Source organism: Heterocephalus glaber, unplaced genomic scaffold (genome assembly GCF_053883595.1).
Source record: "Heterocephalus glaber isolate CG9 unplaced genomic scaffold, H.glaber_assembly_v1.0 deba00001532, whole genome shotgun sequence".
Taxonomy (NCBI): domain Eukaryota; kingdom Metazoa; phylum Chordata; class Mammalia; order Rodentia; family Bathyergidae; genus Heterocephalus; species Heterocephalus glaber.
Genome location: NW_028258330.1, coordinates 23,321,895 through 23,463,267, shown reverse-complemented (window position 1 = coordinate 23,463,267; position 141,373 = coordinate 23,321,895). Strand labels below are relative to the sequence as shown.

Sequence of the window (141,373 nt, the reverse complement as noted above, 5' to 3'; positions counted from 1 at the left end):
TAGTGGAGTTAGGAATCTTGATTGTGCCATGGACTCATTCTGTGACCTTTGACAAGTATGTTCTCACCTCTCCCCTCTCTTTTTCTGTTATCTATAAAATGATAGATAGTTTGGAGATAATCCCTAGACATCTTGGCCTGGGATTCTGTATAATTGACGGAGGTTCAATCCAATCAACAAGGAAATTGTTTAATGTTCTGTCCTCCCCCAACCAAATGCCTTTTTCACTGTAAGGAGCCACAGAGATTATGGCAAAAGGTACCCATCCTCCCCATTCTTTCTTCCCCCAACCCAGAACAGCCACAATAGGACACAAGCAGCATGTACTGAAATGACTTTTAATATCTCATGTTGCAGCAAAATTAAAAATATACAAAAAGTTTGTGGAGTACAAAAGAGTCTTAGTACAGAAGCCACAGCTTGGGGCCCCCACCCCCTCCTGGGGGAAGCTCAGAAGGGTGAGTGGGGGTGAGGGGACTAGGAATGGCACAGATGTAGTAAATATCAGGAAGTGGGACTGGGACTAGGAAACAGAAGGAGCAGGGTGGGGGTTGATCAAGGAGGGAAGAAGGAACATAAAGGGAATCACCTGGAATTGTGCTGACAGAGGGAAATCAGCCCCTCAGGCATGGCTAGTGATTCCTGGAGAAAAAGTGGAGCAGAGGGATCAGAGCTGGGGGTGCGGGGGGTTCTGGTGGGACCTTCTCCCAAAGGACCTGGGTTCTGGTCCTACTCTGCCATCAGCTTTCTGTGTGAACTTGGGCAGGCTGCCTCCTGTCTCTAGGCCTGCCCCTTCCATAAAATAGGATGGTGGGCAACTAAACCACTGATTCCCAAGTTGAGCTGCCAAAGCCTGCCTGAGGGTCTATGGAGGTAGGAATGGGCATCCATGAGTGCTTTTGAGAGTAAGCAATCCAATAGAATACAGAAACCCCTCACCCTCAAGCCCTGAAAGCTCACTTGAGGCCTTGGCATCATTTACTGCAATCAGAATCTCAGTTTGAGTTAATGTGGCAAAATGAATCCTTCATCAAGAAAGGAGCTCTGCTTGGGAGAAAAGACAGATCTCCCAAAGCACAGGATTATCAGGGGTGAAAAGAATAAGTGAGGGTCCTGGGAATGGTTCCTGGTCCTTCCAGTGGGGTCAGGGTCTGTTTGCCCCTCCATGTTTGGGAGCTTAGCCCAATGCAGACAGGCAGAAAAGAAAGCAGGGAGGGGGCCACGGTAGATCTGGATGGATTCTGGAATTTGAGTGCCAGAGGGATGGAGGAATTTCTTTTCCCACCTGGTGCTGTCTTTACCCCTTCTTTGTCCCAGGGTCCCCTCCACTATTGAGATTATTGCAGTGTCCCTAGGTCCCCATCTCTCTAGCCTGGCCTGGGTGGCCCTTACAGTGATTGTGCATAGAATAAAGGCCAGGGTTGCAGGGGAGAGGGCTGCTTTCTTCTCAAGAGAAGGTTAGAGGGGAAGAAGCTAAAGACAGGCAGTTCCCTGTGTCCCTCAGAGAGTTTTGTGCCAGGCAGGCTCTGGCAGCTCAGCCAGGCCAGGCTGGGTTGGGCCTCCCTATCCCACTGCATCCTGCTCCAGCCTTCTTCCTCTACTTGCCCCTACCTGCAGCAACCAAGGACTGGGAATGTCATATCCCTCCCCAGTCAGAATGGCAGATTACAGTCTCCTTCCTGTCCCCCCACCCAGCCTAGGGTCTCAGAAACCCCTATGGCTGGGAAGAGGGACTCAGGCCCCTGCCCCACAGCTGCCTATGTGGCTTGGCACTCAGTCTCTTCCATTGAGAGGGCACAAAGCACTTTAGTATAGAAACAGAGCTCTCTTCCACCTGTCCTCAGCTTGGGAGGGGAAGGACGGAGGTCCCAGGGGCCAGTGGGTCCCACTTTCAGTCTTCATCCTGTGCCTGGACTCTCCCCCTTACCTGATACAGGTTCCTCCTAATCAGAACTACCACCTCCCCCCAAAAAGAGAAGACTCCAGATCCTAAGCTGCCCAGAGGCTCTGGCTGGGCCCATAGCCCTTACTAGTTGATGGTTCCCAAGTCAGGCTCTTTGTGGATTCCCAAACCTCCCTCTCCTTTCCAGCTGAAGGAGGAGTGGGGTCTTCTTTGAGATGGCCAGGTGACAGGGGTGTAGTTAGACTCTAAGTCTCAGAGGAAGCCAAGACCTCTGTCCCTGACTTCCCAAAAGGTTTCTAGGCTCTGCAGGTCTTTTCAGAATCTTCTCAACATTTTGAACTGAAGGTTTCAAACTGGTGGCTCTGGTATGGGTGTTTAATTTGGCCAGCACAATATGTTTGTAAAAAACTGGACTTCAGTGACAATGGGCAGGGCGCACACTGACTTGTTTGCCAGAGGGCTCTCCCATCCTGTTGATCCCTCTACTTCTCTAGTTTGCATTACCTGCACACATTTGAGTTTGCAGGCTATGAACTTACCCAAGAGAACCTTCTCCCCATGCCCCCAGTGCCAGCCCAGATGTCTCCAAGGGAAGAACCTGAAGAATTTTGACCTTCGGGGGGCTTTGGGGCTGCCAAACCAGCACTTTCCTGCACAGTCCCAGCTCCCTGGTCCTCACCTGGAGATCTAGGCCTGCCAGGCCTCTGCTTTCCCAACTCTCATGGGTGACCCAGCTCCAGGGAGACACAAGTGTCACAGAGAGCTGGCCAAGGATAAGGAAGATTTGGGGGAGGTAAAAGAATGAGGTGGAGGAAAGGAGGGGACCAAGAATGCCTCCCTTGTTGGGGAGCCCTTGCTAGGGAGGATGGAGGCCTGTGTTGCTCAGCTGGGGTGACTATTACAAGGCACATGTTATGTCAGTGTGTGGATGTGTGACAAGGGGTGCTCAGTGCCTGGAGAGGTTGGGGAGCACAGTCAGCAGCCTATGGGGTCATTTCAAGGGTGGGAGCTCAAAGAAGTAGGGAGACAGAAGTCTGCCCTAGGAATGGGGATGGTTAGATGCTGGGGCAGGGGGGGCGGGCAGGGCCTCCTGGCGCTTTGGTACCAGAGTGTCTCTTCTGTTCCTGGCAAAATTAAGACAATCTGACCACCTCTCATCCCCAGGAAAATCCTAATTCCGTTACTGATTTCCTGTGTGATCTTGGGTAAGTGCCTGCCCCTCTCCAGGCCTGTTTCTCCTGTATAATGGATGTGGAGGGCAGGTGGCTTAGGGGATCCCAAGAGCCCCTCTGGGTTATGGTTCTGGAGCCCTCTCTCATACCAGGGACTTTGAAGGGATCCTGGGAAGGACTGCGCATCCAGACTGGGGTGATACAGGGAACGGGGAGCGAAGAACCCAAGGGGTCCAGTTCTGGCAGGGAAGACAGACAGGCTGAGGTAGATTGTGTCACAGAAAGGAACAGGAAATAGCTCCAGGGGGATGTCCATCTCCATCACTCTGATTCCTCTATTCCAGTGCAACAAGGGAACAGGCCAGCAGAGAGGGGGCCTCAGGCCAGGAAGGATGGGGTCCTGAAATCCAGGGTCAGAAGACTGAGCTCTCTCCTGAGGCTAAGAAGGAAAAGGTACATGCAGCCCTCTCCTCTGGCTCTTTGATCATGACCTTTTCTGGTGTTCAGATGTTCTTACATGCAGAGGTCCTGAGGGAAGGTTTTGTGGGATTGAGTTTTTAAAAATGTGGCTGTGAGCTAGGGATTTAGCTCAGTGGCACTGCACCTGCCTTGCAAGCACAAGGTCCTGAGTTCAATCCCTGGTCCCGTGGAGGGGGGGATGTCGCTGTGATTCCCCCATGAGCCTCAAGCCATGACTAGCACTGCCAGCTCACTGGAGCTTCCAGAGCGGTAAAAGACCCCCAGCTCTCAGGAAAGGTACTTCTGACTTTTCATTCTAGGATGCTGGAGAAGGAGACAAGGAAACTGAAGTTCAACACAGCCACCTGATGGTCAGCCTTGGCAGGTTATTTTACACTCCAGAGTTCTCCAGATGGGCCATTCCAGAACTCTGGAGTTTCCTTGTCTGTAGGATGGGAAGACAACACCTCTAATTGGATGTCCAAAGTAGGGGAAAGTGTAAGGGAAACAGCATGGGGTGAAAGTTCCTGACACAGTCAGCCCTGGGAAAACAGGCAGTTTCGTCTGAGCCCCATCTGCAGTGCTCAAGGTGCAAAGGCTGTGACGTGTGTAACTGACCACAGAATTAGGTCTCAGGAGATGGAGTGGGGCAGAGGACAAGGAGTATGGGTGAGCCCACCAGAGTGGGCCTAGGTCGTGATAGGACCACCCATTGCTCTTGAGTTCCTGAGGCTTCTAAGGAATCAGAGAAGCAGAGGAAGAAGGAAAAGCATTTTTCTGTGTGGCAGGAGGGATACACACACCATCTTGGCCTGGTGCTTTCTGTGTAGCCACTTGTGCTGCCTGGGGCTGAGTTACTTGTATCACAGATGTGACATGTGCTTGTGTGTGTGTGTGTGTGTATGTGTGCGCGCGCGTGCATGCGCATGCAGTCCTGCCCTCTTTGCACCCTGAGCATGGCCCCCTCCTCGAATCCTCAGTGTATCTATTACCCATCACCATTTGATGGGACAACCAGCCATCTAGGGCCTTGTAAGAGCAGCTGCCACTCTGGGCCTCAGTTTCCCATCTGTAACCTGTATGGGAACTGAGCAGGGAGGGCTAAGCACCCCTTTTAATTTGCATAGTGTAGGATTCTCATGGCCTACCTTGCCCCTAGCCAGGGTCTGCATCTGTCCCTAATGTCCCCTGCTGGCCCCTCCCAGTGACCCCACCTTAGCTGGTTTGGGGAATGGGAAGGGGTTCCATTTTCTGTCTAAAGGCTTCATCACTCCAACCCATAGGGCCACCTATTTTCCCATCCCCACACTCCTGCACCCCATCTAGGACTGGCTCCCTGGGTCAGGGGAGCAGCCCTGGATGTGTGGTCCTGTGCATACCCCAAGATGTTTGGGCCATGGGAATGGACCATGAGTCCTGGGGGGTTGTCAGATCTGAGGCAAAATAAGTCAGTTTCCCACATACTGCCCCAGAGAGCTGAATCTGCAGGGTGGCAGATAGCCAGGATTCACGTCACGTCCCCACAGCTATTATTTTTCCTGCTGAGAACCAGTTGGCAGCTGAAATAGCTCAGAGTTCTGGGAACAACTTCCTTTTTAGAAAGATGACTGTGGACCAAGATGGACAGGGACCTAGAACTTTCATAAGCTCCAGAAGTCTAGAACTGCAGCACCATGCCTAGACTGTTTGATTTGCACTGGGTTCTAGGGCTCCCTTGCCCTTGGCCACCATTGTGGACACTAGAATTTCCCACGGTGGAGCAGTGTCCTTGCTCCTATATCCTTCCCTCTCCTAACAGAATACAGATCATCAGCTCTCTAGGATATTTTATCAGCCATGTGTTCTAGAACTTCAGATAGAGCTAAGCATGTCTCTAGAATAGTTCCTCTGTTGTATGTGCTGCCACCTCATCTGTAACTGAGCCCAGACAGAGTATCTTCCTAGACACTTTATCTGTTGTGTTCAAAACCTTCATCTAGAAGAAATGTTCCAGATGCTCATCTAGAACAAAGAATGGCTCCTTGAAAAATTCACCTGAGGTGTCTAGAACCTCTTCCATACCAATCTACAACAAAGTGTGTCTCTTGAGGAGCTCATGTTCCTTACACTCTCTGGTCTGGATTGCAGATTCCCCACCCCAGACCTTCACCCTGCCATTCTCCTGCCACCCTGGGCCCTCAGGGTTCCTTCTCTTGTCCATCTCTGCACTATCAGTCCCCACCCAACTTCCCCCACCCCAACTCCCTCCTTCAAGTGCCCTCTTGTCTCAGACCCTACAGGACATGCCAACCCTGTCCACAAGCTGTCCCAACTCACTGCACACCTCCCATCATGTCCTCCATCTCAGATTCTCTCCCATCACAGAGACCGCCCACTCAGTATAGCCACTGGAAAGCAAAGGGCCTAGGCCATGGACTCGACAGTGCCCTTCCTCTGCTAGGTCCACCAGGGGTGACAGGTGGGCAGCAGCAGGCAGGAGCAAGGGCATCACCCCCTGCACCAGACATGGTATGAAGGCCCCAATAAAAGTGGGGCAGCTTGTGAGGAATGTAGCACCAGTCAACTCCCTAGGCCCTGGTTCAGGGGTCTTCAGGGAATGGGCCACAGGGCTGAAAACAGAACCTAGAGCCAGGGACTCCTCTGAAAGGCTGCCCCCACCCCTAAATGAACCCAATGATGGGGCTACATTATCCTTGGACCAACAGATCCACTCCCCCTTAGCCTGGTGGCCCTCAAACTCTGGGTCAACACTGTGGTTGATGTGGGGTCACCATGTCTGTCCCCTTTTGTGGAAGACTGTGGCCTACACTGTGGTCTCATACTCCAGCAGCTCCTGGGAAGTCCCCATGCTGCGGTACTGCAACTGGGGTGTGGCAGGCGAGGAATACTCCAGTGCCAGGATGGTCTTCCGGAGCCGGCGGTCAATAAAATGAGCATCCCATGCTGGGTACTTCTTACGAGGCAAGTCAATCCGAATAACAGGCCTCTCTGTCCGCACAGGCCGAGCTACTGGTGTGGGAGGCAAGCCAGGCCGCACCTGGAAGACAGGTGGTGTGGGGGTCCCTGCGCGTTCACCCCCCATTGAGGCCCCATCCCTCTCTGTGCCTGTAGTCCTTGGCAGGGATCTTGGGGGACTTGTGACAGTGTCAACTGGTGGGCCACAGGGCCCTGGGGCCTCAGAGAAGATGCAGCCAGGCACCTGGGGACCCAGCATGGGCCCATTGGGGTGCAGGAGACAATAATAGACACACATGAAGAATATTCCCAGCGCAAAGCTGGAGGCCACCATGCAGACCAGGATGAGCGAATGAAAGTCAAAGTTGTGGCTGGAGTACCAGAACCCAGTGAGCGCAGCGTTCTCCAGCAGGATGATGCAGTAGTACAAGGTCATGCGGCGGCGGCTGCGCCCCTCCTTGACATTGAACCAGCAGAAGATGTAGATGATGCCTACCACCATGTTGTAGATGATCTCCTCCCACTTGGACATGCAGAAGTCAGTCTCTCCCTGGATGACCCAGAAGGTCATGACGCACCAGTGAGCCACAATGAAGATGCCAAAGTAGAGTTTATAGACACTGGCAAAGAGGGCAAAGGCCAGGCTGCGGGCTGCAATGGTGAACAGGTGCCACAGCACCTGGGCCACGGCACCCTTGTAGGACAGGGGTCGCTTGTCATCCCTTGAGTCCCGCAGCACCTTCTGGTAGGAGGCCAGTGTCCATGCCAGGGACACGAGGGAGGCAGAAGTGGAGAGGGCTGTGGAGACAGGGTGAGGGTGGGGTGGGCTGGGTTAGGGTGGGTCCGGGTGGGAGTCTGGGGAGAGCAGGAGGGGTCTGGGTCAGGAGCTGGGTTCTGAGGAGTGAGGCAGCATGAAGTCAGGGACTTCTCTGGGTGTAGGAGCATAAAAAGGGAGACGGAAGTTGGGTGATTTTGATCCCTACAAGGATCAAGTCTAAGACTCTAGTTTGGGGTCATTAGGGTTTAGGAGTCATTGTGGGAGGGTGGGAAATTTGGGTTCAGGACTCTGGGAGTGGAAGAGGAGGTAAAAAGGGAGTCGTGGTTAAGGCATGGAGGTGCTAGGAAGGGATCTTAGAAGATACAGGCCAACAGGAAGAGGCTGGGTATGGAGGGTGCCTCCTTAAGGAGTGGGGAGTTAAGGGGTGGGGAGAAGATCCCAGACGAGATACTGTGTTTTGGGCAAGGAATCCCTCAGGGGCCTGAGTGGTGGTGGTGGAGTCTTTTGGGAAACTGAAGGTGGTTTGGGGAGGGTCTGGGTGGGGAAAGCACCAGGTGCTCTAGAGACAGGAAATGTGGTTTTTCTGTGTCCCTGAAAGCTGGTTTGCAGTGTTGTGGAAAAGGCAAGGTAGGGGTGAACAGGGCCAGTAATCCAGAGGGGGCAAGGGAAAGGGGACAAGGAATAAGCCCGGGAGGGGGCCCAGAACCCCTAGTGGACAGGCTCCCTCCCACTGATGGCAAGAGGGCAGATCTGTGAGGAGGGGGGTCCCCAGGTGATGCAGGCTGGGATCAGGACCGTCTAGGGCATGAACGGGGCAGTGAGTGGACTTCTCCAGGAGGTCTGCAGTGTGTTGAAGGGGTGAAGGGCAGAAATGGGGTCTGGTTTGCCGTGCAGTGGGGAAGAGGGGAAAGCAGGTGGGAGGCGCACAGGGGACCTGAGGGGTGGTGAGAGGGTGAAGATACAGGGGCCATGGGTGTCTGGAGCGGCCTGGAGTAGGGAAAGTAGAGGGCCAGGCTCTCTAAGCCTTGCCAGGGGCACTGAGGGTGGGAGAGTGCAGGGCTTCCCCAGGGCCTACAGCAGGGGCGGGGCAGGGCGGGGCTCACCGGGCAGCAGGTCGGGCTCCCCGCCTTTGTCGACCAGCAGGCTGAGCTGCAGCACCAGCTGCGGCGCGCTGCGCAGGAAGGTCTCCAGCAGGCGTAGCATGCTCACGTCCGCGCTCTCGAACAGCATCTGCCAGTAGAAGTGGCGCCGCAGCCGCTCCCCACGCCAGCGACTCTGCAGGCCCAGGTACAGGGCGTGCAAGTACCTGCGGGAGGCACGTGGCGCTCAGCGTTTGGCTCTCTTCAGCCTGCGCCCTCCCACCCGCCCCAGCGGGGCTGCTAGCGCAGCGGGAGCCCCTCAGCTTGTAGCTGTAAAATGGGCCTGGGAAAGGATCGCCTCCGGGGGTGGATGGGAGCACTGCATCGGCTCATTAGCTTCCCGTACTGGAGGCCCTTGATACAGCATTATTACCAACCTTAGGGGGCCAACCTTTTTTGAGGGGTCACTGACACCAGAGAGTGCTTACACCAGCTCTATTATCATCCCCATCTTGTAGAAGAGGAAACTGGGAGAGAGGCCTATCATTTGCTCAAGGTCCTACAGCAGGAAGCAGTGGAACCAGGATTCAAACCCAGACAGCACTCTGACCCTTAGAACACACTGCCTTGTACTCAAATCATAAAGGGTTTTGCCCATGGGATTACTTCAGTATCCCTTCCAGTTCTGTGGGGGCCACTTTTTTGTCTATCCCTGACCTCAACTCAGTGCCTGGCCCCAACTAGGGGCACAGGGCTGCTTACTTTCTCTGGGCATTTGAGACCTTGCTGCTTCCTCTTCTGACACTTCTACCAACAAATTCTGTGGCTCCTGGTACTCTGCACAGGTCACAGATTCCACAGTGCTCAGCGCCCTCTCATACTGCAGAGCTTTTATACCTGCTACTCCCTCCACCTGGAATACCTTGCCCTGTCGCCCAGCCCCCAAACCCCAAATCCAGATAAGTCTTGCTTTTCTTTCAAAGCTCTGCTTTTAAACAACTTCTTTCAGGAAGCTGTTGACCACCTTCCACCTGGGGTAGGAGCCCTACCCCACCCCGCCCCTGGCCTCATCACAATGGATTATGACTCCCTGATCATGCATGCAGCTCCCCAAATGGTGCTGCAGGACACTGACTAGGTCAGCCTGCTAACTGTGCACCCTCAGTTCTAAGCACGCAGTAGGTGCTCAGTCCACAGTGGGCAGAATGAATGCATTGTATGCAAGTCTGCTGAGTTGCTGGTAACCTGGGGAGTGAGTCCTGAATCCAGTTCCTGACTTCGCTCCTAATTTACTGTGTAATTCTGAACAAGACTCTCCCTGAGCCCTAGTTAGTCTCTCTCAAAGTAGCTGTGAGGACTGAATAAATGGGAAGCTGCTTTGTACACTGTAAAGTGCAGCACCCATGCATGATGAGATGGCATCTGTCCACAAAGATCTCTGGGTTCACTTTCCCCTCTCCTGCCAAGCAGGTTCACTCTGGCTGTTGCACACACAGACCCTGCCCTTTACCCAGCCTCCTAAACTCTTTGATTTATGGGGCAGGCAGGCCCTTTGCTAAAACCATAGAAACCAATCCTCCAAAAGTGGCCTCCCCAGGAAACCAGGCAGGAAAATCTCAACACAGATTTAGTGACCTTACTGCCCGAATCTGAAATTGGGGAGCCCAGGACTGGGGAATCTATTCTCAGATGAGAAGTGCTGACATTGCCAGTATGTTGTTTGGGAACCAGAAGACCAATTGTAGTCACAGTATATTGTTAGCCCAAGGAAGGAGGCGATGTGCCATGGAACCAGCTAAAACCAAATTTTCTCAAATGGGTATCCTGCTCTTAGCAACAGTGTGGCACTCTCTGGGCCTTAGTTTCTCAGCTGGCCAATGAGAGGGATGGGCTTGATGGCCTTGGGAATCCTTTCAGAGATGATATTCTGGAGCCCATGGTCTCCCCATAAAATGTGGCCAGGAACTCCTTTAGAGCCCTCCTCCCCATCCCCAATCAATGTTTTAGACACCTTCCACATGTTACAGGATTGGCAGCCAGAACAGAGAAGGGTCTGTTCCCTCAGAAGCTGATTTGGGAAATGCAAAGGCCCCTCAGTCTAACTCTCCCTTCCCACACTGGAATTCCTTCAGCCCTTTCCAGCCTGTTCATTCACACTCATTGCTTGCACACTTCCCTCCCTCCTGATGTGAACTCCTCTGAGCAGCTCCAGGCGTGGATTTTGTTTCTTCTTATGGGCCCCCTCCCACCTCCCACATAATGATTTCTGCAGCCAGAAACATTCTTTGCTACTTATGCAATAGCAAGCGTATTTTAACTACCTGGTTTTTGCCCTCACATTTCTCACAGTCTCACGGTGGGAGACAAGAGACAGGTAAGAGGCAAAATAGACACTATAAGATGCTTTGGAACCCAGAGATGGGTGTCTTGTGAGGGGTGTGTATGGGGCAGTCAGGGAAGCCTGGAGGAAGAAGGGTTTGATCTCAGTTTTAATGCAGGGATCAGTGTTTGAAGGCACCCAAGAGGTGGAAGGGCATCCCAGATGGAAGACCCAGCTGATGCAAAGGATGCAGGGGCATAAGAGCATGTGACATAGGGCAATGGCCAGTGGCTTGCTGGAGGATTTTAACAGGCAAAGGCACAAAAGACTAAAACTGTAAAAGGCAGCACATTCTGGACATGGAGGGGTTGGCAGTGTAGCTTAAGGTAGAACACTTCCTTAGCATGCACCAGGTCCTGGGTTTGATCCCTACACCATTAAAAAAGTCTGGACTGCAGAGTTTGGATTTTATTCTAAATCTGAATTCCGTCCCAGAATCAGAGTTGATGTTATCAGCTCAGTAGCTCTGAAACCTGGCTCTGGAGACTGGCTTGGAGGGAAGCCAGGAGAAGCTGGGGTTTGGTCCAGGCCTGCAATGACAGGGCAGAGCAAGGGACATAGGAGGGACAGAAAGCAGACCTGGAGTGGCTAGAAGTTGGGGGCTGTGAGAGAGGCTAAGATGGCCCCAGGGTTCTGAGGGGCCCAGAACATAGCCATCTTCCCTGGACTCCACCTCTTCTGCCTTCCCAGCCCATTCCCCCCAATCCTCCACTTCCATGGCTCGCTCTGGCTTTGAACAGGAAGGAGACCAGCTGGTCCAATGTGAAGGGGCCTGGGGAGTTGGGGGAGGGTGACACCCTGGAAGTTTCTCTTGGGCTGGAAGACCATCTGTTTCCCGGCCGGGTCAGCATGAGGGAGGCCCCGGCTCCAGGCCAGCATCCATCACCACCTGGCGGCTGCCTGCCCATCTCCCTACCCACTCCTGCCCTCTCCTCTGCCAGCTCCCAGCTCACAGCAGACAAAGGGCTCACCCAGCCCATGGCTACTGTGGCCAGGAACAGGGACAGGAGAGGGGAAGAAAGGAGACCTGAGCTGTGGGCACATGGGGTGACTGGGGAGTGTATAGACTTCACTGCAGCCTGAGGATGAAAGGCATGGGTTCTGCCTCACTTGGGCCCTTTTGGCAACAGGACCCAAACTGGCAGTTCTTTCCAGCCAGCACTAACTGCTCACTGCCAAGGACCTCCGAGATGTTCATGGACCTAAGAGAATATTTGAGGTCTGAAAAGAAATTGGCTCCAAAACAGGGAAAAACTGCAGAATCAAAATTAATAAATGTTTAATTAAATGTCTCCAAAACAGAACATAATGTCAGCCAGTCAACGGCAATTTGGCTTTTATCTGGTTATGTATAATTTACATTTGATGTATAATGTGGCTGCATTTTAATATGCTTGATAGATGTAGAGCCCACAAAGGTCTTAAAACAGTCCTGCCCAGAACATGCAACCTAATTTCCCCGGCCTCAGTTTCCCTTTTTCTAAGACAGGGCTGGCACTTGTCATCCTGCCTGCATCATGGTTGGTGGGTGAGGATCAGAAAGGAAAGATGGCAGTATTCCAGGCTTGTGAGTTTGTGACCCAGCCTTGCCCTGGACTTTCTGTATCTCTGGGTGGTCTCTCTGCTTCTCTGAGCCTTATTTACTTCTTTGTTGTGAGCATTAAATTAAGTGATGGATTGAAAAATAATTTACAAACTGTAGAGGGTTGTGCACAGAGATCAGGGAAACATACCCTGGGTAGAGTCCTCAGTCTCTTCCTTACCACCTCTCTTGGAATCTCCTCCAGGAAGTCCACCGTATCGCACATCCCACTCAATTTGAAAGGAAGTTGAGAGAAGTTGATGTCATCATGAATGGGACTAGTACCACCCACGGATTTCTTACCATCTCAAGGCAAGGAATCCAGATTTTAGGGGAAGGGATGTACATTTGCTTTTCTTGGAGGGTGGGTACAGGGATTGAACTCAGAACCTTGTGCTTGCCAGGCAGATTCGGTGTTGCTGAGCTACATCCCTGTCCCATACATTTGCTTTTTACCAGAATATATCTTCATCCATCCATCTCTCCAATGTCCCCACCAGGTGCAGGTGACTGTTATCTCTTGCCTGGACAACCACATCAGCCTTCTCTGTAGGCTACTTCCCCCTACAGTCCATTCCTCACATGCAGCCAGAGGGCTAGTTCCAGAACCTGTCAGATCAGGTCATTCCCTTCTGAAAAACCTTCCAGAGGCCTCTAGCACACTTGGAATCAAACTTGGTCTTCTCCCCTCAGCTTGCAGGCTCAAACCATCTGGCCTGACTGTTTCTCTCATTGCATCTCAAACCACCGTCCATGTGTTCACCACACTCCAGGTGCCCTGGAGGGTCCAGCCAGACTTGTTCCTGAAGGAGGACCTTTGCACTTGCTGCTTGCTGGGCCTGGAACCTGCCCCCCCCCCATATCCTGCAGTGGCTCTCCATCAGCTTACTCATCACCTTCTTAGAGAGGGCTCCCAGGCCACGTCTGCCCTCAGCAAATCACTCTAGTCTATCAAATCCTCCCCTCTTACTTTCTACTTAACATACTGTGTAATAACTTATTTATTTAGGCATTTATTTTTTATCCTATCACTGGGGATTCATGAGGGCAAGGACCTTATCTATTTTGGTCACCATTGTACCTCCTGCACTTGTGCATGTAGTAGGCATCCAATCAATATTTTCTGAAGGAATGGATAAATGTGAATGTTTGCTTGTGTCTCCCTCCTGATCTTGGAAGGCCCTGGGACTTCCCTACCAGAATTTGCATAAAGCCAGGATACCTTGCTGGTTCTTCCTGTCTTTCCTGACTCATTTCAGTCCTTCCTCCTCCAGGAAGCCTTCCTTGATGCCTTTCCAGTGTAGCTAGGTCTCCCTTCTTACAATAGTTCTCAGGCTTAAATGGTCAAAGGCCTAGTGTGAGTCAATCACTGCAGTCGGTGCCTTGACCTAACAGGCTAGTTCTGCTGCCCATTTTATAGATGAAGAAAGAGGCACTCAGAGTCTATTTTGGATCTAATTTTCTGACCCCCAGTCTTGTGCTAAGAGGAAGCATGTCCTGGGAGAAACTGGAGGAGCAGATAAGTATACACTGTTGGGGTTGGGGGCAAAAAAGCCAAGCCTGGGGAGGAGGCAAGAAATCAGCAGTTAGGGGGTGAAATCTCTCTGCTCAAGGACCCAAAAAGCCATCCCTTCTGAACCGCATGACCTCCTTGAGCAGGCAGCAGCCAGGAGATGAAGCGGGGTTCATTCCCTTCTTCCCAGGCTCAGTTGCCTCTGCGACCCAGGAACCTTCCAGCATGCCCCAGAGTTTGGGGAATCACCTAATGGTAGAAAGAGAGGGGAAGGATGGTGGATCCAATGTTCTTGAGAAGTCAGGAAGCTTCTGAGCCCAGCATCTGAATCTCTGGCACTAGGTCAGGTCCCTGGCCTGGCCTCGGGCTCCATTCAAAGAGCTGGGCCTCAGCTCTTGGGTCAGTGCTAGGTTAGTCTCTGATCACTGAATGCAGGAATCCATTCCTATATTGTGTCAGTCAGTCATTTGTCTATCAATCTCACACTGGCACCTTGGGTCAATCTATCTCTTAGTCTCTTAGTCTGACCCTGAGATCCTGGGCCAGCTTGTATGTCTGTCCCTTTGATTCTGAGACAGCCTGTCTTTCCTATGGACTCTGGCTCTGCTCTTCTGCCTGTCCTGGATCCTGGGTCTGTCTGTATTGAGTCTTCCAGTCCTCTGGAAGCCCTGTCCACCTGCTGGTTGGCTGCTCAGCTTGTGGCACTGCATGACCGCCAGCCCTCCTGCGTCCTCCACTGCCTGCTCCTCCTCTCCCTGACTCTGGGTCCCTCTCTGTCTGTCTGCGTCTCTCACATCCTCAGCTCCTCCATCTGTCAGGCTGCTCAGCGTTTCCGAGTGCGTGTTCTCACCGCCCCCCCCCACTCCCCCTCATAGCTTTGGGCCAAACCACAGCAGTTTCCAGCGGCTCTCCCGCTCCACTCCATCCAGGAACCAGCTTCTCCAGGGGTGGCCACAGACCCCTGTGGGCTGCTCAGGGTGGGCTGGGGAGGCAGTAAGCCACCCAAGGCCAAGCCCTCATTATTCCGGGTGTGAAGGGGTTCATAATAATGATAAGAGCACTCATTTATTAAGTGCTGAAAGTATGATTGGCCATGCTGATCCTTTTTGTGTGTATCAATGTATCAGTTCCTCTCCACAGAACTTCAGGGTATTACTATTGTATTTGTTTTACACAGGAGGAAACCAAGACCCAGAAAGGGACTGGAACTTATCTTAAAGTTACACAGCAGGTTAGTGCCATACCTAGGATTGAAACCTGGCTCTCCATGGCCCCTTGAGCCAGGGAAGGGATGCGGGACAGTCAGCAAGTGTCATGGCCATTTTGTCTCCATGTTATCATGGCTACTTCTGTCATAGGGAGGGTGGGCAGTAGGACTGCCAAGAAGCACCCCAGTTGGACATGATGGACCTAAGAGCTTCTCTTGGGGTTCTATGAGTTTATCAAATATTGTGGAGAGAATGATGACAGCGATTAAAGAGTCAGGAGACCCCGGTGGCTCTGGGAAGGTCCAGCCCCTCTGTGGGTCTCAATCCTCCCTAAAGTGGGTCTAAGTAACAGATTCTTGCCTCTCCTGAGGCGTTTTCATCAGCAACCCAACCTGCCCTGTCCAATTCAGATACAGTAAGGCCTGGCTGTCCTGAACCCAAGAACTTCCTTCCTCCCCAGCATCACCACCTGGCTTCATGGCACTGCACGATGGCAGCCTGGCGATCTTGTCTCCATCCTTGCCTCTCAGAGCTTGTCCTTCACAGCAGCCTGAGGTGCTTGTAGACTCCTAGGCCAGTGTTATGGCTTGTGTCTAGATGTCCCCCACAAAGCCTCTTGGGGTCACAGGTGGAGCTTTTCAGAGGTGGCTGGATCTAGGGTATGTGATGCTGGGATTAAGAATGTGATTCTGGGATTAAGGGTGACTCACCTTGGATATGATGAAATATAAAGGACAGAAAGAGGCTTGCTGCAGTCTTTGTTTGCTGCTTACTGCCATCTGCCTGCCCTGCCAAACCATGGACTGTTTCTCCTCCATGATGCCCCTCCGCCATGCCACCCTGCCTTAGAGCCTGTCAGCTGTGGACTGAAACCTCTGCAAACTCTGAGCCAAAATAAACTTTTCCTCCTTTAACTGTAAGTGTCAGGTATTTTGTCTCAGCAACAAGAAAAGTAACTAAGACAGGCTAGCCTGTCCCCACTACTCTTAGATAAAAATCATCACCTTGACCTTGAGGCTTGGTTTGGCCCAGCCTTTGTCCCCCCTCAAGGACCTCTGTGCCCACAGCCTCCTCCTCACAACCTCCAGCTCCTCACAACCAACAAGCACACTCCGTCCAGCCTCAAGGCCTCTGTCGGGAAAGTTCCACACTCTTGCCCACCAAACTTGCACTTTTTTGTCTCAGTCAGTGTCACCTACTCAGAGAAGTGTCCCAGACCCACCACCCTTCCAAACTCTCCTATCCGCCCCACCCTCTAGTCAACTTCTGTCATCCTACTCTTTTTCTTTAATCTCACATATCATAACCCAAAATGATCTAGTCTACTTGCTTATATATTTATTTTCCCTGAGAACAGGGACCAAGTCTATCTTGTTCTCTGCTATGTCCCTAGTGCCTGGCACATCATTAATGTTCCACGCCTATTTATTTCTTGAGTGAGTGAATGAACAAAGAGAGTGGATGTACTTCATAACCTATGCTTTATAAGCTCCTGAGTAAAGATAGCCAAGCACAGAGAGAAAGAACCCAGACTGTGGGTTGGGGAAACCTGGGCTTACATCCTGGCTCTTCACTTACTGCTTGTGTAGCCTCGGGCAAGTTGCTGCCCCTCTCTGAACCCACTGGCCCAGTGGCAACCTCATAGGGGAGCTGGAGAATCAGAAGGTGGTGAAATGTGTAAAACATTCAGCCTAGGGTGGAGCACTTAGTCATGGGAGGTGTTGAGGAGGTGTTTGAATAAGAGGCCCTCTCAAGAAGAAGGAGGCCGTGTAGTTTCCCTCTAGTTTCCGGTGGGCCTGAAACCTACCCCTGGGCCAGTTGTTCTTCCCGCCCACTGAATCTGTCCATAGGAGACAGAGGTCAGAGAAGACTGTTGGGAGAGTTCACAAGGGAGGTTTTCGTTGGGTGGGTCTCTTCCCACCCCCAGAAAATAACCTCTGCTCAGTCAATACTTTCTATGTATACTTTGCTAAAATTTGCCAAAGCTCTGAGATTTATGAAGATGATCCCCACTTTCCAGATGAGGAACTTGAATCTCAGAGAAGTGAAAGTTTGATGTTTTCTTTCTTTTTTCATGCTCGGGACTGAACTCAGGACCTCATGTATGCTAAACAAATACTCTATCATTGAGCTATGCCCCCTCCCCCATTTGACACTTATTTCAAGGGGTTTTGAGTATCTATGATGTGCCAGGAGCAAGGATAGATACAATGGTGAGCAAGATAGACCCAACCCATCTGTTAGGAACTCAGTTTAGTGGGGAGGGAGGCTGAACATTAATTAAATCATCACATTAACACATAACAAACAAATTCTTCAGGTTCCAGGCATGCCCTAGTAAGGTTCCCTGGTCTAGCACTGAGGATGGCAGTACCGTTGGAGAAGGGCCTGGTAGTCAGGGAAGGTTTCTAGAGGTGGTGACTGCTGAGCCATGGTTTGAAACAAGCACATGAGCTAACCAGGTTAAGGAGGGAGGAGAGAGTGTTGCTGGTCAAGGAAGCATAAACAAAGGTCCTGAGGTGAGTGGAGAGGAGCAATAAGTGGTCAGAATGGCTGTAATTCAAAGAAGGAGGGGGAAATCAAGAGATGTAGTGAGCCATGGAGGAGGATTTGTTTTTTATCCCAAGAAGGATGGAGAGCCACAGGGAGGCATTAAACAGGGAAAGACAGTTTGAGGGAGAACTTTGTCTCTGGAAAACAGACCGCAAGGGGAAAAAGGTGGAAGACAGGAGACTAGTTGTCAGAGGACAGGAAAGGATGGTCCAGAGACATTTAGAAGGCATTTAGAGAAGTGATTTGACAAGGTCAAACATCCAGAAAGTGTCCAGGTTTTATATCAAGCTAGGGCCACTGACTCCTGCATTTTGCCACAGGGCATGAAGAAGCTGAGTCAGGCCCCAGCGACCAAGACTAATCTGTAAGTTCTCTAGGAAACATCAGCCACCCCACCCATACTGTGGCCTAGGAAGCTCTTGGCCCTGATAGCCCTTTCCTCATTGCCTCACTCCTCAATTCTGAGCACTCCTGCAAGGATGTAAAAAATAGGACCTTCCTGGGGTTGGCAGCCAAATGAATCATAAATGTCAGTAAAGAATGTGATTTTACACGTTTGACTCCCATTTCACATGGTGCTGGGAGCTAGGCGTTCTCCTTCCTCCTTAGCAGTCCCCTACAGAGTCACAACACCTCTTTTTTTGCTGGGATGAGGCCAAACACTTCCCAGCCACTAATTTTAGGCTCTGGCTGAAAAGCTGAGACCCTTTCCCATCTAACCACTCCCAACAGCTCCCAGCCAGGGTCCCTGTTTTTGCCCAGCAGAGCACCAGGCATCTGATCTTAAGCAGAGCATTTGGAACCACATTCAGGCATCTCAAGTCCCTCACAGTGAGGGCAGCCAGACCTCCTCTTCTCTCTGGGTCTCAGTTTCCCCATCTGTGAGGTAGATGTGGAACAAAGACTAAAACTCAGGACCCCAAACTCAAAAAGCCCAGGGACTTCTGTTCCACCTTTTTCTCTTTTCCTGCTATCCCTGTGTGGAGCTGGGATGTCATGAGTGAGGGTCTAGCATTCCAGGGGCATCTGAAGTTACCAGAAATCAAGGCATGTAGAAAGCATTAGTTATGTTTCTGACCTGTGATTCCAGATAGTGGAGTTAGGAGAGTCAAACACCAGTGCTCAGAAGGGCTAAGCTGATTTCATTTGGGACTCTGGGGAATTATGGAGAGGACCCTGTCGAAAGAAGCAGCCACTGTCAGCTCCAGCAATTTGATGCCTTAGGAGAACATGGAGTTTCAGTGTCTGGAGTGTATTTCTTTTTTTTCAATCTTTTAAAGAATAGTTGGAAATTAGGATATTTATACAAAAAAGAAAGTCTCAATTTAGAAATGTTGGCAACTAATTAAAGAAATACCATATGAATTTTAAAGAAATTATTATTCCTTTTTATAGGTGTGATAGCACTATTACACGTTTTAGATGTTTTTAAAAGTTTTGCTTTTTGAATATATACTGAAATATTTATGGAGGTGATGACATGATGTCATCATTCAAAATAATATGGAGGGGAACAAAATGGGATAGGGTCCAGACCTATGCTCTCCAACACCTACATTTGCAACATTAGCCATATATGGTTATTTAAACTTAAATTAATTAAAATTAAAATGATTAAAAATTCAGTTCCTCAATCACATTAGCCTCATTCCAAGTGTTCAATACCCATATGTGGCTAGAGGCTACTGTGCCAGGTAGCACAGACAGAACTTTCCATCTTCAGAGTCCTAGTGCATGGTGCTGCCCCACATAAAACAAGGTTATCAGTCAATAATTGTTGAGCAGGGTGATGGTATGTGAGGGATCATTAGTTTAGCCTCTCTACTTTTGTATATGTTTAAAATTTGCTGTAATAAAAAGTTTCATCAAAGAGTAAGAGAAAAAAATATTGTGTGGGCCAAAGACACCCATCCTCAGGCTGGATTTGCCCAGATTGGCAAACTGTAGTCCAGCAGTTCAGTATCATGGAACTGAGCACATCACAAAATCCCAAGTTATAGCCATAGAATCTTAAAACCAAAGGGGCTTTAGAGATTGTCTAGCTTGTCCTCCAAACTGAAGTCAAAGCCCCTGCTGCACTCTCCTTGCTAAAGCCAGCTGCTTTTCTCTGCATGCCTCTGCTAATGTGGAGTTCATGCCCTGGGGAGCAGCCCACTCTATGTCTGGGGGGCCTGATTGACAGGGTGTTCTTTCCTTTATTCAATTTTAGTATATGTGCTGCCGAAGTGAGCACAACTTTCCTTTATACAAAAGACACTGCCTAGGGCCGGGCCGGGGACTTAGCTCAGTGGTTCCACTGGCTGCCTCGCAAGCGCAAGGACCCAAGTTCAATCTCCGGTACCAAAAAAAAAAGGACACTGCCTACCTTTAATCTGAGTCACCATCGGTACCCAGGCCTTTGAGGGAGCCATACCACATGCAGCGCCTCCTTCCTGGATGGGGCTCAGTGGCTAACAGTTATTGAGAGTGAGGATCCTTAGTCCCCCTCTCTCATGTCCTCTTGTTACTAAGCATGCAGGATGGGCTGCTGCTTGTGTGAGAATAACGGCAAGAATAAATATTTTCTGAGCATGTACTACGTGACAAGCCCTGTTCGTTTAAGTTACTCAAGACATCTTCAAGAGAACCTTAAGAGGTAGAGACTATCACTGTCTCTACTTTACAGATGAGATGGGAGCTCCAGTCAGCAAAGAAACTTGCCCAGGGTCACAAGTCCAGGAAGTCATGCTGCCTTGACTTGCCCCTGGGCCAGAGCTCTCAGCTACTCTGCGTTCTTGCCCAAGTCCTGGGAAAACTCAGCCAGAATTCTCAAGCCCCCAACTGGACTTTACAGAAGGAGTAGGTGAACCCCCAGTAGTGAAGTGACTCACCCAAGATGCTCATCCCAAAGGTTCTCGTTGGTTCATATCAACACCTATTAAGTACCTGGGATTTTACTTCCTCTATCTCCCATCAGCAAACCTGTATCAGCCTGGAACCCACCCCAGGGTTGATTCTATTACCCCTTCAGCATTGTCCTTGTCCTTGCTGATAGTTCAGAAGGCCTAACAGTGGTTTGTTTGTTTGTTTGGTTGGTTGGGGTTTTTTTTAGACAAGGTCTCACTATTAGTTCAGGCTGGGCTTGAATTCACTATGTAGCCCAGGCTAGCCTTGAACTCACTGCAATCCTCCTACCTCAGCCTCCTGAGTGCTGAGATTACAGGCATGTGCCACCATACCCAGACCTAACAGACCTCAGTGTTGTGCCCACAACTGCAGAAGGCTCCCACACTGCCTGAGTGTCTGCTGATGAACTGTAGATCTAGTGCTACTTCAACAGCCCTCATGTTCCAAGAACCTGCTACAGACTTCACCAGAGCTCTGGGTACAAGGCCACAATGGTGTATAGGGCCTGTTCCTGGCCAGTCACCACAGGAGGCAGAGGGAATAGGGACAGGTCTCTTCAGGGATCCTCCTCAGGGCTTATGATCTGGTGGGAAAGCCTGCCAGGGCAGCAGCCTATCACAAAGAAGGAACAGGGCTTCAGTGTTTTTGCTTCTGCTTCTCCAAACAGTACATGGGTAATTATTTTGTAGGAATACACTTAAGTAGCAGAAGGTAGGAGAGTATTGTGGTCTTAGGAGGCTGCTGTGTGGCTTCAGACCCTGGCTTTGCTGCCTACTAACTGGGAGGCCATTCCTCTCTCTGCCTCAGTTTCCACATCTGTAAAACAGGGTCAATAATGCTATTTAACACAGAGCATTACTATGCACTGAGTATTGTGCAAAACAGTCCCATGTATGAATTCAATAAGCCTGAACACTGGCCATTCACAGGGACCATTATCCCCATTTCATGGATGAGGAAGCCATGGCCCAGAGAGGTTATGTGACTTGCTCAAGACCACACAGCTTATTAGTGGAAAAGCTAAGTTTTGTCTCCACAGTCCTTATTCTTCATCACCACATTCCCTACATGGCAGGACTGCCATGAAGATCAATCATCTAATCTAACTCATAATAAATGACAACCATAATTTTCAGTAATATCTGTTTTTTTAAATCCAGGTGGATATGTATTTCTTGGTTAATTAAAAAGCACAAGTAAAACCTTCAAGCAATATAAGAAATATCTAATTAGTAAGTAGAAATCTCCCTTAACCTCACTCCTGAACCCCCAAGAGATAGAGTTGAAGGGAGTCTTTCTTTTTCATATTGTCCAAGGTTTCAACAAGAGTGTATATAGCTCTTCCGTAAACAAACAAATAAACAAAAAACTGCCACACAATTTCCATTTTAGATTTTAAAGACAAGCACATTTGCCTGGTTGAGCAGGTAGGAGGTGGGGTCTGTGGGGCAGTGGCTATGTGGGTTTGTTCAGGGAAAGTTTCTCAGAAGAGGTGACAATCAGCTCAGCTTTGAAGGAAAGATGTGCAGAATTTCATGGGGAGGAGAGTGGGAAAGGATATTGCTGGAGGAGTCAACCCCTCAGCATGGAGAAACGCGTGGTATGATTTTGGGGAGGAGGAGCAGCAGATCAGCGTGGGACTAGAGCAGTCAGGAGATGAAAAGGCAGAGGCCAGGGGCCTTGGTGCTAGGCTAAAGCACTGGACGGGCCCTAGAGGCACAGGGAAGCAGGGTTGCCCTGGGGTTCCAGAGGGCAGGGGCAGGGTCAGATCCCAGGTGCAGAATCCCTGGCTGCAGGCAGGATTGGGGGAGAGGGCAGGGAAGATGATAACTGGAGGCCCATAGTATTTCCCACAGGAGGAAGAATTAGAATGCCCTAACAAAGGCAGGGTAGTGAATGGAGGGGCCAGAGTGGATCCCAAACAGCCTCCCTCCTCTCCCCAGAGACTTGGTTCCAGCTGCTGGGGTTCAAAGCCATTTCCTGGCAGCCCTCTCTCCTCCCAATCCCCAAGGCTTCTCCTGTGTGGTCTTTATAGATCAAATGGGGGATGCTGGGCCCAACTGCCGCCGCTGTGTCTATTAGGAGTGTCTGTTAGGAGCAGCTCTAATGGCCTGTTGCAGCCAGATGGGCAGAGGGAGGAGGGCAGGTGGCAGTGCAGGATGTCCTGGACAGGGGTCTCTGAGGAGGTGGGTGTTGAGGTGTGGTGTCCTGTAGCAGCCCTGCGAAGCAGAGCAGGCAGGAGCCTTGCAGAGGGTCACTGCCAAAAATTCAAGGGGTTGTAAACATGTTTCAGCTGTGGCACTGATTACCCAAAGCAAAATCTTTGTAATGGAACCATCATCAAAAGAAAGTAAGAAATGATGGTGAGAGGACTGTGACACAGAGTTTGAAAAGCACTGTGGAACCCAACTCCTTTCTCATTTTATTTATACATCATAATACAAGTAGCAATGGCTAATCACAATTGTTGAGTACTTCTGTGTTCCAGGCACTGTGCTAAATATACATTATTTAATTGGCCATATGCCCCAGCCACATGAGACTGGAGCTATTATCAGAGTGTCTGTTTCATGGATGAGGAAGTCAAGGTACAGACACGTTATGCCACTTGCCCAAAGTCACAGGAAGCAGCAGATGCAAGATATGGCTGAAATCCAGACAGTGAGTTCTGAACATTTACTATCTGGCCCCAGTGGGGAAGTTGACCAAAGAAGGATCCTGCTGGTTCAGCCTAAAGCAGACTCATGATCTGGTAGCTACTACTCTGGTGCAGTCCTCCCTGCTCTCACTTGGCTCTTCATAGCAACCTCCCCCAGTGGCTCCACGATATTCTCCACTCAGCAGCCAGAGTGGCCATTGCAAAACAAAGGTCAAGACCTGTTCCTTCTTCAGTCACTGCCCCCCCACCCTGCTCCATTCAAGGCCTATGAGGCCCTGCATGATTGGGGCCTGCCAGTCTGCCCCCCATCATCCCCTACTCTCTTCTTGCTCTGCCTCTGCCACTTGTGTTTCACCTTGCTCTTCTGCTTCCCTTTGCCTGCAACACCTTTCCCAAGACAGCCACATCGCTCCCACTCACCTGATTCAGCCCTCTGCCTGCGTGCCACCTCCTCAGAGGCTTGCCCTGACCATTTGATCTCAAAGGCCCACACCCTCCTCCCTAGCATTCCCTTTAGAGTTTATATTATATACTGTATTACATTTCCTTTACTGGTCTCCACCATTAGACTCAAGCTTCAAGAGGCAAAGATTTTGCTTGTTCATCACTCTCTTCTCAGCACTTGGAACAGTACCTGGTGTATAGCAGGTACTCCGTAAATATTTGCTGAATGAATGACTGTAGAATAAATAAATGGCTGCCATGTCACTATGGCTTCAGAGGCTTCTTACCCTCTCATGGCCACATGTTCAGTGAACAAATCTTTACTCCACAGGGAACAAAGCCCAGGCTGATGGCATTAATCATCACCAATAGTTTTTGAACACTAAATGATACAATCAGTCCTTTGCTAAATCCTTGGCATACATGATCTCATTAAACCCCAAACAATCCAAGAGGGGAGTAGATTCCATTATGGGATTAAAAATGGGATAAGAGATTATGTGGTTTGTCGAGTCGTATATAGGAAGTGGTAGAGCCAAGATTTGAACTGAGAACATTTGAATCCAGAATCTGTGCTCTTAGCCATGATGCCAAGAATGTAGCTTCCCAGAGGGGAGACTCAGAGCCAAACTTCCACAACTCATGGGTCGCTGACTCATTTCAGAACTTCTTCAGTCAGGGTTTGTTAGCAGGCAGAAGGAGCAGTGCTGTGGCCTAGACATGGAGAGGGTATTGGAGGGAGACCCCCAAAGCCTGATTGCCTCCTTCTACTCCCTTTCCAATTTGAGGTGCCCTGATCCTGACAGCCTGGGAAGAATCCCATGCCAGATCTCTCATACTAATTGGTTTAACAGACCATGCTTATCCGGGCAAAGCTGGGCCCATGAGTTTAAGATTAGGGAAAGCAGGATTCATGGCTTACCACTCCACTGCCCACAGGGTCAGAGGAGACAGGGTTAGGACTTTAATTGGCTTAACAGCCTTCAGTGGCTTAGCAGCTCAGAGGGTTGGCAGAGGGAGGGAGGAATGAAGACACAGGCTGATGATCAGCCCACAGCCAGATTTGTGCCCTACCAAAGGATCTGTTTGCTCTCTCTCAGGGACTCAATCTGTCACTGCATGGAAACATTGCTCTGGGATTCCCTAATACAGCTGGTGATACCAGGGGAAGAACTGGGCTTGGGAGTTAGACAAAGCTGTGTAGGTATCACTTCTCCCTGACTTACTCATGAGTGAACTTGGACAAGTTACTTGACTTCTCTGAGCCTCACTTCTTTATCTGATAAATGGGTGTATCAATAGCCAGAAGAGGGAAGATGAGATGAGATTGCATGCCTGGAACACCCTACAAGGGGCCTGCTGGGACATGGTAGGTATGTAGTGTTTGTGAATTTCCTCATTTTATGTTTAAAGTAATAACATCATTTTTTCTTTAGTACTGGAGACTGAACCCAGTACATGCCCAGACTTTTTCTTTTCCTTTCTTTCTTTCTTTCTTTCTTTTTCTTTCTTTCTTATTTTTTTGAGAAAGGGTCTTGCTTAATTGTCCAGTCTGGCCTTGAACTCATGATCTTCCTGCCTCAGTCTTCCAAGTAGCTGAGATTATAGGTGTGTGCCACCATGCCTGGATTAATAATAACATCTTCTGTGTAAAAGAGCCTTATCAATTATGAAGTTGCCAGAGGTTATTAAGAAGAAAGGCCAACAAATGCATTTCTTTTGGTTGGTACTATTTTTAAAACTCTTAATTAGTAGTTGAAAATTGGGAGAGTTCATACAAAAATCCCAGTTTCCCATTTCTCTTGAGAAATCAAGATTTGACAATGTTGGGTCCCTAATTTCTTGTGGCACTGATAGGGTAGCTGGGTAGCAGTTCCTCTTGTCTAAGTCACTTTTCCCCACAGTGTTCCCTTGTCTGACACCCCACATATCCTATGTCTGTGTTATTTACCTGACTCCTCAAAGCATTTAACTTTTGATTTGGCATTGCACAAGCCTGAGGAGTTGAACAATATCTTTATGTGGGATTAGGAGGTGAATGACTGGCCAGCCTCTCAGATTTGACCCTGTAGGGGTCTGAGACACACCTCTTTCCTCATTACCCTGGCCCCACCACTCAGAATGTGTGCGAAAACTTCTCAGTGTGGGAAGCGAACATCTTGTGCCAACATTGCTTAATTTCCAGGAATGACAGTCCCAGGGACTTCCATACACCTTTTCTGGATTTCCCCGCATTTAGCAAGACCTTCAGTCATTTTAGAATCTAAAGCTTATGGGGAAAATTTCCAGAGACCTAAACTCTGATAATGTACCCAGCACCAGAATTCTAGATTAGTTAGTGTGACCTAATGTGGATTTTTCACTTCCAGTAGCCATTCCCATTAAATCTCCCTGAATTGACTGCAGAATCTGAATTCAGGAGAACAGTCAGCTGTTGGTAATCCCTTTCCAGCTCTCCACAGACCCCAGCCTCACCTCTCTCTTTAAGTGGTCTCTATTCTGTGCAGGGAATGAAGAACACAGCAGGTCGCTAACTCATTTCAGTACCTCTCTGGAGGTCAGGGCTTGTTAAGAGACAGGGGAGTAGTGCTGCAGCATAGACACAGAGGGGGTATTAGAAGGAGGCCCCTAAATCTAATTAACCTGTTCCAAGCAGCTGGTGGGTTCCTAGCAGCATGCTAGGACATCATGAGGTACTAGAAAAGCATATTTGACCCTTTAAGGTCATCAAATCTAGTCTTCTCATTTCACATACAGGGAAACTGAGGCCCAGAGATGTGGAAACCCCAGCCCAAGATCACTTACAAACCAAGATAAAAATGTAAGTCTCCCAAAAGTACCCCTGCAACCCAGCACTTTCTTCACAATACACACTGTTTCCTTATCCTTATCCATGTGGTTTGACTCCCTCCCCCTCTTTTCATTCTTATCTCAATGCAACAGAAGCTTGACTTTTATCATCCTGGGATCTTGGAATTTCAGACTCAGAATTCTTCAAGTTTGGGGGACACTATAGTGGTAAAACCACAAGATGGATAAATTAAACTCAGATTTTGAAGGCAGAGACTCTTGAATCCCAGCTCTTCCAATCCCTCACTGTGTGACCTTGGGCAAGGATGCCCTCTCTTAGCCTTCATTCCCTCATCTTTCAAAAAAATTGTAGTGGTTAGTATTATAAAAATTATAATACTAACCACATGACAGGCTCATTAGGAGGGGTGCAGGAGGTAAGGCAGGTAGAAAGGCAACCAGTAGGCTTGGTACAAAGTGAGTGCTTAATAAAATAATTGTTATATAACTGTAAATTAAGGCTTATGACTAACTAAATGCCCAAGAGAATGGCCCAGGTATAATGAAAGGGAAGAGTGGACAAACTACAGCACACATACCCTGTCTAGGTTATTCCACACCTGAGACTTCTAGAACTGATATTTTCCCCCCAAAAAATCTAGGACTCTAAGTATTAAAAATACTACACAGGGCCAGGGATTTAGCTCAGCGGCACTGTGCCTGCCTGGCAAGTGCAAGGTCCTACACTCAATTCCTGGCTTTCACACACACACACACACACACACACATGCACACACATGCACACACACACACACAAATACTACATAAACTACAAAAAAACATTTCCATGGGCCAGATTCCACTTGTGGCCATTAAATTGTTATTTCTGTAAAATCATGTCATCTCAAGCTTCTCACTTAACAAGTGAGGAATGGTACAAATTGTGCAAATCACTCTTTTATCTGAGAAACCATGGAGCTCAGTGGACCCTTAGCAATTTCCAGCCACTCCCCTTGATATCCCTTGCCTGTGGTCATTTTTTGCTCTACTTGAGGGAAACTAGGTCTATGTTCAAGAAAGAAGAGATCTATTAGCTATTAACTTCTTGTAAGTGGATTCTGAATGGGGAGGAGGATAGCCAGTGAGTTATGGGGCAGCTGGCCCATTTTAGGCTGGAGGGAAAGGGGGATGAAGCTTTGGCTACCAAGAATAGGAAGTTACCATTTCAGAACCTAAAAATAACTTTCACCATCTGTCCACTCAGGCACAGAATGATAAATGCAGATTAGTTCCTGGATGTAGACAAGAATATTTTTATATGTCAAGATAATAATAATAATACTACCTTGTGTGGATAGTGCTCCACTCCTTTTTTTTTCCCCCAAGGCAAACTAAGTGGAAATACAGATCATCTTGGCAGACATAAATGGGGAAACCAAGGCAAAAAGAGACTCAACAACACAGAAAGTGTGACACAGCAAGTGAGCAGTTGGAACAAATCCTGGGTGTCCTTTTTCCAACTCTCAGCCCAGAATTGGATCTTCTGAGTTAGGCAGACTACATTAACAAGTAGCAGAATAAATACAACAACAGCAGCGATCACCCTTTATATCTCTAGAATGAATTTTCCCATGCTTCCACATCTGTTATAATCATCACAATCCATTACATTCCCAAAATATGTTTCAGTCTGCAGGGTTCTGGGACAGACTTTCTCTTTCCTGACCATTCCAACAGGTAAGAAAAATGTAACAGTAAGCCAATGAGATGAGAAGAGTAGAGATTCCCCCTCATTTTACAGCAGAATAAACAGACGTAGAGGGAGAAGGAGGTTTGGCTACAATCATATAGTAAGTGGATTCATTTTGTCACTGCACAGTAGAGCTCAAAGTACTAGAGCAATTCAGATTCAAGAGAAGCCCTAGGTTTAGAATTCCCCCTTTCTCCAATTAACTCAGCACAGCAGGCACCCTCAGTCCTGGCAAAGGAAGAAACCTGAAAGTGAGCAGCTTGAACAAAGCCTCAGTTTTGCTGTACTGTCCTAGGATTAAAGGGCAGCTAGTGGTCATCTGATGTCAGATTCAAGATTCCAAGTCCCCTTGGGCCTTTGGGAGGAAGAGGGCAATGAAAGAAGCCATAAACCTTCCCAGCTGGATCCCACATACCCTTTCTCAAAAAGCTGAAGTTTAGATGGGATAGTCACTTAGCTGCCTCAAATTCTGTCTCTCCTGAGAGGTTGGGAATGGGCTGCAATTCGAAATTGAGCTTCTTTGAGAGAAAGGAAGGACTTCTGAGCTCTTTCCCAAGTTCAGGCTCGGCACACAGAGAGGGAGGGTTAGGGCTGGAGGAAGTCCCGTGGCCCCCACACTTATCCTCACAAGCCCTGGGTCCTTCTCACTCACACACCCTGAGGAGAATCTCTTCCTCTTACTTCTTGGCCCATCCCCTCCCTGTGGGTTGGGAAGGATGGGGTGGGGGGCAGAGGTCAGAAGGAGCTGACTAAAAAGAAATCAAAGCTGCAATGGGGTGGGGCGGGGCGGAGTTCAGGCCAGGAGGGGTCTTGGAAAGGTCAGAGCAGGGCTGGGGTGGCAGGCAGCTCCTTGTCACCCCCACTCCTCGGATTCCGCTCCCTCCACCTGCTCTTCCTACCTCCAGACCTGGCCGAGCTGCAGGAGGTGGATGAAGGTCTGCAGTAGCCAGACGCAGAGGCGACAGCAGCGGCGACGGTAGGAGCTGACGGAGGGGGGCCCGGGACCCAGCTCGGGGCCGCCTTCGTCGGTCCTGAAGGCGGTGGCGCTGTCCTTGGTGCCGATGGCGGGGGCGCCGATGCCGCTGTCCTTGGTGCTGACGGCGGGTCCCGGGGTCCCCGCGGGTTCCGAGTAGTCGTAAACGAACCAGCGGAAGCTGAGCAGCTGCACTACCAGAGAGGGCAGGAGCACGAAGAGCAACGTGAGGCCGAAGACGGTGGGCTGACCCTGCAGGTAGTAGGAGGCCGCCAGCCACAGGTCCGTGGCGCCGTCGGAGAAGAACACGAGCAGCGCGCACAGCACCCAGCAGCAGTCGCGCAACTCGTAGCGTGGCCCCGTGCCGCCCGCCGCGGACACCCCCGGGCCCTCGGGGCCCGCCACCGCCTCCCTGGGCTCGCCGGCACCGCCCCGGGGCCCCCCAGCCGCCCCCTCGGGCCCCGGGCCGGCCGCGGCCGCCGCTCCATCCGACTTCGCGGCCATGTTGGCGGAGCAGGAGGCGGGAGCGACTTCCGGGCGGCGAAGGGTGCGGGGCGGGGAGGACCCTGCGCGGGCGGCTCTCTCCTCCTCCTCCTCCTCCTCCTCCTCCTCCACCTCCTTTTCTTCTTCCTCCTCCCCTCTTCAATGATTCATTCTTCACGGCGCCGCCCCACCCGGCCTGTGGTCCCCCCTGGGAAGGGACGGGGGCCAGCGAGGGGACAGCATCCCAGGCCACCCTCTCCCTCCTTCCTTGGAGGCGTGGGGCCCCAATCACAAGCGTTTGTCTCTCACCTCCCCCCGGACTCCACTTCTTTCTTTATGGCCCACTCCTCACCCTCTCCTCTTCCATTTGTTCCCCCTCACCACTGCAGCGACCTGGGTGGAAGGCCAGGGTGGGGGACCAGCTGCTTGGGCAGGACCCCCAATAACCTTTTAGCGATCGCTTGGTACAAACGCGCCACTTTATAGTTTCCTGAGTGTTCACTTATTGTTACACTCCCTCCTTTGATCTTGAGAAGCTCCTTTCCTTATTGTCTTCGTTGGGAGGCAGCTCCAAGAGTTGTGCCCCCCCCCACTGCCCCTGCCCTGGCCCCACTGCTTTCATCTGGCCACAGCCCTGGTAGAGAAGAAGGCAATCCCAAGAGGGAAGGGCTGGGAGGAAACACCAGAAAGAGGGAAAAGCAAGCGTCCAAGACCAGAGGACTCATTATTCCAAGAAGTCTAGATCACAGACCCAGGGAGGATGGAAAGATGGGGCTGGAGAGTCTGAAGGGTGAGATCCTGAGGCGCCAGGAGGTGGCCTTTATCCAGCAGGCAGTGGGGAACTGTTGCAATTTTTTTGGGGGGGGGGGGTACCAGGGATCGAACTCGGGACCTTGCGCTTGCGAGGCAGCCGCCAGAACCACTGAGCTAAATCCCCCGGCCCCACTGTTGCAAAATTTGAGCAATGGTCATGTTACAGTTTAGAAAGAAAATCAGCAGTCAGAATAGAAAAGTGATCACAGAGAAGCAGCCTAGAGACCAGAGGGGGATTAGAATAGTGACCCCAGAGAGTAGAGTCCCTTACATGTCATACCCCACCCCCTCTAACTCTGAATGTTTCAGGGCATTTATTATGCAAACTCTTTGACTGCCACTGTTCTAAGCACTGCCCATTTACTAACTTATTTCATTCTGAAAATTTGTGAGATAGTTCACATTTCTCCTTGTTTTATAGATGAAGAAACTGAGTCACAAAAAAGTGAATTAATTGTGTTCAGAGTCACGCAGTAAGTGCGAAGCCAAATTAAAACCCTTCATCTGGCTTCAGGATAGACTTTGGCACTTCTCAAGGGAAGCAGAAAAGGAGAGGAGGAAAAGAGGAAGGAGGCACAAAGGGAAAATGAAGGAAGACAGCTGCCCTGGGCCAGGAAAGAGCAGCCATCTGCAGACCTGCAGCATGGCATCCCCTTCATGTCTGGGGACTGTTTTGGTCTCAGTAATGCTTAGAATGTTGGGATATCATCTGTTGCCTAAAACTGGAAACAGAGGGAGAGGAATTAGGGACTAAAGAAGTTTTCCAGACTGGATTCAAGGCTGACAACCCATGTTTAGATTGGAGGGAGTGTCAGGTGGTCTGGAAGTCTGAATTTTGAAGTGTGATTCAAAAAGGAGAATCTCTGTCTTTTTCTGTCCTACGACCTTTGGCAGGGAGATATATGGAAAGTACAGAGCCATCAGTGGTAAAGACAGAGGACCACTGGTAGATTCCCACCCGAATGGAAGCAGCGCTTTTAGTCCCAAGATTGGCCTGTTCTAACACACAACAGAAGACAAGTTTTTAGGTCTGATACTTTGGAGCCAGAAAATCTGGGTTTGAAACTCATCCATCTCTTCATGCCTCCATGATATTTGGGTAAGTCACCTAATTTCTCTTAGCTGTGCAGAAAAGTAAAAGGGGACAAAACCAATGCCTTCCTCCTAAGGCTGTTGTGAATATAGTTGTTGAGAATTAATAACTGGGGTGATGCTTCTCACAGGAAGCCCTTCTGGATCTTCTACCCAGCTGTGACCTAGTCCCTATCCCTCAGAGAAGTCTTTCTGACACTCACCTGTTACGAGCTCGCCAACACCTTAGTCTTTTCCTTAAAGTCAGGGCACTGGGAATTTATCTTCTTATGTTTGTCTGTTTGGAATTGCCTGGGAGTTCCATGAGGGTTGGGACAAGGCATCTATTTTCTTCACCAAATCTCTTAGTACTGTGTTGAGCACTCAGGAGGTATTCTATAACAATCACTGAATGAATGAATGGATGGATGGATGGATGAGTGGTCAACTCTCCCATATAGGTTCCATTATTCTCATTTTATAAAGGCAAATATTCAGGTGGGGCAATGACTTACAGAATTATTAAGCCCATCAGAGTGTCAGCAGCTATACTAAGAACTTTAGTGATAGTACCACTTCTTATCCTCAAACCAGCCAATATTTGAGTAGAAACAGAGCCCAAAGGAAGTGCTGTCACAGGACCATTTGCCAGGAAGTAGCAAAGCTGGCATTCAGGAACTCTGTTCTAGAGTTTAGATGACTAGAGGAAGTGGCATCAAGGAAGGATCTGATAGTGGGTCCAAAGTGTGAGTCAGGTACAGTGGTGACCCACCTTTTAGGGGTACGGCAGAGGGGATTCTGCCTTGAAGGAATTTGGACTGATATGTTCTGAGTGACCCACAAGTTTAGTGATTCTGACTGGAACAGGATGTATGGATGGTACTCCAGTAGTGTGGGGATAGGGCCAGCCTGGGCAATGTCTCTGCAGTGGAACTGAGAAAGTTGAGTACCGTAGTGCATACCTATAATCCCAGCACTCTGGAGGCTGAGACAGGAGGATCATGTGTTCAGTTCAAGGCTAGCCTGGACTACATAGTAAGACCCTGCCTAAAAATTTTTTAAAAAAGATTAAGAGAGGCTGAGACTGGTTTTCATGGAGGGAGAAGGGGGCCACAGCTGGTCAGAACTGGACAGGCCCTTTGAGAGCTCATCCGGCTCCCTAAGCCCTTCTCATTTTATAGACAGAGACACTGAGCCCCAGAGAGAAGTACCTTATTAGCAAGTGACAGAGGCAAATCTGGGAACCTTTGCCTCATCCCCAAGACGTGGTGCATGGACTACATTGGAGATCACTCAGAAATAGTCTTCATCATCTTCCCTTACTTAGCCTCACTTAGGGGTCCTGTTGAGGGCTCAGTGCTTGCCTGCTGCGCCCTCTGCTTGGGCCAGTTCTCAATAATTTTTCTTTAGTTCCTACTGAAATATTTGCATCCATGCAAACTATGCATGAGAACATTGTTTATAACAGCAAATATTGGGAGTGACCCAAATGCCCATCAGGAGACTAGCTAAATAAACCATGAGCCCCTGACAACAGAAGGGCCTGGGGCAGTAAACACTCCGTGTCCTAATACAGAAAGGCATTTGAAGGGAAAAGCCAGGGACAGAACAGGAGTTAGGCTTGGTAAAAAGGGGATTATAATAATAATCTCTATTTTAAACTGGGTATGGTGGCCCATGCCTTTAATCCAAGCACTTGAGAGGCTGAGGCAGAAGGATCGAAAGTTTGAACCCTGCCTGAATGACCTAGCAAGTCCCTGTCTTGAATTAAACAATTGAAAAAACAAAACAAAACAGGGTTTGGTTTGCAGCTCAGTGGCAGAGCACCCCTGGGTCAAGCTCCAAGTACAAAAAAAAAAAAAAAATCTCTATTTTTTATGTTTGTATATGCATGAAGAAACCTTTGACATTTACATAGGAAAATAAGAGATTCCTGAAGGGGCACTGGGAAGAAGGGATAAGAATGGGTGGGAAACATCATTATTTGCCTTACGATTTATTTTGCAATCATGTGTATATATTTGCCCATTATAAAATAAAATAATAATGGGGACAGCTGCTACTTAGCTCTCACTGGGTGTTGTAACCCAGGGATGGGCAGGCAATCAGTATGGTCAGATGTTCCAATTATTTAAGAAAAGTCAGAAATCTCAATTTTACTATAATATCTTGAATTTTAAACACTGGCTCCAATTTTTCTCTAGCACTTTCCAGGCCAGTGACTAAGTCAGTGGGTCAGACGTGGGCTGAGGGTCACCACTTTTCAGCCTCAGCCCAAGTGGTTTCCTGCTGCCAGTGCTGGAGTTCTCGGCACCCCAGGTCTCTGACCCTGTGCAGCAGCTACAGGGCCAAAAAGCATCTCACCGTCCCTGTCTCTTGGCACTATCCAACCTCCGCCCCTTGGAACTGTGACATTTGGGGCTTTTAACTCAAGATCTGGAAGGCAGAGAGGGGTTATACTCTCAGATAATTTTCTCCCCTGGGGCACTGCAAGCCTCAAGGCCCAACTGCCTTCTGCCACCCACCCATCTGTCCCTGGGAGGTGGAGACAGGAAGTGGGGCTGGCAGTGATGGGGGTGGGGAGGTGTCCCTAATCGGAGCTGCAGATCACTGAGTTCTGATCAGACCCAGAATCTAGGAGGAGAAACCCAGAGATTGTTAGAGAAGAAGAGTGGCTAGTTAGTGTGTGCCAAGGTAATTCGCTAAATTACTGAACTCAAAAGCGGGAAAGGTCCTAAAGGCGTCTTGTTCAACTCCCTGTTGGACAGATTGGGAAACCAACTTCTGCTCTTGGCTACACTACCTCAGGCCAAAGTTTTGTCATCTCTCTCCGGGACACCTGGGTTGTCTCAACCTCCTCACTGGGTCTCCTGCAGTGTCCTTCTCTCTTAAAGTCCAGTCTCCATCCTCAGCACCCTCAGCCAGAGGGCCTTTCCAAAAGGGAAACCTGATCAAACCCATGTCTTCTTAGAACCTTCTCAGTACTTCCTACCTCCCTTTGAGCCAAAGTCCTCATCTGTCTCAGTGCTTACAGTCCCTCTTGCCCACCTCTCTGACTCACCTCTTACCCTCTTTCCCTTGCTCACTCTTTCTTTCCCAGACACTCAGGCCTCAGGCTGTACCTTTTACAAGCTCACCCTCTTCCTTCTGCAGGGCTTTTATTCCTGCTCTTCCTCTAGGTGTTCACAAGCCTCCATCTTTCCCTCCTTTGAATGCTTCCTGTTCAGAGGGCTTTCTTGGTCACCACCCCACCACCATGCACACACACTCTTTCCCCCACTCCTGCCTTGTCTTCAATTCCCTGTGTGTATTACTACCAGACACTGTCACATGTCTCGGTTTGTTTGTTGCCTAGAATGTCAGATATGGAAAGGCAGCAAGTTGCCTGGACTTCACCACTGTCTCCTCAGTGCTTTGTGGAGTCTGGCAAGAGCAGGTGCTCAGTGTTCCTGTGTTGTATTTGACAGGGGAGGGAACAGGCCTACAACCCAGGTGACAGACAGTCCTGACTACCATTACCTGCTCAGGTGGCCTTAAGCAAGTCATCTCACCTCTGTAGCCTGTTTCCTCATTTGTAAAGCCAGGGAATCACTAATATACCTCCAGTTCAACAATCCAGGCATGTCTCCTCCTTTCCAATGTCTCTTCCCTACAGAATCCAAAGTCTTTGAAATAAATGTAACCCCCGTTCTCCTCCCCCTTTCTTTCTTTCTGCACTAGGAATTGAACCCAGGGCCCCACAAAGGCTTGGGAAGAGCTCCACCACTGAGCTACATCTCCAGCTCTTATTTATTTATTGAATAGTTAAAACCTTCACATGGTTTCAAAACTCAAAGGTACAAAGGAGCCACATTGAAAAGTGTCTCTCTTACCTCTCCTCCAGCCACCAACTCTCCTTCCCAGAGGCAACCAATGGTACAGTTTTCTTATGTGTGTCTTTCTCCTTTTTTTCCTTTCTACCTGTCTCTTTTCTGTCTCAGCTACCTACTACTGTACCCACTGTCACTGTTTTAAAACAAACAGCAGCTTACTTATAGTTCTGTATTTTGGCCTACTTTCATCTGTTTTGGAGACTGGTCTACCTCGGTGCAGACTGCCTCATTTTCTTTCATGGCACCAAGCTTTTCATTGCATGGTTGTGCCATCCTCTACTTCACTAGGTAGGTCATCTAACTGGTGGCAGATAGGTTGTCTCCACCCTTTGACAACAGTTCAATGAGTAAGATGGTGGCCACACCATTTTGGATCTCTGTAGAAGCAACTCCTAGCAATGGACTTGTTGACTGAGTCGTGTGTGTGTTTATGATTCTGATAGATGCTCTCCAAGGCACTGTACCGATTCATCATCCAAACACCCACCTTGAGTGAAGACATTCATAAAATCCCTTTTAAAATAGACTGCAGTAAGTCCTCCAGACTCCTTACAGATAAATAAGTCATACCACTTTGCTAAGCCTCAGTCTCCTCTTTGAGAAAATGGGTATCTTCAGGGCATAGTTTTACTCACCTATAATCCCAGCCCTCTGGGAGGCTGAGGAAGGAGGATTGCAAGTTTGAGCCCAGCCTGGGCAACTTAATGACTTAGTGATTTCTGAAATCTTAGTGATTTCTTAGTAATTTCTATCTGAAAATAAAACACAAAAGGGGGGGCACTGGGGATGTGAAGCCCCTAGGTTCCAGCCCTAGTTTCCATCCCTAGTACCACAAATATATATATATATATATATATATATATATATATATATATATATATATATATCACATAACAGGGCCTCTCTAAAGAGTAGCTATTGTTGTTGTGCTTAATGTTATCTGCCACAGTGAGCTTTGTGGAACAGGGACTGTCTGTCTTGGTCACTGCTATAACATAGCTTCTAGTTCTTGTTTTGGGCACTGGAAATCAAACTCAGGGCCTCACGCTTGCCAGTCAGGCACTGTGCTGCTGAGCTACCTCCCTGGCCCATAGCTTCTTGGTTAACAGTAGGTGTTCAATATTTATTTATTGAGTGAGCCACTTTCTGATTTTCCTCTGCTCACTAGGCTCTTCTTTATGACCTAACCCCTCCCTACCCCTTCAGCCTTTCCTGCTCCCTCCTCCCCTTCTCCTTGGGTTCCAACCCCATTCACCTCTTGCAGGCTCCCTCCTGCTGCAGTGCCTTTGTTTCTTCTGGCTGATACACTTTCTCTACCCCACCCCTACCCTTGGCCTCCCCATCTGCTTACTTTATTTCTAGATATTCTTAAATCTCAGCTGAAATGTCACTTTCTTCAGAAAGCTTCCTCCACCCTCTATACAACCTCATTGAACTCTAAGTGTTTCATTCATGCCTTATGACAATTAGAAATGGTACATGTATGAATGTCAATCTTGACCTCATGGCTGAAAGCCCCAGAGGCCCGAGACTGGCCTATCTTGGTTACCATTGGGTCCCCAGAGCCGGGCACAATGTCAGGGCTCAGTAACCATTGCTGGTGCCGTGTGTGAGTGAAAGTTGACACCCATTTTACAGATGAGTTGAGTCCTCCCACCCCCACCCAACAAAGGGGAAGACTTGACTCCATGGCCACCCAGTTTCCAGTGCAGTAAGCTATTGGTGAAAGGTTCTGTTTGGTGAAAAAGCAGAGGGAGGGGAGTAGGAAGAAGGAGAGGGAGAAAGAGAGACTGGATTCTTAATTCTCTCCATGGTTAGTCATTCAGCAAACCTGAGTGCCTTCTGAGGTCCTGGTCTCCCAAGAGGAAGCTCAGGGAGCCCCTGTCCTCACTGAGCTCCCAGGCTAGTGAGAAACTAAATCCAGGGAAAAATGGTGTAGTCCAAACAGGAAAATGACCTATGGTAGAAGAAAATGAGAATCAGGTTCCCTCCTGGAGACCTGAGGGAAAGCAGCCCTGCTGAGGGCCTGGTCAGGATTGCAGTGTCTTGCAGGGGGAAGTCCTGGAGGGAGGAGTGAGCACTCACCAAGTGGGAAAGGGAAGCAAAGGGCATTGCCTGAGCCAGGCAAAGGGGTGGGAAAGCGAGGGTACATTTGGGAACAGGGCTTAAGCAGAGTAGGGACAGACGAGGTAGAAATGAATTAATCCCAAAGACAAGGGTGAGGAAGCATGTTCTAGAAAGATCACTGCGGTGCTCTACAAAGATAGAAAGCAACTCAAGCACTATCTATAAGATGTAAGAGTACAGACCAGTACATATAACACTTACAGCTGTGACACTGGCCAAGAGACACATAGAAAGGTGGGTATGCCTGGTTTTGGTGAGGACAGGAGGTGGGTGAGTACAGCTCTTCTGGAGAAGAAGGTGGCAGTGTTTAGGAAAAAGAAGCACATGTGCGCATTCTGACTATGCAACAGTGCACCAGGATGCTCAGTGTGGCACTGTGTGCTAAGGGGAATTGAAAGGCAAATCCAGTGTCCACAGCCCAGCTGGAAGCAACCCTGGAGTTCTCAGGATCAAGGGCAGGGAGTAGGAAAAGAATTGACTTACAGCTCAATAATATTGATGTAAATTAAAATGCAAACCCAATTTATGAATAGCTATGAAAACTGAACACACTCAACTGTTCTGCTCCTAGGTATACACATAGCACAGATACACACTTAGTGCACCTGAAGACACACACAGGAGAATCCATGTCTGCACTGCTGGTTGTGGCCCCAAGCTGGAAACCACACTCTTGCCCATCTCACAGAATGGTTTTATTATGGTGGAATCCTATGATGGAGTGCCCTATGGTAACCCATCCATAGCTGCGAGCAACCACAGAAATAAATCTCAGAAAGTTGAATGAAAGGAGACAGACACAAAAGAGCATCACACTGTGATTCTGTCTGTGCCAGGTTCAAAACCAAGCAAAACAAATGCATGCTATGAGGAGGATGGTGGTCATCCTTAGGGTCGTGAGGCTGTAAGTATTACACTTACTGTACTGTCCTCTTAGGGACAGCGTTTGGAGGATCTGCTGGGCATCGCTAATGTCCTGTTCCTTGATCTAGTGCTGGTGACGTGCTAATTCATGTACTCTTCTCTCTGTGTGTAATACTTCCATAAAAATTTTAAAAATATAGAAATGCATAAAACAACACTACACATCTTGCAAGAAGTCCCAAATATTTGAGAATATGCCTCAACATAGTAGAAAACTGGGTGGGGTTGGGTGGCAAGGAAAAAACTAATGTGAACAAAAAGAGGTCCTTGCAGGTCCACCAAACCCATGTGCCATGTGACCACATAGAATGAACTCAGCCCTCTGCACTTTAGTGCATGAGAAATAATTGCATTTTAATTGAAAAAACTAAGTGATGAACTTCAGTGTTTATGCACTATAGAATAGTCTGCAGCTGTTAGAAAATAGGAGACTCTGAAGACACCAAAGGTGTCTAAGGGCAAAGAGGCTGCAGCACGACTGTGTACAATGGTCTCTACCCAGCCCCCTGCCCTGTCACACTCACAGCCACCCTGTGCATCTTCTCTGGGTTCATCACTGTCTTTAAATGCACATCACAGTTGTAAAAAAAAAACAAAACCCTGAATAGGGACTCTAGAGGGAAGTGACATGGAGCAAGGGGTGTCCAAAAGGAATTCTGGTGTTCTCTTTAATATTTTTTTTGGGGGGGGTTCTTTGTTTTTGTTTTTGTTTGGTACCAGGGATGGAACTCAGGACCTTGCACTTGCAAGGCAGGTGGTGGCACCACTGAGCTAAATCCCCTGGCCCTCTTTGTTTTTTGTTTTGTGACACTGAGGATTGAACCCAGGGGCCTTTGCACTGAGCTACATCCCCAGCCTTTTTATTATTTTTTATTTTGAGAGACAGTCTCACTAAATCACTAAGGTGTCTAGGTTGGGCTCAAAGTTGTGATTCTCCTGCCTCAGTATCCCAGAGTGCTGGATTTACAGGGATGTACTACCATGCCAAACTTTATTTTCATTTTCAACAAGAAGAATTTACTCATAGAATTTAACATGCAAGAATTTAGGATTAAGCCAGATGTGGTGTTGTATACCTATAATTCTAGCACTTGGAAGGCTAAAGCAGGAAGATCACTTCGAGTTTGAGGTCAACCTGGGCTGCATAGTGAGCCCAAGACCAACCTGAACTGAATAGTGAGACCCTGTCTTAAAACAACAACAACAAAAGGATTAAATGTAGTAGAAAGGAGGGAGGCCTGGAATGTTCTAGGCTTGCACTCTCTTTGGAGTCACTTAAGATTTTTCAAGCCAAGCCTTGGGGCCATCTGTGCCTGGTGAAATCTAGGCATGGGGAATTGGGAAATGTGTCTCCACCTGGTGTCCCCATCTGGCTGCATGACCTTGGGAGGGTCCCCTCCCATTTCCTGGCCTCACTGTCCTCATCTGCCCAAGGGGAATCAGATTTCTGCCTTACCCAGGGACGTGGGAGGATGAAGTCTGGGCGAGAGGAGAATCTCATGAATGTAAGGGATTATTCTCCAGGTCAGATGAAGAGGAATCCGAGGCCTTCCTTCCACCTGCCAAGTGGCAAGGATGCAAAGGAAGTGGAGGGTGGAGCTGGGACCACCCAGGCGAGCAAAGAGCCCATTCACAGCACTGAAGCAGTTCTCACAGGCCAGGGTTGGTAGGGCAGCCACCCAGGCTGCCTGGAGAATTGGGATACTGAGTTGGCCTCTCTTCACACTCTCCCAGCCCCAGTGCAGCTGCAGCCGGGTCACCTCTCCAAGCCTCCAGCATCACCCACTCACCCCAACATGTACACATGCAGCCCTTTCAGCTACCCTCCCACCAGAACTAGAGGGGCTTTCACCCAGCAAATCCAGTCATGCTGTGCTTGCTCAAACCCCTTCCACAGCTTCTCACTGACCTGAGAGCAAAACCCAGTCCTCTATCTTTGTCTACAAGGCCTGCCAGGAGCTACTGCTCCCCCTCCCAACTCCAGCATCCCAATATGGGGTCAGGAGCCCGGCCCTGGTTAGAATTCTGACTCAACTTCTCATTCATTCAAAAAATATTTATTGAGCACCTATCAGGGGACAGGCACTATTCTAGGTGTTCAAGGTATATCGGTGAATGAAGGAGACAAAGATTCCTGTCCCCATGGGCAGAAGGAGCAGAAGGAGATTAACAATAGACATAATAAGTAAGTAAATCACACAGCATGCTGGAAGGTGACAAAAGTTATGGAAAGAAAAAGAAACAGGAAGCTGAACAGGAATATTGGGAAGGACTGGGATTGCATTTAAATAAGGTGGTCAAGGTGCCTTTCACTGAAAAGGTGATATTTGAGGAAAGACTTATAGGAGGTAACAGAGAGAGCCATGTAGCTATCAGGGTAAATACAGACAGAGGGAGTAGCCAGTATAAAGGCCCTGTGGTAGGCCCACACCTGGCTTGTCTGAGGAGCTGTAAGGGGTTAGGTGGTAACTCAGAGTGCTAGGAAAGTCACACAAGGACCCATGGATCTTGGTGACAAGTGAGATGGGAGCCTTGGAGGGTTCTTACCATTGAGGAGTGGGGAGGGGGGCAGCACAGAGAGGTAGAGGAAGACTAGCAGGGCTGTGATTCCAGCCAGAGTGTGGATGATGGCTTCAGTCTGCTCCTGTAAGGAACCCCCAGGGTGTGTTACACCTCAGCACTATGCCCTGCACCTTGCCTCAACCCAAGCAAGGAAGAGGAGCTTGAAATCCCTGAGATGATGAGGTCTAGCTTGGAGGAAAGGTGCATCCTAAAAGGGAATTGTTCCCATTGGCTTCAGTCCCCAAACAAGGCCTTAGGAGCCACATTCCTAGACTTGGGGTGGCCAAGACTGGGGGCATGGCCAGCCACAGTGTGACCAGGTGGAGGTTTTTGGTTAGGAAAGACTGAAGGACCACCCCACCCAGAGTTTGACCTCCTCTGTCATGTCCCAGCCATGTACAATCCTGCCTCCTGTGATGGGGAGCGAGGTACCCCAAGTTAGCTCTGCTCCTCTTTGGATACTTTGGATTTTAGAAAATCCATGCATTCTTTTCATAAACATTGACTGCATGCCTACTGTGCACCAGGGACCATACTTGGTCCTGGAGATACAGCAGGGAATATGACAGACCGGGTCCCAATCCTGAGGAGCTCATGCCTGGAAAGGGAGATGCTTAGAGACAAAAAGATAATGTCATAAGTGCAGAGATGAGGAAACCCCAGAAGCTGTGGGGACTTGGGGGAAATCTCAAGATGTGGGGGTATGTGGCAGTTGTGCAGGTACAAAGGCATGGGAAAAAGTATCCTGGTGGATGGAGGACCATGTGCAAGGGATTCCCACCATGAGAATCCCACCATTGGCCACCAGCCTCCTGCTCCCTCGGGCCCAGTAACCCTGTCCTTGTCTGGATGACTGCAGCAGCTTTCTTTTGGGTCTTCCACAGAGGAACAAAGACTGCGGGGTACAGTCCATGGCTCCTCTTTATTCTGGGTAGGGGCTCATGCCTGTAGGTGTCAACTCACTGGCACTCACCACCCAACTCACCTCAGTGGGGAGAGACAACCTATAGCCACAGGCTTGTGCAGCAGGGACTGCAGGTGACCTCCAGAAAGGCCTTAGGGATTTGTGTGGGATGCTGATGGCCCTTTCTACAGCCTTTGTGCTCAATGTCTCCTTCCCCTCTCCGACCTTGTCTCCTACCCTCTCCCCCTCACTCATTCTCTCTACCTCTACTGGCCTCACTGTTCTCCCAACTTGCCAAATAAAGGCTCATTTCAGGATCTTTGCACTTGCTATTCCCTTTGCCTGCAATATCCACATGACCCCCACGCACATGCTAGTGCCACCTCCTCAGAGAAGTCCTCCCTGGCCACCTTTTCTCCAGCAATACCCACACAATTCCCTCTCCACTTTGCCCTGTCGTTTCCCCCAGAGCACTTTTCACCACCTGATATGTGATATACTCACTCATTCATGTGTTGATTGCCACATCCACTGGGCTGGAGCTCTGAGTGCAGGGACCATTCCTGGTTTTGGTTATGGTGGACTTTTAATGGGACCTTGGAAGTAAATATGTATTTGTGAAATAAGCAGTTCTGAAATATAAGTGATCTCCAAGAGTCTTCCTAGATCTGACCAGGCTGAATCTTAGAGATAACTATGACTCCCTCCCCAACTTCCAGTAGCCAGGAGTGGCCTCTGAAGGCCAGTCATATCCAAGAAACTGCTAATGGGAGCCTCCCTTAACCTCTCCCCACCCAGACCCACCTGGTAGGGTCAAGGGTCAGCCTGTCCAGCCTCTCTGGTCCCTAAGGTGGAGGGACTCAGTGCTGGGCAGGGACAAGGGATGCCTGTGAGTCTCCTTTGGCAAATGTTCCCTTCTTTCACAAGGCCTGTGTTTGCATTTGTGAACCAGAAGGTGTTTACACAAAACATCCTGGGTTTGGTGACAAATTCACCCTCAATGAGGAATCCTTAATGAGTCTGCCTCCTTCCCCACACCAAGCAGCTGCAGGGAAAATTAGCTCTGCCACTCCTCTGGTAGCTGAAGACAGCCAAAGGCCAGGCAAAGAAGAGGTTCTGCTGTACCTTCTATGGCCACAATTTGGGGGACAGTCTAGAGGCAGCTGTGGAATGGAGACCAGAGCATTTCCTGACCCAGGTTTGCACCTACTTGCTGTGTGATGAGGCACTGCCCCTCCCTGGTCTCAGTGTGCAGCTGTGAGATGGGGCAATAACAATCTCTACAAAGATTTCTGTGAAACTAAAGCAAGGCAGAGTGTGAGAGGGCTAAGTGACCACCAGTCAACAGGAGAGAATAAAGCTGGTACATGTTTGTGATCCCAGCACTCTGGGAGGCTGCCTCAGGAGGATCACAAGTTCAAGCCCAGACAAGGCAACTTAGTGACTTAAGGAGACCTATGAAAAAAAAAAAAAAAAAAAGCCAGAATCAGGGAAGCAGGAGACAGGGTCCTCACCTCCCTCTGAGCCTTGTGTGAGCCTTGGTGTTTGTAGCTAGACAACTGGGGCCTGGGCACAAAGATCTCTAGGGGACCCTCTGGTTCCATCTTGCCACTGCTGTTGGCTGCCTCTCCTGGGAAGACTCTTGGCATCCTATGGCCCCCACGGATGCACGTCTCAGCTCTTTTAGACTGCGTTCCTGAGCTGGCACTCACTGCTCATTGCCCAATTCTCCAGGGCCTTCTTTGGGTCTAGGTCAACTACTCTGGACATTGGGCTTAACAAAAGAGCTTAATGAGCACTGTGTTCAGGCAAAATTTAAAGTGGTTACTGCTTTCTTTCCATCCTGCAGGAGAGATGGGAGAATTTCTATTCCCTTTTGTTTATAGATTGGAAATTGAAGGTGTCAGAGGTTAGCTATAAGTCACATTTCCACGTAGACTTACTTAGTGTTTATTAAATGGGGGAAATGCTTTATTACTACCTTCCATGGTACATAATTATTTATCATTAATTGCCAGCGTTTCCCACTAGGATGAGGTCCCAAAAGGGTAAGAATTTTTTTTTCTCACTGCTACATCCTCAGCACCTTAAACTGCTTGGCACATAGTAGGTTCTCAAGTATTGGAAGGCAGGGAAGGTAAGAGGCAGAGCCTCCGACTGTGTTCTTTCGGGCCTGCAGGGGGCGCTCCAGCCCCGCCCCCAATGCCGAGCCCCGCCTCTGGCGTCCCGCCGTCGCCCTTGCGTTGGAATTTGCGCGCCGTCCTTCTGTCACTGCGCAGGCGTACCGGAAGCCCCGTCAGTGCAGCGCGTGCGCAAAGGGAGTCAGACGGGAATGTGAACGGACACTCAACGGAACTTCAAGGGCGCTACGCGAGCTATGCTGTCTCCGGAGGCAGAGCGGGTGCTGCGATACCTGGTCGAGGTAGAGGAGCTCGCCGAAGAAGTGCTAGCGGATAAGCGGCAGGTGAAAGGCCCCTCCGCGGCGTTGGGGTCGCAGCATTGACCTAGCTGGCGGCCTGTCGGCCCCACACGATATACGAGGGCGGTTTGAGATAACGTGGGTCTCATGCCCGGCTGGACGTGGTGCATCACTCGCTCATTTGGCTGGTCTGAAGTGAGCGCCCGCTCTGTGCGGGGTATTCACTTGTCTTTCTTGTCTTTTCCGGATTCTGACCCATTGCCGCCTTGGTTTCCCTAAGCATTTCAGAATGCAGTTCTGGACTCCATCATTGATCTGCGCGCCCCCTCCCCCGCTGTCCCCCCCCCAACCCAAGGCAGTGAGGAGACGAGAGGGACCCAGAAGAAGCAGAGTAGGGACGGGGGAGGGAGTGCTGGTCATGCAAGGCCGTTTAAACGCGCACAGGGACTTTGCCTTTGGTTCTAATTTAAGGACTGAGTCTTTGAATAGAGTTGGGGTGGGCGTGGTGTAATTGGATCTAGGGTATAAAAATATCCTTCTGGCTGCCTCTGTGGAGTACGGAATACAGGAGGCAGGGTGGAAGCAGGAAGGCCAGTAAGGAGCCTTTGCCATAGTCCAGACTCGATGGATTTGGACCAGGTGGTGGTGATGATGAAGAGAAGACAACACTCAGAAATATATTTTGAAGATGATGGGGACAGTAGGCTGTGATGATAGTTACATGAAGAGCTGGGGGAGCTGGAGGAGGCAGGCATGGCTCATGACTGCCTCTTATCTCCAGTAAGAAGGCTGGGGTCAGGTACTCACTGAGAAGGGGAAGACGCGGGAAGTGCCTGTCAAGTTAAACACTGCATGTAGATGTGCCAGATGAGACTGATAAGACTGATAAATAGGTAGCAGTTGAGGCTTATCAATTAAATATCTACAGGGTATCAGGTACTGTTAGCTGCTTTTTAAATTCCTTGCTCAAGGCACAAGGTATATGCCCCAGGATTCAAGCCTGGGTGTTGTAGCTCCAGAGTCATCATCACTCTCAAAGCAGAAACTGGCACTGCCTCCTCACTCCAGAGTAGCTGTTGCACTAGTGTCTCTACTGCTGCTTCTCTGGTCTAGTATTGCTGGGTTTTTTGTTTGTTTTAGATAGGGTCTTGCTATGTAGTTCAGGCTGGCCTTGAACTCACTATGGCCTCAAATTTGTGGTAATCCTCCTGCCTCAGCCTCCCAAGTGTTGAGATTACAGGTGTGCACCACCACACCCGACTGTTGTTGGGTTTCTTAAACTGAGTCAAAATTAGGTAGAAGAGGGCTGGGAATTTAACTCAGTGGTGATGTGCCTGCCTTGCAAAAGCAAGGTCCTGATTGGATCCCTGGTACAAAAAAAAAAATTAGGTAGAAGAGCTTGTTTGAAAATAGAGCTTCTCAGGCCTGCTTAATCACAGTGTTTTAGAGGAGAAATTTTCACTCCCTGCTGATTCTGATATGCCCTTAAGTTTGAGTGGATACTACGAAGTTACCTATTCAGCCAGCAAACATTTTTTCATCACCTTCTTAGAACCAGGCCTCTGTGTGAAGTGTCTTTAAGGACCTGGAAGCTTAGTGGGAGGAGAAATACAGTCAGCATCAGTCCATTTTAGGAAGTAACCCAGGAGTGGTGTCTCCTCAGCCTCATCTGAAAGGTGACAGGCTGGGGCATCAAGTAGCTGAGCTTCCATCCGCTCCTGTTTTCAGATTGTGGACCTTGACACCAAAAGGAATCAGAACCGAGAGGGCCTGAGGGCCCTGCAGAAGGATCTCAGCCTCTCTGGTAAGTTGTGATTTCCTCACTGCAGCCCTAAAATCTGTTGTCTTTCTTTGAAGGCCTTTGTCTTAAACCTAGTAGAGACCAGGCAGGAGGCCACAGGTGTTTTGCTCACCCTTGTGGGAAACTGAAATAGCTTGTGGAGAAGAGGAGCAAATGTTGCAGGTCTGACATAAGAGACCATTGCTTAGGATTTTAGCTGCTCACTTCAGTGACTGGCTGTTGGCTCCTGTCTCATTGGTGATAGCACACACTTGAGAGTGGTGGTGATGGTGATGGTGATGGTGATGGTGATGGTCGTATATGAAAATGACAGTCCCTACCCTTGTGCTCTACAAACAAGGAAAACAGCATAAAATAGATCATTGAAATTGTGCCATACTGAATGATGGAATTGGACATAGTGTTAAGGATACAGGAAGGAGGAGGGGATGGGCTCCTTAGATGAACCAAGTGTCTGTGGCATGAAAGGCAAGGAGGAGCGTAAGTTGAGCCTGGAGAGATGGGCAGCATCCAAGTCATAATGAAAGGCCTTGAGGGCCTAGGGAAGACGTTTGTGTTTTATTTAAAGTGCACTGTAACGTGCAAAACCTCTCACTGAGTAAAATCCAGGGTTGTCCTATAAGACTCCAGGTAACCCAGCACCCCATGGACTCTCCCTGTCTTCTGTCCCCTCACTCATTGACTCACAGTGGTGTTTGTTGTTCCTGATACCCAAACGCACTACAGATTGTTGCTGCTCCCATTTCCTCTGCCTGCTTCTCCCTTGCCCAGATAAACCCTCATTTTCTTCAGGTCTTTGCTGGGCATCACATCATCAGTGAGTCCTTGGATCACTGGGTATAAATAACAAGTCCCTCTCCTACTCAAGCATTCCCTATCCTTATTTAGCTTTATTTTTCAATACAGCCCTTATCAGAGTCTGCTTATTCCCTGTCCTCCACTATAACATGAGCTCCATGAGGACAGGAACTCTGTCTTATTCTCCTGTGTTCTCAGCATCTACAACAATGCCTGATAGTAAGCTGGTGCTCAAAAAATACTTTTTTATAGAATGAGTGTGGTGGCACACCCCCGTAATCCCAGCACTCAGGAGGCTGAGGCAAGAGGACCACCATGAGTTCAAGGCCAGCCTGGCCTGCATAGTGAGTTCAAGGCCACCCTGATCTACATAGTGATACTCTGTCTCAAACAAAACAAACAAAAAAAACAAAGCAAAACAGTTTGTTGAGGAAATTGTCATTTGCCATTTCAGAAGATGTGATGGTTTGCTTTGGGAGCATGTTTATCAAGATGCCTCACTCTCAGACGAAGGAAATGATTGAGAAAGGTAAGGCTGCCCGGGGCTGGGTCAGGGATCTGTCCGCTTTTCCCACTTGCCTGCACTTAACCCAGAATTTAGATTCAGGTTTTGAGCAGTTTGATGGAAGGCAGAAACTCTGCGTTACAGGCTTCATACTGATAGGGATAACAGAAAACCCAACACATTGAGGGGTAAGGAAATATGGTTCTGTTTTTCTCATGTAAAATTTTCCCAGAGGACTGGCACAGCTGTCTAGCTGTGGCACCTTGGCATGCTATCATGGTTGTTGTGCCACCATTACAGCATTACAGGCTTTATGTCCATGTGCCAGAATGAAGGGAAGGCAAAAAGCTTCCTCCACAAATGGCCTTGCCTTCTTTTTGGAAATAAGGTCGTTCTCCCCAGAGACTTTCTGCTAACACCTCATTGGCCAAAGCCACCCGTAACTGCAAGGGAGCCTGGATGAGATCTATTTTTTTATATCCCCTTCAGTAGAGACTGGGTTGAAAATGGAAATTTGGGGAGAGCAAACCTTTAGAGCAGAGATGGCGAACATTTTAGAGCTCTCAGTGATAACAAATGGCCGGCTATGGCACCTGTGTCATAGGTTTGCCACCATTGCCTAGGGTTTGCCACAGGGGCACCCAGCATGTTACTTAAGTCTCTAAAGCCATGAGATTCTGAAGCTCTTTGGAGAAGCTTCGTAAGCGTTCAGGGTCTGGTGCTGGGCTCTGTTGGTCCACAAATGTAATCTAGTACCTGTATCTAGAGGGTATTTGGGATGTGTTCAGGGTTCTGAGCACCAGGCTAAATAATTTCACTGGTCCTCAGGGATTGACACAGACTAGACAAGTTCATGAGGCACTACTTATTTACAAAGAAAAGTAGAACCATCACCCAGGGCCCGAAGCTTGGCCAGTCAGTCCTTGTATCAGAAAAAATGAAAGTCTGCAGGAGGGCAGACCAGCCAGAAGGTCTCTTAAAGCAAGTGGAATGTTGCTCACAGCAGTCAGTTCATCACCAACCTCTGTCATCATGCCACTACTCTGAGATGCAGTCCATGACTGTTAGGGTGACCTTTTCTTTTTACTTGGTTAATTAGGTTGAGCTGGAACATTAGGCTCACTCATCGATTATTTTAAGTCACATGTTTCCACAGGTGTGCCTTTCTAAAACCTCCATGCCTTGATGGACTTGTGTTTGTAAAATTCCTCAGCCATCTTGGGGTCAACTGGGTCCTTCATTCTGCTCTCCCAGTTAACCTTTGTGTAATTTCACTGGGAGAGTGGCCCAAGGGTCACTGCTGCTGCCCCATGCACTGGCCACTCCAGTGTATGATACATAATGAGAAAAAGACCACTGAGCCAGGAGTTAGGATGGGTGCTCCGTCCTGCCCTGGGCCAGCTGCACCGGGCAGGTCATGTCCCTCTGGCATTTAATCTCTTGCTCCTAAGGAGGTTGAGGGAGGCTGCTGTCCCCACTGCCTGGATCCTTCTGTCTGTAATACCGCCTTGTTCTCTGTCTGCCTCATTTTTTCAGATCAGGAACACCTGGATAAAGAAATAGAAAAACTCCGGAAACAACTTAAAGTGAAAGTCAACTGTCTCTTTGAGGCTCAAGGTATTGGCCTGGGGAAACGGAACCAGGAGGGCAGAGAACTGGCAGTACATACTCCGAAGGGCAGGAGTAGGAAGCCTCCGAGAGTTGGGCAGTGGCCAGGGCTGTGTGTAGGAGGTGCTAGTGGTGTAGGCAGTGAGCAGTGATTATCTGTAGCTGCCCAGAGATGAAATGGACAGGGAGGCTTGTGGGTCTTAACCCTGACACAGCTTCTTTTCTAGGCACCAGGCCTGGAATGATCTCACATTGCATACCAAGGTAGCTCTTACAGGAAGCTTTACAGGCCTCAATCAGAGGCCAAGAGTAGAGCTGAAATTCTGGGTAAACCCAAGCGCTCCAGATAGATCACAAGTCTGACAAAAATTTGGCAGTCTCTGGACAGCAGCCCTGTCTTCGCAGGTTATCTGTGGCGTGAGAGGGTGTTGATGAGCATCACCCAGTGCACTCTGGATCTGAGGCCCACTCCCATCAGACCTTGGGCCAGGCTTGGCAATGTGAACACAGTGCTAGCCATTTTGCTGGGCCTGACTCTGGAGCCAGCAGTAGGTGGGGCAGCCTGAGGCCAGGCCTATTCACACATTGTCTTCTCCCCCCAGGCAAGCCGGAGCTGAAGGGCTTTAACTTGAACCCACTCAATCAGGATGAGCTTAAAGCTCTCAAGATCATCTTGAAAGGATGAAACTGCAGTACTAAGATGGGGACCTATGACCAGCATCTCCCCTGCCGTCATGGAAGACCCAGTACCTCTGGCCTTAAAACCTGCAAGGACAGGATTGGCCCTGCAGGGGCACAGCCATCAGGAATCTGGCCGTGGCTCCTGCACAAAGCTTCTGTCATAGTGCTTGGCTGCTCTGTGGCAGCAGGGATCCCTCAGCCTGTCCCTGTGCACTGTGCCTGACCACTGGAGTTCGGGGGACACAAGACCTATTGACAGGGCCTGGCAGCCACCAGTAGGTGTGGGTGTGAGAATGACTGTAGCAGGCGCTTCTCAACAGTGGCCTGCTGTCCATATGGGCCTGTGTGAGGGGATGGGGGTTGGGAGATGGGAGAGGGATAGAGCCGGAGTCTCTGGCCAGCATTCCTCAGAACAGAGAGGTGGTTTGGGGCAGCGAGTGGTGGGAGTGGAATAAAGCAGGAGTGCAGGCAAGTGGCCTCTGCGGGAAACACAGACTCTGAGTACTCTGTGTTCACACAGCTATCTATGGGCAGGCACATTCCCCCACTGCCTCCAGCTCTGGCCTTGTTCCTGCTGCTTCCCAGCTCCTGTGATTGCTCTTCGGTTGGGTGAGCCTTGCAGAGGTGACTCAGGAAGGTCTAGTGGGTTAACCCTGACTACTGCTCTGTGAACGTCCTCCCTGCCTTCCTGGTCTGAGATCCTGGTGTTTGTGCTGAGGGGATAAAACTGTCCTGTATGCTCTTTGAGGCTTAATAAATGTTACCTAAATGAACAAATGCTGATAGTCTTTATCTGAGGGCAGAGCACTTTTTCTTTTCACTAATTTTATTGGTACATTTTAGGTATATAGTATGCTGACATTCGTTGTTGTGAATTTGTACCTTTATATAATATATCATGGTTCTTATTTTTCCCACTTCCCCTGCCCTTTGTTCAACCCTTCAACCTCCCTATTTACAAAGACTTTGTTTCCAGTTTTTCCTTTTCTCATATTTATTCCTTTCCCTTCTCCTTCCCACTTTTCCCTTCCCCTCTGGACCTTTTCTTCCTATTTCACTTTTTTTTTTTTTTTTTTGAGACAGTCTTGCTATATAGCCCAGGCTGGCCTCAAACTCACACCAATCCTTCTGCTTCAGCCTCCTGAATGCTGGGATTACAGGGGTGCACCACCATGCCCAGCTTGAGGACATAGCACTTCTTTTGGAGTGCCACCTGTAAAGGGGAGGTGGCTTAGGTAGGTGACAAGTGAAAAAGAGGGCACACCTTACCTGTTCTTGCTGCAAGTGGCCCATGGTTACGTGGGAACATAGGCTTAAGTTTTTCAAAAGGTGCTAGAATAGGTTAAGTTGACTCTTGTCTTAAATAGAACACTTCACATAAGCCAAATTTGGCCCAGACCTACAATTTTGCATTTTGAGTTTTGTAGTAATTCCTGTGTGCTCCCTGTGATGGCCCTAAGAAGCAGGTGGGGTTGGAACCAGCTGTGTGTCCTGTCATGGGGGCCAGGTTAAGGGAATCCAAGCTCCAGTGTGGGCTGCTGCCCAGCCGCCAGCAGAGGTGAGCAGCTCCTGGAGCACTGATGTGAACAAGCTCCAAGATGCAAGTGAGAAAAGCAAGGGCAGAATGGGTGTCTGCTGCTAATGAGGACACTGCATAGGTCCCCAGGACAGAAATGGCAGGGTTGGGGCACAAGGGTGAAAGGGAAGATGGTAAACTTTGAACTCTGAACCATACAAAAATGTTGCCTATTTTAAAGTACCAATTTAAAAAGCAAGGTTTTGCAGAATTCCCTGGTGGATGCTATCTGATGTGGTTGCCTGGCTTATAATTTCTCTATTGAAACATCCCTGACTGCCTGGCAGGGTGGATGCTAGCCCAAGAGCCAGTCAGTTCTTTTTCTTTCTAGTACTGGATATTGAACCCAGACCCTTGACATTGAGCTGAGTCCCTGGTCCTTTTTATTTATTTATTTTTATTTTGAGACGGGGATTCACTAAGTCTTAAGTTCCCCACCCTGGGCTAGAACTTTCGATCCTCCTGCCTCAGTCAGCTGGATTGCTGGGATCACAAGTGTGCGCCACCATACTTGGCTTGGTTCTTTCCCCCGGAAGTGGAGTCTGGCAGGGGGTGCAGGCTTGCCTTACAGCGATGGAGGGGAGTTCCTGTGCTCTGGAGGCGAAAGGACCATTGTGGCTTGGCTGCTGGCCTTCCTGAGGCTAGCTGGCTCACTTCTTGGATATGCCAGTATTGTTTTTCAAAAAACCCCTTTGGGCTTGACCTAGACAGTCAGGTTCTGCCATTGAAGCCAGAACTGCCCAGAGCAGGGAGTGGTAGTGGGAGCAGCCTGGGCCCTTGGGGTGGGCCTCTGTGGGAACCCTCCATGGAGCAGGTAGTCCAGCAGTCCAGGCCTGCAACTGCTCTTAAGCCAAGAGGAGGCTTTGGAATGGAATATAGAAATGTGTCAAAAAAAAAAAAAAAAAAAAAAGATTTTTACTTGCACCTAACTCCCCAAGCCATCTTGCCTGACAGCTCAAGGCTTTCTAGTTTAAAAAGCTCAGCTGCTAACCTCAGAAAAGTGCCTGAGACATCTAGCTGACAGTGAAGTGCATTTTTGCGAGCCTCTCACTAAACAGCTCTGCCTTCCCAAGTCTCACCTTGACTATCTGAGAAATGGAGGTGTTCTGCCTCACTGGTTTTCAGATTGTGCCCAGCGGAGGCCATGGGTTCTCTGACATCTAAAGTCAGGGCATAGCAGAGGAGAAGGTAGGTTCAGGGCTTGGCACTTCTCCAAACTTTCAGTAAACATGACCTAACAACTGCTTGCTTTGCAGCTCAGAGACAGGGTTCCTAGAGTTAGGGACCTTTCAGCATGACCTGGGACCAAAATGCTAAAGCCAGGACTTGGCTGAAACAAATAGTAGCCCCTAAGCCAGGCCTGGTGCCCAGTGACTCCAAGCAAGGCCCGTGCTCATTTATTAGATACAATCTTTACAGGGTAGCAGAATTTACTGCACTTGTCTTCTTGGCCCAGTCACCAAGCCAATCTGTCAAGGTTAAAACCCATCCAGGCCCAGGGATTGGCTTTCTCCTGATGCAGTGATGCCCAAGACCAGGGTGGGCAGATGCAGGGGTCCAGTCCAAGCAGCAAGTAGCCATTGCTTAGCCAGCAAAGGTGCTGCCAGCCTGGAGGGAGGGAGAGGAATGCTGTGAGGTGCGCTGGCAGGAATCAGGCAGGGAGAGGGCAGGGTGGCAACTTCCAGACCCTCTGTCCTCCATGCCAGGGTCAACTGGAAGCTTTCTTCTGGGACTGAAGGGAGCGGAACAGTTGCTGCAGCTGGTTTTTCCGATCATTGACACAGCCTGGAAGGGAAATAGGTGTTGGCTAGGATGATGGGGTTGAGGGTGGTTTGCATCCTGGCTCCACTTCTGAAGTGCCCTGTGCTCAGCAGGTCATTTACTTCTCTAAGCATCAGTTTTCTCAGCCAGGATAAGGACCCACCTTGTGCAGTGGACAAGGGATTCATCAGGAAACCTGGCATCAGCTGGGGCTTACCTCAGCCAGAGTTCATCAGGTGCTGGACATAGGAAGTGCAGCCCTCACAGGAATGGTGTGCACAAGATAGCAGGCTTGAAGAGGTTAAGTGATTTGCCCCGGTTTCCAAAAGTAGCAGAACTGGGTCTTGAACCCAGACTATCTGGTGCCAGAGCCACCCCCCCACCCCCCCGCCCCAGCATGTTTTTGCTCAGTGGAAGGGTAGTAAAGCTAGCACAGTGTCTGGTACCCAACAGATGCCCAGTGGATGTTAGCTTTCTTCCTTTTCCCAGCTCATGTGCTGGGCTCAGTTGACTAAGAGGAGCTTTCCTGACAAGTGGCCCCTGGCATGCAAGTGTGTCTCAGGCAGTCATGCCCAGATGAGCTGCTGAGGTGCCACCTGTCCCAGCACGGTCACAGTGCAACCATCTCCTGCTTGCTGTCAGAGCTGATCCTCAAGGCAACTCCACACCATTTAATCTTGAGCTGGGCACATTGACAGCTTCCATATGTGCTGTGGCACAAGTACTTACCTAGAGGTACCTTCCCTCTCTCACAGCACCCAAAAGCCCTGTTCCTGCCTCAGAGGCACTGACTGAGCTGAAGGCCCAGTATATGTATACATACTGGATATACTATATATATCCCCAGGGTTCTTCAAAGTGAGTTCCATGACACCCTAGCTTTTACTGTATTTGGCACGTTCATAATGCCAAATCTTCATGACTAATGCAAACTCCCTCTTGGAGTTCTAGACATATCTCTTAAGTTATCTGCTGACCTTTTCACCCAGATGACCCTGAATATATACCCAGCTTAGTTCTCAATCAATACCCCTCTCCCACCCCAAAGTAATTTCTTCCTGTGTTTACCACCATCCACTGAAACACTTGACTAGAAGCTTGGGAATAATTCTAGAGCCTTCTAAAACAGTGGCTATCTACCTAGACTACTTATTTGAGTAACTGGGAGCTTTAAAAAATACTGATGCCCAAGCCAAGCATGATATTGAATACCTGTAATTTCAATGCTCTGGAAAGCTGAGGCTGGAGGATCCCGAGTGCAATCCCAGCCTGGGCAACTGAGTGACTTGGCAAACCCTCCCTCAAGTAAAAGAAGGGCTGGGGATGTAGCTCAGTACAAGGACAGAGTTCAATCCCCAGTATCGCAAACAAAATGTGCTCAGACCCAACTACATCTCTATCTCTAGTAGGCATCAGGATTTTTTAAAAGCTCCTGAGTGATTCCAGTATGCAGCTGACTTCTCTATCTGTGCTATTCAAATGGGAACCCAAGAACCAGTGGCCTTGGTATTGGGAGGGGACTGTCCACAGAGATGGCTGCGACAGTTCCTCTCATTCCTATGCACACAGCTCTGCAAGGTGACTTGGCCATTCTCACCAAGAGGTAAGTCCTGATTCCTCACCTTGTGACTCCTGGCTGGCCAAGATAATTGCTCTGGGCATTGGATTGTAGCAGAATGACACTGGGACTTCTAAGCCTCAGTCTCAAGAGGCTTTGCCATGTCTTTTGGAACCCTGGGAAGACCATGCCAGGAAGCTAGGCTAGACTTATCAGCTGGTGCCTACATGGAAGAAGAAGACTGGCTGACATCCAGCATTAATCCTACTTGGAGAATGAGACTCCCCAAGGCCATCGGGTGTCAGGGGAGCTGCCAGGGCCCTGCACCCCCATGAGTGACCAGAAGAGATGGGAAGAGTCGTGAGCAAACAAAACAGCTGTTTTACTACAGTACTCTGAAAAAGGAGACTGAAGAAGATATCAGAAAATGGAAGGCTGGGGATAAGCTCAGTGATTCTGCTGCCTCCCTCACAAGTGCAAGGTCCTGAGTTCGATCCCTGGTATCAAAAAAGAGAAAAGAAAATGGAAAGATATCCCTTGTTCTTGGGTAGGAAGAACCAATAGAGTGAAAATGGCCATACTTCCAAAGTTGTTATACAGATTCAATGCAGTCCCAATCAAAGTCCCAACAGAATATCTCACAGAATTAGAAAAAAACAATCCTAAAATTCATTTGGAACCAGAAGAACCTAGAATAGCAAAGACAATTCTGGGCAACAAAGGCAAAGCAGGGGGTATCACAATCCCTGACTTTAAATTATACTACAAAGCTACAGTAATAAAAACAGCATGGTACTGGCAAAAGACCAGACCTAAGGATCAATGGAACAGACTAGAAGATGCAGAAACAACACCAGACATACTCAGCCACCTTATCTTTGACAAAGGAGTCAAACACTTTCACTGGAAGAAAGAGAGCCTCTTTAATAAATGGTGCTGGGAAAACTGGCTTTCCATAGGCCAAAGATTGAAACTAGACCCCTATCTTTCACCACGCACTAACCTAAAATCGATATGGATCAAAGATCTAAATATTAAAACAGAAACACTAAATGTGCTGGAAGAGAGAATAGGTAGAATGCTTGAAGAGATAGGAGTAGGCAAAGACTTCATGAATAAAACCTAGACTGCATGGGAAATACTACAAGGAATCCACAACTAGGACCTCATCTTATTAAAAAGATTTTGCACAGCAAAAGAAACCACCAGTAGAGTGAAAAGACAACCCACAGAGTGGGTTTACCACTCTGAAGAGTTTACCAGCTCTTCCAATAAAGGACTATTATCTAGAATATATACAGAACTCAAAAAAATTGGACCCCCCAAATTTAAAGACCCAATGCAAAAATGGGCATCTGAAATAAAAAGACACTTCTCAGATGAAGAATTAGAAATGGCAAATAAATATATGAAAAAGTGCTCATCACTGGTCCTTTGTGAAATGCAAATTAAAACAACACTGAGATTCCACCTCACTCCAGAAATGGCTGTTATCAAGAAATCAACCAGTAACAAATGCTGGAGGTGCTGTGAGGAAAAAAGAGCCCTTCTCCACTGGTGGTGGGAGTGTAGACTGGTGCAACCACTGTGGAAATCAGTGTGGAGATTTCTCAAAGAACTAAAACTAGAGGTTCCATTTGACCCAGCTCTACCTCTTCTTGGTAGCTTCCCAAAAGAATTAAAAGCATCATACCATAGCAATATATGCACGCCTTTGTTTATAGCAGCACAGTTTATAATAAGTAAATCTTGGAAACAGCCCAAATGCCCATCAACTGACGAGTGGATTAAGAACATGTGGTTTCTTTTTTATACAATGAAGTACTTCTCTGCCATAAAAAAGGATGAGCTCCAGACATTTATAGTTAAATGGATGCACCTTGAGACCATACTCTTAAGTGAGATAAATTGGACACACACGTGTAAATACTGCATTGTTTCTCTGGTGTGAGAAAACCAAAAGTGGAAATAAGGACTGAAATGTATAATGGATGTTGGAAAATGGGAAGGTTTTCAAATGGGAAGGGGAACAAGGGAGGAGGGAGGGAGGAAGGAAGGGCCAAGAAAAAAGTGAAAATAGTAGGAAAAAATGGAAACAAAGCTTTTGTACACAGGGAGGGGAGAGGACTTGAGGGGGGAAAGGGATAAAATAAAATAAAATTTATTTTTAAAAACCAGCTGTTTTAAGCTGCTGGGTTTGAGGAGCAGTGTTCACTATGTTGCACAGCAGTAGTTAACAGGGCTTTGCCTGGAATTTGTCAAATACCAGATCTCAGGCTCCGCCCTAGACTTACTGAATAATAATCTGCATTTTTTTTTTTTTTTGGTACTGGGGATCAAACTCAGTTCCTTCCACTTGTGAGGCAGGAGGTGGCACCACTAGGCTAAATCCCCGGCCCCTAATCTGCATTTTTATAAGGTTTCCAGGTGACTGTATGCACATTAAAGCTGGAGAAGCATCATGTAGTCATCCTCCAACAATCAGATGTGGCAGAGCTGGGCATTTGCTGTGGAAAGCAGATCACAAACCCCCTTTTCCTTTGTCTTCCCCCAGGCACACTACTTGACACCCCAAGCTTTCTGGACACTGGGATGGTGACAGAATGGTAGGAGGTATCCTTCCCTTTTGGAATGAAAAGTCAGAGCCCTGGAGAAAAGGCATTGGTGCTTGGGCTTTCCTGTTTTTTCCTGACTGGGATAAAGACACTGTCTGGAACTGGAGCAGATATCTTGCAACCATGAGGCAAAAAACATGATCACCAAACCAACCTGCTGAGTGTGGCAAGGCAGAAGAGGAAGGAGCTGGGTCCCTGAGGCATCCTGAGACTTGTTAGCGTGTGTGGTCTGCCTAAGACTGCCTGTGAAATCCGCCCCTCTCTGTTTAACTCTTAGGTGGGGTTTTAGTTACATGAAGCTAAATCTAATTCCAAATCACCCCAAACTCTAAAAAAAATAAAATTTCTTTTATCATCAAAGAAGTCACCACAAAATACAACTCAAAAAGCAAATGACAAACCCAGGAAAATATTCACAGTATGTTTAACAGAGGGGTGATACCTTTAACATATTAATATCCAAAGGTTTGATAAATTTAGACAACTCTAAGAAACCCCTAGAAAAATAGACTGGATAACTTACAAAAGGAGAAATGCAAATTAAAAATCTGAAACCTCAGCAGTGATCCCTGGAACACACATGGGACAATAAAGAGTCAGCAATTTTCACTTGTCAATTTGGCACAGATTTTTCTGCTTGTTTTTTTAAATTAAAAACTGGCAAATTGGAGTAGTCTTTCTGGAAAGCAGTTTGGTTTTAATAAGCCCAAATTTGATCCAGTAATTCTGCTTCTAGGAATCTGTTCTAGCAAAATAGCCAGAATTTCAGTTGAGCTTTATGGGAAAGGATGTTCATCATAGTATTGTTTATGAAAGTAAAAAAATGGAACTGTGTCAACTGGCCAATGATAAGAAATTGGCTTGGTAAATGTTGGCATATATGCACACTAGAATGTTTTGCTGCATATGGTAATTTTGTTCTTAATTCTGCTAAGGAACAGGAGAATTTAGCTGGCAACCTTCAGGTTTTAGAGTCCGACAGACCAGAGTTTAAGTCCTCATCACTTGTGACCAAGACCTCAGCAGTCTAGGTAACCTCTGGAGACTATTTCCTCACCTGCACAATGAGCATAAAAGCTATGAAATGAGTTAATGTGTGTAAAATGTTTAGTTCAGACCTGGCTAAACAGTGCTTGCAAATGGGAGGTTCTTAATATTCTTGGATGGAAAAGTAGGACTCAAAACTCTGGCCCAATTCCAATTTTATAAAAGAAAAAGTATGAATATATGCATTTTTTTAAAACTGGAAGGAAACATGCCAGATTGTTAAAGATAGTTATGTCTGGATGTTTTTAAAAATTTTCCTTCTTTCGTTTTCAAATATTCTACAATGAGTGTGAATAATTTTTATAATCAGGGAAATTTTTCACTTTTTAGGAACCAACTTTGAAGTCAAGCTCTGAGGTCCTTCATTTCTGTTAACAATATGTAATGGATGTTTTAGACTGTTTTCCACTTAAGTGTTTTGAAATCCACCTCCTGACAGATTAATGATATCTTTATGTGCCAGGCAGTGTCTTAGGCATATACAGAAACTATTCCATCTCTATTTGACAGGTGAAGCACAGAGGTTAAATCCTTGCCAAAGATCACACAGCTGCTAAATTGCAGATTGAATTCAATCACAGTGTTATGCCAGATGCCTCCTGCACTATCTGGCACCTCCCATGCCATCCCTGGCACCTACCTCCCACCTCCCCTGCATACCGAGGTGTGTGTTGGTCACAAAGTTTCCCATCCCCGGCAGGTCAGGAGCCCCCTCCTCTCTGCTGACAGGACCATCATTCCACATGAGGTCGAAGCCCCCGACTCGCTTTTCCTTTCCTGTGAGCCTGGACCAACAAGAGACACAAGGTTGAAGAAGGGGCAGCTTCTGGGCCGGGTCTCCCTCCTGGAACTGTACCTGCACCTGCCCTGCCAGAGTTCCTTTTGTGCCCACCCACTCTGGCTGTATCCTGGTGACCACACAGGTTTCTGAGTGTTGCTCCTGAGGCCCCCACACTTACAGTAGTAACAGGCCCCTGATTTGTGATTTCTGGCATAGTCTGCTTTCCTCCCAAACTAAAAATACTGAGGAGGTAGCACTAGGTCTGTGGTGCCCTTCACTGTGTCCTCAGTGTGTGGCACGGGCCTGGCCACAGCAGGGCCCTGAATGCTTATTGAATGAATAAGCATCCATTTCACTTTCCCTCAGGCCAAGGGTGCCTCAGTTTTTTCTTTAAGGACCCTTCTTCCTGCCCCCATCCACATGGCTCAGGTGGGGTTGACACTACCCCGTGGGAGGTGGGCACAAAACCTAGGCCTGGCCAGAGTCATAATGACTGGTTCAGGAACTGGCATAGGAATCAATCCCCAGCAGTGAGAATTAGCTCTCCAGCTTTCACTGGAGTAACTGGGAAAAATCTGATATAGAAGAAAGAGGAGAGAGATAGAGACAACAATAGATAGACCCACATACATATACACATGCATGTGTGCACACATTGGGTGGGAGGCATGTGTGTGTGAGAGCAAATGTGTACAAGGTGGGAAAGTAGGGAGGGAGAGAAAACAGACCCACCAATCAACACCCAGGCCTGAAGCCAGCCTGTTTTTTTTCCATTATGTATACATCATTAGAACAATAAATAGCCTTACTGGGTACTTATCATGAGCTAGGCACATTGCAATAAATTACCTTGGTAAGTTAATCTAACAATCCTGAGGGGTAGTCATGATGTTTCCTATTTTACAGATGAGAAAACTGAGGCTCCAAGAGAGGCAGTGATTGGGTCCCAGGTCCCACAGTCAGGAAGTTTTGGGTAATCCTCCTTGACTGAGTCTCTGAAAGCTATAGATGGACACTCTACTCCAGGGAGGTCAAGTCCTTGGACCAAGACCCAATCCTATTAAGGCACTGCAATTTCCCTGTCTGTGAAATGGTCAAGCAGGCTGGATCCACCTCTTGACTCCTCTCTCTCTTGGTGGCAGCCCCACTGCCAAAGATGGAGCATGTGGCTGAGGCTGCCTCACCTGGCTTCCATGTCTACCACGTGCAGCGTGTCCTCCAGCAGGCAAGTCTTGAGCTCATAGTCCTCCTGGCTGCTGGCTGTCAGCGAGGGGGATGCATTGACCTCCAGGAGCCACCTGGGACCAAGGGAGGGTCAGCCGAAGGGTAATTGGTCCCACATGGGTCCCACTCTCAGGCCAACCAATGCCACTCCCTCCATCTGTCCACCCTGGAGAAAGGCAGCTAGAGGAGGGAAGCTGTCTGGGGGCAAGAATGATTATGGGGGTCTCCTGCTGGTATGTTTTTCTTCTTCCTATACATGTGAGTATGAGCGAATTCTGCTCTTTTTAGCCTTCCTAGTTTGTCTACACCTGAGCGTTCACCTGCTCTCTCAGGGCTGGGAGATGGCTGGAGGGGTGGGGATGCTAGAAAGCATCTGAGTCTAAAAGGGTATTTCTGGGACAGTGTCACCCCGTGGAGTGTGAACCCAGAATGGCAGGATCCTCTGATTTTCCCAGAAAAACCAAAAACCCTAAGTTTTATGTAAAAATCTCCCAAATTTCAGAGCTTATCCATAAATTTAAATCAAAAAATATTCTAAAGGCCAAGGTCAGCCCAAGGACCTCCAGCATGCAACTTCTTATTTTGTACAATCCGTCATTTTAGATAGGAAGCTGGGGCACAGAGAGAGAAAGGCTCCCCAGAAGTCAGTGCAGAACCACAGGCCCCCTTTCCACTCTCTGCTGCCTGCGCCCAAGCTTATTCCCCCTCAGTGTCTACCCTAATGCCATGGCCACATCTTGCTGTACAGAGAAGGAAGCTCGTTGGTGCTGTCACTCAGTTTCCCTTGAACCAGGGGCTGACTTAGGTCTTTCTCTTGGCCTCCAATGCCTGGTTTCAAAAGCCTCTCAGCACTGACATGGTGACTTTGACAGGGGAGTCATCTCTACACCCAGCAGTGCTGCTGGGGAGTAGCTCAGCCCAGGTCCTTACAACCTGGCGTGGCCTTGCTCTCGATCTGACATTGACCTTAGGCTCCTTGAACAACCCATGGGCTTCCCTCTCTTGTCGTGTCATATAAGCAGTCACTGCAGTCCCTGCCAGCTCCTTCTGCTTCCATGGACGCTGCGGCTGTGCACCACATTCCGGGCATGAACTGACACTGGGACCATATTCCCTTACATAGCACTTCTCATCCTCTGCATCCAAAACTTCCATCCTCTGCCTGGTACGAGGGGAGCATTCCTGACTCAGCCAACGATCAGGAAAGACCTCTGAGAGCCAGGCTTGGTGCCTATTGCTCCACAGATGATTGTTCTTTTATTCCGCATCACTATAAGGTACAAGCACAATGACCAACCCCATTCTACAAACTGGCAAACTGAGGCACAGCAAAAAATAAGTGTTTGAAGGTCCCACAGTTAGGAAGTGGCAGAGCTGGGATTCAGGTCTGGGTGGTCTGGGAGCACTGTGTAAACCCTGACACGCACACCCTCCTTCCGGGCTGCTCTCCCACTCACGGCTTGAGGTCTTGGTCGATGAGGATGTCGTAGCCATACAGCTCGAAGCAGTGCTTGTCACTAATGATCACCTTCTGCACACTTTGCAGGCTCTTGATGAAGATGTTGTCCATGTCACTGAAAAGTGCTTCCACCACCTGGGGCCCATGCTTGGATGCTAGGTACTGCCGAAAGTGCTGGAGCATCCACTTGCAGCCCTGGGCCAGCAGCCAGGTAGTGAGGGACCTCAGGTAATAGAACCCCATCTGCCAGGACCTTCAAGCCTTCAAGCTCATTAACATAGTCCTTAGGTCTGAGTCCCACAATCAGGGTGATCTGGGGGTAGCCTCCTTCTGAAGCAAAGATTGTCTGTAACTAACAGGACTGGACCCCAACTGTCCCTGTCCATGTGGCTCGTACAAGCCCCTTCCCTAGGCCTGCCTCCCTGAGGAAGGACTACAGTGACCACATACCTCCCAAGGCCAAGAGTGGCCAACAGGCTGCTGTTTGCACACACAAGGCCCCATAAGGGATTGAGCCAAGAGAGGGAAAGCTGGGGGTTGATGAAATGAGAGCTGGGGGTTGCTGCCCTTTGCCCCTGATCTGGCCCCTACCTCTGAAAAGTCTGAGAATTCTGTATTTGAATCTGGCCTTGAAGGTTATTATGCAGATTAGATAGATCATAGATAGGATAGATAGATGACAGACAGAGAGACAGATGGTAGATGAATAGACAAGATAAATAGCGTGTCTGTGTGATACACCAATGGAAGGACTGAGCAATAGGAGAAACTGTCCAGGTAGAAGAATAGCACACATTTTGCTTAGGGGTGCATTAGTTTGACCTGTAACTTTCAAATATTTAGACACATGATCTGTGGACCTTCCTGTACTTTTGCCTTGGACCACACAAATGCAAAGGGTGGCCCTGCCCTCACCAGTGAACTGTGTTCTGTCTGAGCTCCTAGCCACTGCATCCCCAAGGCTGTACTTGTGGAGTGCAGAAGCCCAGCCTCCTCACCTTCTTTGGGTGGTAGTCGGGAGACATCTTCTGCACTGCGACGTTGGTGAGGTGAACATCTGAAGAGGTTGGTGGTCAAGGCCAGTATGGACAAGAAGAGTGAGCCCTGCTCCATATTGCCCCCAGGGATGGCACTGAGACCCTTGCTTGGGATTGACTGGAAAGCTACAAAACAGCTCAAAGTTCCCATATGTAGGCCTTGGAGTCAGTCAGGTCTGGGCTTGAGTTCTACCTGCATTTTAGTGGGTATGGGCCCCTGAGCAAGTTGCTTAACTTCTCTGAGCCTGTTCCTCTCCCTCATAAATGGGGAAACATAACAGTGCATTGGCTTCACAGGATTATTTGAAGAATGAAAGTGAAACAGCGCCTGGCACAGCTGATATATTATGGTTTTTCAGCTCAAGCGGAGAGAAAACTTTCTAACCAAATATGGAACAGCTGCCTCAGGACACTGAGCGCCCCATCTCCACAGGGGCTTGGACTGAGTAAGCACTTTTCAGAAATATTGGAGAAGGGGTCCAGCATGGGCAGATGATCTGGGTGGCCTTAGAAGACCCTAAGAGTCTGCCTTTTGGTATCATCACTGGTGTCACCCCTCAGCAACACCGGCAACACTTTGCAGCTCCCAGAGCACATTCACACGCATCACCTCGTTTGTCCCCCAAATAATTCCCATCTCATCCACGAGAAGCTGAAGGCTAAGACAAGGTAGTGACAGCCACAGAGAACACCCCTCCCTCAACATCCCCTGCAGGACCAAGCAGGATAGATCCCAAACCTCCTGAAATGGCCATGAGACCTAATTTCCTCCAGAACTTACTGGGGGATGTTTCTCAGCTGAAGAGGTGGAGGGCTTAGGTCACTGGCTCAAGTCCAATTCTTGGATAGAGGGTATTTCTCCTTGTTTGTGGCATATGGGACAGAGCAGGGTGGTGTCAGCCTCTCAGAGAAGGTAGGTGTCCTCTTTAGCATTTGTTTTTTTCCTAGAATGTCATCTTTAGAGATTTTTCAAAGACTTTCCTTCACATTTGTCTGAGGGTTTTTATGCCTCAATTTTAAAAGAATAAGCACATGACCAAACACTAAATAGGAAAGGAGCCCTTACATTTATGACCAGTTGATTTTCTAAAAGTCAATTCAGGGGCAGGAAAACGAGTCTTCCACAATGGCGTAGGGATGCCTGGGTATGGAGTTGCAGAAGAATAAAATGGGATCCCTTTCTCACACAGAGACAGAGCTTAACTACAGGACCACAGGCCTACATCAAGAGGAAAAACTAAAAATTCTTAGAAGGATATATAGGGTCCCGCTGCTCCCAGCCCAGAGGAGGGGTTCCTGAGCCACTGTCATGCTACTCCTGGCCCAGAGGAAGGGGCTTCTGGGCCACCATCCATCCACCACTCCCAGACCAGAGGAAAGGACTTTTGGGCCGCCATCCATCCCGCCGCTCCCAGCCCAAAGGAAAGGGCTTTTGGGCCACCATCTGTCCTGCTGCTCCCAGCCCAGAGGAAGGGGCTTCTGAGCCACTGTCCCACTGATCCTGGCTTGGAGGAGGTGAGCCGTGTGGGCGCTAACAACACCGAGCACCGCCCCCCCCCGCCCCGGTCGAAATGAGAAGACGTGTAAATAAGTCTCAAAACCAGACTTCCAGATCACCTACAGCAACCCCAAAGGGAAATGAGATGGAACACTCTGATACTCAACCACCTGGACCCACTGAACTGGCAACAAAAGAGGATCTGGAAAAAATGAAATCAGAAATAATTTCTCAGATAACAGGAGAAATTATGCTCCTAGTGCAAGACATGATTAATAAATCTAGAGAGGAGCTGAGGAACACGATGGAATCCCAACATAGGAAACAAATGGAATCCATACAACAGATGCAAATAGATTTCCAGGAGATGAAAAACTCCATTGAAAGTCTACACAGCAGAATGAGCCAATGTGAGGACAGAATTTCAGATATAGAAGATAAGATTGCAATTAGTGACCAGGAAAAGAAAAATTGCTTCAAAATTGTAAGGGAACATGAGAAATCAATCCAGCAGCTGCTAGACGATGCAAAGAAGAATAACATAAGACTGACTGGAGTCAATGAAGAAACAGGAGAGAGTGCAGATGACATAAAAAAAACTCTTCACAGAAATAATGGCAGAAAACTTCCCAAGGAGGGGAAAAGAACTTGACATACAGATAAGTGAGGCATACAGGACTCCAAATAGCCTTGATCAAAAAAAAATCTACACCTAGGCATATAATTGTTAAAATTCTAGAAACTCAACAGAAGAACAAAGTTCTACAAGCAGTTAGAGAAAAGAAACAAATCACATACAAAGGAAAGCCCATCAGAATCACAGCAGACTTCTCAACACAAACCATCAAGGCAAGAAGAGCTTGGAGTGACATATTCTAAGCCCTAAAATAAAACAGCCTCCAACCCAGATTGATATACCCTGGAAAACTATCTTTCAAAATTGATGGAGAAATGAGATACTTTCATGACAAAGAGCACCTTAGGAACTTCATGAATACTAAACCAGCACTCCAAAAAATTTTACACAATATCCTAGGAACAGACACTGAGGATCACAACCCCAGGAAACAAAGCAGAATGAACCCATCTGGTGTGACAAGAAATTAAATGAAAAGGGGGAGAACCCAACAAAAAGAAAAAGTCATGACAATGATAAGTCAATACGTTTCTGTTATAACAATCAATGTTAATGGTCTCAATTCACCAATCAAAAGAAATAGACTGGCAGAATGGGTCAAGAAGCAAAATCCAACAATATTCTGCATACAAGAAACACACTTAATTCAAAAGGAAACTCATAGACTGAAAGTTACAGGGTGGAAAACAATACTCCATGTGACAGGAACCTGAAAAAAAGCAGGAGTAGCTATCCTCTTTGCAGATCAAGTAGATTTCAAACCAACACTGATTAAGAGAGATGAAGAAGGACACTACATCCTTGTAAAGGGAACAATGCAACAGGAAGAGATGACAATCATAAATCTCTATGCAACAAACACTAGTGTGCCCAAGTATATAAAACAAATACTAACGGACATGAAAAGTCATATATGCACTAAAACAATTGTAGTGAGGGACCTCAATACCCCACCATCACAGAGAGATAGATCAACTAGACAAAAAATAACTAATGAAATACTAGAACTCAAACTCTTGAACAAATGAACTTAACAGATGTTTACAGAGTCATCCACCCCACAAAATCAGAATACACATTCTTCTCAGCTGCACATGGGTCATTCTCTAAAATAGACCACATACTTGCGCATAGAACATGTTTAAGTAAGTGCAAAGGAACTGAAGTTATCTATCCCCTGTATATTATCAGACCATAGTGCGATGAAATTGGAGATCCATAGCAAAAGAAACTCAAAAAATTTCATAAACACATGAAAATTGAACAACACACTTCTGAATAACCAATGGGTCACAGAGGAAATTAAAGAAGAAATTAGACAGTTCCTTCAATTAAATGACAATGACAATACAACATATTTGAATCTATGGGACACAATGCAAGCAGTCTTACGAGGGAAATTCATAGCAGTGAATAAGCATGTTAGGAAAACAGAACAAGCCCAATTAAACAACCTGATGCTGAACTTCAAATTTCTAGAAAAAGAAGAGCAGGACAAACCCAAAGCTCATACAAGGGAGGAAATTATAAAGATCAGAGGAGAAATCAATGCAATGGAGACTAAGAGAACAATACAAAAAAATCAATGAAGCCAAGAGTTGGTTCTTTGAAAGAATCAACAAAATTGACAAACCCTTAGCCAACCTTGTCAGAAAAAGGAAAGAAAAGGCTTAAATCCATGCAATTAGGAATGAAAAGGGTGAAATGACAACAGACCCAGCAGAAATCCAGAGGATCATCAATACCTACTTCCAGAACCTATATGCCAATAAGATGGAAAACATAGAAGAAATGGACAGATTCCTAGATACATATGAATTACCAAAGTTGAACGAAGAAGATCTAAAAATTCTAAACAACCCAATATCAATCAATGAAATAAAAAATGTAATTAAAAACTTATCAACTAAGAAAAGCCCGAGCCCTGATGGCTTCACTGCTGAATTCTACAAGACATTTAGAGAGGAACTGCTGCCACTACTGTTTAAACTCTTCAATGAAATTGAAAGGGAAGCAATACTCCCAAATTCATTCCTGGAAGCAAGCATCACCTTGATCCCCCCCCCGCAAAAAGCAGAGAAAGACCCAACCAAAAAGGAGAACTATAGGTCAATCTCACTAATGAACATAGATGCAAAAATCCTTAATAAGATACTGGCAAATAGAATGCAGAAGATCATCAAGAAGATCATACACCCTGATCAAGTGGGATTCATCCCAGGGATGCAGGGATGGTTCAACATACACAAATCAATCAATGTAATACACTATATCAATAGAGCAAAGGACAAAAACCATATGATTATCTCCATAGATGCAGAAAAAGCATTTGACAAAATCCAACATGCATTTATGATAAAAACCCTATGAAAAAATGGAATAGATGGTCTCTACCTCAAACTGATAAAAGCCATCTATGAAAAACCAACAACCATCCCAGGGTCCTAGGGCAGAGAAGCTCACCCGGCCCCTGCACCCAGAAGGAAGCTCCCCACCTGCATCCCAGGCTCCTAGGGCAGAGAAGCTCAGCCAGTCCCAGCACCCAGAAGGAAGCTCCCCCACTGCCATCCCAGGCTCCTAGGGCAGAGAAGGTGAGCCAGCCCCAGCACCCAGAAGGAAGCTCCCTCACCATCATCCCAAGCTCCTAGGGCAGAGAAGCTGAGCTGGTCCTAGAACCTGGAAGGAAGCTCCCCCGCTGCCATCCCAAGCTCCTAGGGCAGAGAAGGTGAGCCATGTGGGCGTCAGAAGCACCCCCTCCCATGGAAATGAGAAGACATGTAAACAAGTCTCAAAAACAGACTTCTGGATCACCTACAGCAACCCCAAAGGGAAACGAGATGGAACAATCTGATACTCAACCACCTGGACTCTCTGAACTGGCAACAAAAGAGGATCTGGGAAAAATGAAATCAGAAATAATTACTCAGATAACAGCAAAGATTTTGCTCATGGTGCAAGACATGATTAACAAATCTAGAGAGGACACAGATAAAAAAATAGAGGATCTGAGGAACATGATGGAATCCCAACATAGGAAACAAATGGAATCCATAAAACAGATTTCCAAGAGATTAAAAACTCCATCAAAAGTCTGCGCAGCAGAATGAACCAATGTGAGGAAAGAATTTCACATATAGAAGATAAGATTGCAATTAGTGACCAGGAAAAGAAAAATTGCTTCAAAATTGTAAGGGAACATGAGAAATCAATCCAGCAGCTGCTAGACGATGCAAAGAAGAATAACATAAGACTGATTGGAGTCAATGAAGAAACAGGAGAGAGTTCAGATGACATAAAAAAACTATTCACAGAAGTGATGGCGGAAAACTTCCCAAGGAGGGGAAAAGAACTTGACATACAGATAAGTGAGGCATATAGAACTCCAGCTAGCCTTAATCAAAAAAAATCTACACATAGGCATATAATAGTTCGGATTCCAGAAATCCAACAGAAGAACAAAATTCTACAAGCAGTGAGAGAAAAGAAACAAATCACATACAAAGGAAAGTCCATCAGAATCACCGCAGACTTCTCAATGCAAACCCTCAAGGCAAGAAGAGCTTGGAGTGAGGTGTTTCAAGCCCTAAAGGAAAACAGCCTCCAATCCAGATTGATGTACCCTGCAAAACTATCTTTCAAAATTGATGGAGAAATAAGATACTTTCATGATAAAGAGCACCTCAGGAACTTCATGAATACCAAACCGGCACTGCAAAAAATTTTAGACAATACCCTAGGAAAAAACAATGAGGATCACAACCCCAGGAAACCCAGCAGAATGAATCTATGGGGCGTGACAAATTAAACGCAAAGGGGGAGAATCCAACAAAAAGAAAAAGTTATGACAAGGCTTTTGAAACTTTTAACTTCATCTCCCTAATGAGTGTATGATTCAATCTTATTATCGTACTGATAGTATTTTTCTGATTCTAGAGTTGCACACCACTCTTTGTGCTATACTGGCTATTTATCATCTTCTTATGTCTACATTTTAATTGGGTTGTCTATTAATGAGCTCTAAGAATTCTTTATATATTCTGGTCATAGGTTATATGTATTGTAAATATGGTCTGTTTAAGGACTACTTTTCATTTTAATGATGTCATTTAAAGTTCTAAATTTTGATGGAATTCCATTTATCAACTTTTTTCTTTTATACATCATGTTTTTTGTATCCTAGGTAGTTCTTGCCTACCCTGAATTCATAAATATTTTCCTTTATAATTTCTTCTTAAAGTTTTATACTTTTAGGCTTTCTTATTTAGGTTCATAGATCCCTTCAAGTTATTTTCATGTATGGAAAAAAAGGGTTGAGGTTAAATTTTATATATGGATACCAGGTGTTCTAGTGCCGTTTGCTGAAACACTATCTCTTCCTCAGCTCTTGAATTGAGTTTATATTCTATAAAATGCTAATGTTAAATAATCTTTCAAAACTCAGTGGAGCATATATGTATGGTTCTATTTCTAGACTCTCTGTTTTATTCCATTGATCTATACGTCTTTCCTTACACCAACACTGCCTTGATTACTGTAGCTTTAGAGGAAGTCTTAAAATTAGGAAATAAATGTCTTCCAACACTGTTCTTTTGTCTTTTTTTTCTATTTACTTTTCTAGGTCCTTTGTACTCCTACATAACTTGTAAATTTCAATATCCAATTCTTCATTTATAGCAAGTATACACAGACCTGAATTTCTATATATACCTTGTGTTTTCTAATCCTGCTAAATTCAACTACAAGTTCTAGGGGATCCTAGAGATTTCTTAGTATTTTCTCTGTAGATGATCATTTCATCTACATATAAAGATTTTGCTTCTGCCATGCCAATCCTATCCTAGTTGTGTCATTTTATTGCCAGACTATTTTGGTGGGGACTAGGTTTCAAAGTTTAATGGACAGATAAAGAGCAAGCATATCTGCCCTTGTTCCCCACCTTAAGGAGAAAGCATTGTATCTTCTCCATTTACATAAGGCATTCTTGCTGGAAGTATGGAGTATATGTCCTTAATCTGTTGAGAAGTTTCTGTTCTACTTCTAGGCTCCTGATAGCTTTTACCATGAACAGCTGTAGAATTTAGTCCAATACTTTTTCTCCAACTAGTGACAGATCATATGGTTTTTTCCTTTCCTCTGTTAAAATGATGACTTTTGGGGGTGGCTCTTCCAGTGCTGAACTAACACTGCCATCCCTATAACAAAACCACTTTCTACATCCTGCCAGATCTGACTTCAAATAGTTTGTTTTGTTAAACAAATTTCTATCTATGTTCATATTTTTTCTTCTATTATCTTTATCCAGTTTTAGGAATTGCACAATGTTGAGTTCCTAAAATGAGGGGAGAAGTGTTCCTTCTTTTTTGTCGTTTAATTGTTTGATATAATTTATCAGTTAAAATGAATATGAGCCTGCTGTTGTCATATAGGTAGGTTTTCAAGCTAGGAATATACCTTCTTTAATAGGTGCTATTCAAATTTTATATTTTCTCCAGAGTTAGTTTCATTAATTTGTCTTCCAAGATACTCCTTAGAAGTTGCCAAATTTATTTCAAAAAAGATTTTTATAATATGCTTTCTATATCCTTTTAAATTCTGTAATATCCGTGGTAATGTCTCCTAGATCTTAATATTGTAATTTAAAAAATGTATAACTGATATTGTGTAACAGGAAGAAAAGGTCAAAAAGACCAGGGGAATTGGGAGGGGTAGGGGAAGGGAAAAAAGGGAAAGGAAAAAACATGAAAAGAGGAAAAAAAAATGGATACAAGGTTTTTGCAAATAGGGAAGGGTGGAGGGGGTGAAGGGAGGGCAAGGGAAGGGGAAAAAAATAAGAACCAAGATACTCATGTAATGGTACAAGATCCCAATGAAGAATGTAACTGTATTTTATACCGAAAATGTACCAATAAACTTAATGGGGGGGGGAATAAAAAGAAAAACCAACAACCAGTATCATACTAAATGGTCAAAAACTGAAATCCTTCACACTAAAATCAGGAACAAGACAAGGATGTCCACTATCACCACTCTTGTTCAATATAGTTTTGGAAACACTAGCCATGGCAATTAGACAAGAGAAAGAAATAAAAGGAATAAAGATAGGAAATGAAGAAGTCAAATTGTTGTTATTTGCAGATGACATACTCTATATAGAAGACCCCAAGAACTCCACCAAAAGTCTTCTAGACTTAATAACCAAATTCAGTCAAGTAGCTGGTTACAAGGTCAACACACAAAAATCAATAGCTTTCCTCTACACGAATAACAGATTCACTGAGAGAGAAATAGGGCAAATAATTCCTTTCACAATAGCATCCAAAAAACTGAAATACCTAGGAATCAACGAAAGAAATCAAAGACCTCTTCTCTGAAAACTATAGCACTCTGAAAAGAGAGATTAAAGGTGATATCAGAAAATGGACAGACATCCCCCGCTCCTGGGTAGGAAGGATTAATATAGTGAAAATGGCCATACTTCCAAAACTGCTATATAGATTCAATGCAATTCCAATTGAGATCCCAGAAGCATACTTCAGAGTTGTTGAGAAAACAATCCAAAAATTCATTTCGAACAAGAAGAGACCCAGAATACAAAAGCAATTCTAGGTAATAGAGACATGGCAGGGGGTATCACAATCCCCAACCTGCAACTCTACTACAAAGCTACTGTGATTAAAAACAGCATGGTACTGGCAAAGAAACAGACCTGAGGACCAGAGGAACAGATTAGAAGATGCAGAAACAACACCAGACACACTCAGCCATCTCATCTTTGATAAAGGAGCCAAACACCCTCAGTGGAGGAAACATAGCCTCTTTAATAAATGGTGCTGGAAAAACTGGGCTTCAACTTGCCAAAGATTAAAATTTGACCTATATCTCTCACCATGCACTAAACTAAAATAAAAATGAATTAAAGATTTAAATATTAAAATAGAAATGCTGAACCGGCTAGAACAGAGGTTAGGTAGAGCTCTTGAAGACATTGGTGTAGGAAAAGATTTTATGAACAAAACCTCAGTTGCCCGTGAACTAGCACAAGCAACCAACAAGTGGGATCTCTTCTTATTAAAAAGCTTCTGCACAGCAAGAGAAACCACCAGCAGTGTGAAGAGACAACCCACAATGTGGGAAAAAATCTTCACCTGCTTTTCCTCAGACAAAGGTCTACTATCTAGAATCTATAAAGAACTTAAAAAGATCAGACCTCCCAAATTTAAAGACCCAATCCGAAAATGGGCATATGAAATGAACAGACATTTCTCAGACAAAGAAGTAGAAATAGCAAATAAATACATGAAAAAATGTTCAACATCACTGGTCATTCAAGAGATGCAAATGAAAACAACGCTGAGATTCCACCTCACTCCAGAAAGAATGGCTGCTATCATGAAATCAACAAATAACAAATGCTGGCAGGACTGTGAGGAAAGAGGAACCCTGCTCCACTGCTGGTGGGAGTGTAGACTGGTGCAACCACTGTGGAAATCAGGATGGAGATACCTCAAAGAACTAGGACTGGAAGTCCCATTTGATCCTACTATTCCCCTGCTGGGTATCTTCCCTAAAGAATGAAAAGAATCATACCACAGTGATATATGTGCACTCATGTTCATAGCAGCACAATTTGTAATAGCTAAAACTTGGAAACAGCCCAAATGCCCATCAACTGGAGACTGGATAAAGAAAATGTGGGGTTTTTAAAAAATAAAATGGAGTACTACTCAGCCATAAAAAATGAGAAATTAGAGACATTTATAGCTACATGGATGCACATTGAGGCGATACTCTTAAATGAAATAAATAGGACACACATGTATAAATACTGAATAGTTTCTCTGGTGTGAGAAACTGAAAATGTATATAAGGACTGAAACATATAATAGATAATGTGAAATAGGAAGAAAAGGGGAAAAGGGGAAGGGGAAGTGGGAGGGGTAGGGGAAAGGAAAGAAGGGAATGGAATTAATATGAGAAAATGAAAAAATGGAAACAAAATCTTTGTAAATAGGGAGGGATGGAGGGGTTGAAGGGAGGGCTGGGCAAGGGTGAAAAATAAGAACCAAGAGAGATTATGTAAAGGTGCAAATTTCCAATGATGAATGTCATTATATTTTATACCTAAAATGTACCAATGATTAGAATGAATAATCGATAATGCAAAATAGGAAGAAAAGGTCCAAAGGGGTAGGGGTAGTGGGAGGGACAAGGGGAAGGAAAGAAGGGAAAGGAAAAATGATGAGAAATGGAAAAAATGGAAATAAAGTCTTTGTAAATAGGGAAAGGTAGAGGGGGTGAAGGGAGGGCTAGGAATGGGGAAAAAATAAGAACCAAGATGCATTATGTAAAGGTACAAGTTCCCAATGAGAAATGTAAATGTGTTGTATACCTAAAATGTAACAATAAAAGAATTTAAGTAATTTTTATAAAAGGATATATAGGAATAATGTGACCTTGTGTTAGGCAGAGTTTCTTTCATCAAAAGCATAAGTGAACAAAAGAGAAAAAAAGATAAATTGGACTTTACCAAAATTTAAAAATTTTGTGTTTTAAAAGACATTATCAAGAAAGTGAAAAGATAACTCACAGAATGGGAGAAAGTATCTGCAAATCACCGTTCTGAAACAGGACTAGTATTCAAAATATATAAGGAATTCTTGGGGCAGGGATTTAGCTCAGTGGTTCCACTGCCTGCCTCGCAAGCACAAGGAACTGAGATCCCTGGCACCAAAAAAAAAAAAAAAAAAAGTAAGATGCCGAAAATGAAAAAAATATATAAGGAATTCTTATAACTCAACAATAAAAAGACAATTCTATTAAAAATGGACAAAGGATTTGAATAGGGCAAGAAGCATATAAAAGGGACTTGGCATTATGAGTTATGAGGGCTATGCCAAACAAAACTACCTCACTTTCACTAGAATTGCTGAAATAAAAAGGATAGATAATAGGTGTTGATGGGCCCGGGATTTAGCTCAGTGGTTTCGCCGCCTGCTGCACAAGCACAAGGACCTGAGTTTGATCCCTGGTACCAAAAAAAAAAAAAAAAAAAAGAAAGAAATAGGTGTTGATGAGGATGTAGAGAAATTAGAACCCTCACAAACTGCTAGTGGAAGTGTAAAATTGTGCAGCACTTTGGAAAACAGTTTAGCACTTTCTCAAAATGCAAGCACAGCATTACCTGTGACTAGCAATTCCAATCCTATGTGTGTGCCTGAGATAATTGAAAACTTATGTCCACACTTAAAAATGTGTACACAAAATGTTCAAAGCAGCATTTCATAACAGAAAAAAAGTAATAACAACTCTGGTGTCCATCAATAGATAAATAAATCACATACCCCTTCATTGGATGTGACACTTTCACACAATGAAATACTATTTGGCAGTGACAAGATAGCAAGTTCTCATCCGCATGCTGCAGCATGGAGGAAGCTTATATCCTGCTACGTGAAAGAAGTCAGGCACAAAAGACCACAAACTGTGTGGTTCCATTTCTATGAATATCCACACACATAGAGACAGAAAGTGGTTGCTAAGGGCTGGGAGGGGATCTGGGGGCTCTGGTGAGTGACACCAAATGGGTGTGGGATTTCTTTTGGGGATGATGGAAATGTTCTAACACTGCTGATAGCTGTGTGATCTGATACAAACTATTTCTCTGAGCAATTTACCTGGGTGAATTTCTGTTATGTGAACTGTATCTCAAAGCTCCACACAAATCTCAATATGGAGCAAGAAAGAAGCTTCTGTACTTTCTTGAGCTTCCAGATTTGTGTTTAATGTGCTGTACTATCTTTATGATGATGATATTGTATAATGATATCATATATAAAGCTCAATTATATCCCAGTAAAGCTGTCATTTAAAAAAATAGGAAGAGGGCCAGGGATTTAGCTCAGTGGTTCCGTCACTTGCCTTGCAACCACAAGGACCTGAGTTTGATTCCTGGTACCAAAAAAAAAAAAAAAAAAAAGGAAGAGAGGATGCTAGGGTGAGTGAGTCATTGCTTTTACAGCGGAAATCGTTTCCTCATGGTCAGAGCAGCACAGTCCCAGCAATGCCCCATCCGCCCTACCATGCGTCCTAGGGGCTGAGAGGACATGGGTAGCCAGGCAGCTGGCCGAACAACCTCGTCTCTTCACACACCGATGGACCCAGAATTGAGTCCTCATGGGCCAATCAGTCAAGTAACAAAAAGTAAACAAACAATCCAAATCAATCCAGAGAGAAATGAAGCTGATCAGAGATGAAATCTTAGGGGGAGAGGAATTCTCAGAGCTTAAACATGACATTAGACACGACAGAGGAACTCTATAGACAACTATGGAGTCAACTAGTAAAACATAGAAATAACCACATCTGGACAAAAATTAAAGGTAAACATGACTAGAGAAAAGATGGTCACTAATGTGATAGTGTAACAGTTTGGTCACATGAAAATCTCACAAAAATTTCTAGCAAAAAAGAATGTTACCTCTAATAAATAAGACTGTGGAACTATAAAAGAGAAGATACAACTGGGAGAAGACGGCCTGGGAAAAGGATCAAAGTTGCTAGGAGTAGCAGAGACATGATTTGAAAGGCACATAGTAGGGAGAGGGTGAAAACTCAGGAGACACAAATCCTAAGGGAAAACCCTGCCTTCTCATCATGTGAGTGATGTCTTTTTCATTTGGAAAACTTCAGAACTCACAATAACTGGAACACTATGCTTGATCTAGATGTGTCCATTATCTTAGAAATGGGTTTTTAAGATGACCATCCCTTGCACTGGGTACATGTCACTGAAGTGAAATGAGTGTATTAATGAGGGAGGGGTAAAAATATAAAGAACTCTTCTGGAGTGAATCTGGCCAGATGCTTTTCACTCAGTTTCACTCCTCCATGACACCATCCAAAGGAAAAAAAAATCTTAAATACAGTGAAGGGTATACCAGTTGTCCATTTGAAGCCTTGTGTGTCACAACAACAGAACACTTCCCAGTGCCTGCCACACAGGGGATTAGCAAGTCATAAATCCATTCCATGGAATATTTCATAGCTAAAAAAAAATGTCTACAAGGAAAATATGAAGCTAATGTTTAGTGGAAGAAAAGTTCTACATAAAAAGTAATGGACAACATAAAAAGCTCTACAAATGAGCCTGGAAGGAAATACATCCACAGAGTGAAAGTTATCTCTAGAAACGTGGCAAGAGAAAGACGCTTTCTTTCCTTTGTGTTGGTTCCTGAGTTTTCTGATTTGCATATACCTTTATGATGAAAATTATATCCTCTATGCTTTATTATTTTTATTACTGGAGAAAAGCATATCAGTTGGAGAAGAAGTTCGTAATGTAAGGAAATGTTTAAAGTTGAAAATAAGTGTTTGCTGATCTGATTCTAATCCTCTGCAATTTTCAGAGGTAACAGATCACTAAATGATGAACATCCACTCATACTTTTTCCTAAACAGAAATATGCTTTTTAAAAAACAAAATAGGATAATAAACCAGTGTTATGCCTTACTGAGGTTTTTTCACTTAAAAGTGTCCATCGCTTTTCCATTTCAACCATCTTATTGTTCTTAACAGATGCATAACGTTATGTAGATGCTTTATATTTCACTTCCTTTGTTAAATTCTTTTTAGATGTTTTATAATTCACTTCACCCTCCCTCAAGCATGATTTAAGTTGTTTCTACTTGTTTACTATTATATATGAGTTTCTGCTGGTATTTTTTGGGTAGATATATATAGATATATACATATATACATATAGATTTGATTAATTTGGACAAATTATATGTAATAAATAATAAAGTCAGGTTACATATATATTTTATTTTGTGGTTGCAAAATTACTTTACTATTTGAAAAGTTGGTTTATAACATCTGAAGCAAATATGGCAAAATATTACTGTCTATTAAATATGGACAATAGATACATGGGACTCTGTTTATAGTCTTTCCTGCAATTTTCTCTATATATTAATGCTTCAAAATTAAAAATAATTTAAACAAGGGGGTGGTAATGATATGTATTCATTCACTGTGAATATTTAAGAACAAAGCCTCATTAAATAGAAGTAGGCCCTGGGAAAGGGCTTGGGCTGTTTAATGAGTCCCCACGGTGGCTGGAGATGTATAGACACTCATAAGTAGGGGGAGGGAGGGGATGCTCACATTTACGGGGGATCACTCTGTGGCACTGTTCAATGTCTTTTGCATATTTAATTTTAACTTCTTCTTTTTTTTTTTTTTTTTGGTACTGGGGATCGAACTCAGGACCTTGTCCTTACGAGGCAGGCACAATGCCACTGAGCTAAATCCCTGGCCCATGCATATTTAATTCTAATAAAAAATGAGGAGGCAATAAAACAAAACTAAACACAATTTGGTGACTTGCATGTGATAAATCCTTCTTAGAATTACCAAATAAATATGCTGGAAATGAAATTGGTGAAGTTGAAAAAAACAAACTATAAAAAGTGCCCAGAGCTGGGCATTGTGTTGCATGCCTATAATCTCAGAATTCTGGGAGGCTCAGGCAAGAGGATTGCAAATTCCAGCCCAGCCTGGGCAACTTAGTGATTTAGAAAGATCCTGTCTCACAATAAAAAATAAAAAGGGCTGAAGCAGTATCTCAGTGCAAAGGCCCTGGGTTCAATGCCCAGTACCCTGCTGCAACCAAAATAAAAGGTACTCAGAAAAAGCCATCAGTCTCCCATGGAGGTAGAGCAAACTGATACCTGGGATTCTCACTTGAACTGGACCATGAAATGAAGCCAAAGATCTGAACTGGTGAAAAACATTGGCCAGTTCCCAACCAGAAGACTGGCAGGCACATCCCCCATTTCCTTGATCTCCCGGGACAGGTAATCCAGACCTGCTGATCTAGCTTCCAAGCATTTCTGGATTGACTCCCCATCTTATTCTGAATCTCAGTCCTAAAAATGTTAAAACCTTTTTGTTTTGATGTGTATAATTTGTAGATAATATGTTCACATGGCTCAAAAGTAGAAAAATGTATATATAAGGAAATAACTCCTTTCCACCCCTGTCTGCCCATTCATTTCTCCTCCCAAACTCAATTTCCATTTCTGATTTTCTTTTCTTTTTTTGCGGTGCTGGAGATTGATCCAGAGCCTTGCACATGTTAGGGTTAGGGAAGTGTACACTACTGAGCTACACTCCCAGCTCTGTTTCCAGTTTCTTGTCTATCCTTCAGAGACCTCTAGGCACAGATAAGCAAACACACATAGACATGTAATTTTTAGCATAGATGGAAGCATACTTTTCACTGTCCTATACTTTGCTTTTTTGCAATTAACAACTCATATCTGTATAGAATACACTTTGCCATTCCATTTTAAAATCTGCATAGTATTCCACTATACAAATGCACTTCTCATTTTCCTGTTTCCTACTTATATTTGCTCTCACCAAAAGGCCTATGCAGTAGTAACCTTTGGGCTTGTCTTTGCCTGTGTTGTGGGTGTACCTGTAGAATAAATTCTCAGAGGGGAAACTGCCAGATCAGAGAGTATGTACATTTGGCTTTTCATATTTACCAGATTGCCTGCTAAGGGCATGGACAAACTTACACTCCACCTAGCAGCATATGGATGTGCCCCCAGCCTTGCCAAGGCAGCATGTTAGCCAGTCTCTGCCAAGTGGACAAGTGAAAGTGGAGTTGTATTTGAATGAACTACATGAGTCAGTGACTGGGCACTGAAGAGAAAGACCTAAGAGGACACAAGCATTCTGCATCCATGAATGTGAATGTCCTTACCACCCAAACCATCACCCAGCAAAGCAGTTTGAGGACAGTGGTTCTGTGGAGGGCTGCACTGCCCCCCTCTACCACCCCAAGCTGGAGCACGCCCAGAGGGAAAGGCCTGGGCCTGGCTGCATCCTGTGCCCACACCCCGCAGACACTCAGCCAACAGCCTTGGGACTGGCAGAGACCAGACAGGGCAGCATGCAGGACCACGGAGCCCAGGATACACTGGTCGTCGATGCTGCTCAGCGTGAAGCGGGTGTTAGAGAATCGGGCAAAGCCGTCCCTGTAGAGCCAGGCACGCAGCGGGAGGTACTGAGGTGGAGGTGGGAGCAGAGGGAGGAAAGGGGACACACAGGACCTCACACTTCCTGGCATTTGCACCTGCCATTCCCTCCACCTGCAATGCTCTGCTTTTACAGATCACTCTCCAGGCATCCATTCTCACATCAGCCTTCTCTCTCTCCCTCTCTCTCTCTCCCTCTTTTCCAGTTTGGAGATTGAACCCAGGGGCTTCCCACTAAGCTGCAGCTCCTCTCCAGCTCTTTTTTCATTTTTTTATTTTGAGACAGGGTCTGCCCAAGTTGTTAAGTTGCTGTATCTAGGCTCAAACTTATGATCCTCCTGCCTCGGCCTCCCAGAGTGTGGAAGTACAGATGTGCACCTCTATGCCCAGTGTAACATCAGCCTTTGACTCTATCCCTTCTTTCTCTGGGGGAAGATACAGAAGGGAACAGAGGGAATGGCCTGGGCTCTACCACCATGTGTGATGCCCCAGCAGATGTGAGTCCCCGCGGCAGCGGCTGAGCCTGTCTCAGACACCCTAGTGTCTTTGTGCCCAGCACAGAGTAGCACACTATGAAGGGTTAAATATTTGCTGGATGAATGAATGAGTGAGTGGAGGGAGAACAGCAACTCTCTGGCTAAGAGAGTAGACTCTAGGGACAGACTGTCTGGATTTGAATCCCAGTTTTGCCCACTGTGTTCTTGGGCAAGTCACTCAGTCTCTCTGTTCCCTGCTGTACAATGAAATAGCACTCAGAGTCCCCTCACAAGATTGTTAGAGGGACCAGATGACAGCCAACCTGCTAAATAGGAGGGCTGGTGATCACTGCTTGTTGTGGATGACTGAGTGAAGAAAGAGGGACAGGTGGAGGACAGAGCAAGGTGCTGGGCCATCCAAGATGGTGAGACTTAGGTGTATCTGCTACCCCCACCCAGGCCCTGTGTCCTCTGAGGTGCCCAGGTGGAGAGAAAACTCACAAGCTCACACAAGCTCTCCCCAAATAGCCGCCCCCCCCATCCCCTGTGCAGGAGGGCCCTGTCCTCAGTGACTCACCGACATCACCAGCACGTAGACTCGCAGGTCAAACTTGCGGCCTGTTAAGAAAAAAAAGGATTAATTTGTGTAACAAATATTGACTACATGTCAGACACTGTGCTTGATGGGGGATACAGCAATGGATGGACGCAAATTCCTTTCATAGAGCTCCCAGTAAGACACGCACATTCACATGTACATACACACACATACACACACTCCATGGTACAAGATAATAGGGTGAGGGTATCAATCTTGGGGACAGGTTGGAATTTAGTGGTTAAGTGGTGACATATGGCATGAGAGAGTGCCTGTCTAGGCCAGCATGGCGCAGAGCCTCAGGTAGGACAGAGGCCCAGAGGGTACCACCAGCGCAGGCCAGGGCAGCTGGGGGGATGGGCAAGCAAGGGTGGCAGGGACAGACCATGCGCAGTCTTTGGAATTTGTTCTACAAAGCATGGGCTGGGGATTTAGCTCAGTGGTTTCGCCGCCTGCTGTGCAAGTGCAAGGACCTGAGTTCGATCGCCAGTACCAAAAACAACAACAACCACCAAAACAAAGCATGGGAAACTGCCATAGGCTGTGTGAGGCTCTGGCCTGTGTTGGAGTGGAGCCAAGGCAACCAGGGCAGTGGCCAGGGCCGGATGGAGACGAGAGGGTGATCAGACAGCTTCAGGAGCCAGCCAGGAGCTCAGCAAAGAGTGGGTGTGGGTGAGGAAGAACCAGTCGCCGGATCCTGGCTTCACAACCTGGGCATGGAGGGGCTGTGAACCGATGGGGAAGCTGGGGAATGAGGGGGCTGCAGGGAGAGGGTTGGATCTGGCTGGTGTTGGGGTTGAGCTGCCAGCAGATAGCCAATAGATCTGGGGCTCAGGGGCAAGGCTGTGGCTGGGGATGTTAAGCTGGAGTCACTGGTATTGGCACTGACATCGGTGCTGTGATACACCTCAGACAACTCTGATCACTGCATCCCCCATACCTGTGTCTACAGACCTTGCGTGGGGAAAGCAGATGCAGTTCAGCTGGGAAAAGCACAGGGTTTCTGAAGGACTCTGGTCTCCCTGGGCCTTGTCCCCTCCATCTCCCTCCAGGTCCACCCAGGTATCATTCAGGTCTCCTGATCCCCATGTGCTCTGGTTCAGTGCTGTCCTCTCCTCCGGGGTACTGGTACCATGGGAGCAGTGGGCAGCACAACCCAGGCCACGGCTGGCTCTATACCTGTCTATTAACAGGAAGATGCATGAGTGATTGACTTGGTTCTCCAAGAAGGGGAATTTTTGTGAACCAAGAAGAGAGTGCAAACAGTGTGCCAGTTCGAGGGAACTGCATGGGCAATGGCTAGGAAGTGGCAGAAGACAGGACAGATCTCTGTCAATTATTCCCTTCACTGTCAGTGCCAGTCTTAGCCCTTGACAGGCTGGTAGCCCAGGCTTCTTGACTGACTCCTTGACTGAGTGGGGAGAGGGCAGGAAGCCAAGACAGGCATCTCACCTCCGATTAAGTAGGGATTCTCGATGTAACGCTGAGCTACATAGTTCTCCACAGGTAGCTCATCTTTCTGGTCATCAGAACTTCTTGTGTCCTACTTGTAACAATGTTAATTATTAACAATCAGTAAGCATTTCCCATATACTAGGAATTACCTTAGACACTGTACTTGGGGTATCTTATTTAACTCTTAAATCAACCCTCTTGGGTAAGTACTAATGTGATTCCCATTTTTACAGATAAGAAACAAGCACAGAGAGATGGAGTGACTTGCCCAAGGTCACACAGCTGGCCAGTGGTACAGCCGGGGTGTAGACCCACACACTTTGGGCCTAGAGCCTGAGCATTTGACCTCTAGACCTCTGTTGCCTGGTAGGGTAGTCACTAGCCACATGTGGTTATTTACATTTACATTTACATTGATCAAAAGCAAATTAAATCACATGCTGCAATATGGGTGAAACTGGAAGACATGATTCTAAGTGGAAAGAAGACAGACACTAAAGGATAGATATGGTATGATTCCTTTTACACTTGATCTTAGCCAAAAGGCCGAGAAGAGATTATGATTCCTTTTATAGGGGGCATGGAAAGGAGTCAAATTCATATGGGCAGAAAGTAGATGATGCTGGTTGGGGGTTGAGGAAGAGCAGGGAGCTGGTGTTTAATGGGTGCAGAGTTTTGGTTGGGGTTGACAAAAAGATTCTGCAGACACATGGTGATGATGGTTGTAAAACAATATGAACACACATGATGCCAGGGAAGGGCCCACTGGAAAAGGGTTAAAATGGGAAAAATCATGTTATATATGGTTTATTACAATTTTTAGAGAGGAAGTGAAATGTAAAATTTGGCCCTTCAGCAGCCACATGTCAAGCGTTCAGTATCGCCACGTGGCTGGTAGTCATCCTATTGGAGGGCACAGATATACACCATTTCTGTCACCAGGAAGGGTTGCCTGGACAGTGCTGCCAGCCCACTTGACAGGCCCCCAGCTAGAACAGGCACTGTCCCAGGCTAGCTCTCCTCACATAAAAAACCCTTCCTGCCATCATCCCTTTGCAGCTACCTTGTGAGGAACTGAGGTCCAGACACAAGAACCACTCCCTTGCTGGGCTGGCACAAGGGTCCGGTGGAGTGGATACCAGAACTCAGGCCTCCTGGCTCTCAGGCCAGACCCACCCCACCAGCCAGCACCCCCACCTGGCTGTCGGGCCTCTGCTTCCTGAGACCTGGGCCACCCCACCTCTACTCACTTGGCTGCCAGAAGGATTGACAGTGGTGGTGGCGGCATGGGCAGGCTGGGCCTCCAGGCTGGCGAATTTCTTGCTGGCAGTGCCCTGACAGTGGCATGGGAAGAATTGGGACACCTGGTGTTGGTGGCAGGGGAAATGCATTTATGGAGCACCTGCTATGAGCCTGTAGGAGGTGAGTCATCCAGCACCTACCGTACCATGGGCACTGCTGAGGTCCAGAGGGCTGCACCCATTTTCCCAAGAACATGCAGCCCCTGAATGGCAGAGGCAGGATTTGAACGTGGATTTTACTGCATATGTCTGGGCCCGAGGATGTGGTGGGGGCAGGCAGAAAGATGCCCTTAGGGCTCAGCCTAGGACTCAGAGGAGGAGCCAACCCATCTCTGTCTCTCCCCAGCCTGTGAGCAGGAGGAAGGTAAAGGACTTGGAGTGTCGAGCACTGCTAAATGCCAAGCATGTTCCGGTGGCTTCTGTTATTAACTCTGAATCTTCAGCAGCCACTGTTACTATCTCCACTTCCTGGGTCACCAAGGGGTCCAGTAACCTGCCCAAGGTCGCACAGCTACTGAGTGGCAAGGTCAGCATTTGAACCCAGGCAATCTGGCTCCAGAGACCCCCACTGTGGGGAAGAAGCTGAGGCCTGTTCCCTGGCCAGGGCACAGGTTTGGGGTTGGGAGAGATGGGCTCACCTGCCTCCAGTCCGTGATGTCCTTCAGTCTCCGGAAGAGGAAGATGCCCTTGCCCTGAGACCGTGCAACCTGGGGTGGGTGGACAAGGAAGGCAGTTCTCATGTGGGGGCTGTTGGGGCCCACTGTGCCTGGGCCCCTCTCCAGCATTTCTCCATGTCCATCCCCCCTGGTACCCAGCTATGCCATAGGGACTGAACAGGGATGGGGGCAAGAACGTGACTTAGCTCACAAAGACATACATTTGCATGAATAATGCAAAAGAACAGACAATTTAAAAACCATTGCTAACAGTCCTGGGAACATATCATCCAATTCTTTTTTTGGAAATCAATTTGCCTTCCTAATTAGGTTTTGCTTCGGCTAATACTGAAATCAGTCTGCGTTAATTGAACCCCAGCATGGATAATTCATAGCTCTCAGAGGCTGGGGGTTGGGAGAATCTTCAGTATCTTGCAGAGTGGTCCCCATGGAAAGCACTACTTCCTCCTGTGAGAAAGAGCCTACAGCGGCCCTTCCACAGTGCTCACCTGCCCAGCTTTGCACACCTCCAGTGCCTGAGAGCTCACTAACTGCCCCTGCATCCCTTTTTGTTGCAGGATAGCTTTGTTAAACAGTCATCAAAAAGGTATGTACTAGGTGCCTACTATGTGCTGGATGATATGATATCCCCTTAACTCAGACCTCATGGAACTTCCACAGCCCAACCTGTACTGAGCCAAAGTTTGCCAGTCTGGTCTGGCTTCTAGGGCTTCCTGGAAGAAATCTGATTCCAGGGCACCGGAATTGCCGTTTGGTTATCTGCAGCCATCAATAGCTCCCTCCAAGTCATCTTTTCTCCAGCATGAATGCACCCAGAAAGTCCAAACTCTCGTTTCTCTCTGTTCTCCTGGGACATGGCCCACCTGGCCCACCTGAGGCTCTCTACAACAAATGTCAGGCAGAGCCAGCAGGCACAGTTGTACAAGTTCCCCACTGCTCATGCTGGGGACCCCTGCTCTGCCTTCCACATTGTGCACCCTGGATCAGAGTTGTGTGTGCCCACAAAGTGCGCACAAGACTATGAGGCATGGCAGTGGTGCAAGAGCAGCCAAATATGCACAGTGACTCTGAAAAGTAACGTGTCGGCGGACAGCCAGGGCTTCCAAGCCTTGCAGAAGACTTGAGCAGAGACACCACTGTAAACAGGTCCTCAGCTTCATTAGTCACCAGGGAGATGCAAATACAATCACGAGATGATACCGAGACACTCTCTTTGAGAATTGCTATGATTACAGACAATAGCAAGCATTGGTGAGGACAGGGAGAAACTGGAACTCACACATGCTGGCAGGAGTGTGCACTGTTTGGAGACACTGGGCAGAGGTAGCCCTCATGCTCTGTCCTGCAGCTGCTCTCCCAAGTATTTCACAACAGAAACGTGCACATGTGCAACCTGGGGATATGGACAGGAACATCTGTGACAGCATGGTTCATTCATAATAGCTCCTACCTCGAAAGTCCCAAACAGATGAATATTTACTGAATGGAACAGTGTATGAACAATTTGTAAAAGTAGGATGAACCATGTGGCTATAAGGTTGGGGGTGGGGAATGAGGCACTAGTGGTCAGACTCTGATTCCAATGATAGTGAGTACATAAACTGATCTATGCTGTTAGTGGTAGGGAGCAGGTGTGAGTAGAAGGGACTGAGAGGGGCTGCTGGGGGGCTGGTAATATTTATGATCCTGGTGCTGGTTACTTAAGTGTGTTTACTTTGTGAAAATTCATACCATACCCTCATAACTTGGGCATTTTAAATGTTTCATTTTAGCTTCAACTAAAAAGTATCTTCTAAGGTTTATTCCTTTTGATATCAGAACCGCACCCCCCACCCCTGCTGGCTGCTTCTCTGTTGCTATTCCCCTTCCACTCCTTTCTGGCTGCCAAAGCCCATCTCTTCTAATCCAGCTGGGGCTGGAAAGGGTAGATACTAGTTTTCCCAGCTTCTTTTGCAGTTGGTGGAAGCCATGTGACCAGTTTGGGCCAATAAGGACATATCTGCTTAGTGACTCTGGGAAGATTTTCCACCAGGAAGGAGCCAGTCATGGTGGTGTGCACTTGTAATACCAGTACTGTGGAAGAGTGAGGCAGAAGAATCACAAGTTCAAGCCTAGACTGGGAAGCTAAGTGATTTATTGAGACCTTGTTTCAAATAAAAAAGGGCGGGGGATATAACTCAGTGCAAAGGGCCTGGGTTCAATCTCCGCTTCCACAAAATAAGTAATTAATTAATTACAAATACTGGGAAGAGAGAGGAAGGAAAAGAAAGAGAAACAGAAAGAGACAGATGCTCATAAGGAAATATTGTATAACGGGGCAGGCCCTTGCCCACCCCGTGATGTTTTTGCCATAAAATGTTCTGTTCAAGCAATGTACTGTTGGTGGTACATAATGTTTCTACCTAAGATTTCAAGAATGTTCTGTTAACTCCACCCATCTGCCTCAATGAGCATGCTCGCCTAGTAGGTGGGCACCCCCCTCCCCCGCATAGATTTCTATATAAGATTGCTTCCATTTTTGTTTGGGGCTCAGACTTCAGAGAACAAACTCCTCTAAGCCTACCGGAGTAATAAAGTTTCCCTAAATCTCTCCCAGTGCCACTCTATTTCTTTGCCTCCAGGGACCTTCAGATAGCTGTAACACTTGGCTGTAACAGAGCTGTAACACTTGGCTGTAATGCTGAGCTGCCTCGTTTTTCTGTAACAATATGAGAGAAAACATCTGGTCTCTTCCTTCTTTCTTTGAAAGCTATTGTCTGCAAAGGTGATGTCTACAACTGCAGCAGTCATTTCATACCCAGTAAGTGACAAAAAGGCCACACACTGAGGATGCAGAGCTGACAGAAGGAAGACTCTGGGTCTTCAGAGGCATCATTGAGCACATTCCCCAGCCTGGAGCCGCCACCCTACTGCTTCTCGGTCATGTGACATAAGGAGATGTTTACTGTTGAAATCATCTTTAGACTTTGCCATATCTATTCCAAGATCCTATCCAAGGGAACTGCCCAAAAGAACAAAGAACCAACTACCTGTCCAGCAATGTACTAGGGTTGTTAGGGCTGGAATCGCCCATTGCTCTGGCAGATGGCAGCTACTAAAAGCAATCATAATGATATCTCCAGTCTCAGGAATTCTCCAGAACCACATCAAGAGGTAAAGTCAACATTCCCTCCCTTTGAATCCGGGTGAGCCTTCAGGACTGCCTCCACTATGTGTAGCAGCAGTCACATGGTGAGAATTCTGATGCTGGATCGTCCAAGGCAACACAGGTGCTGCCCAGCTGTTTGCCCTGGGGAACCAGTACCATGCTGAAATTCAGAGATGATTGTTGTTTCAATTCTCCCCCTGTGGTAGCAATTTGCTCCTCAAGGATAGATGGCTGGACACTGACTTGAGGGTGATGATTCCTAATGACAGTGACACTAATAGCTACAGTAATACTCCTTGGATGTTCACTCTGTGGCAGGCCTACGGACTCAACCACATTATCCTGTGACAAAAGGTTAATATTAGCCCCCTCTGCAGCCAAGGAAATGAAGGAACAGAGAGCCCAAGCATGTTACCCAAAGCCACCCAGACAGCAGGGGAAAAGTCCAGGATTTAAATAGTTAAATCTATTACACAAGCCTGAGCTCCTAACACAAATCACATGATAAGCATGAGGCCGTTTCTGGGAGTGTCTGTCTCACCTGATATTTTGGGAGTAAAATATTTTTATACATAAAAAGATATATTTGTGGGGCCGGGGATTTAGCTCAGTGGTTTTGCTGCCTGCTGTGCAAGCGCAACAACCCGAGTTTGATCCCTGGTAGCAAAAAAAAAAAAAGATATATTTCTGATTGAAAAAAATTGAATGGATTATTAGAATGAATTGTGGCTTTGATTTTGTGCCAGCTGTGGCCATTCATAGCCCTTGTCCCTCTGACAATGCTGCCCTATCCCTGAGGGCCACATGTATCATGTGACAATCATGGGTGACATTCACTGGGTGTGGCTCCCACATGGGTGGCCAGTCCCTCTTCTCAACAGAACTGCATTTGGGTCAACTCCTCCTGGTGGGCCTGCCTTCTGGGGTGGTTTAGTCCCCTCCTACTGCCTGTGATTGGCTCAGGCGTTGATCTACAGGATGCCAGGGAAAAGTTTGTGTCCTTTAAAAGTGACACAAGCCCAGGACATTCCTTTGTGGCCACAGTCTGTAGGGGTGTGAAGACTTGAAGATAGAGCTGTGGCAGCCACATTGTGACTGAGAGGAGCAGGCTGCCACTTTGAGTTGGAATTGATAGTGCTGCTGAGCATCCCTGAGTCAGCCATTCTTCATTAAAGGAAATTCCCTCAGATCTATAAATTTGAATGACAAAATTTTTTTTCATCTTTATTTTCACACCCCAGCAAGATTTCTACATTTCCTTCTAGATGAGTACAGGCAACGGCTCACAGGAGTCTAAGCCAGGCCTATCACTTTGCCATTAGAAGAAATCAGTTATTTCTTTATTGTATTACAACTGTTGCAGCTATTTCAAAATAGCATTTATGCACCTTATGACTTTGAAATTGTGTTAGCGGTGGAGCCTGCTGTTAGACCATTTAACAGTTCATGAAAAGCACACATATTCACAAAGGATTTTGGAAGAGTGTGTGTGGCAGTGTGAGAACGCACCTCACAGGCCTCCAGCTGCAGAAGAGTGCGAGATCGCTGAGCTCCAGCTGCTGCCTGTTGGCTGTGCCAACATGGGCATTGGCCTGGCCCCTGCAGTGGCTGCTCCCAGCCCCTCCCCTGCATCTGCACCTCTCACAGCAGCACACCTCCCCTGGGCCGCTGGACTCTCCTGAGGCTGTGCTGCAGTAAGGACTTCATTGGCCTCTTTCCTTCCTCTCTTCTTCCTTCCTCCTTCCTCCTTCCCTTCCCCCACTGAGGTCTAAGAGCTCCCCCAGCCTCTCCTTGTGCCCTCCCTGTTCTGTCACAGGTTGAATCTTGTCTTGGCATCTGTTTCTTGAGGCCTACACTAACACAGTTGAATACCTGTTTTTCTGCTTTCTTTTTAACCAAATGTACTTTATCCATACTTATCTCTAACTAATTAAATTGTATACATGAAATATGTGCAGCTCTTATGTATAGTTTGACAAGCTTTTTATTTTATTTTGGTACTGGAGATTGAACCCAGGGCCTTTGCACTGAGCTACATCCCCAGCCCTTTTAATTTTTTATTTTTGAGACAGGGTCTTATGAAGTTGCCCAGGCTGGCTTTGAACTAGGGATCCTCCTGGCTCATCCTCCTGAGCTATTCAGATTATAGGCATTCACTACAATATTGGGCTAATAAAGCAGTTTTAAATAAAACATTGTTCTGTGACAGGGCCTACACAATTCACCATACATATATGGCAGAGAAATAGGTCTGAAGCCCTGCCCTCTTATTTAAGCCACTGTGTGTGTGTCTGGAGGGGTTCTATTATTTAGTGACCAAAGCACTGCAGCTCTTGGTGATTTCTGTGAAAAAGCTTGAGAAGCTCTGCTAGGGCACACTAGGGTAATGGGAGGTTAAAATGTGGCTCATCCTGCTGGCACTTGGAGGGGGCCCATACCAGGTATGGCTTGATGCAGTTTATACACTATGCTAGATGTGTGTGTGTGTGTGTGTGTGTGTGTGTGTGTGTGCGCGTGTGTATCACTGGGGTCTGAACCCAGGGCAAGTGATCTAACACTGAGCTACAGCTACAGCCCCTAAACTGGACTTTTAAGGGCCAAACCCAAGGACCTGATCTTTTTTTCTTTCTTCTTTCTTCCACTCTTCTCTCTTCCATTTCTGCCCCCCAGGTCCCTTTCCTATCTCTACATTGTCTATCTCTTTATTTCATGTTATCTTTTATTTTGGTCTTTAGATTATTGATACTTTGGGTTTCTCATATAAGAGAGACCATAACGCTCTACGAGAATGACTGCATCTTTGACAAGTTTGCGCCTGGAATGGCAGCGACAGCGTCATCATAACTGGGGATTACAACTTCTTCCGCATGTTCCACTGCAACAGCAAGCAGGATGTGACCCTGGAGGCATCGCGGGAAAGCAGCAAGCCGAGGGCTGTGCTCAAGCTGAGGCGTGTGTGCGTGGGTGGCAAGCGGCGGCGCGACGACATCAACGTGGACAGCTAGGACTTCACCAAGAAGATCCTGCACACGGCCTGGCACCCGGCCAAGAACATCATCGCCATCGCCGCCATCAACCTCTACATTTTCCAGGACAAGGTCAACTCCTACATGCACTAGGGGCCCAGCCCGGCCCCAGCCATTCCCAGGTGCCCCCTGCACACGTGCAACATGGGAGGTGGTCATCGGGAGACAAGGGGCACCTGGGCCTTGTCCCACTCTGCCACCTTCCGCAGGCTAAAGTGCCCTTGGATGGCTAGGCTCTGTTTAAAAAAGGTAGAGGTCCACAGGCACAAGGTATCAAATGGCCATGGTCATCAAGCTGTCAGAGTCCGGGCTTCTTTTCATTCACTCTGCTCCCTGTCTCAGGCTGTGGTCTTTCCCACACTATTAATTGTCCATCCCACTGGTCTTTTCAGAGGGAGCAGGAGCTGGGGGCTCCGGGGACAGAGACCGGGGGGTCACACAGGCCAGCAGAGGGGCTTGGATGTGAGTGGGCAGCTTGTGCTGCCTGGGGGCTGGTCCCGACCTGGCTTTCTGGATGGGGAGTTTGCACTGTGATCTGTAGATGTCCCATACCGGGGCAGGTTCCGAGAGGAAGGGTGGGGCCCTCCTTGAGTGCTGGTCCTCTCTCCTCATTGTCCCCATTTGCTGAGCGGCTGTGGCACCTGGGCAGGGTGCTCAGCCTGAGGTGCACCATTAGATTCCAGCAGCCCGGTCCACGGCAGCTGCACGGTCCTCCCCCAGGGACACTGGCTCCTGCTCGCGGCCATCACATGGGTGTCTGTTCACTTCCCCCTAAACACCGGCTGTCCCTGGGCGCCAGCCCTGTACTGGGAACCAGCATGGAAGGTGAAGAATGATTGTCCCCGATGTACACGAGAGGAAACTGAGTTCTGGGTAGAGACACAGCTGCCCAAGGCAGGCACCATGTACTGTCGCGATCGGGGGTGCTGTCCCCACTCTGCGAAGGTGCCAGTGGCTCACATTAACCCAATGCTGAAGGGTGCCGTCTCCTCACTCGCATCTTGTTGACAAGGGATGACACCGAGGGCGGATGGAGAAGCTCTCCGTGTTTGGTGATGTCAGGATGTCCCCTCCTGAGGACTGTCACCCCAGGGGGGCCTCTGCTTCTTCTCCAGCCATGCTGAACTGCCTCCGAGAGGAAACGCATGTCATGACCATTTTAGGATGTTTTCTTTGAGGACCACACACACTCATTTGGGGGACCCTCCCCACACCCCGACACAGGGCTGCAGAGAATGTGGTCTCTGCAGAGTCCTCCTTGGTGACACTGGGGTCTACCTGGTGTCATCTGGCCCCGGGGGATGGCCACAGAACCAGGCAGTTTGGGCCTGGGCTCTGAGAGCAGAGTGCAGGCAGGGCCAGGCTGAGCCAGGGTCCTGTCTTCACTTCATGCACCGCAGACATCACCCAGGAAACAGGCCCACCTGAGGGTGTCCTCGGGGTGCCCGTGGACCTATGTGTGTGTAAAAGCACAAAACGCATGTGCTATATTATACTTACACACAAATGGATCCATTGAGTTTTTCTTTTTAATCAATGTGAATGAATAATGTCTGTTTATAATAGCATTGTAAAATCCAGGCGACCTGGACTGTATTATATGTACATATCTACCTTATCTAAACTTAACAATCACAAGATCGGATGACTTTATCCCCTGAGGATGTGGTAAACTGAAATCTTGCTGAAGCCAAAATCCAGCTCTGAGGGCCTTATACACTTGCTGGGGTCTTCAGTACCAGCATCTCCCTTTGTGATTCCGACGTCCAGAGAGGAAACTTGAGTTTGAAGCAAGAAGTTCCATCAAATCATAGGTTTAACATTCACCATCTTCAAAGTACCAATCTTACACAGCTTTCGAAGGGGGTCTTAACATAGTTCCTACTTCCTGACTTCTGTTTGAACTTTGGGTACCAAATCAAAAAGGGGGCTGGGGAGGAAAAGAAAGACAGAGAGCTCAGTAGCAAAGTGTGTCTTTGGGTGCCTGGAAGATAACCGTGCCCGGAGCCACCTGTGGATAATGAAATGTGGGTGAGGAAACATGCATGGGGCGGGGGGAGAACCAGGCGGGTGGGGCTGCAGGGCCTGGGTCTCGCCCTTCCCTCGTCCACCTCTGGTCCTCTTGAGTGTTTGGTGTTCGCAGCATCGTGGTCATGATGTGCTGGGGTTTGGTTATTTCTTCCCCTTGGGCGGCTCTCTGAGGGTGGAGCCCTGGGGTTAAGGGAAGTGGGTGAAGTAGGTCCGGGCTTTGGATTCTGTAACACTAAGTGCATTCTTTTTTCTTGGGTATCTCAATGGATTATCCAACTGTTGAATAAAATTATAAATGTGTTAATACCAGCTTTTTTTCCCAATAAAATAACAAATGTTACATCTAAAAAAAATAAGAGAATTTAGCTCAGTGGTGACGCCTCCTGTTTCTCAAGCTCAAGGTCCTGAGTTCGATCCCAGGTACCAAAAAAAACCAAACAAGTAAAAAAAAACAAGAGAAACCATGAGATATTTAATCTTCCATGTCTGATTTATTTCATTTAGCATTATGGTCTCAAGGTGCATCTATTTTCCTACAAGTGACTCAAATTTATTCTTCTTTATGGTTTAGTAGTGCTTCAAATAGATACTGCATTTTCTTTATCCATTCATCTGTTGATGAAAGTATAGGCTGCTTCCTAGATTTGGCTATTATGAGATGTGCTATAAACATGGGTACACATGTATCACTATAATATGATGTCTTTAAATCTTTCAGGAAGATAGCCAGAAGAGGTCTAGCTGGGTCAAATGGAATTTCTATTTTTAGTTTTCGGAGGAATCTTCATACTGATTTCCATAGTGGCTGTACAAATTTACCTTCCCATCTACAATGTAGGAGTGTTCCTCCCTGACCCCTATAACTTCACTAGCATTTGTTGTTCAGTTCTTGATGATAGCCATTTTTTCTGGAATAAGATGCTATCTCAGTGTTGTTTCAATTTGCATTTCTCTAATGGCCAAAGATATCGAGCACTTTTTTCATGTTCCCATTGGCCCTTGGTACTTCTTTTCAGAAGCATCTATTCATTTCAATTGCCAATTTTTTGACTGGGTCTTTTATTTTGGTGGGAGGTCTAATTTTTTTGAGTTCTTTATATATTCTAGATATTGGTCCTCTAATGAGTATCTGGCAAACGTTTTTTCCAAGTCTGTAGATTGTCTCTTTACTCTGTTGGTTGTTTCTTTTGCTGTACAAAAGCTTTTCAATTTAATATAGTCACACTTGTTGGTTGTTGGTGTTATTTCTTCTGCAATTTGAATTTTGTTCAGAAAGTCCTTGCCTATGCCTATGTCCTCAAGAGTTTTACCTATTTCATCTCCCAACAAACTCAGTGTTCCTGTTTTTATATCTAAGTCTTTGATCCATTCCTATTTGATTTTAGTACGGGGTAAGAGATATGGGTCCAGATTCCTTCTTTTGGATGTGGACAACCAGTTTTCACAACACCACTTAGCAAAGAGGCTACCTCTTTTCCAGCATATGTTTTTGGCCCCTTTGTTAAAGATCAAATGGCTGAAAGTGCCTGGGGTTGTTTCTGCATCTTCTAGTCTGTTCCACTGATACACATGTCTGGTTTGTTGTTATTTTTTGTTTTTGTTTTTGTTGGTACTATGCTATTTTTATTACTGTAGCATTGCAGTATAACTTGAAGTCCAGGATTGTGATGCTTCCTGCTTTTGTTATTCTGGCTGTCTTTTGGCTCCACGTAAGTTTTAGACTTGTTTTTTCTAGTTCTGTGAAGACTACTGTTGGTATTTTGATTGATATTACATATCATTTTGTATAATGTGGACATTTGACAATATTGGTTCTCCATATCCAGGAGCAGGAGATGTCTTTCCATTTTCTGATGTTCTCTTCAAACTCTTTTTCCAGAGTATACTGTAGTTTTCATCTATAGTCTTTCAGTTCCTGATTATAGGTTAATTCCTAGGTATTCAATTTTTTTGAAGCTACTGTGAACAGGATTATTTTCCTGATCTCTCTCTCAGTGGGTTCATTGTTGGTGACCTGCTCTTACATTCCGCAAGAATTATTGCAAAACTGGAAGATGGCCTGGGCCTCAGGCCACATAGGAAAAGAGTCCCTGCTGAGTGGCACTGGGTCAACATTGCCTGCTCCCTTCTGACTCCAACCTGACTCCAACTCTTCCTTGGCTGTTTTGCCACCACTGCAGAGAGAAACACCAGAGGGAAAGCCAAAGAGGAAAGGCTGTCTTGAGACTGGCCAGGCCATAGCAATGATAGGAAAATTTCTGCCTGTATGTGACAGGACCAAGCAAGTCACAAAGACAGAGCTTGTGGGAAGAATGGAGGGACTTGGGGACTTTCTCCCTCTAGCTCTTAAATTTAGAGTAATGTTCTACTTTTTAACATACCCATCCACCCAAAGAAATCCAAATTCCAGGACCAACATCCCAGCCCCTAGCTCTCAGTGTAGTAGCAACCAGTAGCACCCTTGTAGCCTGGCATCGTAACAGGGACCTAGAGGCTGGGCCTGCAGATACCCAGTGGGTAACTGAAAGCAGGAAGGAGCTTGGCACCTCTGCTTTCAGATCTATATCTGTCTCCTTTATTACCTTAAAACTTTGGGGCAGGACCCTGCTCAGCTCTGCACACAGGCCTGATCATCACTTAATAGTGTCCAAATCACAACCTTTATTAGCTCTCTAAATTTACCCAGCCTGTCTCATCCCCCTTCAAGACTGAGGACATGAGGATATGAGTAACAAAAGTAATTTTCAGGATTTGCAGGGACATCCAACTCTTAACTTTTACAACATCCAAGTCCAGACCCCCTTGGATGCCTACAAGTCTCTGGTCATTATCCTAAACCTGCAGCCACCTCAGATTCCAGGGAAAGCAGAGCCTTGCAGACCACCCTATGATGCAGAAGCACTTACTCCAGGAGAGGAACCAAGGCTGCCCCCCTTAAGCAGAACCCATCATCTCATGATAGGAACCAAACAGCACCCTCAAGCAATAATGCTCTCCCAGAACCTTGCAGAATCAATCCAGAGATATGACTTAACCAGAAAACAGCTTGACCAGGACTACCTACAGTGCCAGCTATGCTAACCCCAACCCTTGCCTTTGTTCCCCTTTGCTATAAAACCCCAAAACTTCTGTCAACCCTTCAAAGACAGATTTGGGGTTGTGGAGTACTGGGGATTGAACTCAGGGCCTTTACACTGAGCTACATTTCCAGCCCTTTAAAAAAAATTTTAAAGACAGAGGCTTGCTAAGTTTCTAAGGTTTGGCTAGAACTTGTGATTCTTCTGCCTCAGTCTCCCAGAGTGCTGGGGTTACAGATGTGTGCCACCAATGCCAGCTCAAAGTCAGATATTGAACCTGTTTATCTCTCCTCCCATCGTGGGGATGCTGACTCCTTTCATGCCCTTCACCTCTGCTGGTCTCCCGAATTCACATTTGGGATGAGTGGCCAAGCCTGGTCTGTTGGGACCCCAGAGTCAGGGCTTTCACCCTAAAATGTGTCACAGTGTGATGGTTCATTTCAGACATCAAGCCAGCTGAGTGCTGGTGCCAGGTGTTTAGTTAAATGCTGGTTTGGATGTTGCTCTGAAAGTGTTCTGTAGGTGTGACTGACACCCACAACTAGTGACTTTTGGTTGAGGATGTCACCCTCAATAATGTGAGTGGGGCTCATGCAGCCAGTTGAGGGCTTAAGAGCAAAACTTGAGGTTCCTGGAAAAGAAGCAATTCAGTTGGACATCATGACACACCCTTCTAATCTCAGCATTCTGGGAGGTTGAGACAGGAGGATTGTAAATTTGAGAGCAGGCTATGATTTATCAAAACTGTCTCAAAATAAAAAAGGGCTAAAGGGCCGGGGATTTAGCTTAGTGCTTACACCACCTGCCTCAAAATTACAAGGACCCGAGTTCGATCCCTGGTACCAAAAAAATAAAAAAGGGCTAAAGATGTAGCTCAGTGCAAAGGCCTTGGGTTTAAGCCCCAGTACTGTAAAGAAGAAGAAAAGAGGACTGGGAATTTAGCTCAGTGGTTCCACCGCCTGCCTCGCAAGCAGAAGGGCCCAAGTTCAATCCCCAGTACCAAAAAAAAAAAAGAAAAAAGAAGAAGAGAAAAAGAGGGAGAAGGAGAAGGAAGGAAGGGAGGAGGAAGAGAGAAAGGAAAAGGAAGAACAAGAAGAGGAAGAAGAGAAGGAGGAGGAGGAGGAGGAGGAGGAGGAGCAAGAAGGGGAGGAGAAATTATGCCCCGTGACTGTGACGTAGAAATCCCGCCTGAGTTTCCAGCTGGCTAGCCTGCCCGGCCAATTTCCAACTTGCTGGTCCCTATGATACCACATGAGCCAAGTCCTTAAACACCCACACTCTGGGCTTGGGTTTCCCTGGAGAGCCCTGGGAACTTGTCAGGAGAGCATATTCACAGGCCAGGAGAGTTGGCCCAGCCCAGGCTTGGGAACTGCTGCTTTCCAACCTCCCCACTCCAAGTGTTGTCCATCTGGGGACCAGGACCAGTGGCAACTGGGGTAGGGGTTAGAACTGCAGCCACTCAGGCCCATCCAGATCTGCAGAGTTGAGCTCTGCCTTTTTTATTTTTATTTTTTGGTGCCGGGGATTGAACTCGGGTCCCTGTGCTTAGGCAGCAGGCAGTGAAAGCACTGAGCTAAATCCCCGGCCCAGGGCTCTGCCTTTTAATCAGATCCCCAGATGATGCATGGCCACGTGTAAGTTTGAGAAACACTGACCTGGTGCTTCCCAGGGCAGGTGCAAGAAGGGGTATTTCCTGGGCTCTTGGAAATAACATGGAAAAACGATTGGTTATCGGGCACCTCATGGCAAGGCCTTGATGTAACTCATGTGCCCTGTATATGTAACATGCATAGCTTCACTGCCTTCACTCACAACCCCTTCAGTCTCCGGAACCCCTCAGCCGGTCCCAGTCAATCCCAGGTTACAGACAGAAAGAGACTTAGAGGGGCTGAGCAACCTGCTCAGGATCACACAGCTTGTAAGTGGTGGATACAGAATTAGAACCCGGTCCATGCAGGCTAGAAACATTTGCTCTCCATACTCTGCACCCCAGAGACGGTGCCTCAGCTGTTCAGGGGGAGAACACACACACACACACACACACACACACACACACACACACACACACACCCACACCCACACAGCCAAGATTCTGCCTCTTAATTACAGCCATCATCGCGTCTGCTGCTAACAAAGGCCCTGGGCTGGGAAAGGAATCAGCTTAATATGCAACTGCTCATTCGCAATTAGTCCAGATTATCATTTGTCTGAGAGGATAATGGTGGGAGCTCGAATCTGCCCCTTGGGTCACAGCACTCATCCTAATCCCTGCTGCCCAGGCTAGAGCCCTCACTGGGCCTGCCCAGGACACAGGGGAGGAGGCGGCCCAGGGAGGACCAGGAAGTCTGGGACATCTTGGCTCAGCCCCATGGGAGCATCTCTTGTGCTGCTTTCTTCTGTCCCCTGTAACACTGGACTAATTGCTAAATCAGCATCAGCCAACATGGGGCTCCATATTCGGCTCCACAAGGAAGGGCTGCTCCTGGCCTACCCCAATCCCTTCCTGGGCCTGGAACCACAGGGAGCTTTGGTGATGCCTTTCGAGGCTGTGGTGGCCCAGGCTTTGTGGTGAGGGCAGCCCTGATGCACAGAAGGGCTGAGCAACTTGCAGATAGTCTGGCACCTCACTCCACTCCCTTTGCGGGGCTGCCTCCAGGGCAAGGCCTCAGTGTGTGCAGTTCTCTCTGCCTGCAGTGCTGTTCCTCACCTCCACCCTTGTCCAGGCTGGCTCCTAGCCATCCTTCAGGTCAAGCTCACTACTAATTCTTATACTCATGACTATTATTTATTGAGTCCTTAGTATGTGGATTACCTGTGCTAACTTGTTTGTTCAGTCACACAACACTGCTATGCAGTAGGTACTACAGTTATTCTCCCTTTGGGGAGCTTTGACACAGAGAAGTTGAGTAACCTGCCTGGGGTCACACAGCTAGTAAGTGGTACAGCTTGTATGAGCCCAATCTCTTACTTCTTCTGAGAGCCTGCCTAATTAGGGAGATTCCCCCTGCTGTTCCCTCTCCTGACACTATTCTTCTTAATGACACTCAGCACATCTGTGACCATACACAAATCCTTGGTTGGCTCACAGTCTCCACTCGAGGAGGGCAGAGACCATGTGTGACTTGCTGAGAGCTGCAATCCCAGCGCCTTGGTCCCAGCACCTGTGGGATACTTGAGTTCACAGGCCTCTTGGGTGCCTCGTCTTTGAAATGGGGCTATGACACTCACCCAAGGACAGCCATGCAACAAAGCACTTGGCATGGCCTGGTCACTGTTTCCTTTCACATCAGGAAGAGAGTCTCTGGACTCCCTGCCCCAGTGTCCTGATGATCACTTGTGCCTTCAGTTAACATTCACCAAGCACCTGCCAGGTGTGGCTGTCAGTTGCTGGGTCCAAAGGCTTCAGACAAAAAGGACTGAAGCTGGTGCTTCGGGGAGCAGAGAAGGTGCTCCAAGGCTGACTGCCCAGGCACAGTCGGTCCCTGCGCTGGGGCCCCGGACTCCACTTGACCCCCACTGTCCCACTGCCCCAGGACCTGCAGGTCACTCACAGGCTTCATGATCCAGGTGATCCCTGGGTGCTTGCGGAACTCCTCCACGAACAGGTGGTACTCACTGGGCATCTCAAAGGTTTTAGGGAAGAAGTCGCACTTGGCCGCCTCCGGCTTTCCTGCCTCGCGCTCCAGCTGTCTCCGGAACCGCTTCAGGTTCTTCACCATATAGTTCTTGCGGGTCAGCTGGGTGGCAGGGCAGGCAGTGGGCCTTCTGCTTCCGCCCCAAAACCCCAGTCCCACCAGTCCAAACCCCACACCTATTTTTCAGTCCATGGAATGCTGTAGCAGTAACAGTGGCTCTGCTGCAGTGCCTGCAGTTTGTGATTATTCCCACTTCACAAACCAGGAAACAGAGGCCCGGCAAGGTTAAGTAGTTGCCCAGGGCTGTCTGACTAACTGGCAGCACATCCAGGGTTTGACCCAGTCCTGTCTGGCTCCTAAGTTCCTATTTTTAACTGCTAAGCTATTCTAACCTTTAAAAAATCTCCCACCAATAGCTCCTCCAGGGCCATCTTTGTGGTCTGGCTCCTCCAAGATCTCCCTTCTGTCTAAACCCCAAACTTCTCTGCTTAATCCTCAAAACATCCTCTTCTTTTGAAGCTTGCAGCCTCAAGCCAGACTACTCTTCCAAGCCTGTGACCTCAAATCCCCATCTTGACAGTCTTAGGCCTTAGGCCTTAGCTTCGTACACCCTCAAGCCATCTAGCTCGTCGGGTATCCAGGCTACAGATGCCCCACCTAGCATGTACCCCCATATTCCCTTACACTTTTCCATCCTGGGGCTTGAGCCCCCAGACCAGCTCCTGCCCATCACCACACCCAGTCACATGAGTCCACAGGCCCAGCTCACCTCGTAGTGGTTCCGGAAGTGACTGATCCGCACGTGATCATCCATGTAGGTGTGGTCAAAGTTCTCCCTGAGACAGCTGACATCGCACCAGTAGAAGTCCCATTCCCCTTCACTGCGGGAGAAAGGTCATGATGTGAGGGCCTCAGCACTGCTGGGGGTCTGGGGCCAGGGAGGACCTGGTGTATCCCGAAAGAGCCCCTAGGAGGTGCTGTGGCTGCTGCTGCTGCTGCAGGTCACTGGCTCTCCTGACCTGAAGCAGATCTGGCTACATTGAGCCCAGAGTCCCTCTGGCACCTCTCAGTGACAGGACATGCCCTCTCCAAAGCACCCCACGCCCATGCACTGTAGCATGTGACACACCTGTCTGTTACCTGCCTTGCCCCAGGGGCATCCATGTTGCCATCAACCCTGCAGTTTGTAGTATCAAGTGGTGGAACTGGGTCACATCTGCAAGCTCCTCCCAGCTCAAAGTTTCCCATTACCAAATCCTCAGAGCATTCCTGAGAGGTGACAATGATCATCCATCCCCACAGCTCTAAGGGGCTACAATGGCCTTCTCACCCTTCTCACCGAGGATGTGGGGCCACACCCAGCTCTGCCAGAGTCCAAATTCTGACCCCAGACTTTCATTTCCATGACAGGTAACCAGGTCTTCTACCAAATCTGGGTACAAGAGAAGGGTACAGGAACTGCGGAGCTCCAAAAAGATGGGCCAGAAAATAAAACACCACCATGATTGCTTCCACTTTCTAAAAATAAAAACAAAATCCCAGCTATAGCTGAAGTCCCCTGAGTCTATCCCTGCCTGAGTCTAGCACCTTCTCTCATGCCTCAAAGGAAGCCAGGAGCCAGATGTTTGTTGTACCGTGTATATATGTTCAGACACAGCATGTGGCATTGTTGGGTATGTTTTTAAATTTTGTAACTGTTAATACTTATTGCTTAAATAAGGTATGTACCAGGCACTATTCTAAGTGCTTTATTGTTAGCTTCTATTATTACGACCAATTTACAAAACAGAAAACTGAGGCAGGCACAGAAAGTTTAAAGAGTTTCACCCAAGTTCATCCAGTAGTGAGTTGCAGAACAGGATCTGAACTTAGGCCATCAGGCTCTAGAGTCCAAGCTCCACAGTTAGAACTACTGTTTCCTTTCATGACTTGCTTTTTCCCACCAACCTCTTATTTTAGATATTTATCCATTTGATGCATAGGAGTCCAGTCCAGCTCCTTTTTCTTTTTCTCCTTCTCCTCCTCCTCCTCCTCCTCCTCCTCCTCCTCTTCCTCCTCTTCTTGTTTTCTTTTTGCAGTGCTGGGCATCAAACCCAGGAACTCACTCATGCTAAGCACATACTCTACACTCAGCCCCTTGTTCAGCCATTTGTACTGCCATGTTCTCTTCCTTTGAGTGAACATACCACAGTGTATTTAACCCATTTTCCTATTAGGAAGTGTTCGGGTTGTCCCCTTCTGCTTTGTTTTTTCTTTAATGTACAATGGGCTGAGAGTTGAAAAATATCTTGGTGAGGCTTGAGGCAGAAACAGAACACTGAGGAGGCAGCCACCTTAGGTGACAATGACTCTGGTCTCCTCTCACCTAAGTGGAGGACAATGTTGTGGTAGACTGTACTTCTGAAAGGGGTCCACACTACTATATCTCCCAACCTAGGAGCTGCAGGCTGTGAGGACACAGGAGAAGCCATGAGAAACTTCTTTGTTTGATGGCCCAACAGACATGTAAGCAGGATTTGCCAGATGACTCCTTCCTGCCATACCAGTCAGAATTCCTGCCCCCAGGGGCTGTAAGCCCAACACTACGCTGCCCTAACACTAAGTTCTGAGGTTTGGTACAGAGCACGGTGGTTGGAACGGCAACCAAGAAGTTGGCTGTGTGCTGTGAATGGAGCTCCCTGGAGCCTTCCAGGAACTAAAGATTCAAACTTTCTCAGTTCCTTGCAGTTCCAGGGGGTCTCTCCTGAACATCACCCCATGTGTGCAGGGCTTGAGGCAGGGAGACAGGTCCGGCCTGACACTGAGCTCAGAGGTGGGGGTGGTTGGGCTCCAGGGAGAATTCTCTGTCTCTTGCAGAGGGCATTGTGTGGTGACATCTCTCAGCCTGGTGCCTGGTACCTCCCACAAAATTCAGAGTGCCTTTTACAAAGTCTGATGGCCATGTTCCTGCTTTAATGTTGACTGGGAGAAAAAAATCATAAATAGCAAGACAAATACCACTTACATACACAAACTCTCCTACAGACACTACCATAGTGATATAGAAGTTCCTTTATCTAAGTAAAACCAGTGAGTCAATCTCAGAATAATCCTAAGTAAATAGCACACAGTCCACAGAGGGTGACACGTATAGTGGGGCAGTGACACTGAGGTCAGGAGGTCCCCATGTCTCACCGTCTTCCCGAGTTATTAATGAACACGTGGTGCCTGGCCCTCCTTCAAACCTCCCCATGGGCTGTCACCACGGCACAGCGGTTGTGAAGAACTGCCTCAGTAGTCCATGGGAACCCGCTGAAGAGGTGGCCACATGCTCTGCAAACCCACAGGCACCACAGAGCCCCCGATGTTGGTCAGCAGGCTGGGGCCCCAGCCAGACCTCATGTCCCTCTTTTCCCCCAGCCTCATGTTTGCAGGGAGCTGTGGGACGCAGGGCAAGGAGCATTGACCCAAAATCAGGAGCCCTGATTCTGGTCCTGCCACAGGCAAAGACTCTTTTGTGACCTTCCCTTCTTGTCTGGGCCTCAGTTTCCCTACTAGAGAATAAAGAATGGAAGCTTCTAGTCAACACAGTAGACATCAATGAGACAAACCAGCACTAAGTAAATACATAAATAAGAAGCAGGGGGAGAAAAACTTTTACAAGAGAATGTCACCTAATAAATGCAGAAACGGTCTGGGGATTTAGCTCAGTGGTTTCGCCGCCTGCTGTGCAAGCGCAAGGACCCAAGTTCGATCCCCGGTACCAAAAAAAACCCCCCAAAACAAATAAATGCAGAAGGACTGAACAAATTAGTCACCATCTTGCACTAATATTGCAACAATAATAGATTTAGGTAAGAATCTTCAAAGAATGCTAAAGCCACTGTGTGAAAATTTCCTGGGGCCAGGATATTGGCATAGTGTCAAAGTATTGGCCCACAAGACACTTATTAATTGCAAATTCTCTAAAAAGCTAATTTTCACTGGAAAAACCTTGCAGACACCACTGTAGCTCAGTGATCCACGTGACCTTCCCAGTGATAGGACAAGCTGGTGTCATGAGCCCTTTGATGTGCTGCTCTGGGAACTGCACAGCGTCACTTTCGTGGCGTTCATGTCAAACTGCAGGACCTTGTGATGAGAAGACATCAGACAGGTCCAAATTCAGTGACAGCCTGCAGAACAACTAAAGAGCACTCATCAGAAGTGTGAAGGGCATGAAGACAGGTAAAGACTAAGGACTGTCACGCATCTGAGGTAATGAAGGCCAACTAAATGCAATATGGAATTATTGGTTGAATTCTGGAACAGAGAAAGAATGTTAGTGGAAAAAAAACTGGTAAAATTTAAAGGATGCCTGTGGTTTACCAAATAGTATCAGCATTGGTTTCCAGGCTTTGACAAATGTATTCTAACTACATAAACTGCTAACAGAGGAAGCCACCTGAAGCTGGTAAAGAAGGAGCTGTGTGTTACAGCAACTTCTCATGCTGCCAGCTTTAATATGATGTCCTTATCTTCATCACCTCAGGTTCCCAAGATGGCTGCTGCAGTTCCAGACTTCACAAAGATTTATCAGTGGGAAGCAAGAGAAAGGATAGTTTTGGTCATATTTGTTTTAGACTCTGACCTAACAGACTGAGAGTCTGTACTGAGACCATATTCTGTTTGGAAATACCAGGCCCCAAGTTAAGTCCCAAGAAATGAGAACTCAGATTCACAGAGCTGTGTCTGGGGGAAAGGCCCTGGCCTATTGGCCCTGCCTTGTTAGAGTACTGTTACGGCAATCTGGGATCAGCCATGCAGTGTGACCTCCACACTGTCAGCACCAGACTAGACCCACCATCCTTGGGTCCACCCAACCATTGAGCAGAGGCTAAGAAAGGGGCAGGGTGGGACCTGAGGTCACACAGCAAGCAGAGACAGTGTACTGCCCCATGCACCACCCCCACCTGCCAGCACCTCCCTCCCCTCTAACTCACCCTCTTCCTCCTGCTCACCCACTCAAGTTATCTTTCATTACATTGGTTCCTCTGGCTCCAAAGAAGGAACTCCATTCTGATTCCAGTGTGATCAGAGAACCACAAAGGCAAATGCACAGTAGCTGCCACCATCAACACCACCACCATTGCTGTAATAGTCCCCAAGGTCCCACTGGAAGGATTGGGCTCTCTCTGGCTCCTTGGACTGCAGCAGCCTGCCAGCACATTCCACTGCTGATTTCCTGTGGGATGATTAATTACAGCCTATCTCCCTACCAGACTGCAGCACCAGAGTTCACAACACGTTCACTTGTTCTTTGCTATCTGAGAGGCAGCTAGGATGGGGTGGAGATGAGCCTATGACCCCACATGCAGGAGATGAGGCTCAAATCCTACCCAAGCCCTTACAAATTAAGTGGCCTCAAACACACTATTTTCATTAGTTTGGCCCAATTTTCTCACTAGTACAATGGGAATGATAGAGCACCTCCATGGAAGATTTGTTTTAGATGATTAAAAGAAACTGCACATGTGGAATCTACCAAGTGCAGCAGCTGAGCTATTGTTAGGCAACAAACACTTATCAAGCACTATGGCATGGTGGCTGCTAGTCCCTTATCCCTCACATCCATTCTCCTCTTTTTCTATGACAATCATATTCTCAATATTTACCCAGGGAAATGCAGTGAGCATACTACTTTCCAGATTTCCTGGCAGCTCTGTGCGGCAACATAGCTAAATTCTGCCAATCAAGAGGCAAGGGACTTTTAGGGTAGTGTCCTCTGAGGAAAGGTCATGCCTTTACTTGCTCCTTCCTACCTGCTGCTGTTTGGAATGTGACACAGGGCTGGAGCCCCACCTTGGATCATGAGGACAAGAGCTCAAGGGAGAACATTATAGAAAGATGGAACTTGACAGACATGTTCCACATTTCTGTGGCATACCCTCACCCACTCTGCTTATGAGCCTCAGTGGGTCAGACAGAAAAACTTCCAGCCTCTTGAAGCCTTTTCGCTTTGGGTGTCTGTCACGTGCATTCACACCTTAGTCCTCACTAAGACCAGCACCTACTTACTATGTGCCAGGCATTGTACACTTGTTTGTCTCCATCAGAATCCCCGAGTCCAGTACAAAAGAAGAATTGCAAGTTTACAAGTCAGGTCACTTGTTCTGGGTCACAGACTGGTAAAGTGGCCAGGGAAGAACAGCCCTTGACCTGGGCCCATCCCTGGAGGACACACATGGGAGGTCTGTGCTGCCTGGACACCTTGTTCCTCTGAGAATGGCAGGACATTGACGTTGTGGTAGTCAAACTGAGTGAGTCAAACTGATGACACTTAGTACCAGGTGACCTTAAGTAACTGGCTTAGTACCTCTGCACATTATCATAGCTTACTGGATGCTTCTAAGGCTTAAGTAAGACAGAGATGTGTCAGTACTGCACCTAACACATTGTGGGAACTAAAACAAATGTCAGAGCCACTTTGGGGTAAGTCCAAGTGGCCACCCAGGGAAACCCCAAAGGGAGACAAGGACCTGTGAAACAAAGGGAAGAGGGGACAAAGTTGGAGGGGCTAGGGGTCTTACTCTTTCACTTCCACCCATCCCGGCCTGTTGTGGAGGACGTCCATGACAGTGTTCATAAGAGTGGTCTTGAACCGAATCGATGCTCTCTGCTCTCTGCAAGACAAGGCAACAAACGACTTTCTCAGGATCAGTGATTTCCCTAGGAAATGGCCCAGCGATAGGAAAAAAGGGAAGAAAGAAAGGTCAAGTTCACACTCAGAAATGCCAGAGACAGAATTTCTGAATTTCAGAATTTAGCATCATGGAATGACAACACTTCAAGTCATCAAATTGAAAATTTAAAGAATCTTTGAAACAGTGAAAAATAACAAGCATTTTTATCCAGTGCCCACTATGTGCTGTACATGTTCTATGACTGATTCTTATATGACATGGTGTTTGCAGACACCATGCATCTGGGAAGATGGAGCAGGTGTACTTGTCCCCATTCCTCCTACTGATACAGCCCCAAACCCAGACAGCAGACATAAAACAACCATAAGAAGACTGGAAGGTAGAGAACAGTGGACTGGCAAGGAGTCTCAGGACCAAAGGAATGACATAGTGGTGAATTCCTAGGTTTCTTTTTGCCTTGTACATCTCCAATATGGAGATTAAAAGGCCAACCAATAATCACCCAGCCATGCCAATGGGCACAGACAAAAAGCTCCAACAAAATTCATCTCTCTCTACCTAAAGGACCAGGAAAAGAGCAACCTAGCACAACAGAAGACAGAGTAATTACTCCACTCCAGCCAAACCCCACAGAAATCGTCTATGCCCCATCCCTACTTATGCCACCAAAGGCCAAATGGGCAGTCTAGACTTCCTGTGAGGTTGGGACAAGACACCTCAATGCCTCTGCTGGAGAGGCTCTGAGAAGGACAAGGACAAGGCTGGGCTTTCATCCTTCCAGGTAGTAAGGAGGCCCCACTCCCAGTCATTGGAGACCATGTCGTTGGCACCTGACTTCCTCCCCCACGAGATGTCCCTGTTACTCTGGGGTGATAACAAAGAAGGCCTTCTGGAGAGTTTGAGATCAATAAAACTGAAAACAAAAATAATAATTATAATAAATAAAATAAAAGGCTAGTTCTTAGGGATGATCAATAAAATCGACAAAGCTATTTGTCAGCAAAACTGACAGAAAACAGAAGACAACAGAAGAATGACCCCACAGACAGCAGACCACTAGTAAGGATCTGGTGACACCACTGCACACCCAAGTGTGATGACCAGATGATATGGGCCTTGAAAAGCACACACTGCTACAACTCACCCACTGTGAGACAGACCATTTGAATAGCTCTGTAACTATTAAAGAATTTGAATCCATAATTTTAAATTTTCTAAAAAAGACATCTCCAGACCCAAATGATTTCACTAGAGAATTCTCCTAAATGTTAAAGAAGACTCATCCCCAATCCTACACAATCTCTTCTTTCAGAAAAGGGAAGAGGAGGGAGAGCTTCTGAACTCATTTTGTAAAGCTAGTGTTAGCCTGATATCAAAATCAAACAAAGACAGTAGGCAAAACAAAAAATACAGATCAGAGCCTGAGGATGTAGCTTAGCAGTAGAATGCTTGCTTAGCATGTGTGAGGTCCTGGCTTCAATCCCCAGCACAAGAGAAGAAGAAGGAGGAGGAGGGGAAGAGGAAGGAGAAGGAAAAAGGGAAGAAGAGGACGAAAAAGAGGAAGAAGAAGACATCATAACCAAGTGGATTTTCCAGTAGGAAAGGTTCAGTTTTAGAAAATCAATAAATTTTACCTATCTTGTTAGCAGACTAAAGAAGAAAACTCATGGGGCCGGGGGATTTAGCTCAGTGATTCCGCTGCCTGACTCGCAAGTCCAAGGACCTGAGTTTGGTCCCCGGTACCAAAAAAAAAAAAAGAAGGAGAAAACTCACATGATCATATCAATTGATTCAGAAAAAGTGTTCCCATCGGTCCCACCTCTAAACATCATAGATTAAATTTCTACCCTCAGGCCGGGGATTTAGCTCAGTGGTTTCGCCGCTTGCTGCACAAGCGCAAGGACTTCAATCCCCAGTACCAAGTTCGATCCCCGGTACCAGAAAAAAAGAATTTCTACCCTCTTATACCATTAACATAATGGAGATGAAACTCCTGAATGAGTTGGGGAAACCATACTGAAACCATAATAGATGTATACTGTAACCCCCTAGAGCCATATGTATTGCAGGGGCCTCCCAACTCTAGAAAGTACACACAGTCTTCCCTTTCCAAGCTACATAGTTCTGTGAGGCTGGATTTTCTTCCCATCTTTCAATCAAAGCAATATATCACAACAGATTGAATACAAAAGATTTGGAAAGCCAAATGTTAAGTCAGACAAAAGTGTAAAACAGATACTACTCATCTCAGTAAATTTCAAGTGAGGAATACAAATACAGTTCATAGAAATATGTTATGTTAGCTACCACGTAATAAGTATATTATTGTTTTTAGGTAAATTAGTAAGTATTTAAATTTTTATTAGCTTAATTTCCAATATGGTAAATATTGATAGACACAAACCACATAAGTTAATTGGGTCCACAAAAATGTTTAAGTTGTAGAGGGATCTAGGGCTCACATTTTGAGAACCACTGTTCTAAAATAGCCATTAATAAAATAAAATAGGAGGTTTAGCTAAAAATCAAAAAGGGAGACCAAGTGGAATACTAAAAGATACTCAATCCAAAGCAAGAAAAACAGTTTCCAAATCTATCAAATTGGAGAAAACTTCAAATACCAAGTGTTCATGTGAAAGTGGAGGAATGATAATTATCCTACAATGCTGATGGAAGCACAAATTGGATAAACTTTTGAGAGCAATTTAGCATATCACAACCATGAGATACTATGTCACACATGTTAGACTGGCAAAAACCTAAAAGTCCAAGTTTGTTCCATTTTGTTTGAGGTGGAGTCTTACTGTGGTGCCCCAGGCTGGCCCAGAACTCCAGATCCTCCTGCCTTGACCGCCTCAGTGCTAGGATTGCAGGCGTGTGCTGCAATGCCCAGCTTGAAAGTCCAAGTTTTGACAACACTGAGATGAAATGGAAACCCTCCTTTGCTGGCAGAATATGCAAACCCTGAACTCAGCTACTCTACCCTTGGCTTCAGCCTACACGTGGACCGAAAACACATGTACAGGGACAGTCACCTATAATTGCTAATATTTTCCACAGGAAGAACCTATGGCATACACCGTTGGAGGTCTGCCCATATCCCCTGGGCGTTCTTCATTTCTGTGCCTGCCAAGCAGAGTGCTTTCCGCCACCAGCAGTGGCAACTCTGCCTGAGGACTCGTTCTCTCTGGCCTCCAGAGCTCGCTCAGCCAGCACCTGGGGCAGATAAGGGAAGTAGCACCTGTCAGTGGGGTACCTTCTGCAGCAGCCTTACCCCCCACCTCCCAGCACTCCCTGGAATCACCTTCCAGACCAACTGAAGCTCTCACATCCCTATCTCAGGGTTGGCTTCCAGGGGAACCAATAGTAGGCCTCAGTGCAAGTGCCTCTCAACAGGAACGTGGGTAAATAGCTTGTGATGAACAGTATATAGGCAGCACTTCCAGAGCTGCCTGGACCAGCATGGAAAAATACTGAAAATGTAATTGAATGTGACAAAAGTAGGGTGTAGAGTAGTAGCAACAGTATAGCATCACTTATGTAACTACATTTCAGGCCATCCATGCAGTGAGGGGTGGCCATGTGATGCTATTCTGATCAACAAGATAAAAACATGAGACTGCTAGGAAGGATGGGTTTCTGGGAAAGTTTTATTCTTTCAATAGAGAGAAAAACAGAGATATGGCTTCAGTTTCCTTGCTCCTCCTCCTGTCTTGATCATGACATGAAAGCTGGAGCTGCAAGAGCCACTGAGTGTCCACGAGGAAAAGGTCAAAACAATCACAAAGACGCTGGCTCTGACATTATCTGCTCCCTCTGCAGCAGACTCTGGTATCTTTGTAATGCGAGAAAAATAAATACCATTGTTTAAACTACTATTCATTGTGTGTTCTGTTACTTGTAGCCAAACATGTATTTCTATATGTGGAGAAGTTTTTTTGTTTTTTTTTTTTTGGTACCGGGGATCGAACTCAGGACCTTGCACTTGCGAGGCTGGCGCTGGAACCACTGAGCTAAATCCCCAGCCCACCCAAACACATTTCTAATTGATATGTATCCTAATAAAATAGGTGGGTGCAGGCTGTCGACTGGAATGCTCTTAATTTGTTAGGGTGGGTGTGCAAATTTGGGCCAGGGTCTGGAGCAGAACTGAGCTCCCCTGCATGAGAGGGAGAGATCTGAAACAGATGGGGGGATAGAATCTATACAGAGGGGAAGACAAAGATAGTGCATTGAGAGAGGGGGCCAGAGCCCACACAGGCCCTCCTCAGAGGTGGCACTGCCAGGCGACTCCAGAGAGAATGGAAATAGCTAAAAACTGGAGACGGTGTGTGCAATGTAAACAGCTCTAGCTCCCTGCAAACATCATCAAGAAAATTCATAGTTCCTCCATGCGTTGTGCAAGCAGATTTTTTTCAGTACTGGAATTGACCCCAAGGCCTTTGCACTGAGCTACGTCCCAGCCCTTTTTAACTTTTTTTTTTTTTAACTTTGTGACAGGGTCTTACCAAGTTGCCTGGATTAGGCTTGATCTTGTAATCTTTCTGCCTCAGCTTCCAGAGTGCTGGGGTTACAAGTATGTGCCACCATCCACTATACCTGGTTGCAAGTGGATTCTTCACACACACACACCCTCCCCCTGTACCAGGGATCAAACTCAGGACCTTGTGCTTCTCAGGCAGTCATGGCGCCACTGAGCTACATCCCCAGCTCTGCAAGTGGATTCTTTAGGGAACCCAAAGATGTGCTGAGTCCTATATCCAGGCTATTATGGACAGAGAGTGAAGCACAAGTTTAGGGCACAGCTGACCCTGGGGTCACAGATAGTCATAAGATCATTGAAGGAGGCAGGAGGGCATAGTTAGATAGTTGGCCCTGGAGTCCAATAAGCTCTGCCACTGACTGACCATAGTATCTCAAGCAAGTCACTTAGCCTCTCTGAGTTCCTCCCCTGTAAAATGGTAGTAAGTATTAAAAGACTGTGGGAAGGATTTGATGAAATAATACTTTCATACAGGGAAAGTGCGTAGGGCAGGGCCTGGCACACAATAAGAGTTCGATACCTGTTTATCAGTATACTACTGGGAGTGGGGATGTGACTCAGTGGTAGAGTGCTTGCCCAGCATGCTTGAGGCTCTGGGTTCAAGCCCCGAAACTACAAAAATAAACTACTACTATAAGTATTATCATTATCTTTACGGAAGTGAAAATAAGAAGAGAGATTAAGGAAGGGAGGGAGGAGGGGAGGAAAGGAGTGTTGAGGAGAGGGGAAGAGAGAGAGGAGAGAGCGTGGGGATGGACTGGGAGGTAGGAGGGGAGGAGAGGGGAGTAAAGGAAGGAAGTTAGTTCCGAGTTTACTGGATTGAGTGGGACCACTCACCGCTCTTTTCCTTTTGACAACCCATGGCCCTTATAACTTTGATTCTGTAAAGAAAAAAGAAAATGATGTTAACTGTATATCTTCTTGCCTTCCCAGCTCAATTTCCTGCAGATATTAAAGTGCTCAAAGCAACATACTCAACAATGCTTAGGTCCTGAGACATGAAGGTCCAGCCTGGTCAGGTTCTCATCCATAAAGCTCCTAGAAAATCAGTGCAGGATTTACCTGCTATCCTTGGAATGAATTCCCAAGTATCCAATCAGGGAATGAACTCAGGACCTTGCGCTTGCCAGGCAGGCACAATGCCACTGAGCTACATTCCTGACCCAAAGCATCAGGTTTTTAATGCTCCAAAGGTCAATGCTGGCCAGGTGTGGTGGCAGATGCCTGTAATCCCAGCACTCAGGAAGCTGAGGCAGGGCTCAGTGTTTGAGGCCAGCCTGGGCTACATAGTGAGTTCAAGGCCAGCCTGGGCCACATAGCAAGATCCTGTCTCAAAAAAAAAGGTCCACTCTAAACCTCAGTTTTGAGCACTCAGCTCATCAGGCTCTATGCAAAGGATCTCAATCTTCTATTGTAACTCTGAGGGACCAGGAGGTACAGCTCCATGATAGAACACTTGCCTAGCATGAAGTTATGGGTTCAATTCCCAGCACTGTCAAAAAAAAATCCTTTTTTCTAACTTTGAATGTTTGATTAGATCCAGGATCCAGGAAGGGGTTATGTCAGAGACTCAAAGCAATGTTAATTACTTTCATCCAAATGGACCTTTCAAATCTTCTATGGGGTGGGGGTATGAATTGGCCCCAACCATGTCCAAAGCAGCATGACCCAAGCCCCCGTCATGTAAGACTAACTCCTATTCATGTCCAAACAGAGAAACTGAAATTGGTTCTCTGCAGGATGACTTTTGAAGCATGGACAGACTTGCCACACACATTTGTTTTCTGTTACTGTGTAATAAATTACCTCAAATTCAGTGGCTTAAAACACTGTGCATCCCTTACTCATAGTTTCCATAGCTAAGGAGTATACACACAGCTTAGCTGCATCACCTCCCTGGGTCTTGCAAAGCTGCAATGAAGGTGATAGCTAAGGACTGTTCTCACTTTCTAGAGGCTGCCTGGAATTCCTTGCAACAGGGCCCCCACTGGTCATTCATAGCAGGGCTCCCAGCCACCCAGAGCACATCCTTCTGACTTCCAATCATGCCCTCTTCAAGTTAACTATGAGGGAGTCTTACATATGTAACATAACCATAGTAGTAACTACATCATCCAATTCCCAGCTTCCACCCACACTCAAGGGTTGGGAATTATACATGGCATGTATGCCAGGGGCTGTGAATCTCGGGAACATCTTAGAACTCTGCTTACCACACCATCCTACCCTTTAAAAGCCTGTGGAAGGGGATGGAGGATACTGCTTTATAAAACTGGCAGAAGTCAATCCCCCCAAAAAGGAAATGAAATCATATTCCATTCTGCCAGCCAGGCCCTTTCAACTCATCCAGAACTAGTCAAGCCATCCTAATCTTTTTTTAAAAATATGTGTATATATATATTAAAGATTAATCTTCTCTCATGATTTCAATTCCATTTTTCATAGATTTATCCACTTGCTCCAGAGCCTTTGATTGTAAAACTTTTCCTTTCCTCACTGAATTGCATTAGCACATGTCAACATTCAATCAAACATGTAATGTGGATCTATCACTAAACACTTGTTTTATTTACTTGTCTATCCTTATATCACTATCACATTATCTTAATTACTGTAGCTTTCTAGTAAATATTTCAATCAAGTTCCATAAGTCCTCCAACTTTGTATTTTCAGTGTTGTTTTTGCAACTAGGAGTCTTTTGCATTTCAATATAGATTTTATTTATTTATTTTTGATGCTAGGGACTAAACTCAGGGCTTTATGCATGCTAAGCTATACCACTGAGCTATATCCCAATCCCATCAATATAAATTTTAGAATCAGCCAATTTCTGCTAAAAGGCATGTTGGAATTTTGATTGAGCTACACGGAATGTATAAATCATTGATGAGAAGAAGTGACATCATAAAGTACTGAGTCTTCCAACTCATGAATATAGTCTCTCCATCTCCTTTCATTTCTTTCCCAATGTTTTCTAGTCTTCAATTATAGAAGTCAGATATTTGATTTTGTGATGCTATTATAAATAGTGTTTTTAAATTTCATTTTAATTATCTGATGACTGTAACTTGTGATAGGCAGAATAATGCCAGCCCCAAAGATGCCCATGTTCTAATCTCTAGAATCTGTTACATGTTACATTATAAGACAAAGGAGAATTAAGGCTACAAATGGAATTAAGATTGTTAATCAACTCCCCTTAAAGAGATTATTCAGGTTTATCCAGAAGGGCCCAATGTAATCACAAGAGTTGTTACAAAAAAATGTAGACAAAGGAGGCAGGTCAGTGTTAGTGTCTGAGCAATATAATTTGAGAATGGCTGGCTTTGAAGATAAAAGAGGACCATAAGCCAAGGGCCCGTAGAAACTGGAAAAGACAAGAAAGCAGATTTTCTAATAGAGCTTTCAGATAAGAAGTGAGTCCTGAAAACATCTTAATTTTAGCCCAGTGAGACTCATTTCAGACTTCTGACCTTAGGAACTATACGCTAAATTTGTATTTTTTAAAGCCACTGAATTTGTGGTAGTTTTGTCACAGCAGCTATTGAAAACTAATATGTACAGAAGATTATAATTTTTTTGTATATTGACTTTGTATCCAATGTCTTTGCTAAATTTTTAGTATCAATGGTTTATAGATTTCTTTGACTTTTCTATGTATACAATTATCTTCTGTGAAAACTTCTTCCTTTTCAATATCTATGCCCTTTATATCTTTTTGCTGCTTAATTGCATTCACTAAAACTTACTACAGTGTTGACTAATGAGAATAAATATTCTTTTGCTCCTAACCTTAAGTGTAAAGCCTTCCCTATTTCAGCCTTTAAGAATGATATTGGCTATAGGTTCTTGTCATCTAACAAACTGAGTAAATTTCCTACTATTCCCTAATTCTCTAAGGGTTTTCAGGTAATTCATTTTTTTACTTCCTTACCCATCTAAAATAGCTTTTAATGTAATTATGCAATTATTATGTATCAAATTAAAATGTCTCTTATTATATAACTATTACATAATTCAACCATTATGAAGGTCAAAGCTGCAGTTCTCCAGAGATGCTTAACATTTACTTCTGCCAAGTTGATGTTAACATCTTGGCTCAGCATTTACCAGACTAGTCTGAGGACTCAACCATGATTAAGACTTCTAAGACTTGTTTTGTTTACATTTTGTTTATCATAAAGTATTTTACAAAGTATACAAATGACAGATGAACAGAAGAGACGCCCAGGGCAAGGCCTGTGGGAAAGGGTGGAGTGACCATCCCTCCCCTCCAGAGCACAGCCCTCCCAGCACTTCCTGTGTTCAGCAACCCAGAAGCTCTTCAGAAAAGACCTTTTGCCTAGTGCCTAGAGCCCAAGCTGAGTCAATAGCTTCCTAGTTGTCTCTCACTGCAGAAGGGCAAATTTGTTCCAGTTAACAGATTTGCTAAGGGTGGTACCTCTGAATTGTCCAGCTTTAGAGAGTGCTCTCATTTCCAATCCTTGCACAGGGGACCCCATGCTGCTCCTTCAACTCCTGAAGTCTCTTGCTTGTGAAATGAGCAACCTCTTCCCCAAGAGAAATGGAGAATCAACTAATCGGCTATAACACACCTGTTCTTCATTTTCCTTTTTTTTTGGCTTTGGGGATCTCTCTTCCAATCACCATCATCCACAAGCTCAGCTACACATTTCCAAAGACATTTGTTATACTTTAAGTGTGTGTTAAGAGTCTTTTCAAGGAGTTTCATCTGCCATATTGCCTGAGATAGAAGTCCTATTACCATCTTGATGTGAAAAACACTCTAGGAACATGAATACTTCCCCCCAAAACCACTAAAATAGCATATCTAGAAAGACAAGTTTACAAGACTTTTGGAAAAAGGCTTTTTAAAGAAAATTCCTCAGAGGAGCTGGGGATTTAGCTCAGTGGTTCCGGCGTTTGCCTTGAAAATGCAAGGTCCTGAGTTCGATCCCCAGTACCAAAAAAAAAAAAAAAGAAAGAAAGAAAAGAAAACAACTCAGAGATGGATTAGTTGCTCATATGGACTATAAAAGAGAACTTTAATTGTACTTCTCATTTTGCTTCAGACAAAACGGAAGGAGGGTATGAATGGTACCAGCTGGTGTTGGGTCAGGAAGAACATTTGCTCAGGACACAGCCAGCTTCCTTCATAGCTGGCTCTAGGCCACAAGCCCTGCTGCAGGCTCTCTGGTACTTCTCACCAAGTGGGAACATCCATGCAGAAACCAGTCTGCTACACTAGTTTATACATTGTGCTTGGACTTTGGTCACCTAACCAGAGCCCAGCTTCACTGCTCAGCTGGTTCCTTCAGAGCCAGTTTCCTTCAGCCTTATCCAATTTCTCATTTCCCCTTTGCCCTTTGGAAGGTTCCCAGCATGCCTCAAAGCTGAGGCTTTAGAGACTGTAACCTTGAGGAGGAGAAAGCAAAGGCTTGAACACGTGACCTCTGACTTCTGGCTTTCCTCTCTCTGGGCATATTTTTGTGAGGGTGCATGCAGTATATCCTGGAATGATCTCTTAATAAGTTCATATTCCCATTGTCCTGGGTTATTTGAAGGAAACCCCAAAGTCTTACATCGATACCGTATACAGGTGACCTTTGCCTCTCCCCAACAATAACAAAATACATTATGTCACAAAAAGGTCTGCTATTTTTTTTCTGTCGTCCAACATAGGTCTGCCACACCCTAATATTCACAGTATAGGCTGCCAAGGATGCATCCCCAACATCTTGCAGTTTGCTCCCTCTTCAAAGAAGTCAGTCAGGTTGATATGGCAAGGGACTAAAGCAGCAGATGTGTATTTTGTTTTTATAATAATACATTTTAAAAGTGATATGAGTCCCCATCTGTGTTTAAATAGTATTTTAATTGAAAATTGGACATGATTAGCAGAATAGTAGAGGTGGTGAGAAGAATGAATTAAGGTAGATCTAGAGAGTTAAAGGAGGAGAATATTGGATATGGGAGGTGAAGATGGAGGAGTCAAGATACAGTCCTGGTTTTTTTTGGCATAAGCAACTAGTTGTTGAACAGTACCCACTCATCAGCGATCAACTCTACGTCAGAGAAGGGCTGGGCACTGGGAATAGAAGAAAGAACAATACAGACGAGATCCTGGAGTCTCGCAGAGAAGACAGACAGCAGACCTCCAGCCTTGTAACCTTCCCGCCAAATAGGTTGGGTTTGCCGGGCGTGCGCAGTAGCTCGGGAGGCGCGCGGCACACCGGGACTTGTAATCTTTCCTGCGAATTCAGCGTTTCTTTGCCCTTTATCCCGAATCCCTCCGCGTGGACTCTCACTCCAGGTTCTGAATCCTTCCACGGCTTCCCTCCCTCAATCTAAGGACGACGGAAGCATCTGGATTTGTTCCATTCCTACCTTTGGTCGCGACATGACTCAATTCTCCAGGATCGGATCCAAACTGCCACTGTATTCCTCCAGACCCTGTGCGTCGTGTTGTCAAGGCGACGAAGGGGCTCCCAGATAGTGCTCGGATTGGATGAGCCAAGGACACGCCTCTCGGCGGAGACGCAGGCTCCGCCCACCAGAGCCCCTGAAGCCTCCTGTACTCCCTGGACTTTAAGGATTCCTGGACGCTCTCAGTTTTTCAGTCCCAGCCCCACTTTTCTGAACGGAGGTTGGCTAAAGCCGCAGGCGCTTACTGCCCAGCGCCCCCTTCAGCACTACTTCCTTGATGCAAGAGCGCTCATCTGAAAAGTGGTTTCTCTTTGGTAAATAGAGTGGTACCAAGTTTTCTTATGCAAGGAAAGTCCCGCACTGATTCATTTGGTCATTTAGTAACGTGGCTGTTCATCTCTGCTCTCTCTCTCAATCTCTTTCTAATTCTTAAGCACCAACTGTGCCAAAACTCACCTCAATGCCTGAAATGGCCTCCTGATCAACCTACTAGTGTCCACTGGGCCCAGTTCACCCCTGCAGCTAAAGAACACTTTCGAACAGAAATCCAGTCATCTCTGCCCTGCATATATAAACTTTCCCTGCTCCCTCCTCACTGTTGAGATGAGGATAGGGTGGAAGTCCTTGCTGAGAATTTGCCAGCCTTATCTGCCCTACCATTCCCCACCCCCCCCCACCCCCTGCCGGCTCTTCCTATTCCAGGGCCCAGCCTTCTTTCAGTTACTAGTTTGACCCTCATTTCCCATCTCCCACGCTCTTATATACACACATATCCCTGTTAAACTTGGGGTTGTGTTTACTGTTGGCTCGTTTCATCTTCTCTGCCTGATCTTCCCTTCATTTTAGCTCAGGAAAACCTTTTCTGACCATCCATTCCTCTCCTCCAGGCAGATCTCTCCCCATAAGCACTAAGAAAGAAAACGTTTTATTAATTTGCCACAGTGTTCTCAGAGCTTAACATAATGCCTAATACTGGGCAGATAGTCAATAGTATCTAGTTAATGAATAAACAAATGTCACATTAATTAAATGGATGGTTACAGACCATGAACAAAAACACAGGAAGTCCAAAACGCATACATATCCAAAAGAGTTGAAACAGGTACTGAAAAAAAAATGTATACATACATGTTCAGAGTCTTTGTAAATAGGGAAGGGAGGGCAGGGAATAGGGAAAAAATAAGAACCAAGATACATCATGTAAAGGTACAAGTTCCCAATGATAAATGTAAATGTATTGTATACCTAAAATGTACCAATAAAAGAATTTAAGGAAAAAAATTAAACCTAAAAAAAATAGCCAGAGTGGAAACAACCCAATATCCACGGAGAGATAAATAATTTACAATATATACATAGACGTATTCAGCCATGAACAGGAATGAATTCCTGACACATGCCAATATGTGAAGTACTAATGCTGATACACAGACAAATGCAAAAACATTATATAAGCCTGGCATAGTGGCACATGCCTGTAATCCCAGATACTTGGGAAGCTGAGGCAGGAAGATTGTGAGTTTGAGGCCAACCTGGGCAGTTAATGAGATTCTGGCTTAAAATAAATAATAAAAAGAGCTGAGGATATAGCTCAGTGGTAGAGCATCCCTGGGTTCAACACATGTATGTGTGTGCCAAGTAAAAAAAAAAAAAAAGACACACAAAGGGCCCCAAATTGTGTGTATGTATGTATCTCAAAAGATTGGTATCCAAAGAACTACAAACCATTAAGAAAAAGATAGCTCTACCCAGACCTTCACAAAAGAAACATGGGCAAAGAATATCAGTAGGGAATTTTTACAGAAATTCAAACTGCCAATAATCCAATCTAGAAATGGAAATTATAACAATTATAAGATATGATTTGAAATATATCAGGTGCGAAAAAATAAAAACGTATCAGTGCCTTGGCGAGGCTGAGTGTCAGTGAAGCATGGGGAAATGGGAATCTTTACATGCCATTGATACACTGATGCTTTAGAAGGCAACTTGGCAATAGCTCCTAAAGTTGAGAATACACACACTTTACAGCCCAGCGGTCTACTGCTAGATCCCATCGGCCTGCTGAATACAGCTGCACAGCCGCATGCAGTTCCCTTTACCTGTAGCTAATATGCACAGTGAAATCTTCTTAAATAAACTTTGCACCTGCCCATAGGACATAAGTGTAAGGATGTCCTTTGTAGCATTCTTTATACTAGTGAAAAGTGTTTAAAACAACCTAAATATCCAGGTGATATTTAGTAATCTAAATATAAGTAATATTTAGTAATCTAACTATAAGGGTGATAAATGAATTAAATGTGATATATTCTAATAATAAAGTACTACATTCAGTGATAAAATGATCCAGATCTTTATTAACATGGAAATATCCCCCAAAGAATGTATCACTGAATGAATAAAAGAAAGTTGTAGAGTGATAAACTTTTTAACTTTGTAATTTATGTTAATTATAACCATGTGTGAAAGTATGTTTTATATTCTTGCAGATAGTGCTTGCTTCGGCAGCACATATACTAAAATATATTCTTGCAGATATATAGGTTTTGAAAGTTTTAAAACATGATTTAAAATATACACATCAAGTTCATGAGGGCAGTTGCCTCTGGGGAGAGAGAGAAAGAAGTGGGAAGAGGACAAGGGACTTCAACCACTTCAAGTCTATTTAGAATGTTTTATTTTGTTTAAACAACACAGCTGAAGCAAATAGGTTGAAGTATCATCTGGACAGAAGTTTAAAATGCTTTGGGAATACATCACAGTGGGGTCTAAACAAGTTTAATTGGGATGAGTAAAGACTTCCAGGAGGAAATGAGAGTTAGCCCAGGAAAGCAGTTGGGAAGAGCATTAAGGGCAGACAGAATAGTGTATGCAAAGTCAGAGAGAGCACAAAGCATGCTTGAGATAGTGAATGCAGATCAGTGACCAAGAAAGTGGCGAAGAGGGGAAAGACAAAGCTGGTGAACTTGTAGGTGTGTATTCATTTCCTTTGTTACAGATTTGGAAACAGAGTCCTACTGAGGAAAGTAGAACTCGGGCTTCCTGACTCCCTGTCAATTGTCCCATGACAGTAATAATGACAATGATACTAACAACAACGATGTACTATGTGCCATTCTCTATACTAGGTACTTTAAATATGTCCTCCTATTTAATCACACTACAGACCCATAGGGATTTTTGTTCCTTTTTTAAAGATGATGAAACAGAGGTGCAGAGAAGTTAAGCAACTTTCCCATGGTTGTGTCCCTAGTACCTACCATGCAGAAGGGACTCAATAAGTATTTGCTGAATAATTTGGTGTCTATGAGGACCCTGGGCACTGAGATAGCTGAGATACACAGCTCCAGGTATGCTGTGAACTTGAGGAAGGAAGAAACATGAAGAAAAGCTTTATTTTTCTCCAATCACTGCATTTCAATGGACTCTGTTGTTTCTGTGTCCTGTTTTGTGCCAACGCTCCCCCAGAGTCATCTACTATTATAGATGGAAGGTGACGGCTGGAGAAACAAAGCTGTTTAGACCCAGAGCAGTTGTCTGGTCTCAATATCTTACATGGTTGGTCCTAGTAGCCTGGAAGGAAGAACTTTCTTCAACTTCCTGAAAAATACAAACAGGGTCAGATGGGGACTCCAAGGGGACTGTCCCAGGGTCACTCAGCAAATCAGAAATGAACAGGCCCTTGAATCTTGGTCTTCCAGTACTCTTGCCTCTAACTCCTCTTGTAGTTTCCTAACCCAGTCCCCACACCTCCCTTTCCCCACATTTACTTCTGATTTCTTGGGGGCTCTAACAGCAGTTACACCTGGTCCCCCTAGAGCCTTCCCAGATGGCATCTTCCTCATAGGGGTCAGACTAGATGAAGTGATGACAGGATTGGGCTGGGGATTTAGCTCAGTGGTTCCGGTGCCTGCCTCAAAAGTGCAAGGTCCCGAGTTCGATCTCTGGTACCAAAACAAAAAAGAGAGAGAGGATGGGTGGTTGGAAGGATGGGAGGATGGACAGATGGAGGAAAGAAGGAAGAGAGAGAGGGAGGGAAGAAAGGGATGAATAAGTGAATGGATGGATGAGTGGATAGACGGGTGGGTAAATAGGTGGGTGGATGGAAGGATGGATGGATGGAGAGATAGAACCAAGGTTGGATGGATGGATGAATGGGTGGGTGGGTGGGTAGGTGGGTATGGGGAAGTGTGATGGGTGAATAGGAGGATCAGTGGGAAAAGGAAGTAGGCTGGGTGGTAAGATGGCTGCATGGGGGTGTGTAAAGAAGGAGATTACCCACTTTTCTTGCTGCAAGCAGGATGTGAAGAGCAGAGTGCCTTTAGCGATCAAAGTCCAGTACCCATCACTGTTTCACTAGCAAACTGAGGCAGGATAAAGCTGGTGCTTTGCTTCAGGGAAGAAAAGAGGTCCAAGCAGGGCCGGAACTGTGGTCTGAGCTTCTGGGCCCCGCCTGGGAGGGAGGCTTTAGGACGCCCCCATCGCCCGCGCCTGACGGTGCCAGGGTGGGGGCAGCGCCCCGCCCCCGTTCCGGAGGTGGCTCCCACGCGGCCGCAACAAGCTGCCGTTGTCCTGCGGGCCGTCGGCACGGCACACTGGGGCTTTGTCCGGCTCCCCACCACGGCCCAAGGAGGGGAGCCCCACATGACCGAGGGGTAGGAGGAGCCTGCGGTGGTGGAGGCGGTGGCAGCGGCAGCTCCATCACTTCCCTCCCGGGCCGGGGGTCGGCGGGCGGTGGCGGCTGGACAGGGCTGGCCAGGGCCGCAAACGCCGGGCCCCCGGTTCCCCGCCAGGCTGCAGGCGCCGGGCCTGGGCCATCAGGGCAGCTGCGACTTGAGTGCTCTCCGGGCGGCGAGCAGAGGGTGCGCCTGGCCCCCTGGGCCCGGGATCATGGGGAATGGCATGACCAAGGTAGGGGCGGGATACGGGGTCGGCTGCGCCTCTGACCTTCCTGTCCCCCCGCGAGCCCTGGGTCCGCCGTCTGTTCCCCTGAAGCTCCCAGACCACTTCCGACCGTTGTCTCAGTGTCTCCCTGTCTGTCCTCTCTGACTCTTGCTGTCTTTCTGTGGCTGTCACTCCCGGGCTCTCTCTCTCCGGGGAGTTCCTGTCTCTGACTTGCCTGTCTGTCCCCTGTCTCTGACCTCTTGTACTTGCACTGTTTGGCTCTCACCGCTTGTACCTGACAGCCTCAGTCTGTCCCCTCCTGGCCAACTCTTCCTCTAGGACTTTCTCTCCTCCCTCACCTCTCCTCAGCACCCCCTCTTCCCTCTCACCTGTCCCCAGACTGACCTCCCTTGGTCCCTCCCTGTGGCTAACTTGCCTGTCTTCTGTCCTATCCTTCCCCAGCCCCAGCCCCCTCTCACAGAGGGCTCAAGGCCATAAAGGGAGGCAATTGCTCCTCCGTGTCCCTTCATGGGACAGAGGGGCTGTGGGTCCTCCAGCTGCCAGGGGTCGGAAAGGGTGCAGTTTAATCCACTGACCCCTGCCTGTCCTTCTTCTAGGTACTTCCTGGACTCTACCTTGGAAACTTCATTGGTGAGCACTGCCCACTGTGTCCCAAGGCCATGGCACTCTGCCTGTCCCAGGCCTGTGTCCACCATTCCTGCCCTGGCCCACACATGATAGATGCTCTCAGGAATGAGGCTGGGGGCAGGGAAGCCATACCACGAAGGGATGGGAAAGGTGCTGGTGAGGGGGGGCAAGGTTTCAAGGGCAGGGATGTCCCCAGATCTGAAGGGAAAAGGAGGGAGCATCAGGGGTCTGACACTGACATCCTTCCCCATTCAACCTTCCACATGCATCCACCAAGAAATCATAGGACAGCACCAAGGGCTCACAGTGCTGACTGCAGGCCTGGGCAAATCAGCTCTGAGCTTAGCCACCTGCTCCACACAAGGCCCTCGGGGCCCTAGGACTCTTCTGGCCCCAAGGTTCAGCTCTGCTGTCCCCCCTCTTCCACATAGGAGGCCTCTGGAGGTGCTGTGCCTCTGGCAAGCCGAGTCCTGAGTAGAGACCCCATCGCCCAGCAGAGCCCCTGAGAACAGCAGCCAGAAGGCCCCTGGTGGGGGAGGGTTCTGAGCCTATGGACTCCTGCCTTCCCATTCCCAAATCTGTCCCTTCCACAATAGACATTTGATTTGGGGAAGGGGTACGGGGTAGAGCCAGACAGTCCCTGCCCTCAAAGACCTCCAGGCAGCAGTAGAAGGCAGGTCTGAACACAGACCTTTGCCTATGGGGTAGAAGACATACTGAGAAAGGTAGTCCAGGGCTTGGGGGGCCCAAGGTGGAAATTCACTTCAGTCTATGGAATCTGAGAAGATTCCAGAGGGCTCAGGTGTGCCACCCTCTACACTCGGGTTCCTTCCTTCCTGGGAGCCACCTCAGCAGCTCTAGCCACAGTGATTTCTGTTAGTGTTTGACTAAGTGAGGTCTGAATCCTCTTTAAGTGTTTAGGTCCCATGAGGACAGGAGCCGTGGAGTTGTTCCTGGGCTACCAATGCCCAAACAAAGGCTGCACATAGTAAGCCCACAGGAAATGTTTGTTGAATGAGGAAGTGGATGTATGGAGACAGAGGGGCTGTGTGTTATTTCTTTGGTTAGAAAAGATCCGTGCACACTGCACATTCACTTCTGGAAGATGACCACTGATGGTACTGTGGGGTATATCCCTGAGTCCTTCTTTGTACATCTTAGATACAGATATAATATTGAAAACAGTGGAAACCTATCCTGTGTTTCCCACTTGAAACTAATGTGAACATCTTTTCAGCACGCAGAGATCATTTTTACCATTAGTTACCCAGTTCCCTTTTGATGGACATGAGGTTGTTCAGGTTGTTTAGCTATTTCTGATATAAACACTGCTGCACAGAATACCAGCCTCCGTACAGCTTCCTGTGCATAAGCACTTCCATCCCCAAATTCCTAGAAGTAGAACGGCTGGGCCAAAGGATGGGCTGGGAAGGGTGCTTGGCATGGAAAGAACAGCGTGAACAAGGCCAGGAGATGCTGGGTTGCATCTTATGGGTACCCCAGAGGTGAGGAAGAGAGCTGGGCATTGGGCTTTTGCTACACTTCCCTCTAGGAACAAATAAGTCACACCTGCCAGCTTGGCTCAAGCATCCTGCTTCTTTCAGATGCCAAAGACCCAGATCAGCTGGGACAGAATAAGATCACTCACATCATCTCTATCCACGAGTCGCCACAGCCTCTGCTGCAGGTATTGGAACCTCCATGCCAGGGCTATGTATAGCTGGGGAGGGTGGGCTGTAGACCCCAGCAGCACTCACTGATCAAGTACCTACTGTGTGGGAAGCTCTGTGCTGCCTTCTTGACCCATGCTTACTCGTTCCTCCTTCATCACTGGACTGTTTTTTACATTATCATCCCTCTTTAGCAACTGAGGCCCAGAGAGGTAAATTAACTCTTCTCAGGCCACATATCCAGGAAGCTGGTCAGCTTGGATGTGAACACAGGCTATCTAGCCTCAGAGGTCTCACACTGATCCTTAAAAAGGCCTCCATGAAGACTAGAATGTAGCTCAGTGGTGGAGAGCTTGTCTAGCATGCACAAGGTGCTGGGTTCTATCCCCAGCACCAGGGGGGAAAACAGTTTTCCACATGGGCTTCCCATTGCCCAGATGGATGAATGATTCTAAACAGATGATTCTGAGCTCTATGTCTTTCTGTGCAGTCTTGAGTTGTGACTTCACCTCTCTGGCTGGGCATTTGATCCCTCACCCTTGACTGCCCCCAGAGGCTGCTATAATCTGAAAAGGAACTGCAAGATGGCGAAGATGTTTTGCACACTGGGCATGGCCCCCACTGGAGGGTTGGTGCTGGTGTCATCAAATCCTAGGAAAAGAGGAGGAAAGTAGGAAATCCAGGCCATGATGCTAGAATCAGGAGACCTGAATTCACATCTTCACTTACTCTCTCTGTAACCTTGGGTACAGGACTTCCCCCCCTGAGCCTCAGTTTCCTGATCTATTAAATGGAAATTTCATAATAGTGCCTACCTCACTGAGCTATGAGATGTTCAACAAATTACAACTGAAATAGCAAAGTTACAATATTCTTACTCCATAAGCAAGATTCACCCCCACACCTCTTCCTCCTTATCTGCTAGAGCCTGTGTCATCCACTGAAGGGAAGAAACTTTGGGTGGGAAAAGGCTCTAGAGAGACGGAGACCAGGTTCTGCCATGTAGTTACTGTGTGACCTTGGGCAGGGTCCTTCTCCTCTCTGGACCTCAGTTTTTTCAGTCAGATTTGATGGTCTCTAAGGGCAGCTTCCATTAATCTATGACTTTCAATGTCTAAGAGGAAATTTCAGCCAATGGAGTGTGAGTTTGCTTTATAGGGCAGCCTAATTTTTGGAGTAGAATATGCAGTCCAAATAGATTGCATTGGGAGGGTTGTTGAGTTATTAATATATTCATTAATGAAATGACTGCGTATAGCATTAGTCCCTGCCCCAACAGCCCTCCCTTTTCACTAGCATCTCTCCCTTTCATCCATCAGTGAATTTAGCAGTCAGGGTTTGATAATGCCATGCAAAGCCAAGGCCAAATGTGTTGCAAAGTGAAACTGCAAATCTTGCAAAAGATGCAGGATTTCATGACCTTGGGGAGTATGAGGTGGACAGAGAAGGGCCAGAACCTCACACAAAGCCATGGAAAATTGAGGACCTCAATCAGGCCCCTGAGAAGTTTATTTAAAATATCAAAGCATCAAGGAAGATCCTTGAGAAAATGCAGCAAGATCCTTGGAGCATGAGCAAAAATAATCTTTTACAATATTGGGTGGCAGTTAGGTAGGAGCAAAAGACCTCATAGCAAGAATTTTGGGGAAATTATGCACACTTTACTTCTTGACTATTCTAATAATTAGCAATGGTTTTCTAACCATAACTCATAAAATACAAACTTGATTTCATAATATTTACTTCTTTTCAAGGTAATCAAATCTGCTTTGCATTTTTTTACTATGTAATTCTGTAATTCCCACTTGGAAAGGAATCTCTTTAAGAAGATTTCTAGGTCCTTCACTTAACCCCTAGGTGAAGTCACCTATGGGGTTAGGACATCATCTGAGCAGAGGCTTTGACATCACAGACAGAGCTGGAGGCCCATGGAGACAGTGTCAACTTTCTTTGGACAGAGAGGCAACAGTGGCCCAGAGAGCAGCATGAACTGGGCTGGGCTTCTGTCGCACTTGGGCTGCTCAAGCTGGGGCTGGAGGGGTGAGGGCAAAGTCTCCTGAATGTGTCTTATACTTGCAGGATATCATCTACCTTCGCATCCCAGTGGCTGATACCCCCGAGGTACTAATGTAAGTTCCCCAAGATGGACCACCAGATAGATAGACAGCTGCCTCCTGTGGTGGAGGGAAGAGGGAGGTGGTCTGAAGGAGGAGAGGAAACACTCAGGCCGGAAAGCTGTCCCAGGACACCCAGACCCAGTTCTGGTTCTGCTTGCCCTTGTGTTATGTCCCCAGCCAAGACTCAGCCTCCGAGCTTCAGTCTCAGCTATGAAATGATTCCTGGGATCAGGTGCAGCAGCAGATGTGAAAGGGTCAGCCTGTTCCTGGCCTTGGAGTTAAGACAGTTGGCTCCTGCCCAGGCTTTGCCATTTATTGCTTTGTGACCTTGGACAAATCACTTTCCTCCTCTGAGCCTCATCTGTAAAACAAGTGTGATCAGAGTCAAGGAGGCTTTCAAAGATCAGATGACACAGGCTGAGGATCTAGGACCAGGCCGGGTATATAGCAGGGGCCAAAAAAACAGGGGAATTTCATTTGTGTCTCAGCATCAGTGCCCCCATGGGATGGGCCTAAACCTAACTCTTGCCCTCTGGGGATCTTGTTCCCAGCCCATTGCTAGCCATCATTGTTGCCAGATGCTCTTGAGTACAGACCCCAGAGGAGTGGGCCTCTGTGTCTCCTCCTACCTATTTCCTTGAAAGGCAAAAAGAAACACACACACACACACACACACACACACACACACACAGCCAGTAGTGATGGTTCATGTCTATAATCCCAGCACTCAGGAGGCTGAGGCAGAAGAATTATGAGTGTCTCAGTTACTTTTGCGTTGCCGAGATACATTACCTGATACCCACAACTTAAAAGAAGAGAGGTTTATTTTGGCTCACATTTTGTGAGGTTTCAGGCCATAGTCTCAGTTGGCTCCAAGGCAGGGTAGCATGGCAGAGGAGAAACAGCTCATGGTATGGTGGCAGGAGGCAGAGAGAGATCAAGATGGGAGGCAGGGACATAGACCCTTCCAGGCCACGCCCCCAGTGACCCACCTCCTCCAACCCGGCTTCACCTCTCAACCTCACATTTAGCTATAAACTCATCAGTGGACTAAGCCATGGATAAGTATCACACCCCCATGATCTAATCACCTCCCAAAAGCCCCACTTACAAGGACATGGGGCTTTAGGGGAACATATAGACATAAACCATAACAATGAGCCTCAGCTACATAGTTCAGCCTGAACTACATAGTGAGACCCTATCTAACCCCTCCTCCTCCCCAAAAATGACCCTCAGGACCCATTGGTATGTTGCTTTGCTTAGATGGTGAGGTTTGCCTCTCTCACTACCTGAAATGCCACCACTGCTGCCTCCCCCCGCCCCCCAACCTCACCTTGTGCTGTAGCACTGGCCGCTATTCACTGCACATTCTGGCTGGCCTGAGGACCCAGAGCTTTTGTGGCCAGGTGCATGCTAGGAAAATTCTCTACCACTGAACCACATCCCCAGCACTGTTTTTTAAATTTCATTTTGAGGCAAGGTCTCCCTAAATTGCCCAGGCCAGCCTCAAACCAGAAATCCTGGCTCACCCTCTTGGACTATCTAGGATTACAGGCACCACCACACCCAGCACCCCAGGCTCTTTGCCAGCCTGTAAATGGGGAAGGGACACCTCTTAAAAGCCCTGTCCCCCAGCACTCCCTACTCTATTGCTTTCTTCTTTAGCAAAAAACACTTCAGAGAATGCATCGACTTCATCCACTCCTGCCGTCTCGACGGAGGGAACTGCCTTGTGCACTGGTAAGTGACAGGCAAAGGGTGCACGGTAAGGGCTCTCCTGTCCTGGGAAGAGAGCTCCTCCATCCTGCCATGGTGGTGACAGCCCACCATTGATTCTGTGTGGCCAACCAGAGGCTCATGCCAAAGTCCTGTTCCTCACCAGGTGGGTGGTCATGGCCCAGCAGCTATTTGTCCCCGAGACTCAATTTCCTTGTCTATAAAATGGGAGGAGAATGTTGAACTGACAGGGCAATGGAGAGAGGTGAGCACATGAACTCCTGGCTCTTTCCCCCAGGCCTCTGAGATCAGGGTGCAGGGTAGTGGGGAATGTGCACCTGGAGTTGGGACCTGAGTCTTCTCAGATTCCCTGGCCCAGCTGATGTTATTCATCCCTAAACTTGTAACCAGGCACCTATCACATGCCAGGCTCCTGCTGGCTCTGCCTGAGCCTGTACTGGGGACCAGCTCTCTCCAGTCTGGTCTCACCCACTCACCTCCTTCCCTCACTCCAGCCACACTAATCTCCTTCCCATTCTTCATATCTACCAGGCTTCCCCTCATGGTTTGTACACTCATTCTTGACTTAACCCCTACCTATCTTTCAAGATTCAGCTTGATGTCACTTCCTTGAGAACGTCTTCCCTAATCCTGCCCCCCCCCAGATTAATACCTCCTCCTGTGTGGACCTCCTAGTCCCCAGACTCATCTTCAAAGTAGTTATCCATCCCTGAAACTCTCTGGTTAGTGTGTCTCCCCCAGCCAAACTATAAACTCTGGGACAGCAGAGACCATGTCTATTTCATTCCTCAGTGACTGAAAAAGAAAAGTTGCTGAATGAATGACTGTTGCTTCACCTAGCCCTTTGCTGCAGGAGACAGAATGGCAGGGAGAGGGAACCTCACAGGCAAAGCCCTGTAGCTAGGAAGACAGCCCCTGGAGGTCCCCTGTGGTTGGAGCTCAGGAGGCAAGGATGGGGGAGCTGAAGTGGGGATGGGGTGCTTGGGGGGTGGGGAGGCTGCACCTTACCTGAAGTATGGGGGATGGGGATCCAGCTTTGCAGGCATCTCCCGCAGCACCACCATTGTGACAGCCTATGTGATGACAGTGACGGGACTAGGCTGGCGAGAAGTGCTTGAAGCCATCAAGTCCACCCGGCCTATTGCCAATCCCAACCCAGGCTTTAGGCAGCAGCTTGAAGAGTTTGGCTGGGGGACCTCTGGGAAGGTAGGGATTACCATGAGCTGGAAGGGGCCAAGTTGGGGGAGGCCTGGTGTAAGGGGGTCAGGGTGGGGTAAGAGGTGGAGAGACAACCTTCCTCCTACCTGAACTGACCACTAGTTGAGAAGAATTCAAACTTGGCCCAAGATTTTCCTGAGGTCTCAAACTGGGACCTTGAGCTCATCCTGCTCCTGGGTATAGTTTTCGGTTCAGCTTGTTTTTTTCTTTACTAACTTGGATTTTGGCTGCCTTTAGACCAGACTGTGGGCCCTCATGTGTGACCAAGGGTCCCAGCTCTGCCCTCTGCCAGCTCTATCTGCCTGCTTCCAAGTCATTTGAGCATACGACCACTTTGGGGAGTACTGTTCATGTCCTAGTCCACCCCTGGGTCTTCCTGAGGTCAGTGCAATCTCTTGTGAGCTCCTGGGCAGATGGCGCAGGGAAATGTCAGGAACTGACATTAGGAACAAGGGGTGAGAGGACAGAGAGGAGAGGAGGGAGAGCCCTGGAAGGCTCCCAGCAGGTGGCAGGCCGGTCCTGAGAAGCTGATCTTGCCGGGCCTGAGAGAGCCATGGGGGATGTGGGGCTCGGGGACAGGACTGGGGCTCTCGGCACCGGGCAGCCCTTGACCCTCTGACTCTGGCTTCCATCCGAGCAGCTCCGCCGGCAGCTGGAAGAGCGCTTTGGCGAGAGCCCGTTCCGCGACGAGGAGGACGTGCGCGCGCTGCTGCCGCTGTGCAAGCGGTGTCGCCAGGGGTCAGCGACCTCAGCCGCCTCGGCCGCGCCGCATTCGACCGCTTCGGAGGGGACCCTGCAGCGCCTGGTGCCGCGCGCGCCTCGGGACGCCCACCGGCCGCTGCCGCTGCTGGCGCGCGTTAAGCAGACTTTCTCCTGCCTCCCTCGGTGTCTGTCCCGCAAGGGCGGCAAGTGAGGACCCGCTTCCTCCCGGCGGACCCCTCTCTGGGCCTTCCTTCTTCGACCAGGATGGGCCCCAGGGTGTGGGAGCCCCAGCGGCCTGTCCCCTTGCCTGCCCCTTGCTTGTCGCGTCTCAGTCAGTGTGCCGCCCTCTGTGCCCTCTGTGCGTCTGTGTCTGGCCGGCCTGCTGCAGCCATCTGGTGCCTTAGTCCCTGGGCTGGGAGGGCCTGACCTCCACCCTGAGAGGCAGCAGAGTGGGAGGGGTGGAGTGGGGTGGACAGGCCTACAGGACATTAAAGAGACACAGAAGCTGCCTGTCCCTCTGCCTCATCATTCCCCAAAGGCCAGACACAAGAACCTGCGGAGATGGGGACAGGAGGGAGTCTGTGCCTCTGTCACACCTTTGGTAGCTGCAGTCTGCACCTCTGAGACCTGGGGCCAGGCACTAATCTGACCAAGTACCCCCCTCCCATCCCTCCAGGAGCCTGGTCTCCTGACAAGGCCTCTGAGTCTCTCCTTCTCTCTGAACCCCCTTCCTCCTCTCTGAGACCCTCTCTTCTTCTCCAGTGCCCCTCCTAGTCACAAATACTGGCCAGCAAGGTTCCATGGTGCCTCCCTTATACCTGGCCTTTCATTGCTTGGGTTCACTTTATCTTCAGGGGGAAAACCCAGGTAGTGTGCAGACAGGTCAGGCAGCTTGCTCAAGGACAAACACTAGAGTTGGGTAGGCTGGGTATGAACTTAGTCTGAGTCCCAGCTCCTTCTGGCTTTGGAGGTTATTGTAGAGAAGGAGCCAGCTCCAGCTAGTGGCAATGACCCTTCTGGCCTAGCATTTAAAGGATGGTGCAGTCCAACAAAACAGCTGACTCCAAGGATAAATAGAGGACATCAGAGCTGGTTTTCCCTAAATTACAACTAACCTGACTTTGAGAGAGGTCTGAAGTAGCTATAACCCAACACAGTGGTGTGGATTTCTACTCACGCACCAAACACTAGGCCAGGGCTGTAAGGGAAGCGCAGATCCCAGCATGGAGGGGAGGACGTGTGTGTGTGAAATAACCCCTCCCTGCTACCCCAGTCCCATGCTGAGGTCAGGGTACAGCAATGAACAACACCTCTGAGCAACATGTAAGTGTTGCTGATGGAGACCACACTAATAAACCAAAGAAAGCACAGGTCAGTTGGTGGGGATGGTCCATTTTGCTACCAGGAGGACCATTCGAGGCAGACAGAACAGGAAGTGACAAGTCTCCAAGGTAGGACAGAGAGAGAAAAGCAAGGTGGCTGGGCTCCTCAGAGTCCAGGGAGCTTGTGTGCCCTGGGCTGGTCAGCGGTGCTGCCACCCACCCTCTGGTGTCTTCCCCTATTTAGAAACCTCTGTGGGTCCATCATCTATAGACACAACGAAGCCCCCTGGTCTGGTGTCCTGGCCCTTCACAATGTTCCCTCCCCCTTCCAGCAAACCTCCCACACTCCAGCTAAACAATATAAACCTCACTGCAGCCACCAGCTAAACTTTATCTGCATCTCAGTTCATCAAGCAAAGTAGGAAATCAAGTCTGGTGTCCAAGGTCATCAGCAAGTGGTGGGCTGCAGTGTGAACTTGGGAGGTCTGGCTGCAGACTGCACCCTTTATTACTTCCCTCTGCAACCTGAAAAATAATGAGACACACTGGAAACTCCTGCTTGCATGTATGGTCTGCTTCAGACACTACATCCAAAAAACGCCACCAACCTCAGATAAAAAAAAATTCCAAAAACAGTGCACTTGTTCTGAACATGTAGATTTTTTCCTGTCATTATTCCCTAAACAATAGAGTGTAACAACTGCTTACATAGAATTTATGTTGCATTTGTTATTATAAATTATCTAGAGAGCTGGGGATTAGCTCAGTAGTTCCACCACCTGCCTCACAAGTGCAAGGTCCCAAGTTCGATCCCCGGGACCAATAAATAGATAAATAAATAAATCATCTAGAAATGATTTAAAGTCTGCAGGAAGATATGCACAGGTTATATGCAAATACTGTGCCATTTTATATAAAGGGCTTGAGTATCCATGAATTCTGGTATCAAAGGGTTCCTGGACCTCATCTCCCAAGGACCTGGAGGGACACTGCCTATGAAAGGCTTTGTGGCCCACTAGAGCACCACAGCCTATAGTTAACAGAAGTGTGGGAAGAGCCACTGGCATGTGGGGGCTGGTAAGAAGGAAAACAGAAAAACCTTCTCCTCCTCTGGTCAGTGCTGGCTGCACCCCAGCCCTCAGCCCACAGCAGAAAGGGATAGTTTTTCCCTCTCAACCTCAGTTTTACCATGTACACAGCAAGGGGTGGTGCAGTCTGAGCTACTTAACATCTTTTATATCATAAATTGAGAATTTAATGAAAGATACAGACCCCAGAAAAATGCATCGATGTGAATTTGGGGGGTCATACTGGGGATTGAATCCAGGGCCTTCACATGGAGCTACAGCCTCAGCCCCTTTAAAAAAAATTTTTTTTTTAAACAGGGTCTCAAGAAGTCGCTAAATTGCCTAGGCTAGAGTCCAACTTGTGATTCTCCTGCCTCAGTCTCCCAGAATGCTGGGATTACAGATGTGCCCAACTATAGATATGAAAAAATTTACATACGATTTCAGGGGATCACAGGCCCCACCAATAATCCATGAGTTCCAGATGTAGCTGCCGGGGCAGCGTGGGACATGCTTAGGCTTCTGGGCTCTGGAGCACAGAGACACCCAGCCTTGGATCCTGGCTCTCCCACCAGGCTCTGTGACCTCCTTATAGGGGTTTAACCCTGTAATTATACTCACCTGCAACGCTGTGCGCAAACCAGCTGAGACACTTGGGTGAAGGGTTTAGCCAGGCCCAGCACCATGATGAACAGCAGTAAAAAGGGACTCCCGGTGCCCCAGGAAATAAGTGGGGCTGTTCAAACTCAGGTTCCTGGGCTTCCTGCCCACAAAGACTGATTCTACAGGTCTGGGTGGAGGTCCTGAATGTGCCTTGGAAAGCAGTCACTGCCTCCCAAGTATGACAGGAGTCAGTTTGAGAAGCACTTTGCCTTCCAATCTCTTGACAGGCCAGGTCCTAAAAAGAAACCGGCCGCTCTGCATGGTGTATTCCCAGCTACTCGGAGGCTGAGGGAAGATCGCTTTCAAGCCCAGCCTGGGAAACTCAGGGCTGAAATCAAAAAACATCAGCTCAAAAAAGTGGAGAAGGGAGCGAAGGAGGGTGAGTCCAAGAAATTTCCGAGTGAATTAAAAGCAGACAACACGTGCAGGGGCGGGGCAAGTTTTGTCTCCGGTTGCCCCACCCTCCCGCCCTCAAGGAGGTCCGGACGCTCTCCAGGCTCGACAGCGGCAGGAAAAGCCTCCCCAGAGAGAAGGAAGGGAAAGCGAAATCCACGCGCAGACTTTCACTTTTGTCGCTTCTGCGCGCCCTCCAGGTGATTCCCGGACCCCAGAGAGAGGATCCAGCTATCGCACATCCGGACCTGGCCAGAGGCGCGCTGCGCTCCCGCGGCCCCTGGTGGAAGGTGGCAGGGAGGTCTCGGTCCGCGGAGACCCCGGGTCTGTGGCGGGAACTCGGGGTCCCCTGTGCCTCTGTGACTGGCTGGTGGCACAGATCTCTGAGAGCGGACGGACGCTACGCTGGTTTGCTCTGGGAAGACCTGGGCAAGACCCTCTTCCACATTCCCTGGAACCTGGCAGCCAAGCACCGCTGCTAGGCCCGACGGGACACGGGTTTCTCACGTGACCCCAGCAGCTGCACCAACCTATGAGTTGTGAGACCTTGGGCCACTCACCTGGCCTCCATGACTGAAGGCAGTGCTCTCCATGCACTGGAAACCCTTGGACACCCTCTTTAAAAAGAACCAGCCACCGACCCCTTGAAGCCGCACCATCCGCACCTCGGCAGGCCTCTGGTCCCACCCCACAGGGAAGTCAGAGACACTCTGGGAACTCCCCCAGCCTCCACCCCCAACCACCCACCTGGGAACCTCTTCTGAGTTCCCAGCGCCAGCCCTTTTCAGAGTCCTGATGCACCAATGGCCTCCCTTTCCAGGTGATTATTAACTTCCTCCAAACTGGCTCCTTTCCACGAACGTTTAAACTCTGAAATCTCTCCCTGAACAATAAGCAACCAAATGTACATCAGACCACTGTCACCACCCCAAACACTAGAATCATCTCCGGCTCCACCTTCTCTGTCCTCCCCTCTCCTTTCACAGCAAGGAACACCAGACAAGGTCCTCATTAACCTCTCCTTCTTAGCTACTACCCCCCTAAACCCCGATCTGGCTTCTGTCCCTCCTGGTAATGTCACTAGGTGCACGCCGCCTGCCTCACAAGCCCAAGGACCCGAGTTCGATCCCCAGTAGCAAAAAAAGAGAACTAGGTGCAAAATCCAAGGACCACATCACTGTCTTCCCCTTCTTTGGCCCCTGCGGCTGTCCCTCCTCTCTCCTCCTTGAAACACTCTCATTTGCTTTCCAGAATCTCTGCTTCTTGAACCACCTCTCCCTCCATTTGCCTCCCACCTCATTATCTCCATCTCCTCTTAGCCCCACTGTGCCCTGAACATGGCTCCAGCCTCCCTGCCAAGCCCCAAGCATGGTGCTCAGCTGCCTCCCAGCATATCCCCAGGACCACACTCACCAGCTCACCTGGCACCTGAGCCCTGGCTGCTCTGGTCTTCCTACCTCATTGTGCCCCCTTTACATGCTTCCTGTCTCTCTCACCATTAGAGCTTTGTGCACACTCTTCCCTCTGCCTTCAACTCCCTCTTCATCTTTGCCTGGCCAACAGCATCGTTCTCAGCTGCAGCACCTCTTCCTCCGGCAAGCCCTCCTGATGGACTCACTGATCTGATTCATTCACGCCCCAGCTCAGTGCTTCTTCCAAGTTTCCGGACTCTGGATGCTTCCCCCATTGGAACAACATTCCTGATGGGTTTTAAGTCTGAGACGAGTCTGTCCCTTACACCACTACCCCATGAGCTGCATAAGCGTGGTGACACTAAACACTGCCTGGCACACAGCAGGTGCTCAGTAAGCGTTCAACTGGTGGCTGCATGTCCTGTCCCTTAAGATGCATATGGTGCTGCTCAGAGGAGAGAGATTCTGAGGGCTGCTCTCCCCATCCTCAGTCCTGCACTGACATACACATGTGACTCCTTGCCCACAGTGACATGTGACTCTGGTGCCCCGAAGCCTAGGAGATAAAGCGTGGCCTTCAAGGACATGCATGATCTGGCTTCAATCTATCTCTTTTTTCTTCTTTAATTCCCCTTCCTCTTTCCCTATCACATACAGTCAATCCTCATTATTCATGGGTTCCATGTTTGCAAATTCTACTTGCTAAAATATATTCATAACCCCCCAAATCAATACACGGGTCATTTTTGTGGCCATTCATAGACACACACAGAATAGCAAGAAATTTCAGTTGCCCAGTGGGGATATTTGAAGGTGAAGTCCAACAAGGCAACTCTACTTTCTGGTTCCAGTTCCCCTACTGGAAATAAATGTCCTTTGCTACATTTTTCATATTTTGGTGCTGTTTGAGATGGTTTCACTATTTAGATAACCTGTCAACATAATGCTAAAGTGCTTCTAGATGCTTTGTTCTTCATTAGCTGTCCCCATCGACTCTGTCTCCATTGCTCTGTCTGCACTCAGCTATGTGTCACTGCTGTCTCCATCTCCCTCACCCCTGTCAGCTCTCACCCATCCCATGTCCCTGTCTCCCCCATCCATATCTGTTCCATGGCTCTGTCCTCCCATCTCTATCAGCTCCAATTTCTCCATCCTCAGCACTTCTCCCCCACACAGTGACCCACCTCTGACCCTGTCATCTCCAACACACCCACACTCTCTTCACCTCCAGGGCAAGGAGGGTCTTGAGTTCTGAAACCTCAGAGTCCCCATGAGCCCTCTCCAGTCTTCAGTCTCTCCAGACCTCCCTTGGCCCAGGTGGAGTCAGTCTGCAACCCCTGTGGCTCACCTCCATGGATGGCCCTCTCTCCTAATCCTCAGGATGGCTTCAGATTGGCCACAAAGGATGGCAAAGAGCAGCCCCCAGACTAGCTAAGCAGGGCTCCCTACCCCTAGCGGTCCTCCTCCCAACCCCTTTGGCTGACCACAGTAAGGACTGGGTCTTCTCACCTCCCCTGTCTCCCGACTTCCTCCTAGATCTAGGGTCCAGGGGGCCAGCATGGGGGAGCCTGACTGTGTACCCTTTTTTGCCAGAATTCCAGGCACCGAAGCCTGGATGCCCCTGGAGCCTGGCCCCCGATGAGGACTTCAGCAATCCCAGTGAGGAATCTAAAGGGCTTCCCTTCTGACCAGGTGCAGAACTAGGGATGGCCCAGGGCCAAAGCCAGCTAGCTCATCTCCCACCCAAAGCACACAGCCCAGACTCCCCAAAACAGCCAAAACAGCTAACATTTGAGGGCTGAGTTTATGCCAGGTGTCCTTAGCTCTTAGATGCTCCCATTATCCCCATTTTGCACATGCAGAAATCCAGACACAGCGTTAAGAACCTCACCCAAGGTTAGCTAATTTCAGGTCACAGTGCCCAAATTGCAGTAGAAGAGTAGAATCCAAGTCCTGGCTGCCAAGCCTACAGCCCTGACACTGAACTATGCTGCTGGCTCACCTTGTGGTGTTACTAACCTTGCTGGTGTTGTTACTTCTGACTGCATTAAAATCTTTCCTGGCTAGAAGCTCCTAGAACCCTGGAGATCAGGGCTGGAAGGGCCTCAAAGTCACATCCAGATGACCCCAGAACCAGTGCTTTCAATCACGGAGCTGGACAAGCAGTTGGTTTATACTGGAATCTACTGCTAGCGTTATTAGTATCACAGATTGGGAGGGGAGCCGGAAGAACCCCACGTGCTCCGCTCCCCCCCCCCACTGCAGAGGAAGGCGGAGAAGAGAAGAAGGTGGGTGGCACCGCCAACGCCAGCCCGCACCCTTCTCTTCTCACACCTGCAGACTGCTGGCTGCACATGCAGCTCTTCTACGGCCTGACGCTGGTGCAAGGTCTAGGGCTGCTGTCTGAGCCTACAGGCCGCCGCCACCCACCGACTACCTGCTGGGCCCACAGAGTGCGTTCGCTTCCATGCACGTGCTGCAGTGTCTGCTGTACCACTTGGAGCCAGGCATGCTGCTGTGGGTGGCTCCAGAGGGTGTTTTCGCCAAGCGCCTGTGCCAAGGCCACGAGTATTGGCTCGGCCTATTGACCCCTCACCTGCCCAACAGGCTGGAGCGTGAGCGTGCCTGCCAGCTGCAGACACGTGGCGCTTCCTCCAGGGTAAGCATGTCACAGTGTGGCCGAGGGCCAGGGTGGCTGGGTATGGGCATGGGTGCGAGATGGCCAAAAGAACACAGATGGAGGAATGTGGGCACACGAGATGTGGGTGCCAGGATGTGGGCTTAAAGGTGCTGGGCTTGGAGTGGGCACTGAAACAAAGGACACGACACAGAAACTCCCTGGGTTGGGAAAAAATAACGGGCAGCCTTGGAGCCTTGGACATGGGTCATAAGTGCAGGACTTGGACACATCTGTTGGCATAGGGCACCCGGCATAGGGTGGGCATCAGAGGCACTGAGCACAAGAAAAGCATAGGTGCCTGGCAGTGGACAGTGGGTAGGCATCAAGGCGTGGGGATGGGCATGGGGCAGTGGGCCCTGGAAGTGGGTGCCAATGTGGACATGGCACAGCCATAGGGATGTGGAAGTGGGCATAAGGCACAGATACACATGGGGGCATGGGCTTGGGGCCTAAGCTCCAAGTGGGACTGGATGGACTGCCTGATTCTTGGCCCAGAACCCACAGTCTTGTGCCTATAGAACTGCATGTCCACCTGCAGAATGGTGGCCAGAGCCGGAGTACCAGATCTGGCTGTGCCTTGACAAGGAGTACCTTCATCTCCCCGACCAGCCGGGAGGACCACTCACCATGGCCCATGTGAGTCATGCCCTCCACTGTGGGGAGACCCATTCCCCCTGGTCCCCTCCAGCCGGCCCCTCACTGACCTCTGCAGTCCTACCTCCCCCTCCAGACCCTGTCTGATCCTCTGGTTTGAATTAGCATCCCTGAAATGTAGGTGTGGAGCATGGCTGTCACTAGCTCAGTGACTTCCTACCAGGAATGTAGGCTCACTGCCCCTCCCCACAAGTGGAGCTGGTCTTCATCCGAGAGCTCCTCCTGCATTCGAAGCACCCATGGGGCCCTCAGCCCCACTTTCTGGGTAGCATCAGCCACTTTCTATTGTGGCAGAGTCAGCCCTAAGCGGGCTGCCTCCCCTTCTCACACCCACTGAAGGCAGCCCCCCAGGAGTGCGGCCTTGTGCCCCCAACCCTGCCCACACTGAGTCAGTGCACTGAGGGCCTCCCTCCACCTGTGCCCAGGTCACAGGATGGTGAAGGCAGTGGCATCTTCTGCCTCGTCCATGTGGGTGGAGCCCCAGGAGGTGACGAACGGGGTGGGATGCACCAGTGGGCAAGAAATGGGACTAAAGTGCTTGTGGAGAGCCCCAGATGCTGATGACAACTTACAGAAAGCCAGCCCCACCCTGCAGTGGGGTCCACAGGGCATTCACTCAAGGGTGAGTTTCCCAGAAACAGATCCTCAGGCTGTGTAGAGAGCAGCCAGCCAGCAACCACATGGCCTGGGTTTCAAGGGGCTCCAGTTCCAGACCCTTCCTCCCCCTAGCCACCAGTCTCTTTTCTTTATTTGAGGGCAATGAAGGTCACAAAACAGAGGACTTGGCCTGAACCCTGGGCAATGGATACTAACCACTGAACCACTGTAGGTGCTGTCTTTGGAGAAACTAAGGCAGACTCCCAAACACAACCCTAAGGCATAGACCAAAGTGGGAGTCCACTTCCCCCAGCCTTGTGAGTACAGTAACCTTTTTTTCCTTTTCTGATTGCTGACTGTAAAGGAATCCTCTTACAGTTGCCAATATAATAAGTCTTCTTAGCAATACCTAAATAAGCCACTTTTTATGTGAGTGCTGGGGATCAACCCGAGGCCCTTGAGCGTGCTAAGCATACACTCTGCCACTAGCTACACAACCAGCCAGTAAGCCGCTTTGATGGGACAGATCTATGAAAGGACAGAAGTGAATCAATCACTATTTTTTCAGTCATTGAACAGACACTTTTTTTTCACCTCCTCTGTTCCCATGTCCAATGCCAGGGATAGAGCAAAACAGCATAGTCCCTAGTCTCTTGGGGTTCACAACCTGTTTTCTAGTTGAGGTCTGTGACTGATGGTTGAGGTCCTGATTCCTGATGCTCACAGAAGGGGTGGTGCTAAGGAGTTACAGAATCCTGAGCGCAAATCCCAGCTTTATCATTCACTAGCTGCGTGACCTCAGGCAAGTCATTTAACTTCTCTGAGCTTTAGACCTCTCATCTATACAAGAGAAGCTATGAAGACCTCTGAAGCAGGGTTGTTACTGGCCTGACACAGAGTAGGTAACCACTGACTTGGGAGTGGTCAAACAAGGAGGACACTACCCATCCATCACAAGGGCAGACTGCCTGGCTTTTGGCTGCACCCAGGGGAGCCTCAGTTCACGGTGACAATCCACAGACAGATGGGGCTGTGGCTGCTGCATAAGGGAGTTTGTTGCCTCCTCACTGTGGCCCAGACAGCTGAAGAGAGGCCAGCACCATTTTAGAGGTGGGAGACCTGCTTGGCCAAGCAAGGTCTTGAGAGTCCCTCAGGAGGGAAAAAAATCTCCACCCAGATCACTGCCCTCCCCATGCCAGTCACCAGGGGGTGCTCTCCTGTCAGCCCACACACCGGGTACTCAGGATGGGGATGAGTGTGCTCCAGGCAAATGCTCCCCATTTCAGGGAGGGGGTGGTAGAGGACCAGAGGGAAAGGGAGGCCTAGAGGGAAGATTGGAGGAGCCCCTGGGGCTTCCTTTACTCTATGGGGACACTGCTTAGATTCTGCCCACCTCTGGTTTCTCACCAGGACCCCACCGCACCTGTGTCTGCACCTGCATCTCTGTGCAGCTCCTTCTTTCTGTCTCCCAGTCTCATGAGCTGCCTGTCTTTGTGCGTATGTCTCCTCTCTCTCTCTCTCTCTGTCTACTTCGTCCATCTAATCTTCATCTTTCTTTTTATGGTTCTGCCTCTCTCTGTCTTGTTTCTGCCTCTGCTCCTTTACATTCCTGCCTCTTTTTGTCTTTCCCTTGCTCTGCTTCACCTTCTGGCCCTCTCCAGCCCCTGCAGCCCAGCCCCTGTGGGCTGAGGGTCTCAGTCCCTTCCCTCTCACCTCCTCACCCGGCAGCTGCTCCAGGCTTCTCAGCCCTGGCCTCTGCTGCCCGCCCCTCTTGGGGCTTGTAGGGGGTGGTGAGGGTGGGAGGGAGAGCAGCCTGGCGGGCCCTCCCCTTTTTGCCTTTCCAGGCTGGGAGGCTGGGCCAGTGGGCCTTTTAACCAGCCAGGGAAGGCTGTGCCGGACACCAGCCCTGGACATCTGTGCTTGGCCTCTGTGGTCCCAGCAGCCTCCAGCCTGGGCAGCATGCAGCAGCCACCACCACCACCAGGGCCACTGGTCCCTGCGACAGAGCCCACCAAGCCCCCGTACAGCTACATAGCCCTGATCGCCATGGCCATCCAGAGCTCGCCAGGGCAAAGGGCCACCCTCAGTGGCATCTACCACTACATCATGGGCCGCTTTGCCTTCTACCGCCACAACCGGCCCGGCTGGCAAAACAGCATTCGCCACAACCTGTCTCTCAACGAGTGCTTTGTCAAGGTGCCCCGGGATGATCGAAAGCCAGGCAAGGGCAGCTACTGGACCCTGGACCCTGACTGCCACGACATGTTCCAGCACGGCAGCTTCCTCCGTCGCCGCCGCCGCTTCACCCGGCGGGCAGGTGCTGAGGGCACCAAGGGCTCTGCAAAGGCACCCCGTGGGCCCCTCAGAACCGCCAACCAGGACACAGGAGTTCCCGATGCTACGACTGGCAGGCAGAGCCCATTCCCACCAGAGCTGCCCGAGCCCAAGGGCCTAAGCTTTGGGGGTCTGATGGGGGCTCTACCAGCCAGCATGTGCCCAGCAACTGCTGACAAAAGGCCACAGCCACCCGTGGAGCCCAAAGAGATGCCCACGCCTAAGCCTGCAGGCCCTGAAGAGCTCCCCATGGCCACCTCGTCTTCTCCGTGCCCGGCATTTGGCTTTCCTGCTGGCTTCTCCGAGGCAGAGGGTTTTAGCAAGGTCCCTACACCCACAGCGACCCCGGAGGCGGGCATCAGCAGCAGCTACCAGTGTCGGCTGCAGGCACTGAATTTCTGCATGGGGGCTGACACAGGCCTGGAGCACCTCTTGGCCTCGGCAGCCCCCTCCCCTGCACCACCCACCCCTCCGGCCTCCCTCCGGGCCCCATTACCCCTGCCAGCTGACCCCAAGGAACCGTGGGCTGCAGGGGGCTTCCCTGTCCAGGGAGGCTCCGGCTACCCACTGGGGCTGCCCTCCTGCCTATACCGGACACCAAGAGTGTTCTTCTTTGAGTGACGTGGCCTCACCTCCACAGGGCCCCTGTCAAGGACACCCTCCAGGCTGAGCCTGGCTCTAGGACCTGGAGAGCTCTTGAAGGACTCAGCCCTGGCAGGCCAAGGTCAACTAGGATGGGAAGCCAGGACTGCAACAGCCAACACAGCCAGGCCGTCGGGACCGCCAGACTTGGGGGTGAGGGGATGTGGGGTCTCTTACACTTGACTCTGTGGCTCTCGGGCCAATAAAAGCCATTGCGATTATAAGGATCAGCTTGCTGGATGGTGGGGGGCTGAGGGTCAAGACCCTGGGCTCCCTGTGGGTTGGCTGTGGTTGTGGAGTTGTGGGACAGAGACGGGGACTCTGGACGGAAATGTCTCCCATGAGCTTTCTCCTGCTGGAGACTTTCTCAGGGAGTTTCCCAGGAAAGCAGAGGAAGGGAAAGTAGGGAATGGGCAGGCAGAGGATGGATGTGACTAAGAGGCCAGAGGAGCCTGGGCCAGCCTAAGGGACTGGTGGTTATTCAGCCCCAAACTATGACTGGACACCATGACCAGTGGTGCATCTCTCCTCTCCCAGGCTGCTACCTCCCATCTCACCGGGGGTGAGAAATGCCAGCCCTATTTACAGTGGTAGCAACTGAGGTTCAGCGTTTGGGGCTCATCAGCCAGCTCTAACTCTGGCTGCTAAAGGGGTGGCCGAGAGGGATGACACCCAGGT

General features: G+C 47.8%; 5 protein-coding genes and 1 long non-coding RNA gene across 29 annotated transcripts; 3 read left to right on the top strand and 3 right to left on the bottom strand.

Annotated features, from left to right (window-relative positions):
* Nucleotides 1-322: 322 nt before the first annotated feature.
* On the bottom strand, nt 323-29,588 carry Xkr7 (XK related 7). Its single transcript, XM_004840589.3, has 3 exons — nt 29,011-29,588; nt 8,371-8,573; nt 323-7,287 (listed from the first exon to the last, which is right to left on the bottom strand). The coding sequence occupies exons 1-3, from the start codon at nt 29,586-29,588 to the stop codon at nt 6,338-6,340; spliced, it is 1,731 nt and encodes a 576-aa protein (XP_004840646.2). The 3' UTR covers nt 323-6,337.
* Nucleotides 29,589-44,119: 14,531 nt separating this feature from the next.
* On the top strand, nt 44,120-50,429 carry Pdrg1 (p53 and DNA damage regulated 1). Of its 2 annotated transcripts, XM_004840591.3 has the most exons (5): nt 44,120-44,304; nt 45,988-46,063; nt 47,313-47,387; nt 48,900-48,980; nt 49,574-50,429. In XM_004840591.3, the coding sequence occupies exons 1-5, from the start codon at nt 44,218-44,220 to the stop codon at nt 49,654-49,656; spliced, it is 402 nt and encodes a 133-aa protein (XP_004840648.1). In that variant the 5' UTR covers nt 44,120-44,217; the 3' UTR covers nt 49,657-50,429. The 2 variants fall into 2 exon arrangements, with proteins under 2 accessions (XP_004840648.1, XP_087044962.1); XM_087188836.1 differs by lacking the exon at nt 45,988-46,063 and having other exon boundaries at nt 44,122-44,304.
* Nucleotides 50,430-52,559: 2,130 nt separating this feature from the next.
* Nucleotides 52,560-120,443, bottom strand: Ttll9 (tubulin tyrosine ligase like 9). 19 transcript variants are annotated; one of them, XM_021254903.2, is made up of 15 exons: nt 120,235-120,443; nt 110,361-110,404; nt 104,867-104,959; nt 99,088-99,199; nt 98,235-98,420; nt 83,363-83,431; nt 82,674-82,787; nt 81,421-81,511; nt 79,948-79,988; nt 78,836-78,923; nt 62,672-62,730; nt 61,672-61,868; nt 60,175-60,288; nt 58,850-58,994; nt 52,560-53,013 (listed from the first exon to the last, which is right to left on the bottom strand). In XM_021254903.2, the coding sequence occupies exons 3-15, from the start codon at nt 104,920-104,922 to the stop codon at nt 52,813-52,815; spliced, it is 1,473 nt and encodes a 490-aa protein (XP_021110562.1). In that variant the 5' UTR covers nt 104,923-104,959; nt 110,361-110,404; nt 120,235-120,443; the 3' UTR covers nt 52,560-52,812. The 19 variants fall into 19 exon arrangements, with proteins under 19 accessions (XP_021110562.1, XP_021110559.1, XP_087044939.1 ...); XM_021254900.2 differs by lacking the exon at nt 120,235-120,443 and adding an exon at nt 115,911-116,575; XM_087188813.1 differs by lacking the exon at nt 120,235-120,443 and adding an exon at nt 115,911-116,575 and having other exon boundaries at nt 61,672-61,808.
* A 43-nt stretch (nt 120,444-120,486) lies between these two features.
* Nucleotides 120,487-129,439, top strand: Dusp15 (dual specificity phosphatase 15). 5 transcript variants are annotated; one of them, XM_004840593.4, is made up of 7 exons: nt 120,487-120,863; nt 121,454-121,487; nt 123,089-123,171; nt 125,234-125,283; nt 126,940-127,014; nt 128,046-128,217; nt 128,870-129,439. In XM_004840593.4, the coding sequence occupies exons 1-7, from the start codon at nt 120,843-120,845 to the stop codon at nt 129,140-129,142; spliced, it is 708 nt and encodes a 235-aa protein (XP_004840650.2). In that variant the 5' UTR covers nt 120,487-120,842; the 3' UTR covers nt 129,143-129,439. The 5 variants fall into 5 exon arrangements, with proteins under 5 accessions (XP_004840650.2, XP_021110573.1, XP_087044960.1 ...); XM_021254914.2 differs by having other exon boundaries at nt 120,489-120,607; nt 128,026-128,217; XM_087188834.1 differs by having other exon boundaries at nt 120,490-120,607.
* Nucleotides 126,078-136,155, bottom strand: LOC147824698 (uncharacterized). Its single transcript, XR_015442005.1, has 2 exons — nt 132,937-136,155; nt 126,078-130,778 (listed from the first exon to the last, which is right to left on the bottom strand). It is a non-coding gene; the product is annotated as an uncharacterized LOC147824698 (long non-coding RNA).
* Nucleotides 136,156-136,326: 171 nt separating this feature from the next.
* Nucleotides 136,327-140,919, top strand: Foxs1 (forkhead box S1). Its single transcript, XM_021254915.2, has 2 exons — nt 136,327-136,447; nt 137,007-140,919. The coding sequence occupies exon 2, from the start codon at nt 139,679-139,681 to the stop codon at nt 140,672-140,674; it is 996 nt and encodes a 331-aa protein (XP_021110574.1). The 5' UTR covers nt 136,327-136,447; nt 137,007-139,678; the 3' UTR covers nt 140,675-140,919.
* Nucleotides 140,920-141,373: the final 454 nt, after the last annotated feature.

Coding starts and splice junctions, on each gene's coding strand:
- Foxs1 (XM_021254915.2), top strand. CDS start 139,679: ATGCAGCAGCCACCACCACCACCAGGGCCACTGGTCCCTGCGACAGAG.
- Pdrg1 (XM_004840591.3), top strand. CDS start 44,218: ATGCTGTCTCCGGAGGCAGAGCGGGTGCTGCGATACCTGGTCGAGGTA. Junction 46,064..47,312: donor GAAGGATCTCAGCCTCTCTG/GTAAGTTGTGAT, acceptor TTGCCATTTCAG/AAGATGTGATGGTTTGCTTT. Junction 47,388..48,899: donor GAAGGAAATGATTGAGAAAG/GTAAGGCTGCCC, acceptor TCATTTTTTCAG/ATCAGGAACACCTGGATAAA.
- Xkr7 (XM_004840589.3), bottom strand. CDS start 29,588: ATGGCCGCGAAGTCGGATGGAGCGGCGGCCGCGGCCGGCCCGGGGCCC. Junction 8,574..29,010: donor CAGCTCGGCCAGGTCTGGAG/GTAGGAAGAGCA, acceptor TGCCTCCCGCAG/GTACTTGCACGCCCTGTACC. Junction 7,288..8,370: donor GGAGCCCGACCTGCTGCCCG/GTGAGCCCCGCC, acceptor CTGTCTCCACAG/CCCTCTCCACTTCTGCCTCC.
- Ttll9 (XM_021254900.2), bottom strand. Junction 99,200..104,866: donor GGATGGGTGGAAGTGAAAGA/GTAAGACCCCTA, acceptor TTTCTCCCGCAG/TGAAGGGGAATGGGACTTCT. Junction 82,788..83,362: donor ACATCACGGACTGGAGGCAG/GTGAGCCCATCT, acceptor CACCAACACCAG/GTGTCCCAATTCTTCCCATG.
- Dusp15 (XM_004840592.4), top strand. CDS start 120,843: ATGGGGAATGGCATGACCAAG. Junction 121,488..123,088: donor CTACCTTGGAAACTTCATTG/GTGAGCACTGCC, acceptor TGCTTCTTTCAG/ATGCCAAAGACCCAGATCAG. Junction 127,015..128,869: donor GGGAACTGCCTTGTGCACTG/GTAAGTGACAGG, acceptor CCATCCGAGCAG/CTCCGCCGGCAGCTGGAAGA.